At 30.9% G+C, this 144,179-nt stretch overlaps 1 pseudogene; it reads right to left on the minus strand.

Moving 5' to 3' along the window:
* Positions 1 to 30,987: 30,987 nt before the first annotated feature.
* Positions 30,988 to 70,007, minus strand: LOC112682706 (annotated as a pseudogene).
* Positions 70,008 to 144,179: the final 74,172 nt, after the last annotated feature.

Genomic DNA, 144,179 nt, shown 5'->3' on the forward strand with positions numbered 1-144,179 from the left:
AATATCATTACAATTTTTTTTTTATGTGCGGCTTTTATTATTTCATCATAATTCCGTAATAATATACGTTCATACTTTGAAAGTCTATAATTTTAATTAATAATATTTTGGTAACACACTCTAAAGTAATACGAGACATACTAGTATGTCGTGACACACCGGTTTAGAACCACGGCAGTAGGTTATATTACATTTAACTGTTAATAATTTAATTTATCAATATTATTAATTTAACTCTTTTGATTTATATAAATCAGGTGTTGTTTTTTTATTTTTTTGTACTTTTTCCATAATATCATACTTAATATTTTGTTTTATATACTAATATCCAGTTACATGAAAGTAAATGGAACTAATAACTAGTTATCAATTCTATAAAATGAATAGATTTTAATAGATACTAAGTTATCAATTCAATAACTTGTAAGTTAGATTTCTGTTCTGTAAATTTGCAGAAACGTATTTAATAAATTAAATATATTAAAATATCACTTGAAATTATTGTTATTTATTTATTTAATTTTCAATAATTATTAATTTTATTTAATTTCATATTATTGTTTCAAAACGTTTTAAATTTAAGTAATTTATTTCAATGATTTTATCATTCTTGTCTTATAATTCCATTGAAGACATTATTCTTCAAATTGTAATTAATCTTCCAAGACTAAGGCGGTTTAAGGATAGGTCAAATCCGTTCCAGGACTATGATAATTGACAAACGACACGGAAAATAACTATTTAACTATTAAATTACTAAAGCATTCTTATCTCCTCGAAAAAATAATTATTTTAGATAAAAATAATATTTGTGTACTACTGAATACCAAATAATTGGTTATAACCTGAATATTTAATTGAATTCATATTACTTTCATGAAACACAATCTGTTCTATAACTTCTATTATTTTACAATCAATTTATCGGTACAACAGTTTACGAAACTGTTTCCATGCAACCGAGCATTAAACAAGTTATAAAAGATTTTCGACGGATTGTTCGTCTATCTCATATTAAAGGCCCGGTATTTACACAGATTTGTTGACATTCAATTTTTCGATTGCGAATCAATTATGTTATCAGCATTCAAAGTTGATAGAAACAGAGAGTTCCTTGACCCTTCCTCCCCTAGATATTATTTTATTAGATACTATTAGACTTAAAAATGTGATAATATTCACACATTTCAAACAATAAACAATAAGTCCACAGAAAAACGATTTAAGAATATTCTGTAAATTGTGTATAATCTGCTTACGTGCAGGAAACTATATAAATCAAATATCTTAATTTCCAAATCATATGTTTATGACAGAGGTTCCCAACCTTTTTTGACTCACGGAACCCTTTATTATTTTCTAAAAATTTGCAGATACCCTATAGCCTATGTTCTATACTCTATAGTTTATAAAATTAGTAAAATTTACATATTTTACTGAATACGCTATACTAATATATCGTATATTTAAATTTATAATTTGTAACTTTGGCTTTATTTAGCATTAATAATCAATAAAGATAAGATAATGTCACAAGTATTTCAACGTAAATAACTTTAAAACAGTTCACATCAAATCGATAGCAATCGAACCAGTATGAAAATTAAAATAGATTGAACACCTCAGTATTACTATGTAAAAATTATATGTGTTAATAATTAATTCATTAAATTATATTGTATATACCTAATTAATTATACACATTAGGTTTTGTACTATAGACATATAGTATACCATTGGTAGTTTGTTTTATTACTCACAGTGTTATAATTTTCATGAAAGCGTTTAAAAATAAATGTATATTTCAAATATTTTTGCGGCACCCTAAATTTAATCTCGCAGTACCCTTGGGTACCGCGGCACCCTGGTTGGAAACCTCTAGTTTATGACCTTGGTTCCAGTTTTTGAATACTGGTATGTAAACCATTTTGAACGCTATGATATTTTACCATTTGCGTACCGGCCAATATGTACATATGGGAATTTAATATCCTCATATCAACAGCTATGCATAGGTAATTAACGGATGACCACACGGACACAACGGGGACATAGATAGGGCTACGGTTCTCAAACTTGTACGGAAACGGCACTCTCGGTATGATCCTATAGAACTTCAATACTCAGCATAAAATTTCTATCGCTTATCCGTTTTCAGGGTACCTTCGCACGTTATTTAATCCAACGCTGTTAGTCTTGATATATATCCATAGCCCCACAAATAATTCGTGAAATATTTTTCTTCGTACTTTCCGACCTTTATATAGATATAGCGTTTATGCGCGTATTTAAAATATAGGAAAACATTTTTTTTCTTCTTTACTCCAAATGAAAAAAAAATAAAGAACAATTTTTAATATATTTTTACATATTTAGTGGAACTATTGGAATATAGTTCAGCGGAATCCAAACCGCTAATGTAAGGTAATCTAAACTTCTGTATAGAAACCTAAAATCAATTGTATTTTATTGTTTTTAATCAAACTCAATTCATCGGCATAGAAGTTTTTGATTACGGGATGAGCTTGCAACATTTGTAACTTCTATTCTTACTAGGTACTGCTACATGTTCAATTTATCTATCGCAATAAAACTATTATTATTATTGTTATAACTATTGTGAATTTGGAAAAGTGTCTACAGTTGTCTCATATAATCAGCACTTTTGTAACATTTCCCGCCGTGTTCTCATTTAAAAGTGCAAAAAACTCGAACTCGACAAATCGTTGACGTGATTATATTGTACACGACTGTTTTTTCGGCTTGTTTAAACACATTCGACGGTCACTAATAATTTAAAACGTTAGGTACGTAACACACGATAGTCAATACCCACCCACCTACCCACCCACTGACTTGAGTCCAGGGACTCAAAAATCTGCCATCACGCCGCCACTGCCTCATAACGATTAATTATGATTCTTCTACGTTCTTCTTTGTTCCATCGGTTTTACAATTTTACTCAACAACACAGCCATCTCACAGGTGTTCGGCATGCAAATTATGCGACAACAGGCATACTGGAATACTTGCTCTAAAAGTCTCAATAGATTCGATTAATTATAATAAAAATTATCCGTTTCTATGAATGAAATGCGATCAAAATTTTGATGAAATTCCATTGCGGCCAAAAACAGAAATAACTATTCGTATAACTATGTCAACAACTGTTCTGGACTTAATCAATGTTTTACATCCATGATGTTTTGTAACTAATAATCAGAATTAGTTTGAAATACTTAACAATAGTTAATGATTTTTTGATAAAAATTTAAATACCAACAGAAACACAAATAATAACTGTTTTGATGTTCATAATGTATTTATGATAAATAGCAAAATCTAAACCAAATACATCGTTAAATAGAAAATAATACAAGAATAATTTTTATTACATAATCGCTATTTTTGAAATCATATTTAAAACTACTAAGTGAATTTTCTTTTGATTTTTCAAAGTTTTAGTTATTTTCTCTTTTTCTTTGTGGTAATATTTTCGATATTTATACTAGATTTTGGAGCATAAATGAATTATTTTACATGTTATAATAAAAGGGAGGTTAATTGATTTATATTTTAAGTATTGGGTTTTCAAATATTGTTTTGTTTTAAAACATAAAAATAAAATTCTTCCTACTTAATATTTAAAACATTAAAAATGTTTTTTTTTTCTTATCCACTCGTCTATAATAAAGTTAATAAGTAATGGAGATAAAAGTGAGATGACAATGTTTCATGAGTATTTAAACAAAAGTTATTGCTTCTTCTTTTGTGCGACGATTAAATTTTTATCTCAGCGGCTGTAATATTTTTTTTTTAAGTGTCATTATGAATCCTTGCCGAACGATCCTAATATAGATACAATAATTTCAATAAAAAAAACCCAATACAAACAATATTTACTTTGCTTTCTCGCTTAATATTGAATGTAAAATGGTTATTTTATGACTTTCTGTTTAACACAAAGCGTCTGCTCGATGAATGCAGCTTTAAAATAGGATTACAATATTTGTCAATAAAATAAACTGAACAAAGACGACAGATTTTAAAAAAAAAAATTCAGACGAAGCATGGAAAAAAGTTATTCTACGATATCAAAATTGACCACAGGTTTTACCGGGAATATTAGAAATGTTTAGTAATTACAACCAAAGCAACTGTACATAAAAAAAGTTACACAAATAACTGTCGATAGATTTATTAATTTAATAATTTATATAATTTTAATCTATCTTAGTTGTTGGTGTATTTAGTTTTATAATGTATAATACATATTCACTTTAAAAATTCAAAACTGATACACTGTTAATACATACACTTTGTTCGCACTGCGCTTATTGTAGAATTGGTTTTGTAGTATTGATTAGAAACATGTACAACACGAGTTCGACTCAAGATAATACGAAAGATATCAAACACAAAAAGTATGACAGTAAAAATAAGTAATTGTAAGGATTAAAGTATGCGATGCAATTTAAATTTAAAACAACATCACGTTGTGTGTATTGTATGTAATATTGTTATTGAATATCATACGATATCTGTCAACAAATTAAAACTGGAAACAAAATTGCCATTTTTTTTCTATTTCTATAATATTTTATAAGGCAATGAAACCCCATGATGATCGGTCCGTGCGTTTTTGTAAATCATTAATTATTATTAATCATTATTATGAACACGCGACCACGGAAATTGTTATGTATAGGCTTTTGATTTTCTTTTCCTCTAAGATTATAGTGGTGCCCGGGTCGATTCCGCTGTAAAGCTTTAACTTCAATTATTGTGGCTTATAACATGACGGACGTTGATATTTTAATACCACCACTAGTCTTATCGTAATTAATAAAATATAATACAAAACCGTAGCGAGGGAGGGCATACGTAAAATGCGCCCAAATGATCTTTTTTTTATCAACTGCGATCGAAGTTTTATGTAAATTAAAAAAGGTATAGTGTAAACTGCGCCAGATTTATTAACTTATTAAATTTTGACTTATTAAAGTATCTATGTATGTTGCTTTCATTTAGCACAGTCTTGGAAAATGAGTATCCAATAAAATGGTTTAAGTAATGACTATAAAAATAAAAATAGTGATATTAGAAGATGGTTAGTTCAATTATACGGTTTACCATTTCTAAGTCCGGGAAGTGTATCTGAGTATTTTGTCAACTATTTAATGAAATCAAAGCCTGACGACGAAGGAGTGACACGATTTGTGGATTATTTGGTAGACGTAATTATAAGTGAAGGAGCTCAGTATTTACTTGAAGTATGGGCTCAAGCATTAACAGAGCCAACTTTAACCACAAATGCATGCGAGTATTTTCATTCTCACTTTAATTCCAGCTTTTATACAATTCATCCAAATATTTTAATGTTCATAGAAAAGTTAAATGAAATTCAAATAGAAGTATACAATAAACTAAATAGTATAAATGATCCGTTTAAATTCCAAGACTCTAAAACAAAAAAAAATGCGAAAACTTAGAAAAATTAATTAATATATATATATATATATATATATATATATAATAGAGGTCAAATTCTAATTGAGGAATATGTATCAACCATATGTAATTATTTGTAATATGTAATATTTGTATTTATTTTGCTTTTTAAAATTATATATTTTTAAATTCCTAATATGTTAAAACAATATGACGTTATTATTTGTAATATTTGTATTTATTTTGTTTTTGAAAATTATATATTTTTTTAATTATTCACATTATATGTCTGTAGCGAATTAAGTATTTTACCTGTAATTTTATACGGGCGCAGTTTACAATCACCGGCGAGGGAACCATCGCAACGCACGCCCCACCCCCGGCGGCGGACGTCCGCCCGGCCGAGCCTGATCGTAGCGTTCCGTTTTGATGTCCAAAGTTTCTCTGAGGAATTAAGTCATAACTCTCGCCGGTAATGAAATGATATGTCGTTATAATGTTTTGCATTGACTTTCGAAAGGTTAATTTCTACGTAACAAACTTGCCGCTAACGGTAACGCAAACATTTAAATTTAGCACGGCGCGTAGTACGCATCCGAAGGCAGAGCACAAGTTTAGCGGTGGTTTATGCTCGAGTTAATTGATATATAACTTCGAAGTCGCTTAAAATCACTTTGCCGCGATCGGAACTTTGACGGCCCGAAGCATAAGCTTGTCTTGTACCGGCCGTGCCGAATCGTTGTCGCAGTTCCTTTGTCGCGCGATAACCGCAGTACAAAGACAACGACGTACACCTACGATAATATATTAATAAGAACGACGTTTATAATAACGACGTTGCGATCGTTATAGTTGTTCGGTGCTGTGCGGCATGGGGAAAATAGTGCTCGACCGGTTTTAATAAAAATGCAAATCTAATTCCTGTGCGCATAGGAGGCGGTGAATAATAAAATGTCAGTTTATCGGACCCCTTAATCGGTTTCTCGCGCAGTACCGCAGCCCCGTAGACGCGCATAAATAAAAAGTTCGCAATTGTCATTTCCTGCGAAATATTTAATTATAATCGTGATTACTGTAAGATTGATTACGGCGTGTGACAAGTGAGGGATTTCGAGGTGTAACGCGTACACCGTGTACGTTAGACCCGGCACGTTTTCGTGTGCATTGTTCGAATAGCGATTATTTAATAAACATACGAGAGAACAATCAATCATATTTCATTATTTTCGTTTCGCGGTGCGGAAATTGTTTACAACGTTCAGAAAAACGCATACGGTTACTTCGGTGCACTCCCACCGACTGCTGCGTGCAATTTAATGGTAATTGTTTCACGCGGTCAGAACGCATATCCGATCGCTTCGCGCGCATAACAATAACTGTTTTCCCAATGGGATTTACCGAAAAACGCGTATTTTCGAAGTTATATTGCGATGTGACGCGGACAACGATATATTCGTGTTCGAAGTGAGTTTTCGACGCGAAATGCGCATTTTTTTTTTCTTGCATATAGTACATAATACTATTGTTAACTCGCGAGAACGTATATTGCTGACGAAATCTAAATGTGAGGAGGAACTGAAAGGAAATGCAAAATACGGGGACACGCAAACTACACAGTTATACTGGAAAACGTGTGAAAAAATCCGTATACGTCGTTTTATATCGGAACTCAGCGGGACGTATACGCGTCGCACTCGTCGACGATAACGCAATATTTTCGGGGTGAGCGCACCACACGTTCGAGACAACCCCGTCGCCACCCCGAGCGAAAAAATAAAAAATAAAGTAAGAATACGACTCCGTCTCCGTTTTACGGGGCACGTTGGCTCGAGGAAAACAATAAAAATAACTCGTTCGGCACTACCGAAGCTCGCGAAGGACGTACGGAAGCCGTCGCAGCCGGAAAAATGCCTCACTCGACGTCGGCGGATATCGTACACATGTATACGGGCGCGAGATCGTGTGGGGAGTGTCAGTGTCAAGATTAATGTTGTACCGGGCGGCGGTGGCGGATAAACGGTCAACGGCGAAGGGCTGATGGTAAAGTCTCAGGCGGCATGACTAGGCGATGACAAATCGAGGGTCGTGCACACACGTCAATGCGACCGTATCGTCATAATAATAATCGTAATAATAATAATGTCGTCGTTCTTTCGTCCTTCACCCGTTGTTCGCAGGACGCATCCCTCGTATTACCCACAACGGTACACCGTCCCCGTGTGCCGACGCGAAGATTTCAATTTAGATTGTAACGTTCGCGCACTTGATGTTTCCGTGACATATTTATTTTGCACAAGCATATCGTGTGCGATGCGCCCGTGGTGTACCTGTGCTGTGTGTCCTTAAGGAATGGAAAAACATCGCGCGCACGCACTTCTCCCTACTCGCACTCGGCTGCTGCGAACAATAATTCTCGTTGCCGCGCGCTCATGGTCCGTACGCGAATGTTTTGTCTTTTAATCGGTCATCGCGTTTTAAATAACGCGTTTTCGCTGCTCCTTCATCGCCGCATCTTGGCTACGCGTGATTTGACATTTATCTATTTATTCCATAATATGCTACATTGTAATATTATTTTAAACTATGCCCGGGAAATCTACACGATTCCCAGGGTTTTTATATTATGCCAAATAATATATAAATTAAATAATGATATGTTAGTAAGGTATATATTTCAGAAATATATATATTATTTGAATTGATTTTTGAATTAATTTATTACAACATACAGTGATTTATTATACTTCTGAACAGTAAAAAATATTTTTTTTTACATACAAACATTTTTTAGTCCGACATTTTGACTTCTATATGCATTCGATAAAACCTTGTTCGGTTCTCATAAACCCGAGTTGCTACTGTTTTCCGAAGAAAATCTATTTTCCATTGCCAATTTTCACTTATAGGTACACTATAATTTAGTTATGTATAATTTTATGTCAATTGATAATTATTGATAACTATACACAATTGCTTCATTGTGTTTGGCATTCTATAGATCACCAGATGATTACTCACATCTTATAGTTTTCTTTCTAATATTTGACATTTTATAGGATACCACTGTTATGGGCTACCATGTATAGCTTAACCATGTATAAATTGAAAATGTGTGTAACACAATATTACATGTATTGCGTAAGACAGCATATCATTTTATTTAACTAATTGGTCATAAACCGAGTAATATTTAAAAGATGTAATAAACTTTTAATCCGTATTCCTAGTATAATGAATTAGGTCAAACTAACAAAGCCTATCGCTGGATACTGCCAAAACAACAAGTCCTATGACGTCAATGGAGCAATATAAAAGGATGATGAAAACGAACAGAAATCAGATGAGTTCTAGTCACGGAACTAAAAGCAACTTCACGTCACTCAGTATCAGAATTTTGTTAAATACTTTGAATTATAAAATAAACGTATTAAATGTATTTAAAAGTTAAAGTCTCATGTCTAATTAATTAAAATTAAATACATCTTCGACTGCACAATTTTAAATCGAGCCAGTGGCACGTAACACTACACACACACACACACATATATGTATATGATCTGCAGGCGAGAATAGTTAAATATACGAACACCATTTTGTTAATATCAAAAGAGTCTCAACGACATCTCGAATGCGTCTTGTTCTATCGAGTGAAAAAAAAAAATAACATTTGAATGTTAACGCGCATAGAGTATAATGCGTATACACGAGTATAAAGTTTCATAACATGGAAATACTTATTCACGAATTATACATCTACAATGTCTAAACGGTCGTGAACGTCAGATGGTTTTTTCTCGCGAATTTCGAAAACTTTTTTCCTCCGCAAAAGAATTTCGTGCACCAAGCGAATTGATATGCTTAGTGTCGAACAAGTGATGTATCAAAACTGTAAGTATTGATAAACGTATTATGAGTTAAATATCTTCGGTATATTTGATTAACTTTCAGCATACAAAATTTAATTTATTTATTTATTTTAATAAACATATGATGCGTAAAAATAAACCAGAACACATTATATAACATCATAATATAATATATGGAGTTGTGAATTATTAATATTTATAAACTTCAGACGAAAATAGTAAAAACAATACGCCTTACGACTAGGAAAAATTAACCGCTATAGATGTATATGTTAATAATATTTATGTGTACATTAAAATCATCACATTTTACCTTATGGATGCAATAAGATTAGTATTGTGTTTCTATTTATATTTGAAGTAAATAAAAAATATTTTGTACATTTTTCGAATCTGAATAATGCGGATTGTGGAAAAAAAAAATTTAATATTATATAATATATAAAATATAGTATATTAATTTATTAGTTCATAAACTGCATAATGAATTTACCAAATAAGTATAATTATATTATAAAGTGAATCTTATTTTTAAATATTTAATTACCCTATGTCAGGAACATATTGCAATATTTAATGTACTCGTATACTCGACTAGGGTACAAATAAGTTTATTTACAATACCAATTTTATATTTTTAAATACACTAATATAAGCTTATAGTTTAAATTAAATATGCTAATATAGATAAAAATAAATCTAAACGTAAATGTAAAACAATTTGCATTTGCATATAAATTTGCTTCTTATTAATTATTAATAATATATCGCTACTACTAAGAAGATATCGTAAGACTTGACTGATACATATTTCCAAGTCATCTCAGTACACATTTATTATACAATATGGTAACTATGGATATAGTAACAGTTATTGAAAAAAAATATTTACAAATTTTCAACGGAATATATTTTCATCAAAAACATATTTTATGATATATCATCGTTGTTGGAGTGATAAAATAATAAATTTATCATCACATTTTTGATTGGTTATAACAATTACATATATTTGGTGGCATCATTTTTTTTTCAATATTTTAATTAATCTTAATCTTATTAATAACCACTATATTAACAATTAAAATTTAATGGAAATCCAAATATAGAGAAAACACAAAATAAAATTCTAGAGAAATAATGTACATATACAAAGTAACCCAATGGTTTTTATAAATGACATTTACATTACATAAATACGGTGAATTGGAAAACCATATAGTAATTTATTTGGGAAAATGTATTATGTAAAAGAGGGATTTCGAGCTGTCTCTCAACTGTCTTTCTGATTTGTATAGAATATACATAATACAAACTAAAAAACAAGTATGTGATTGGCATCATCTCCTTTATTCGAGACCCTTTTAAACCTCACAAAAATATGTACATGTATGTACAACATATATTATACAAACATTTATCCGTTTGAAAATCTATTGACGTATTGATATGGATCGATGTACTATTGTAAAAGTATTCTAAAATTCATTACAATGTCCGTAAACTACGGATCAAACGTCAAATATCGTACATTCGTTTAATTTAAAATTTAAGATTTTCGAAATTTATAACAATTTCTCACGATAATAGTACAAAGTTTTTTCAAATACTATACGTTTTACTATTTCGGTTAATATCCGTTTGTTGAGTTCAAAGGTTTTGTAATTTATTTATTTATTTATTTATTTAATTTATTTTGTATCTTCAAAGCATCGTTTTGCAAAAATCAACTATACACAATAACCTAACCATCAAATATTTAGCAAATATTTTTAGAACCATCTGGATTATATAAACTTTTATTGACGGCATCGATTTCATTAATATATTGACAAAACAATTATTGAAGACGATGAGAAAAAAAAAATTAAATCCACCGACTTCAGATGTTGAATATAATACCAGTTTCGTGTAAGCAGAATACATTAATCACAATAAATGATTAACGAATAGTTATTATAGTTAGTTGTTCACCAACAGTGGTAGTTAATCAGTAGTTAAAATCATGCGTCACAGGCATCTGATTTTAGACTCACTGGTTGTACAACAGTTAAATCTTCGGTTGTAGACTCGTATCGAAATGATCCCACAACAACCGAACATAATGATTGCGCGATACGATACCCATTGCGATCAAGTTGTTTCTTGATCAATTGACAATTCCTCCATACTGTTTCCAGCGTGAAGAAAATAAAATTTAAAAAAACCTAGTACATGCTTTTGAGTACAATGTGCACATATGTTCGGCGAACGTTATTACCTAAGTCTTTTTCCGGTGACGCGTTTGCGTGCACGCGCGCCCGATAACGCATTTTCAGATCACGAAAGTCCGTTAAAATCTGAACCTAGTTCTCATTACGTTAGTAGTTTAGTCAAGTAGCTAATGATTTACTAACTACTAAACGTATTAGTAACTGAAACATGTTCAAAAAGTTTATTTTTTGTACACTAGTAGCCATTTTGGCAATGTGAATGAGCGTAGTAAAATATACATTAGTTTAATAAGTATTATAGTATATATCATAATATATACATATATTAGTTTAATGTACGTCGTATAAAATATAATTATAATTATAAATTGTCTAAATAAAGACAAAAAATTAAATAAAGCAAAAGGATTTATTGCATTGACTAATTTAAAATAGGTACAAGAGTCGAAGCGAATATGGGTTAGAAAATGAATCGAAAGAAGAGATACATTGGCAACTAGAAGAACTAGAACAACTTAACTAACTTAACTAAAATAATGCGTTAATACCGTCAAGTTAGTTATTAGTCAAAAAAATGGAGGTGCTACTTGACCAGAAAAATAGAAATAAATGGATCACACTAAATTACTTTATTAACTTACTCGACTAAATCAGTTTGTTCATGGACGTCTATTTGCTTAATCACTCACTGTTTTACTAAACTTCTAACAGATTGTGAACTAGGTTTTAGCAACAGCGAAAACCGAAGTTCATACGTTTTAATACGATTGCCCGCGCACCGTTGCCAAATGAATACCGCAAGATCGAGAACAATATTTTAATTGTTCAATACAGATACTATATCCATCTCTTATCAACAATATGTCCATTTACGTACACATATTAAACAATTCATTGTCAACATTCATGTCCAGAGAATTTTTATCATATTTTATAATGTACTAGTTTATCTTTATTGACTGCCGGAGCCTTATACAACGATTGAATTCATAATACAATTTAAATATTTAATACAAATAACACACATGCCTGTATATTTATGTAAGAAGATAGTGTCAATAATAGTATAAGAATAATGAAAGTGCACGGTAGTAGTTACAACTAATTTCTTTAGCTTTTATTTTCGCACAAGTTCACAACCATTTATATCTTGACGTCCAATCACCGTCTTCACCATCTACTACAAATGCTATCATAATGAATCGTTTTCATCTAAACTTCAACCATCGTAGTATATCCATGTCTATGGTATAATTGAATTTGTTGTTAAGTTTACTAAAAAAAAAAAACTGAATATTAGACTCGCTTACGTACACTTTGTCGACGAATTTCAATGTTTGGCAAAATAATTTGCTTAGGTTTGAACAGGCTTTAATGCTAGCTCATAGTTGACAATTTCATCTAATGTTAATTTTCTTTTTGCGCATTTACTCGTAGACAATATAGACTCCAATGCCATTGTAGACGACGGTCGGCGGCTTATTGCCGCAGAGTTTTATATTGCTATGGGGTTTGATATATGCAAACGGCCGGACGACAAAAACTGTCACCGTCTGTTTACTGCGGGATCAAACCTCAGAGAAATAAAACCAAACGACTTCGCAATAATTGAACAAGAAAAAGAAAAGTCGGTTCTCTTTCCAAAGCTTTTTATTCGATTTCGATAATATTGCATGATATTATACGGTGAAATAATACTATTGTTTTCGACGGTTAACATGTCTAAAATTGTTCGTATTGCATAAAAATGTAAAATAAATGCTAAATTTTGCGTTGTGATTTACCTGATGAACACTCAACAAATATACAAAACATGAACACTTTCATTCAGGATCGTTTTTTCGAATTCAATGCATTTTAATTAATTCGTAAATGTATACCGTCGCTTTCGAGTTCATGTACAAATATTAATACGTGATTATAACTCAGCAGACCAGGACAAAAATTGGATCCAATGTCTGGCCGGATATTTAATCTTACTACTTGCACGTAAAACATTTAACAATTCATAAATCACAAAATTGAAGACTATAATATGAGTGTTGTTTAATTCACGTAATTGTAATTACATATGAAACGAATACAATTTTTCACAAATACAGATCAAACTTAAAAAAAAAAAAAAAACTAAATCGAATTGTTGTTGTTTGACAATGTAACATTAAGTAATGGAATATTATACATCACGAAAAATATTACTCAATGGCGAGTGCTCAAACGTGCACGCGTAAGTATTAAGGACGTTTTTTTCTTTACTTTTTTCTTTATGAATGAATGCGTATTCTTTCCCCAAGAAATGGACGACGCCAAGAACGTAATACCGTCTAGGTATATTTCCCAAGGGAAAACATTCATATCTCTTTAGCACTGGAAATAGCACCGGACACAATGGACTGGCCTATCGTTGGTTTTCATGTGAATTCATTCTCCCGAAGGAATAAAAACAAATCGAAATTTTTAAATTTCGATCTAATAAACGTAAGCCAATTCTATATTGCGCAGACGACGGGAATTATTCGATAAAGTCGCACTAATTGGGTCATTAAGTGTGAGACCGGGGGGTTGTGAAACAAATTCAATTAAAAAATATTATTCAAAAATAATGATCCGGTGGCATCTATATAATTTCATTCGAAACGAGCGCGCGCGCGCGTCACCCTATGCAAATCGATAGACGAGTTTATTTTTTTATTTTTGATTTTTAGCGCTGTCATTGGTTATAAAATAATACACCGATCGAACGTGCGGTATCCTCGCGGTGTTGTGGTACGATGCAGACAGTTTTACGATCGAAATCCAATTGTTCGGTCTTCATCGTCGACACGTCCGGTCGGAACAGTTTCTCCGGGTGGGCGTGAGGGTCTCCACAATCGTTGCTCGTGGCTTGATTTAGCGAAAATATTATCAGCGTACGCGACGCGGGTGATGATGAAGCCAAATCTACGTTGTGCGCAGTGCCATTACTAGACTACTCGAGGCCTGTGTCCAAATCAACTTTTTGAGGCATTTTATCATTATATATTTTTCAATAACAACTAAAAAAAATTTTATTTTTAGAGGGGATAGGGATTTGTTAAATTTAAAAGTTTGAATAGAACACGATACTAAATATCTAAATAAATATTATAGTTTGTTATTGAAATAAATAATCTATTGTAAATTACCGTATGAAAGGAGGGTTAAAAAACGTATGATAGTTATCATCTACCAGTTTTATTTAAACATATTATTTACGGTATATTATTGGGCAAAAACTACTAGTTTACTAGCACATACATGTTATACAAAAGAAAATTAATAAATCATTTAATACAGTTTTGTGATTTATCACAGAATTATAATTAATTTGTAGCTCAATATTATTATGTACATTCTGAAGGGAGCCCTCGATAACTTATAAAATTGTATGATAGTTATTATAAAAATAAATATATTTAATTATATATATATATATATATTTTTTATTATATGATTTAACCAATGTTTCTATTCAACAACACTTCCAATTAATTAATCTGCGAATAATAACTGGTGCTCCTTGGTTTTTAGTAACCATACCCTCCACAAAGACCTAATAATGGAAACACTTTCTGAACTTATTTCCTGTTATTTCGAAAAATTCCACAATCACACTCAAAACTATCTTTAATATCTATTCTCCGTATTTATTTTAACTCTATTAATCCCTTACAGTGTTTTAAAATAAACTGGGGTAGAAATCTTCTTTAATTCAGATTAGAATATACCTCATTCTTATTATACTTATCTATTTTTTTTACGTGGTGTCAATGGACACTTTCTTGTTTCATGTTACTCACGCCTTGTATATGCTTTCCATATGTTTTTCATACTAAATATTTATTGATTGTATTAAAGTAAATTGTATTGTAATATTTTCAAATAAATTTAAAAAAAAATATATTTAAACATGATAACATAATGAAATAATCTATAGGAATGCGGGTAAAGAGGTATTGGTAAATATAGCAAATAACATTGATTTCATTAAAATGAAATAAGCATTGATAATTTCATACGAATTATTGGAACTTTTGAGGCCCGGAACCTGTGTGCAATGCACACTCTGCATATTCGATATTTTTGGCAATGGCTGTACGTGGAAATACATATAGTTTTCGAGCTTTATATAGTGCGCACTACGCATGAAATAGATTATACAAAGTGTAGCACTGGGTTTTTCAAAGTTATTGCAAACGTAAAAATGAGAAAAAAAAATTCCGCTCCCAGTCATTCAGTCCCGGTGCCGAGTGATTTTTCTTCGCGTTCCATTGATCGTAATATTCATATGAGTAATCTTCAATTTTCGTGTAATTAATGCCATATTATGTTCCGATTTTATAGTGTCTATAAGAAAAAAATAAAAAAATGTTCCGATACTAAATACTTAGGAGGTAGTATACACCTAAATTACAATTTGAAAACATGTGTAAACACATTTCGAGTGAAAAATCTCAAATTAATTTATTTTTTATCTAAATATATATGTTCACTGAACAAAAAAAAAAAAAAAAATGAATATTATTTAAATTTTTTTATTTCCTTTTTTTATTTTTATTGGACCAGTTTCTTAGAAAATCGAAAATCGTAGAATAGTTCGTTGAACAATAAGTACCTCACTCACTTCAATCGAAAAAAAGAATAATACGAAATTTAATATATAAATAAAATATTTGAAAATGGGAAACTTTTTTCTCGATTATTTGTAAAGCTGCGTTAATCTGCGTACGTTATATTTATAAATGTCAACTTCAGACAACTAACATGTTCCACTTAAATACATTTAATTTTCTTCTCGAGTAATTTAAATTTGTTCTAATTTAATTTTTGATTTTTTTTTTTTTTTTTTGATTCAAAACATTTAACTATTATACAATGAAATATTTCTACGTCACCTTAGAGAAAAATAGCATTTTTATTGGCATCAAAACCTATAGAAAACGTAATTAAAATCTATTTGAGTATCGGAAAACAAAATACTCGTTATAATCAAGTAGTAAATTGACAGTGTAAGTAGTAAAATTAAATTGATCGTAACAACTTCAACAGCCTTAATTTTAGTTAATTTTAGTTAACTGTTTAATTTTAGTATCTATAGCTACCTTTAGTTTTAATAACAAATGTTACCTCAATTTTTATTTTAATATTTAGAATTTTCTCAGTTATTACTACTTGTTAACTTCAACTATATTGCTTGTTCCTCTCAATTAACTCCAGTGGAAGTTTTATATTATATTTTATGAAACTCTGTGATAATCTTTATCCTAATTTTCGTTTAAAAATAACCAAGTGTCATATTTTTTTAAAATAAAAATGAAACTTAAAAATATATATACATTTTTTCCCTGAATTTCCTGAACCTCGAAATGTATTGATTCTGCGATAATGTTTGTTTTTGTTTTTATTTTCCAATAGTAATATTTCAACTTCAATGGTTTCATACAGTAACTCATTATTTTGTAAATTGAACAAAGACGGTACATTAAACATGTTGTTTTCCGATTTTTGTGGCTAGTATATTTGTATATTGTTGCCAAAGAGAGGAACAGATTTCAAATATGGTACGAAAATGTTGAACTTGTTTTAAGCTAGTGTATTTGTTGTTCGTACATAATATATAATATATATTTCGACTAAATTTAACTTTTTTTGGTTTATAATTTAATATTGGAGTATAGATGTTTTTCCGTCGTATACTAATTATACATTAAACATATAAAAAATAACGTTTATTTTAATAACAGCTCAATAAATTATTGTCAAACGTTGTGTCATGAATTTATTAATTTAGAATTAATATTACACAAAATAAAAATAATATTTCACGACGATTATTTTTTATTATTAAAAAACAAATTAAATAAAGTTTTAACAGTTATATCAGAGGGAAAATTAGTAAATTATGGAAACTACAATGAAGTTAAATCGGAAGAAAAAAGATATGTCTTATACTCATTAATTCACGAGGGACCAATTCAATGAGCGCCGGAAAACAGTATTTTTTTTTGGATAAGCGCAGAAAATACAATGTGAAAGAAATTTGACATTATTATTTTAGGCGTATTATATTTTGTATTGCGTTTTCTAAAGACATATAAAGCTGATAATTTATTAAAACTTAACTTAAATTTTGTATTGTTGTGTGATAAGACCACTCTCGATACGTGCTTGGTAATACCAACTGTTATTTTCGATGTTTGTTTCAACAACTATTTGTCGACTACAACAAGCATAGAAATATTATTTCTCGAACACTTTCGTCTACATTTGAATGGTATAATTTATAACTGTTGATACCTATGTCTATGTACATTAAAAAGTTTCTATAAATAGATAAACAATGTGCAATTCAACTGTGTAGTTTGATTCATTTCGTTGAGGGTAAAATTGATTTTTTTATATTTTTTGAGTAACTTATAATATAATTCATATCAATTTTTAAATAAGAGCGTGATAAAATTTAATCTAAGAAACTTTAGTTATTTTTAAATGTTGTAGTGTTATTAAAAATATTAAACATATGCGAATTTGAATTTTCAAAATATATAGATTCTTAATAAGTTTGTTAAGATATTTGATAATCACTTAAGATTTTAAAGCAAAATTAGAATCATACATTAAATAAATATTATAACCTTGCCACTAAAAATTGAAATTGTATACATTATTTTAGTAAATATATTCTATGGTATAAGTAAAGTTTTCGTGAATGATTACTAGTTTATTTCTAAAATAGTAATGACAAAGTAGTCAATAAGTTACCTTGGGTTATTTCATACCACTTAAAAACTGTTTCCAATGAAGATAACTCATTTCAGTGAAGGCGTATTTAATATTTCCGACGAAAATAATATTCGTACAAGTCTTCGAATACAAAACGGAGTTGTTTTATCTGAATTACATTTTTAAAAACACCGGCAAAACGATTGTAAACGAAGTACCTGTTGAGATTAGTGCACTGTGCAGGTATACTTACTTACCATAAACGAATCAAAAATATTGTTGCGATAAAGATTTAACGGCTCGCGTTAGTAGTAATAATTACTGCTAACAGTCAATTATTGACTACCGTAAGTTAAAATTTTCTGCTCTCGTGTCGATTTTTTTATGCTACAGACCTTTGTCGTGCCTGCGCAAATGATAGCACAACCGATTATTATTCAACGGGCCGGGGCGTGGAAACTAAGAAATCCGTCGTCGTACGATACACGTCGGCCAGTGACGACGACAATGGAAAGAAAATCGACGACGGCGAAAAAGACGACCGACGTGTGGTTCAAAAACTGATTCAGTTCGTTTGATTATCGCACGTACGGAGCGTGATAACACATACGACAGCTCCATTGATTACAAGCACCGTAATAGTAAAACGTTATTGAACTATTCGCTCGTTTGTTCTGCCACCGGAAATTTCCGTCGTTTACTCGCCTTGTTACGAAAACGCGTCCGAATAGGGTTGGCGTTAGGGGGAGGTAAAACGGGGCATTTGTCCAGGGCCTTGCGCTTAAAATTTTCATTGAAAAATATTTTGTACGGAAATCTCATAAAATAAAACGTGAAATGCGTGGATTACCTGGCGAGTGCGATTTCTAGAGAAATCCGTTGTAATAAAAAACCTATTAACAAAACAACAATACATGATACATAGGAAATTTATTTTATTGAATTTCTTAAATTTAATCAGTTATTACCCGATATCGCGTGCAGTTGTCTGATTACATGTTATCGCCTTTAATTGCGTCCTACAGGCTATAGATGACTATTGTTATGGATAAAATAAGTTTTACCCAGGGTCTCGTAAAAGGTAACGCCGGCCCTGCGTCCGAATTATCATTTCCGGTCATAAAAAAATTGACGGGTAGTAGACTACGGAACATCTATTATTTTCACGTCTAATCATGACTGCGACGATGGTTCCAAACCAAGCGCATGGATTACGCCGCGAAGACGTATTAAATGTTTCTGTTAATGCCTTGTGATGTGCATACTCTTTATCGTGCTAATCGAAACGCAGTGTTGATAATATTGAACCGTTAGCGTTTAATTCGCGGTTGAGCCGAACTCGTTTGCAACACGAATATTCTCTTGGGCAATAAGTCACGAAACCGATTATTTCATGCACGTACAGGGGACGACAATTTTTCCCTTGGATCGCATGACTACCTAAACTAACATGGAACAGTGTAAACGTGACTGTGAAAATTATCGCGAAATTTGTGACACTGAGGAATAAAATTTCTTTCGTGTGACGTCCATGTGATTTTCGCAACATGTAATTTAAGCAGTTAAACGTGCACGTACGCGTATATTACGTACGGCGTAGGTACCTACTTCATAATTCATGGATTTAGAATGCAACAGATTTTACTTCGCACGCAATATCAAAGTTAACATTTGGATTTATTACAGTTGCGGATTTGATTTCATTTACGTTACACCCTTGTCCGGTGCTCAGGACTTAAACTTCCCATTAACTAATTGCCACGGGTCGGAGGAAACTGAAAATCACTACTAGCATGCCACAGCTACCCACCACGGGAATATAAATACCCTTACGTTTAGAAATCCGATAAGAAATGATTCATTATCCGACGGCCGCGTTCTTACACATTAGTACCCGATGATGGTATTTCAAGGCTTGCACACGTGTACAACGTTGTGTATGTACAATTCATACAGTTGCACTCAGTGCTGGAAAATCCGAGAACTCGAAGTTATGTTCAAAATAAACGTAGGATGTTCTAATGAAACCTTTGGAAATAATTAACTCGATAAGCATTATTTAACGAATAATTTGTAAGTTAAGTTATAAGTATATTGTAAAAAAAAAACAACCCGTTTTTCTAACTATGATTTATTTATATCTATCAAATGCATAATTAGGATTCTTCTCAATAAAATTATTAAAGTATAAGTATTATTTCAAACAATATATTTTTACTATTATCTGGTATTTATTTGACCGTTTGGATTAACATTTATCTACGTTTAAAATAATGAACAGATAAATAAAATATATGGAAACTTATAAAATGCATGAACATTATGGATAATAACATTATAGGTACATCATAGATTTATATAAGTGATGAGGACTCAAACTATCAAATTTTCCAAAAAAAAAAATAAATAGATACCTAATTGATTTCCAATTGTCTTAATTCTTGTAGTTTCTATAAAAGGTTCTTAATAACTATTGTACTTTAATATCCCTAGTTTGGTCTAAAATAAATGTTGTACGTTCATGTTAGAAAATTTTATTTTATAAGTTTTAAGTGGCATTAATCATTTTTTCGAATAAATTTTTTTTTTTTTTTTAAGGGGGAGAGGCTTCTTAGCTTTCAATAAAAAGTTGTGATTTTTCTTAGACTACCCGTATTAACCAATATGTAACCCAAATAATAACGGTTATTAACACCTAAACGTATATTTAGATTTATTATTCTGGTGTTTGAACACCTGAATACTTCCAGTACCCGAAACCCGAATATATGATTCGGGTGCAAAACCCTGATTTTAGTAGTATACGTACAAATAATCGAAAGTGTACGAACACCATCTTACGAACATATGTTTCAAGACATAGTCAATAACTAGAGGTTGGCGAAACAGACGGTTATAAAATAAAAGGTCACATTCGAGTTAAACCGATTTTTTTTTTTTTGTAAAAAAAAGTGACAAATAAAATTTGCTAAGGGTACCATGGAGGATAGTTACAGTACTGGAAATTTTATTCTTAACCTTTGGACCGTTAAAGGTACATAATAAAGATTTTGTTTTCAATTACAAAAATTGTATTATTAATATATTAATGTAATTTTTTCTTCTGCTCTTGGAGTTATTTCAAATATTCCCATGAACACCCGTGTGCACACGAGTACGTATACAAGAAAACTCTTTGCTTACATACAAACTCAATAAGCGTTTTCGACGCTTTTGTTTGTTGACGAACTCTCGAAAACATTATGCACACGTACCGTCTTGTCACAACCGAGTCGAGGAAAATAAATACAATCCCGCAGATCGTGTCCGTCCTGCGTCGTGCATACGGTTCTCGGTGTAACTACTGTGTACGCGTCGAGTGTGCTACGTGTATATTACACGAAAACTTTTGAAATAATAATGATTCGAAACAAGTTTAATGGTGCGTGTTTCGCAAGTGTTTTCTACCCCGTCGCCCGCTTATTTATTTATTTCAGTTTTATGATTGCCAGTGCAAATTCGATTTTTATCACGCATATATTATATACAGTTGCTGCGGTATAGCATATAATCACAATAATAATAATAATAATATCGAATTAATACGAATTGATACGAACAATACGGATTCGATTGTTGTCGTGATTTTGATGAACTTTTGATGAAAAAACTAACGGCCGCGGAGGACGCGCGAAACTATACAGCATTTTTATTACCCTCGGGATATTATAATATTATATAACTATATAAATATTGTAATAACGTGCTTGTTTCCATTGCTTTTAATATACGTATATTAGGTGTATCTGCTGCTGCAGGAGATCGGTGAACGATCGTTACGCGAAACTTCCTACGCGGTTGACATTCAAACGTAAAAATAATAATAACGCGTTTCGTTGCCATCTCGTGTTGTTTTTTTTTTTCTTTCTTTATTTAAATAAAATATCTACCACCTTGATACTACATGATTGTGGTAGTAGTAAAGAGTTATATAACGTATTGTGAACAATTTAATTATAAGTAGAAAAAGCTGACAATAAATCAACAATATCAGTAATATATAAAATAAAAAACTAGAATATAAGAATTTATATATACAATTATAATACTCATAACTAATAATAGATTACAACAGTTAAATATAGTTCCTAATTATTTTATTAAGTATTGAAAACAACCAAATATAAATTTTTTCTTTGTAAAAGTTGAAGTGATCTAGACTCATTTTTGGTTCATTCTTCCCCCCCCCCCCAAACTAATAAACTATATTGGAAGATTGCCTGAAATAGTGATAAATAAATTATACGCATAGTTTGTATTTATAGAAACGACCGTAGTTTGTAAAAGCTGAACGATAATAAATACGTATGCATAACAATATTATTTACATATAAGTTTCATTTCATGTTTTTATCAACTATCTATAATTTAACTTAAGTATTGAACACTAGAAACTCTATACATTTTTTGATATACGAAAACATTACAAGAATCAAAATTATCATAAATATCAAATTCTAAGTTATCAAAACTTTTATCATCCATATTAATTGTAAAATCTATAAAATTTGTTTTTTTTTTAAGTGATTATTAGTTTTCTGTGATTTAAGTAGTTTATAAATTTTTTAAAATCTTGTATAGCTTTTGTACGAAATTCTAACGAACCTAAATTAATTTGCTTAAGCGAACATTCTTGTCTTATAAAATAATTCTCTGTTGTACGATGACAGTTTATTGTTTATGAAAATGCTTCCATTTTCCCACTTTCCATTTACCATATTTGCATTCAGTTTCCTTTTTTTTTTTTGCAGACTCCATTATATTTTGTTTGTTCTCTAAAAAGTGAAGTATTCCAATCATTTTTCTCGTTCTATTACTTGATTTAGAATGCGTAAAAAAAGCATTAATGACTACTATCTTAACTCCTAGTTTAGATGTAATAAGTTCAACAACTTCTCTACAACTTTCATTAATTTCTTCAGGCACTCCGATTAACTCTACCTACAATGTTTATAATTGACTTTTACTCTAAGACACACCGTAAGATATTAATTTTTCGATTTGATTATAAAACCTCATTTAATTGTTTGCCAAAAACGTCGAACTGGTTATTCATAAATTTGACGGAATCGGTTAAGGTTGATAACTTTTCATTTGAGTCAACAAACGAAACATCATCCTGCGTGAAACTTGTATTACAAACCGCTTCCGTCATTGTTTTATATTTTATGCAGGATCACTTTTCATTCTTTAACTGGTTCATTTTTGAAAAATTTCTTCCTTCATGCTGGTACATGAAAAATGCAAATTGTCCTTACATTTCATACACTGTAAATCATCTCCTCCACAAATATCCACGCAAAATGTGCAAACCACGCATAGCGTGTTAAAACAGTGGAAATTTAGTTTAAACGAAATAAACGTTAATTAATTAATAGATTAGAGACCGAACGGTGTAATAATTATCGGATATGACCTTAGACGTTGAACGCACAATGATAACTGTGTGATTATATTATCTTTTCCGAAACGCGCTATAGTACGCACACTTGTGTGCAAACTAATCCGACGAAGTAACAAAACATTAATTCGTTGATACGTTTAAAACGTAAAATCATTTTCAACTTTAACACTCGAAGCGGATACGTGCCGTACCAAGACAATATTTACATATATTACGGTTTACACTAATTACCTACAAGCGCGCGCGTTTTGCGCAATTTCGTCGTCGGCTCTGCGTAATTCATACAGCCGGGATATTTTATTATTAATTTTAACTTTTTTAAATTTTTTTTTTTTTTATTTGTTTCCGTTCGCCGTGAAAACTTTCGTGTACCAGGATTCGGTGTAATCACATCGCGTTGCATGTGTACAGCGAACACGAATATGTGAGGGCGGACGGAGAACGGCGACTGCGAGAGATAAACTCTTCCCCGCACAAAATAATATATGGAACCGAATGGCGGCCATGGACGTGTGTTATTTCGTTAAATCCCATTTTTAGTTGGAAAGTAGTTTATATATAAATATAAGACTTTCCAGAAGGCGCGATCCTATTTCCGAAGGATTAGAGGTGCTCGAGATGTCCCATGCGCAACAAGTATACATATATATACTATTTACTTCACAATTCTCAATGTCTGATCCCGCCGCAGCAGTTGTCATAACGATTCAGTACACACGCACTCCCGTATCACAGCGTAGTAACTGGTTTCTAATTGACCAGATGATTAATCTACATTTCACTGGCTAATGCCCGCGGTTGGTTTAACTATACAAATATATATACATATATAATATATGTAGACGTGTATAAACAAAACACATTTATAAGGAAGAAAAGAAAGTATAGAGCGCAAAATTAGTCGGATTATTAATGCGACACCGAGAAGACGCAACGACAAATTGACACGCGACTGCATAAATCCTCATAAATAAAACCAACAGGGGAGAAAGAGGAACTATATACGTTTTTAAATCCTTCGTAAATTACGGGAATAACGTCGGATATCGTATTATTCTTGTAATTTTACTTAAACACCATGTGGTTTTTACGTTGCATCATGTTACCAGCTGCAGTGCGCAGTTCGAACCATTATCGGGATCGATTTTAACTAAACTAATCTTTGACCGATCATCGAATGCATTTTATTCTTGTCCGCTAATAAATTTTTTTGAATCTTTATTTCCATAAAAGCATGTTATTCAATATGGAATAAAAATATAGTTTACCGATATACATTTATATGTTCCTTATATGTTTTTTCTAATTACCAATATGCACAAAAACACATACGTATAAAAATCCATTCGTCATACGATTATTAGTGTCAATTATTTTTGTTTTTTTTTTTTTTTTTGCTTATTGATTAAGAATTAGTGGGACTCAATGTTTTTTTTTTTTTTTTTATTTGAACAGTAGTCCTTTCAACTAAAAAGGTTAGGAACCACCGCTGATAAAAATTATTGATAAGTTTTTTCTAGTCTATTAAAATATATTGATATCTACAAACAGTAGTGTGTCGATGAACAAAATGTTGTTAAATCGAAAATGAAAGGCTTATTATAAACAACTTATGAAAAATTAAATGGAAAAATAAAAATAAATTCACATACAAATATTATAGTGATACAAAACAAGCAAATACAGTAGTACTTATATATATATATAATGTATACAATACTATAATATGTACACACGGACAAATATCATTATCCTGGAAACTATCAAACATCCACGGAACATATTATTATAAATAATGTATTTATAACGCACAAAATACAACATTTTTCCATACTTTTATTAAGGGTTGCATGAATTATTTGCTTGTTTGACTTTTAGAATGAAATCATTATTATAATGCGTTTAACGTGTTATGCCAAAACAACGCGGTCGTATCTTATTAAGTATTCAACCGCTACGGAACTTAATTGATTTCTTCGGCTATATACCGTAGTCGAATACTAAACGGGTTACGATTATTTACTCGTCACCGCAGCTGTTATATTTCGGCCATCCGACTTCAGGTTGTACAACTCTTTTTTTATTATTCACCGTATACGTTTTATTAAATTTAGTTTAGATAATGCATTGGTCTTGGTATCATGTTCGAATCTTTTCCGTTAGGTTTTACCCTCGTGGACTCTCGTCGGCACTTTACTGGAAACACAAACGTGATTATATTTTCAAAGTTACTGTCCCTCTGTGGTCATAAACCGAAAGATAACGATTAATGAAATCATACATATTTTATCACGTTGTTGGTCATATCGTATGTCGAAGAAAACGAATTACTCTCAGACCAATATGTTGCATGAAAAATAAATTCTGTTTAATAAATGTACGTACAGCACATCATTGTTTTACGGAACTTTAAAGGCTATTGACCGTGACCTACGAGTACGCCACGAGATTCTGCATCTGTTACTGCAACCGGAGTATAAAATAGAAACAGAATTTTTTCAATCAAAACAAAACGATTTCGAAATCGAAAACGTAAATGTGTGTAAAACAATAGACGACATCGAAACAACCCCTTTAGTTACGATTGTATTGAAACGCAGAGTATACGAGTATCACGTGGTAAATTTGATTGTAGTCTGCATCGGATTTTCCGAAATAATAACATATACCGCAGCGCAACGATAGATTATTAAGTTTCTAGCTTAAAACAGAACCGTGCGGTGCTTACAATAATAACGTTTCAAAAGGGAGGCCAGTGAAAGCTGAAATGGCGCAGTTTTAATAATATAATAAAATTATTAAATTATTATTAGCCACTGCCAAATCGATAAATATAGTTTTCGAAGCATTCCCGTGCTATAAATTATCATACCATCAGTTGTCCAGATTAACAACCAGTGGTGACGAAAAACTAAAAAAAAAAAAAAAAAAAATGTAAATAAAAATCAGAAGGCATTCCATATTTATCATGGTATAGCTTAGTAATTTTCGAATACCGCGGGCGACGAACTAACAGAAATTCCAACCGGACCTATTTCGACACTAAACCCGTCACCGTGGGTTCCGACGAACGAAGGAATTATTCCGGCCAGGGCCCTTTTAGCTGTGTGCGTCGTTCCGGCATCTACCGTTTTCGTCGTACAATACATTATTATTATTTCGCCTCTGAGGTGCGAACTGTTTAATTTCTCGGGTTCCAATTCCGCGTTCGACCTTTTCGGAGCTTTCGTCCCGCTTTTCGTCGTCACGCCTTTCACCGCCCTCTGAATCCATCATCCCCCGACGTTATCTCCGCAAGACACGTTCCGTAGCAATTTATCACGTGCTACGTCATCGACCGAGACGGAAAGCTCTGCCCGCGGATCCGACGGTTTTTTCGGTGCGCGGCAGTCGGACGACTGCTCACCCCTCACGGTGCCCGTGAATAAATTACAATATTATATCAACATTCATGTCGGACCACTTGGCTACCAGCGTGGCTATTGACCGATCGCGGTCATTTGCCGGTTTTTGCGTCTTGGCTCGCGGTTTTTCGTCGTGACACAATAACGCGCTGCCACCAGTTTATGCGGGGGTTAACGATTTTATGAGACACCTACCACACATATCTGAGATATCACCGCAGACTTTCACACATATTGCGTTCCTTTGCGGCTCTCGACTTCCATAGGCGAACTCGTGTTGTTTGCCTCTGTGATCCGAACATTTGTTATCGAAAACGAAAACGACTACCTGTTTTGTCTAAAAACCAAATACGCCTTACGCATCTCGAGTTGTCGTCGTTGACACGGGTATGTCTTATCGCTAGGTGGCCGTGCTAAAATGTTGTCCGATACGTTATGCCCAGATGTCACATTCTTCGAGTGAAAATCCCAAACGAGTGAAATGCACCGTTTCCGCAACAACAATTCGGTTAGTGAACGCATAGTAAAAAACGAAATCATAGTAAGTTGTGTAAGCGATTCAGTAAAAAACATAATCGATTGCTACTGTGATTTGATCATGGACTTGCAATGATAACCGAATCGTCGTCAGGGTGCACTTTGCATATTTGTGTTGTATGTAAGACATATCCACGTGGACGATGTATCAGTGAAAAGCGATAAAAAAAATTTTATTGTTTACTACCTTCTCTTAAATCTTCTTCTCGGACGTTTTTTTAGTATTTCGGGGCCTCAGTTCTTGTCCGGGCAAACCTCTTCGCCGGTTGAAACGTCGTCATTCGGCTAATGCGAATTTATCGCAAAAATTCTGGTCGTCTCGCCGTCAATGTGCAATCGATTTTCAAACACGTACTGTCTCCCGGACAATCGCTCTTCAACACTCATTGCGCTTTTCGACGACCACGATTCTGCAAGCAACTGTTGTATATATATATTATAGAATGTGCACAGGGCTTACACTGGAATACCTGTACGCGTATGTATTTACTGCCTGCTGAGTCCAAAGGTTTTCAAATAATTGCTGTGCACCAATCGCGTTTGACTGGAAAATATCGCGCGTCGCAAATAGTATTCGTTTGCGATCATAATGTATGTAATTAGAACTACGACTGCAGCTAACCGTTGCACTATAACGTACGATACGTTGGACGAAAAACAGAAAACATTATTTGCAACAAATATAATAACAATATTTAAAAATACCGTAAGTGGGTTTAACCTACTCCGCTGAGCCATTAAAAAATACACCTATACACACACACACATGACACATACGCGTGTAAACACACATACCTTATAAGTTGGTTCGTTTAATTAAAATTGTCAATTCGTGCATGTAATCTGAACGTTCAAAACAATCGACGTCACCTTATTGATAACCTAAGACATCATTATACTTGTCACAGTGTGATAGGTAGGTACACCATTTTCGGTACGCATATACGGCTGATCGTGTTTTGTTAAACCAGCGCAACGATTATGTCGATTTTCATGTTTACAATATTAAATATTGTGGCGGATTACACACGACAATATGTAGGTCTAAATGTAGTACAGTGTGGCAGCTGTTCGTCGTGTATTATTGTCAATTTTTTTCTCCTATACACATTATGCGTTCCGTTTCGTCCTTTGTACTATCCGTGACAAATTACTATTTTTGCGCCCTAGATTTTTCACAATAAAGTTTACGTTTGACGATATAATATTTAAATCATCTGCAGAAAAGTATAAATTATCTATAAAAACAGAATTATTATTGTATGGTTTCAATAACCGAACTAACGAAAAGTTAAAAGCAAACGGCAAAATATATGGAATACCGGTTTTTGACAAAATCAAATGTTTGCTTTCATTGTAACTCAAAAAATAATAATCGTAGAGACTTGAAATTTTAACTGAAAGCATAAACAGCTCTTCACTACAGGGGCGTATACCGATCAGATCCCTCCCCACAGGTCTTTTTAAAATTGTATAAAATAGTGTTATTAATGTAAGGAAATTATAAGGAAACAAAAAAATATTGCAAGGATTTATTGTAAATTATTATTTTGACACATTCAATATATATATATATTATTATTTATTATTGAAATTGGCAGATACTTAGGCTTAGGAATTTTTCTTCCATAATAATTTTTTTGCCCCCCCCCCCCCATATAAAAGTTATGTATACACCACTGCTTCACTACACATGATATAATTTTCAAAATATTATAATTATAAACTATAAGCATTTTATAGATGATTGAAAATGATTGTTTGAATATTAAATGTTAACAAAACGATAAAATTAAGAAAATTGAAGTTAAAAATGTATGTGATATAACAATTTTACAGTGGTGTAGTGAAGTGTTTCACTGAAACAAAAATTAAAAAAATAGATTTAACTTAAAAAGTAATATAAATGTTTGATAAGCCTGCAATTACTATAATGTATTAATAAAAACAGTGTTTATTTATACTTTATATTACAGTACAATTTAATAATTTTAATTTTTGTCTCCTCTAATAGAGTTTTGCTACTGCATTTTTGTACTTAAGGCTTGAAAATTGGATACAAGATTTCTACAAGATTAAATATTTGCAGTGAAAAATATAATTTTATTGGAAAATCGTGAAAAAGTTTTATAAACGTTACAACAAAATGTAATGTTGACGAATACCCATTAAACGATATTAGTTATTTAAATAACTTAATTAGTTTTTATCCTACAAATATTAATCGTACTCACTCGAAACTTTTACTGAGTACTAATATTTGCATTTTAAAGTCATTTTATAGTTTCAAAATATTTTAATGGAATTTTTGTTGTTTATAGGCACTTGACATTTTCGAATTTCCTAAATTATAGAGGCCATTTTATTTTTGCAAAATTTAAAATATTGAAAGTTTAACCTATCTTATTCGGGAATTTGGTTCCACTACTACATCAAATGTTTTTTGAAAAATTAACTTATCTATACATCGGTTTCAAGTTTAAAAGACCAATACAACAATATTACGCAATCATTCCTGTGGGGTTCAACGCCCAGATAGCAAAATCATAATATTATAACGTTATTATAACATTTCACTTGAAATGAGTAATATTATTTAAGCAATATTAATTCATTATAAATTAAGTACAAAAGTATGATAATAATATTATAATTATATTTTTTGGCCACAATACCATCATTATTATAATATTTGTAGAAGGATATTATAAAAACAATATAAGAACTATATCATTATAATATTCCAAAATAATGATTTTTCAATTGTTTTTCCATTCTCATTAATACATTATAATAATTCAACAAGTTTTTATAATATTAATGTTACGTTTTTTAAACCCAACATTTAGCTAAAAATTTAAATATAATATTTTTTTACATTTTCTGCTTACAAAATGATAGCAGTATTTTGACTCAAGCTTTATATGAATTTTGTAAAAAGCTTTTCCTATAGCTTTTCCATAAGCCAATATACCTTAGGCTATGGAGATAATAGTTGCCAATGAGTTTCTATTAATACTTATTCCCTGCTGTACATTTAAGTTTAACATATTATAGCTATTATAACATACCATTTCAAGACTGTATGGATATTTATATTAAAATGCAGCCAGTAAACAATAAATATTTCTTAAATATCTCTTTCATTTATAATAAGGAAAACATAAATGTATAGCTTTTAAAAGAATAGTTATAGGATAATCCTACATAGTAGCATAAAATAAAAATAACAAACTTAGTAATAATATAATACAAATATGTACTAAATTGAGATTAATAAATAAGTATTTTACATCTTTAAAATGTTTGTTTAAATAGAATAATATGGCAATTTTAAATTTGTTGTTAATCTATATTTTTAGAAGATTTTCTAAATGCAGCACCAGCAATATATTTTTTAATTGGATCTTCAATAGCTGCATTAGTTGAACTTTGGAAGTTTTTCATTTTTCTAATGGTTTCTGTAATAAAATATGCAGATTATTAACTTGTCATGGAATATTAACTATATAGTTGAACTGGAAAAAAATAACAAAACATATTATAAGAAAACACTCACCAAAAACTATTGCACATGATCTTAGTGAACAGAAAATTTTCTTTCTTTTTTGTCCAACATAACTATATTCTTTTAAAACATTATCATTGAAAAGTGCTTTTAGTAAGCTTCGTACCGTAGAATTAAGTTCTTTTTTTGAAGACGTTTGAGCTCATTTACCTATACAAATGTGTTTGATAATTTTCATTTATAAATTTCTCATAATTTTTATACAATTAAAACTGTTAATAAAAAAATAATTCATGAAAATTAAAAATATTATACATATTTTCACTTACAACACATGATTTATAAGACTTTTCCAAAAGTTTCTCTTCAAAAATAAATAATTGTTCTTCATCCATAATGGGGATCATCAAATAAAAATCTTCTCCTTCTGTTGATATATTTTGGTGAATGGAGCCTTTGGTTTCATTTACTTGTTGTATTGTATCTATTAGAGTATGTTCCATTTCCATCTGCTTCTGTTGAATGGACTGTACATCATATCTTATCTTTAATACTACATTTAGTATCCTCTTCAAAATATCTGTAATGGGGGAAAATACTATGTTTAAACAAATTAATAGACCATTATTAATTCTTATAAATATTAATTAATTTAATAAAATCTTTAAAAATATAATTATTGTATTGTTTAGATGTATATGGTTTAGGCATTATGTTTTGAGTTCTAAATCATCATTAAAGTTGTGTTTAATTGGTGTAGATGGTTTATGACAAAGATTGGATAACTTTTTGGTATCAACATAATTTAAGGAAAACAATGAGTTATATTGTAATATATAATACATACTCAGTCATAAGTCATGACCATTATATAGTTTTACAGGTAACATATTTACCTCGTAACACTATTTCTTCTTGCACAACAGGGATTAATGATTGGTAGTTGTCTTGTGGAGTGACCTTAAATGGAGAAGATGTTATATAGATTATGAATGATATTTCATGAGTACTTTCTGGAGTAGTCGATGAAGATGTATTCTCTGTTAATAATATATACATTTAACGTGTTAAATAATAAAATATAATTTTTAACTAAATTAGAGTATCAAATATAAATAATAAAATACCTTGAATTGATGTACTTGGTTTAAAAAGAGTTCTTTTTACTTTTGAAGGAGGGCAATCTGACATCTAAACATCATTATCTTAAAACAACATAATTGAAGATCAATAAATAAAAGCTTTAAATATATGCTTCAATTACTATAATATACCCTTATTAGAAAAACTAGAACCAGGCATATTTAGTTTTGATTTTAACGATTGTGTCTTATAATTCTTTATTGTACTGCTTTTTTTATAACTATAATCTAACTCGTGGTCAAAATTTACAAATGAATTACAAAATGAAAACTTTAATAGTTATAACCAATTTATTAAAACAAAAAAGGTAAACATACTATAATTAGTACCTGTTTTCTGCAATTTGGGTGAAGTCATCAATGTTATTGAAGTATCAGAATCTACCTTCCTAGCTTCTAAATTATCTAAAAAGACAATTAACTAGTTATTAAAATAATTATAACAATACATATTATTTAAGTACTTAGATAAATTAAATCATGCGTATAAAAAGTAAATATTCAATAGGTATTTACCATTTTGTTTATTTTTATGTAACTTTTCAATATACTGAGGAGGTTCTAAATTTATAGCTGTAGTTTTTTTTTTCCATTTTGAATTTTCAATATTAGATAGGTCACTTGTATCCTCTGCTAATTTAACTTTTTCTCTAGCTTCATGTAATGTTCCTATTAAGTAAATAATTAGTAAAAAATTAAAACAAACTACCTATTAATAAAATATTTACCAATGCCTTTTTTCAAAATTCTTGATTTAAAATAATTAAAATCAAATTTATTTGGAATAGTCCTACGTTGTATAGGCTTTTTAGCATCTTTTTTTGGCCATGTAATTTTTTTTTTCTAATCAGTATTATTTTATTTTTAATTGATAAGAATGAAAGTTATTACATAGTTAGTCAATAAAATAATTTTACCTTAAATAATTACCTTTCAGTTTTTCTTTGTTTAGTTTTGGATGAATATTATCCCCATAATACACATTTATAAATCTCAGATGTTATAATTTCTACAATATATTAATAATTATTATTTTTAAAACTTAATTAATTACTATTATTGAACATCAGAGATATACAGTAATAAAATAGTTATTAGTTATTACAAATAGGTACCTAATAGTTAATTGAAAAACTGTAAAAATAAGAAATAGGTAAGTACAATAAACCCAAAAAATGCATCATTTTTAGTTTAGGTAGGTAATGAAAAACAATAATTGAACAGTGAATAACTAGAGATTATAAATTCCCTATAATTTATCATTTAATAATAACATATTCTAGAAATAGGTAAATATTACTCTTATTAATTTTAACTACAGCCAACAAATGTAAACTAATACAGTAATACAACCACTTAGTTTTATAATGATTGATATGGAGTCTGATAAACAGATTTTAAGGCCAAGAATTTAGATTTAAAAGTGGCCTCCTTACTGTGGAAGATGTGCAGTCATACTCAGCATGGTACAATAAACCGTATTGATATAATGATTATGGTAAAAAATTGTTATAACTTATTACTGATGGTTTTATATCGAGCAAGTTACACTAGTATGATACTATATTGGATATTTGGATTTTACTTAAGTACCTATAATTTACCAAGATTAAATCTTTTTCCGTCTCTTACTTTTATCCAAATATGAAAAGTTAAAATCTAAATCCAATAAAATTATAATATACAATTATATATGTTTTGGACCCCTCCCGAAAAGAGTTTCTAGATACGGCCATGTATACAAATACATATAATAATTAGTTGCACACTATTATCTTCGTGTGGTTGTACAAAAATTTAAAATATTTTAGTAACACGCTAGCATGCAAAACGAATATTTTATATTATAGCTTACCTTAGATCTCTATCAAGTTGAAACACAAAACTATAATACTAGTATAAGTATAATACTATAGTGTCAAAGACGACTAAGAATTTTAAAATATTACGTGCACATACTACACCAGTGGTGGCCAAACCACGGCCCGCGGGCCAAATCCGGCCCGCCATCATTTAATATCTGGCCCGCGAAAGTCTTCTATATTACAGCACTTATTTGTATAACTGTAATATTTTGCATTTACGTAAAAAAAAATTTAGAATGCATTTTTTTATGGCCCGCGATAAAAAAAAAAGTTGTTTTTTATGGCCCGAGGAAAAAAAGTTTGGCCACCACTGTACTACACTGTACACTTCAATAAGTATAATAATATAGCGACGGCGATGTCAAATTGGCTAACACAATCAAGTATTCAAGTGTAACTTGACAAATTGACACAGGCACAATACAAACAGCGGCATCAGAATTACAAATACATCCACAAAATGTTTATAAGATTTAAAAGCCCGTTACTGAAATATATTTATTTATAGAATAATAGGTAAAAACCATTGGTAGGGTACGTATTGTGAGTTGGAAAGACGATAGACGTGCGACGATCCGGTACGATAAGAGCCCGTTACTGGAAATATATTTATTTATAGAATAACAACAATAGGGTACGTACTACGTATTGCAACTTGGAGAGACGAGTGACTTGCGACGAGCCCGCACGTACACCAAGTGACAACATAAATTATAAATGCTGATTAATGGTTACTAATTGTACACTTATTCATACACATTTGACAAATTTTTTTAGAATTAATGTACCTATAAATAGCTAGGTTCACTCTTATTCATCTTTATGCATAGTAATATTTATTATTATGCCTAATCTGTATTTTAAAAGCGACGTATTACATACACTTTATATATATCCTTACTCAATAACTGTGCTAGAGTTTGCGAGGCCCTGGGCAAAATAAATGTTGAGTCTTATAATTTCTATTAATAAAATATTTTAAGTTCAGTTAAATCAGAACAGCGGGGCCTTAATTATAATATAAGGCGCGGGGCCCTGGGCAACTGTCCCTATTAACCTACCCTCACGCCGTCCCAGCCCTTACTTAATTATAATTAAATAGTATTAATATAATACCGTATGTTGAAAACATTCAAATATTATTATTAACTAATTTTACCAAAAATATTATAATAACTTTATTATTATTATTATTACCATACATAAAATATATTATAATATTATTAATAATTAAATACGGAAAAAATATTATAACAATTATATTATAATAATTTTATTATAATATACTTAAAATAATATTTGTATTACTGTATAAAAAAAATATTATTATTGAATTACTGAAACGATATTATATTAATAAGATAATTATGTTATTTTAATAACATTTTTTATATAATATTATTTAAATACTGTAATAATAATAATATTATATTATTATCATCACACAATTGCTATCTGGGCGGTCTCTGGGGTTTCGACTTTTTTTCTTTTAATGAGTTTTCGCGGACACATGAGTCGAAATTATTCAAATTGTTGGTAGTTTTCGAAATTTGTTTTGTCAATCGTTCTATAAAATTTCGATTTACTCGACATTGGTGATAAATATAATCCAAGAAAACGTTTATTTTGTATGGAAATACAATGATCATGTGACATACGGGACGCACTGTATACGCACAGCTAAACACGTCTAGCAGTATTGACCGATTAATGATATCGTTTCCAATTCCACATAGCAAATCCGTTTATTATCCACTACTAGAGATTTAATCACTTGGCCGTTTTCTACGATACAATTATTATTTTAAACACTATTTCTGTTCATGTACGTATTACTCGCGTACATATCGTGGTTTTTTGATATTATTCGTAACGAGACAATATTGTAGTGCGGTCCGTTGTGTGGGACGAAAACTAATTTCATTCCTTCCCCCCTCAACCGTATTATTGTAACCGTACCACCGGTATCGACAGCAGCGGAGTTGATTAACCCGAGTCCTGTCCACGCCCAGGGGAAAAAAAAGGTCACACGACTAAGTGCACGAATTTCGGCGCAGAAATAGGTGTTTCGTGTGTATGCATACGATACGTGAAATATGTATTAAATTGTAGCTCGAGAATCTTCGATACATAATACACGTGGATTCCGGTATTGCCGAATGATCGATCGATCTATTGCGTCGTCGCGACGATGATTTTGGAACGATTTCGGTAGCCAATAATTTTGTCAACGAAATTTGGACGACGTTTACAAACGTATTACCATATTTGTTGTTGGTGGCACCGTCCGAACAGCGCGGACCGGTCGCGGACCTCTGTCCGTACGGTCAATTACGGTATACATTCATTTGCGTTTCATAACACAACGTGATCATTGTGTTTAATAGCGTATTCAATCCTTAGGACCAGGGGCGGATTCAGAAAGGGGCGAATGGGGCAATTCCCCCCCCCCCCGTTCACCGTAGCAGACATTAGTTTTTGACGTAATTAATTCAAGGATAAATAGGGAAATCTTAAACTACTTTTTTTTTTTTATACCAAACTTATGCTGGTACTATGTTATCACTTATATTTATTATTTGGTGATATGTTGATGTTATAGTTATATACTTTTATCATGATGTTAAATATTCGTAACCAAATATTGTGTTTCCGAAACGTGATAACTGATGACGACCAACGTAAAAATCGTTCTGTACCTCTATAATCAACAAATTTGTAATTTATAAACTCTATTGTTTTGAGACTTATTGGAATAACTAAAATAAATTATTATTATTATTACAACAGTAGAACCTCGATTATCTGGGGCAATGGTGGGGAAGGGTCACACGGAAAAATGAAAAACACGATTAATCGAGACTTTTTATTATACGCATTATGAAAAAATTTATAATTTCATATCCATATTAAGTGTGTACGATATTATTTTCTCAATGACTGTTTTTGAAACGGCTATAGCAAAAGCTAAAAATACACTAAATAATATGAAACAAATTCAACAGACTTAAAAATTTCCCATATGTATTAGTTATAACGTGATTAGATAAATATGATTGTTGAAGAACTTCTATTAGACTCTATTAATTTTAAATAACTCATATCTACCAGTGACATATTTTTATCGCTGAAAAGTTCGTTTACGTTTTTCGATAATCTGTACATAATATAAAAATGCGTTCGTCCAACCTAATTAAAATTTTCAGACGAACAATTTCGAGTGACGATAATTTTGGAAGACTGAGCACGATTAATCGAGATCGCGAATAATCGAAATACGATAAATTTTGGTTCAACTGTATATAATTTTTTTTTAAAACTTTTTTTATTTAAATAAATAACCTATATCAAAATTAATATTTTTAATTTTATCTATATAAATATCTATATCATGTGTGTTTGTTAAAAATCCCCCCCCCCCCCCCCGTTATCACGGTATGGATCCGCCTCTGCATACCACGTTCGTATTAATTTAATAAAATATTTTACCGGTGCAACCACGGACCAATAATGTCTCGCACGACGTTATCGGCACCGATACACGTACACAAAGTGCGCCCAGGCCGCAATGTTAAAGTACGTTAAAAAAACTACTTGGGATTGCGTCGAAAATCAAAATTCAGAAATCGGATGCAAATTAAAGCGATCTCAACAGCTGATAACTGTAGATCTCGGATAAAATTTTTAATCAAAAGGAATTTATTTCGTCCGTACATTATCCATACGGTAAACAATACACAGGTACGGATCCAAAGAATCCACGAACTCGCAGATTTTCATGATTAATGTTTTTAATATTCCGGATCTCACACATGAACATATATGTATACAAAACGAAAAATCATTAAATGTTGTTGTATGGAGACATCTATTTTTTTGATTGTTAAAATACTATTGTAAGGTTACTAATGCAATCGCCAACAGACCAAACTGAAGGCTTTTTTTTATATTCGTCCACGATAAATATATCATGAGACAGTGTGCGCCATACACGTGTGCATTAATTGGGATGAATTATTTTTGAAAATATTTTAATTGAATTTTCGATTACGAGTAATTGTAATTAGGCATCTATTTGAAAACCAGTGTGGTATTATTATTTGTTGCATAATCTGCAAACTATACCTAAAATAGTGTTACGAATAATTTTAAAAAAAATAGTTAATGGAATATGATTATTGCAGCTCTTGGTGACGGTTTTCAATCGTACTACAATTATTTGATAAGAATAATAAACAAGTATCAAACTTTGACATAAGCAATCATGAAAGCGATAAAAGCATTACAAATTAATCTGACTGACCCGTAAAGAATGAAATCCTATCCTTTCTATTCACATAACTACTCGAATAAATACTCAACAATTCAACGAAAACGAGTATTTTAAAAGACAGCTGTACCCTTAGTGTACCGTATTCGAAATATTGCTCAAGTACGTATGAATATAAAATACTAAACAAATGTTGACGATTCTGACCACCAAAAATTTAAATCGTACCATTTTTTTTTTCTAGTTATTTAATGGAATATAAGAGCATATTATACCGTTTTGTTGCCATATAATATCGCATTTGCGTTGTACTTAACCCATATATCTTCCGATCACGTTCTGTTCGAGAATACTATAATAATGAGAATCGTACCGGTACCTACTTATGTTTAGCTTTTATTTTATAAAAGTTGCAATTTAAGCGCTCAACGGTCCCGTTAATCGTATTAAAAAGAACGATGGTAACGTTTGGAAAACTAATAGTATTTGAAATATATTTCAGGACGTTTCCTGTTCGGAATAACCTAGCGAACGAAATGACCAACAGTCGGTGGCGATAGTTGTTTTTTATAAAAAAACACAATTTGGTAGTCTCATCACGTCGACTCCAAATTAGTATAACAGAAAATAATTTGCTACACAAACTTTTGAGTATAAATTTATAAGATTTTTATTGTTATTTTATTTTTTATGCAATGTTTAACGGATCATATACGGTCGTTAGCACGTTTAATTAATTAAAATAACACTAGCTGGCAAAAACGTAATCTAATTTTTACTTATAATTTAACAGCAAATAAGTTTTTAATCATTGGGGCTCATGTAATTGTTGTACATGGTTATTTATAATTTGTTTTACAATATTTTTTAACTGTTCTGTGCAACGGGGGATATATACCTATAGTGTATGATATAGTGAATGAAATGCAACTTTAAAACAATACACAAGAAAATTGCATTAACGTCATTTAAAACATAAAAAAAAATTACCCAGGATTTTTGTATTTGGCATCAACAAAAATTACAAGAAACTATACGTATACAGGTGAACATGACATGCATTCAAAACATTAATGGATCTTTTGATATCTTTGTACGTTAAGTATAATTTTATAGCCATCGAACATTTCCAACCATGTATAATGGCTGTTATTAAAAATGTATTTCGTCGTTTACAAGTTCCACGCGAGTAGCAACGGGAAGGCAAGTGGTTCTGTAATGATTTTGTTTGCTCCTCGCAAAAGGTTTTTGAAGGCACAAGAAATGTGACATAAATTCACAAACTGTAACAACTGAATAAAAAAAAAAAAAAAAAAAAAAAAAAAAAGAGAACGTGTAAAATATATTTGGTTCCTAAATATTACGGTATATGTTCTCGGTAGTAAAGAATTTACAAAAAAATGAATCCACATTTTTGAAAATCGTCCACAGAAATGTCCCACTCACCGATCGATTTTAAAGATTTAATAATATCTCGAAATTATTTATTGTGGTAGGATCAAATATTTTTTGTAAATTTTATACACTGCAAAATACAAGAAAAATGTTCAATGCTGTACAATATTTAATGAAATAATATTGATCCTGAACATTGTTATTTATATAACTTCAAATGTTTAACATTTACGTTGTACTGAAACGCAACATTTTTATGCACCATTACAATTGTAACGAGTTCGAATTGTATTTGAATTATGTATTATTACTTGGTTTTAATATCAAGCCTGAATTTTATGTCGAAAAACGCTATGATTGAGATATATTTATTTTCAATCATACAATCGTAGTACAATTTATAAGATGTACTAAGTAAAATGCACACGTTCATTTTAAAGTGTTGAAAACTCGGAAAGGCTCCTTGAACCTTTTTATCAAAAACATTGGTGTTAGTAAAACCATAAGAATTTATTTATTTTTACTTCATTAATACACATTTATACACCGATTAATAGTAGGTCACAGCTATTTCAAATTGTTTCCAGACATAGTTTCGCATTTGCCGATTTTGTATGTGTTGTCCATGAAGAATAACTTTTTTTTTTCGACGGTACATTTTGCACTTGTCTGTTGATTTGTCGGTAAATGTTGTTCATCGCATACGTCATATTTATTGGAAAACATGTTTTTATTAATTTTTGTTTCCAGTGATATGGTTCAACAGCGTTACACGCGTAAGAACGTTTGGATTATATGGATTATATCAAAATTAATATCGAATCATTTATATTGTTATCGCGGTTCGATTTCACCGAACATTTTGCGCTTATGTCAGAGTGGTTGAAATGTGCTGTAACATTGTTTTTGCGAAAAGATCGAATCGAGTTGTTATATGCTTCCGTTGAATATCAGTAATTCGAAATTTCGGAAAACACATTGATTTAAAATCATATTTCCGAGTATTAATAAAATCATATTTTATTTTCGATCAAACTGAATTGTGCGTCACGTACATTGATGTTGCTGCAGGTCCATGAGAATCGAATTATAGGTACACTGCCCCACGTTCAGATCCAACCGTTGGCAGTATTGTATACTAAAATAGAATTATATCATAGTAAATTTTACTTTGGAAAAAGAATCGTCGGTATATTTCTTACCCACGAGTCGGACGGTGATGGGAAATATACAAGATACCGCACAACGATGGTAAGTACCGCGGTGAACACGCGACGGATTCGAGGTCTTCCGAAAATCGGCTGGAAACTTTGAGACATTTCGAAGAGCGCACGCAGTCGGTTTTCGACTTGAGGCCTACGTTAGTTGAACGCTGCCTAAAAGTTTTTTCGAACTTTTTCACCGATTCCCGGAGAACGGATGGATATCGTCGAAAACAAACAGTAGTTCTCAATCTCTTTTTCTCTCTCTCGCTCTCCTTCGGCCGAGGCGGAATATTGTTTTAAAACAATGCTCTCGAAAACGGCATCACCCCGGCCCGCCGTCAATCACCCTTTTCTCCGCAACGGGACAAGGTCTTCGCGGTATTCCGTTAGCCCCGTGCACAGGTAGTGTATTTATGTTTATGAAATCAAAATATTTGCTCGTCGGATCGTCTTATTTTTTTTCTCCACCTTTATTTATTTAACGGTTGAATTATTCAACACAATTAGATAATGGTTTCGTATCAGTTTTGCGAGTCAAAACTTAAAAAACGGCGCAAAAGATTTTTTTTCAAATTAACCGTATTACACGACGCGCACATTGTTATTTGTTTTGATTATATAAAATGTTACCCGTGCGTAATTTATTTTGATAAATATGTCCATTCCGACACATAAATAACAAACTTTTATGTGTTCAGTATTATAATACAATAATATATATTTGTATCCACATAAATCTTCATAAAAATCTCGGAACTTTACTAAGCTATTAATAAAAGTTCTCGGATGTGTATAGAGTTTTTTCCTTTTCTTTTTTTTTTCTTTCTTTAAATGGTGTAATGATTACAAAATTCCTGCGAGTCAGAAATTACGTTTATTTTTTTCGTTTGTGATTCTAAAAAAACATTATTACACATACACCACGTATATACCGTTAAATGGGTTGTCGTTGTTTCACAATATACTAGTGCGACATTAAGCACTGTACGAGTCATTATGTTATCGTAAAATATTCTTTTAAGATATTGTGCTGCAGTTCAGAAGTCGCGGAACTACTAAACCATCATATTATGATATTTTATTTGTGAAACCGTCGTTTTCAGTGGCATTTTCTATACATCGTGCTTGTGTGTGTGTGTATGTGGTTTTGATTTTTACGAGTTTGATACTCGTTTTAAAATCGAACACAACAGACTACGACATTGATTATTATTTCGCAGGTTTATAGTTTGGTATTTATTTGTTTTACTCTCCAAATTTTCTATATAAATTCATTATTTTCTGCCGTTTATATTGATATATAGTTATAGTATATAATAGTATAATCCACGATGTGCTGGGACATAATAAAAGCGCGTGTCACATTCGTGTAATACGATGTTTATGAGATATTTGATATTAATAAAACAATTCTGATCCGAACAAGTCTAATCTAACAGTATTAAGGTGCGCATACTCCGCGAATAACGATCCCTGTTGTTTTCAATCGACCTTATTATTTACAGTTAAAAAATTTCACCGTCAGGTATTTACAAAGTCAATAAAAACGTGACTGAATATGAAAAAATAAAATCGCCACTCATAATAATTATAAGTTATTTAAATAAAATTTTGATTGATTGAAAATTGTATAAGGCAATTTTAAAATAACCATTGGTTTAACTGTTTAAACGAAATTAAAACTAACATTCGTTATTGTAAAACAAGGTTGAATTTACCAAAAGATTGTTCAACATTTTTCCATGAGCAAGAATATTCTAATGACGATATTGAATCATCTACTTAAATTCTTGTCTAACTTTTCATTTTTTTTTTATTCTAATAAACTAACAGATAATCCAAAAGATTCGAAATAGAACTTTCACTCCACACTCGTTGTGATACGATTTATAGAAGGCGTATAAAAAAAATTACAAATAATTATGTATATTTAGATTGTAACTCATCAAATAAACATAATAATAACATAATGTGCTGACGGACCGTCGAATATTCTATTCGTATTCAACACGCAGTTACAGCGCTGTATTCTAAATTTTAACGAGGCCTTAATGAACCGGACCTCGACTTATTTATACGGACGCATGTCTTATTAATATACCGTCGACGTCGGTGTTGAAAAATGAATTATCTCTTCATAGCGTTATTGCATAAACTTCGACCCATAGGAATTACAGATAGCCACTGTAAATTATTTGAGGACTGTCCGTTCCGTCTATTTCAGAAGAGACAATTATATTTTATTTCTAATACAGTCGTATAGTATTATTTATAGGAAAAAACGTGTTCTTTTTTTTCACACGAAAATATAATTACGATATGGTGCATCTGTTGCGAACTATAAAAAAAAAAAATAAATAAAAAATAAATATCATTAATTGTCCAATGCGTTTTCAAACAGTATCCTGTTTTAATGGCTTTTTGGAATACCGTATAAAACGAATCGCATCGTTTTTACTGTAGGCGCATAAGTTTTCGTTTATTATATTTCATTTTCGACTGCCCATAGTACCTACCTAATAAATGTTGTTAATAATAATAATAATAATAATAATAATAATAAAAATATACTAAATCACTATTAGCGTTTTTCCGGTGAACGAGTAAAATCGAGTAATTCATGTTATTCATCCGACTCTCATCGATAGGTGTTCGTTACGTGAATACATATTATTCTAGCGTTCGCCGGAGGAAAATAAAATTCGTTTAAAGAGTACCGCCTCCTTCAATATACATATATTTGACCCTCTGGACGATCCATATGAAATAATACCTTTTATACGTAACCTATTATGAAAATGAAATTCAAAAAATAAATTAAATCCACCGGCACGAAACACGGTTTTTACATTATTTTGCACTTGTATGGGTGAACCGAAAACGGAATAAAAAATGTGGTTTTAATAGTTTTCCGCACGCGTCCCACCACCACGTGGTACGAATTTTAATTCGCGTCATCAACGTTCGGCAAGCACGCGCCATGAGCCCAATCAAAACATCTTTTCAGCAGATTGTGAACGTTGGTCGAACGATTTTCTCCGGTTTTCCGGTTACCGATCGTCATTCGGCGGGAGGGAAAACGAACAATCGTGATTTCGATTCCCGCGTGCAAAGATCGGACGTGTAGAGCTCGCCTGGAAGACCACCGGATCACCGGCGGACGGGGGGTGTTTTTTTTCAACCACCGCATTATTATTTTACTAAACTTTTTTTATTATATTTTCTGTTATCTGTTCGTTGATATTTACATGATTAATTTTGTTGCTCCACTTCGTCGTACAAAAAATATTTATTACGCGCGCGGCTAAAGCCAACCGTCGGACGCGCACCGCGTTGGATTCCGTTTCGACCGGACCACGACCGACACCGGGTCGGTGAGATGAACGCCGGACCGGTTTCGGCGCGTTATCTCCGACGGACGCGGCGGCGGTCATCGGCGCCATTGTTCGGCGCACAATACGTGTCCTGGCGACGTCGTCGAGCGACAATGCGCAGGGACCTGCGACGGACAGCGCGCCAAGGACGAAGGGTGCGCGTTCGAGATGACCGCAGGTGGACGTGAGACACCCGGTCCGTTCACGGGAACGCTGACCGCGCGGCCGATTTTTCCAAACAGGTTTGGTCCAGCGTTTTTCTCCGTGCGCATTATCCTTTTCCGTGTTCGGTGTCGGACGAACGAAACGGAATGACACGAAAGACAAACGAATGCACCTGCCGCAGTCACACGCGTAGACTTTTCGACGATTTACATAATTCATACGTTTCACGCCCTTACCCGTGGGAAAAAAGAAAAAGAGAAAAAGATTAGTGATCTCCTCTGCCGTTCGCGCAGCCTTCCATTATTTTACGTGGGTACCAAACCATGAGAGAAACACGATAATTCTACTGCTGCCGACCAATTGTAATATTATGCGTTTCAAAGGCAATACTTGTGCACTACTTTTTCTTTTTTACGAGATTTACGAAGAAAAACCCACGTACACAATGAGTACCGTTTGTGTAGCATTCAGTGTTGCGTTTATTTGTTATCGTTGTTGTTACGGTAGTCGCTGACGAGCACTTTTCAGTTGCTCAACAGTTTGAACATAAACGTGATCACATTTGTAACTATCCTGTCACACTAAAATACATCGGATGTAATGGCGCAATCGAACAGTATGTGACAGAACACAAACTAATTAGTTAGCCAAACTGATCAGTTGCATTGTCATATATCACTGTGGAAGTCACTTATGCGATTAAGCTGTTGCGAAACTGAAAATTGCGCGTCCAATGACTATCTTCGTACAGGGGCGTATTTAAAATTTGGGGCGGGGGACTGTGAAATTTTCTCTAAATAAAATGTCTCAATTCAACCGATTGAAAACCATTTAATAATTTTAATTTTTATTGTATAATCATAACTCTTTTCTAAAAAACTAATGAATCACTGGTTCCTACATAATAATAGAAAATTAAAATAATAATATTGGAACAATTTATATTAAATTAAATTACCTCTTTTTTTTTTAAAATTCCGAGGGAGGGTTGAAGGAGCCCGATACGCTCTTGGCCTCATGTATGTCATTATATTTCAAATATTGACGGTCGAATACGTTCGCGCATTATTATTGTACATATAGATACACCTACTTCAGTCAAAAGTTTACAATCGCACGTTTATACGTACGCATTGTACGGATCATAAATTACATTTAAATCTTTCTGTTCGCTTTCAGAGAACACCGATTTATTCGACCGGCATACCACAAACTCGAAATTCTGATGCGAAACCATTTCAAGCACTTGTAGGTTCATCGTTTTCACCACAAATCACACCCGTATATATATAAATAAACTACTTATGTAAGCCTTTATTGCTCTCGAGTTTTTAATGAGTGTACTGGACGTAATACCATTTCATGGGTCTGGCGGGTGAATTTCCACTCGAAATCGTACAGGAATACTAATCGATCGCAGTTTGTTTGCGTAACCATACTTATAACTAATACATATGAGGAGATGCAAAACATTTTGTGAACTTTAAATTTTCCAAGGTACTTTTAATGCAAAGAAAACCAACAAAAGTAAACCGATCAAAGTTACAGTTATAACAGTACATTTTTTTTTTTTTAAATAAATATTTTCAGAAATACCATGCAACAATACCGTCTCGTATCACTAAATGTTTTCTGTTTTCACACAATCATGCTATAGTTGAATTTGATTATTTATACAATTTAGCAATTTAGGGTATTTCAACATTGAAAGTGTATTAAAATAATTTTTTGTTCTTATATTAACTTCACTGATCAGGATGTAAGACAGAAATAAAATAAAACGTTCAACTATATTTTAAAAAATTATGAAGATAAATTGAAAGCAATCAAGATTCGTTAAACCTTATACGGCTATAATAATAAGGAAACATTACACATAACTATCAACTTAATATAAAAGTCAACAGAGTGGGACGCTGCCGGAGTTCTCGGTTGTGGTTTTCAATTATTTATTTATTTTTTATTTTAAAATCTAAAATATTTCAGTAAATTAATTCTTTTACAAATATATAACGTTTAGTACAATATAGCGTATGACATTTATGCAATTGATGATATGGTACCAATGATTAAAAAGCAATTAAATATTTCAGATATATAATGTACATTATAGCGAGGGATTTGAATATAGATAACGATAATTGTAATAAGGTTTGTGGATTAGAGATTTGATATTGAAATTACTGACTATTATGGGAAATTTGTTGTGTGTTTGTTCAAAATGATGGTAAGTAGAAGGATTAAGGATTTAATAAGGTTTTGAATTCATTCAAAATTCTTGTCATTGCATCGAAAGTATTGGTTTTTAGTTTTGCGGCTGTTATTCTAGTGTAAGATACATGGTATGTAAGGTTTTCTGATTGGATTGGATACGATACGACGTGTTGTTGAATGTAATGATTTTTTTTTTTTATATTATTTATGGGTTCTAACAATTTTTAGTATACTATTTTACCTTTGTATGATGATTTATGGGCATCGGAGCATAGTGCACGTCTATCCATTAAGCTATGATCTTTGGTGCACTCCTCAGTTAATCAACCTGCGCCGCATTGAACGAACCTAGGCTGTTGACTGCAGTAGTAACGCGTGTGGCCATACGATTGACATGTGGACATGAAGCATAGAAGCTCAATATTTCGTTTCGTGTATATTTTTTCGATAACCATAGCAGATTGAAGCGGTGTATTATTCTTGAATGATTCTCGGTTATTTTCATTAAGAGAAAAATACGTGAAAAATTGGTAAGGAACAACGACTTTTTTTTTTATGGGAACCACGCGCATGATCATATCTCCTAGTTCGTCAGCAACGTAGCGATTTGATGAGCTAAACTAATTGGTTTTTTTCTTTTTCGTGTTGTTTTAAAGGGGTGAAAGGCGAGGACTGTTTTGATTTAGTTGTATTTGGTGATCAAGATTGTACCATAATAGGCGGGCCCAAAGCGTCATGTAACGTAGGTATGTTACGTAATAATGCAAAGTTTGTTTGCGATTTACTTCGACATTGTTGATAACGGAGCATGATTAACACAAGTGTGCCTGCGGTAGTAGTTGGCACCGTACTATTTCAGTTTTTGTTCTTCGATCGTCTTTATACACATTATTATCAACTAAATAATAATCGTAAATCAATAATTTCTTAGAATGTTTCGATCAAAACTAATTATGGATTAAAAAATATAATGTGCGAAAAGGTGTATTAGTAAATCATGTGAAGTTTCAAAAATCTTTAAATTCCATATAAAATTTTAAACAGTACTTATTAGTTATACCAGTTAATTCAACCGGAAAAAAGTTTAAATTGTTTTTATTGACATTCCATATGATTAATATACGAGTATGATTGATCATAGTATGATTTACAGATTTATTTTTTTGTCATATCAAATGATAAAATAAAAATAAAAGAATGTCTCTTAATTATTTATGTTTCAAATTGAAAAAGAATCTCGTTTTGAAATATTTATAGAACTATAAAATACACAGTAAACATAAATGTGTGAATTATATTTACTTTGATTTTGTGGAATAAAAATAGAAAAAAAGTGTTAATAAATAAATTCGAATAGAATAGATAGTCCGTCCAAATTTACATTTTATTTATTTTGTTCGTACATTTTATTAGTATAAATTAATCACAAGTAATGGGATACGAAGTAATATTCAAATTAAAACTCCAATGTATTACTTTTATATACAGTCTAGTGAAATGTTCGTGAAATCATCGCGTTATGCAGTGTGTAAAAACGTAGGAACATAAAAACGTAAAATATAATGTTTACATTTATATGCAAGTTAGGCTAGGTCGGACAATTAAAAAAAAAAAAAAAGGTTAAAATAATTGTTTAAACTTTTAAGTCACTGCACAAAATATGTAGTTTGTATAGCATTTACAGAAAAATAAGCTATTAAATGTTTGAAACATTATTAATATGAATATGAAATTAATGACTGAAAAGCGAATCGTGTGCATTTAGAATGGCTTTAAATGTCAATTAGAAAAGGGTAAGATTACATCGTACATTATAGTATAATATTTGCCAAAATGACCGCATAGGTACCTATACGTATAGGTATATAACTACTATAGTAATGTTGTGGGCAATGTTTTTACGTCAGAAAAGAATAATGCGCAAAAGTAAAAGAAAAATTAAATGACTTTTTTTTTTTAAAGAATCCAGTTATGAAACTATATATTTACGCAAAGAAAAAAAAATTGTATATATGAATTGATATGGAGTTCATTCCGATTTCTCTAACATAGATTTGATATCAGTTTAGATTATTCGATTATTTAAATATAAGAAATAAATATTATTTGTTATTGTGTTATATTCAGACATAATAAAATACGATTTTTGACTATCGAATAACTTAGTACTGCGTATAGGTATATAATTAACTAAATTTTATAATAGAGAAGTAAAATAGTGAATTTAATTAATCAAAAAAAAAAAAAAATTCTATTATTTTATCATACATTTAATATTGAATATTATTATTGTATGGGTTTATTGCTTCGTTAGAACATAATAACTTCAAAACTATTTTTTCAAACTAATCGATGAACAATAACTTAGTTAATATACATATATTCAAAGATTAGATGAACATGCATAGTTATTTATTTCAGTGCATACTACTTGCATTTGAAATTGATATTAAATTTCTCGATAATATTCCGAATAATTGAGAAAAACGGTGAAAAAATGCAAAGAATTTTAAATTCCAATAGAAATTCGATCCTTATGCACTAATAATCGCATATAATTTTGTTACACGCTCATTTTTTTGGGGTCTACGTACATGATGAAGATCAGACTAATAGTCATCATACTTTGAAATTCTGATAGAAAATGTTATCTAATTAATTTCTTAAAAGAGGTATTTTTTTTGAATTCCCAAAAAGTTTTCTTTATAATTTAAAAAAACTGACGAAAAATTATAAAAATTATAAAAATATTGATAAATTTACAGCACACTGGTTTTCGGCAAAATTTGAGATTTTCTTTTCTTTGTAACTTAAAAAATAACAATAGAAGTGATAAAACATTTTCACTGAAATCTCTTATCGTCGTTTGTAATTTTGAATTTGGTTTATTTTTAAGGTACCTATATATAGAAAATCTAAACTTCCATTTTTTCTTATTTTTATCTCAAAAATGTCAATAAAATAATTTTGGTTTGACAAAAATTCTTGAAATACAATACAAAGATTTTCATACATATATATTAACTGATGAAAAAAAAAATTGAGCTATATAACAAACAGAAAAAATGTACAGCTGTTCGTTCTGTGTTATTGTCAGTTTTATTCTTATATATAAAATATGTACTTCGTTTTGTCTATTGTACTGCCCACAACAATGACTATTTTTGAAATTCGGTTTGTTCGACAGTTACCCGTACAGTAGTTTACATTTGACGATATAATTTTCAAATCATCCACAGAAAAAAATAAATTATCTACAAAGAAAGAACTATTATTCTAAGATTAAGTTCTTAAGTTAAGTTAAAAGTAACAATGTCTTATACTCAAAACATCTAATGTCACTGAAATATACTGTCCTGTTAAGGAAAAATGTCGTAAGTTTCCTACATGTTATTTTGAGTAAAATTCATTTTAATGTTTTGTAATTATTGGTTGTTCTATTTTCTTAAATATAATATTTTACAAAGTAAAAATTTTTACGAAGTCAGATATTTCATCGAATTTCAATAAAACGTTTAATTTATTGATAGAAAATTAAAATAATTAATTTTCACGAATTTAAGGTATCTTTAAGTTTCCTTTAAATGCTGCAAAATTTAAAACATTAGAAGTTCTACTAACTTTTTTTAGGAATTTGGTTCTACTACTATATCAAACTTCTTTAGAAATATAAATTGATTCACCAGACATTTTCCATACAGAACTGTTTTTTCGAGAATAACGAAACATTGGTTTCATGTTTAAAATACTGATACAGCAATATGATATCATCCATTCTTGTATTTCACCCGACAGTGGTATCCCTCCCAGCCTAGGAGTATCGTACTTTTGTATTTATTTTTTAAGATAAAAAGTACAATCCGTCTGTACGACTGAAATAAATAATTATATTGTTAAGAGTTTGATTTCAATTTTCAAAAGTATAAAATCATAAATTTTACAACGCTTGCGTACATAACGTAGTACAACTAAAATTAATAATTTGAATCAGTGGCGGGGTGAAGGGATTTTTATGACGCCCAGGCGTCAAGATGAAAATGTTATAGATGTGTGGTTGTACTTAGTAAAAGGTTGAAAAGATTTTGGATGAATAGTAGCATAGCAAATTTCTAAGTTTAAACTTATCACCAATACGAAACAGGGATGTAGTGGAATACACGATGGTCGATAAAAATATAACACGACGGTAAAATCAACATTCTGTATTCTTAGTAAATTATAAAAGAGGAAAAACCTCTTAGAGTTTGCTAATCCTAAGTTTGAGTTGGTGAAATATAAATAAGTAGGTAGTACTTCAATTTTTAATAGTTTTTGGTTTTCTCTTTCAATTTATATTTTTTAAAAAATTATAAAAAAGAATAGTGTGCTATAGAAAGAAGTGGGGGAGTAGTTACTTAAATAAAGTTGTGCCACATTATTTATAAATGTTCATCGTGCCACTGATTTGAATGGTATACAATCGTCATAACACCATTATAAGAGTTTTAATTATAAGAAGGTGTAGTAGTAACCATTGATATTATGTTTTCAATAATAAAGTTTAGCGTATTAGTAGAATATCACTAGATACCTTCGCGTTTTATTTATCATCGATAGATTTTCGGAGATCTATACATCAAAAGTTCAAAACTACAGACAATTTAATAAAAAAAAAAATAAATAAATAAAAAAACAACAAATAGATCCTTGCAGCAGTGATATATAGTTCAGCCTTCCATCGTATTGTACGGTACTTCATTAATTATTTTAACAAGTCATCAGCTGTCAATGTGTCTTTGGTTGAAGTTCATAGTTAAAATAGCTGATATTGCAACGACGAGGAAAATAACTAACATTTTTTTTTACGACGTCAAACTTTTAACGACACTGTTAAAATCATTTAAAGACATAGTAGTTCTCAATAGATGCGTAATATCTATCCGAGAACAGGCGTGGATCCAGCCTACATTAACGGGAGGAGTGGATTAATGTTTAAATATATTACTATTTATCAATTGGTAAATATGAGTAGATATATATTATAACATGCAATAATCGCATATTAATTATAATGAATACTTTTTTTCTTAAACTGAATTGAATGTCTTTATTGCATTATTTACAATTTAAAATTACCCTTCTATTATCAAATACCTTTTTAAAATTTTAAAATAAAATATTATATACAAATTTAAATGTTTAAATATGTAGTCATTGTAAATCAAATAACAAAGTCCAATCTTCTGTTTGCTGATTGAGTAAATATTCAATAACTTCATCATGGTTTACCTGGACATCTCATGCGTGTAATAACTCCAGTCCATTAAGTCGTTTCTCCGATATTCATGACCTCATACATGTTTAGATTCACCCAAATGATGAAAAATTCCGTTCAGCTGATGCATCTGTAGCTGGTAATGTGATAAGTATTTTTATCAATACATAAATTCCAGAAAAACAGTCCAGGTCTTCTAAATGCGACGAAGGTTATTGTTCGTCTTGCAATCAATTATTATGCCAAACTTCAAATTCACCCTTTAACATAAATTTTAAAATTACTCTAGATGTATTTATTTCACAAGCTACTAAGTTACCGAATTGATTAATTACGTTTTTTATTTTATTTTTTAATTTATTTTAGTCATCAAAAATGGATTTTATTTTAATCGTGTTGGGCAGCACCCCGTCCAGATCATAAACTGACATCAAATCTTCATCGAATCTAGATTCTAAATCATTTAGTAAATTATGGAGAAAGGAAATAAAGAGCGTTACTCTAAAATATTCTTCAGCAGATTCAGTTTGAGGATTTTCCCTGTTTTTCATTACTTTGGATAATATTAGCTCGTTAATTCTTCCTGAAATTACCAAGTTAATTACTTAAATATTTTTAACGGGTGGGGGGGGGAGGCTGTTGCCCCTTCCATCCACCATTGGATCCTCGCCGGCCTGAGAACTGTAATACCGATATTATTATACTTTTATACCGGAAAAAGACGTAGGTTCACGACGAAGTCACGTTGACTATACAACCTGCATAAATAAGTCTCACTCGTTCTAAAATGTATGCGAAGGAATAATCGTATTTTACATATTATTTTATTTACACCGTACGTGCTCGGACAACATACTGTCGTTGTTCTAACGCCCGGCTACAATAGCCATTTGAACTCGAAACCGGTGTACTAAATATAATAGATATTGTCAAACGATAACCCGTGACACAGCGACTACGTAATATATTATCCTGTCAGCACGTGCGATGTACGTAAAAAAAAAGTTTCCCTAAAAAACTCCCACGTGATCGTTAAGTTAAAATGTTGACCCCGTTTTAGGGCAGTATTCGACGAACAACGATTTAGTCGATAAAATCGATGTAAAACAATACCTTTTTTTTTTCAGTAAAATATTATGCACGTCGTCGAAAACAGAAGAAAATGCGCGTCTATTGTTTTTCCATAAAATCGACAGTTCCTAGACACCTCGAATTTTGTTTCTCTTCCGGTCGAAAGAGTCTACGACGTTTATAGTATTCGACCATAAGAACGATGACGTTGAAGGCCGCGATACCGTAAAACTTAATTTTGGGACCGAAGTACTGAAATGTAACGTCTTTGGGCGACGGAAAGTTTTTCCAGGAGCCGAGGTCGGGGAAAGCGGTTTCGGCGCAATAAGTCGGGTAAAACGATAAGTACATATCACGCTGCCTGCATTAATCGAACACAATTCATTAATCGAAAATAAATGTTTACACAAAAAAACCGGATCGTTCGGTCTGTCCAGCCTTGTGTTGAACGGTATCGGGGTTTTCGATTTTAACAATTTCGAAATCGTACGTTGCAATCTTACACGAACTGTTTTCGATTTACACACGGGTCTCGGAAATGCAAAAACAATCGTCACCACAACGGAAATGTCTACGGAAACCGGGTGAATTTCATCAGCTAACGGTTAGTCCCTGTCAGGTGCACACCACCAATTTACCGTCCGATAACCATCCGCGCGCGTTTGTTTTAATTGAAACGCGAAAATCGTTAACAGGTCAACGGACGTACCGGACAATGGCTGTTGCTCGGCTGTACGCGATGCGACGCAGCGGTCATTTCACACGTTCAACGTGTTGTTGTTATCGGTCCCTGGGAAAGTTCGAAAGTTTGATTTGTTCGCGTTTTAAATTTGTAAATACGGTAAGTACGCAGTGCCGTAACACTGTAGTGAACACTATAACACTAACGAAAATGCCGTTTCGACGTGGTACGTCTAATTATTATTCCGGGTGCTGACATTAATTTCTTAATATTTTAATCTATCTGACAACGAGCAAAAAATAAATAGATCTAAAGCTTATTAGGCCAACAATCGAATATTTGTTGTAACTGGTTTTCCAGTTATCAGGCATTATAAATAGGTGTTTGAAAATATCGAAAATCCTATAGGTTTGAATATATTGAATATTATATATTAATAAATATATTCTTACATCAGTTAGTGTTTTAATTAAACCAAGGATTGAACATATGAGATGGTATAATAACACTTGCCGTTTTCTCGTAAAAATCATGTGATCGTTCAAATACGTCCAAACTACATTTTTATTCGTAAACTGTAAAAAATAATTCTTAGGTCATTTAAAAACCGTTTATTTCTATTGTACAGAAATTTAAAGTTTCAGTATAGAGACACAAAAATTTCTCGTTTTTTCAAGATATATTATAATGATTTTATATTTATATTATATTTTATTTTATATATACTTTAAATATAAATCAATTGGTTATATTTTATCAGAACTAAAATAGTTTCGATTTAAAAGAGTGAATATAAATAATAAATAACTATTGGTAAAAAGCACATCAAATGTTGTTTCTTTTCTGTAACAGTGAGTTATCTCTATTATTATATTTATCTTATATATAATATATAAAAGCATACATTTTGGAAATTCGTAGAACCTAGAGTGTTTACCGATAATAACATATATTACAGGCTCTATTTTTATTGGGTTTTATTTTATTTTTATGCTCCATGGGTTGGTGTTAAGATTTAAGCTCCTAAAATCGAACGAGAAAGACTTCCTAGCACAGTGTATGAAATAAGAGCCAACTTTAAAGGGATTTGATGATCATGATAGAAAACTTTATGCAGGATTTTGGCAACTTCTTCTATCCTAGAGAATGGTCTGAAATGTAGATTTTAGTACTTGATATTTATGTATAAAATGATTTTCCCGTAAATATATTTGTAATAGTATAGAGGAGTAGTATTTAATGATTATTATTATTGTTATAATTGTTGATTGTTGATTTTTATTCAATAAATTAAATAATGTTATTTCTTCCGAAATAAAAAACAAATATTTAAAAATACACAGAATGAATTAAAAACATATATACCTACATAGGATTTATTACTAATCTTATAATTAAAAAATCGTTCACGTATGTGCTGTTTTTTATTACCCGAACGAAAAATGAATCTAATGAACTTTATAATAATGTTTGATAAAAAAATATCGTAATTGTACTACTACAGTATATACCAAAACCGTTTTATTTGTGTTCGTATATCGATTATAGTATAAACGTTAACATAACACCTAAGAATGAAATCGTTAGATATTTCAGATTTCATTTGTTCTGATAAATAATATGGATTAAAAAAGTAAATTAATAATAAATATAAAATAAAACTACAAAACTCTTTCCAGATATAATCAATAGTTGTTAAACTTCGATTGGATAGTAGCAGTGCAATGCCGCTGTTTATTTGTCCACGTAAATGGATAACACGCGCGGACAACATTACGGTAATAACAACTATATCATTTCGAAATGTCTGCATATTCATATCGTTATAAATCAAGCCGTAAGCAGAATGCTCTATTGGTGTACTGTATAGTTTTGCTAATAAATTTTTCTTCTTATTTTCGTTCATTCTGATGAACTTTGTTTGGTGGAAAAGGTAAAACATGTAATATTTATAATTTATAATTAAGTAAGTTATATTTGCCCGTATATAGGATGTGTTAAACTCTTAATTTATCTATATTATGAATTAATCGTCCCCCTGTAATGTTTAATGACACCATGAAACGGTATATTATGCTGATTTATTTTATAACTCATTTCACGAGTTTTCGTCATAACTACGACTGTAAATAAACTCATAAAGTTAAATTATCATTTAACAGCCATCATTAAAATTGTTTCAGTGCTTAAATAAATAACTGCCAATCGTTTTTACTTCATGTATATTTTTAAAAACATCACGCCCCCTCATAAATTGAAATATTTGACGAGCTCCCCCCCTTTTTGTTGCTGTATTCTTTAAAAATAAACTATAAATAATGACTATTATTTATATTTGTATTGATGATTAGAATTGCTATGTTGAATGCTTGAGCTTCCGTACCGATGCGTTCACGCTTCATTGGGGGAAGTTTCCCTTCCACAAGTCGGGAAACACTGACATCGGTATATAATATTGTAATTTACATATGTCTTTGCTGTCTATATTTACAAATCGTGATTTAATCAACTTTAACTATACGATCGCACACATTTACTGTATCTGTAATTATGAAATTAGTTTCCGTTGATTAAATCACTATTATCATAATCATAATATGTTCTGCGCAATGCGCACACGAAACTAACCGTCCCAAATATTCTGCACTCACAACGATGCGCGAGACAAACGAACGAAAATAACGTTTGTTGGTTTTCGGTCATTCCAATGTGCGCTTATAATTGTATCGCTGCCGTTTCTGGCGCAACACGAATTCACTCGGTGCGCACGGACGCGTCTTCTAACGATCTGGCCGCTGGGACTAATGGTAACACAACGCGACGGGACGGAATGGCAATTTACGATCGCCACCGAAATCGCTGATAAGATGGAGGGTTACGCGTTTCGCGATGTTCTTTTCTTTCATTTCGCCTAATTCTTACCCGGGTAGCGAAGCGGGTGAGATAGTGGGGCAGGGAGTGCTAGAGCCCCGGGGCCCGTAACTCCGAGAGGGCCCGTCGTCTCAGCCTTTCGTACAAAATTGTTTTACAATCCCGTTCACCATAGCGTGAGACGCAAAATTTCAATATTTGTTTAATGCCCTACATATCTTGGCCGAACGAGTGCAAGTAAACGGGACCCGGAACCGATCAGACCCCGGGAACCTCAAGAGTTCTTGCCGGCCCTTCGGAGTTTTTAAAATCGTCTCGACTCGTGCCGGCGACTGAACACCGAGAGGTGACCTAGAAAACGGTCTACGGCTGCCGTTCGGCCAACGGCGAACGAATTACGAAAACAACCCCTAGGTCCTCGTTCCCGGAGATTTCACGCGCTCAGATTTTTGATCGCCGTTCTCGTTTAACACCACCGGCCACGAACGTATAATTGTATAATAAACGTATAACAAGCGCACCGGTAACAGCTGCGCGGTCGCTATCCGCTGGTCGTACGTGCCAACAATACAAGCGTTTGTGCACGTGAATTATTTATTCGGGTTTTAAGCTTCGGGTGTTCGAGCTCGTTAATTTTCGTGGGTTTTTTTCGGATATACGTAGGCGATGCGTGCGAGCGACAAAAAAAAAATGTTATGATAATATGACAATAATTTATATCGGGTTAATAACGACGAGGCCGCACTGCTGTACGTACTACATTCCACGACCGTATTATCCGATTTTAATACGAATAAGCCGGTGCGAAACCGTGCGTGGCGGACGACGAGATCGTTCAACTCGTTACTTTCTCGTTGGTCGGTGCAGTTGATGCTACAAGATGCTAACTACGGGTGAACCGATGATGACAAACCCTTACGCAATCGAAAAACGCTTCCGATATGTTCAACCGGTACAATATATATATATATATAAAACTAACTGATCTACAACGATTATATACGTATTTTAGTATGTTTTCAAATTTCAAATGTTACGGTTTCATACGTATGAAACGGTTTATGAGCTATGCAAACAACAACACGTCGGTCATCAGTCTCGACTTCCTTATTTAATATTCCCTATTCGTCTATATGATCAATATTTATCTACCCAAGTAATTTATTTTCGTTTCATTTATGCAAATATAACTTGCTATAATAGGTATTACAGGTCGAAAGTAAATGTAAAATAAAGTTCCCTTTAATCGCCCGCAAATTTTTGGTGACATATTTTATGTACTGTAATTTAATAAATTATAATGTTGAACTGAATTTATTTTTTATGAACTGTTTAAGTTTTAAACAAAAAATTATTTATTCTACAAAAACAAATAGTTACGCACTTAACACTTATAAGAAAAAATTTGACACAACTTTTTAGTTTTTATTAGCTGTCGGAGTATAATATAAATGAATCTTTTATGAACTGCTCAGTATAATTGTTCGTATAATAGGAACACATTGTATCATTACAACTTTATTAACTTTAAAATTAATCATAAATGTATATGATGTTATGAAACGCCTAGATTTTACAGTAATAGATTACATTCATATGTATTTATAGTTATACTGCATTTGTTGTAAGGAAATCGAAAATAAATTTCCGAACATCATAAAAATATTAAAACCGGCAAAAAAAAACAAAAGGTTAAGTAATTTTATTTAAGTGTTAATGGTTTAAGGCAATACTTAGATGTGACCATTTTACATTTAATTTATACATTACATTTCTTTTAAGGTTATTTCTTGGGCTATGTGTAGTGATCCTAAATTAAAACGATTGACCTCCAAAAATCAATTTTTCTATACACAAATTGTTTTAGAGTACTTCCAATCAAAGGAAAATATATTTCGCTGCATTATATCCGCTTGTAAACTGTATCACAGTTCAGTTTGTTCTAATAAACACTAGTTAAAAACTAGATGATGATGAAAAAAAACTCAATAAGTTTTAATTTTATTATTGATTAACCTCAGTTCATCAGTTTATAAGCAAAGCGTGTTATATTAATATTTTTTTTTCGTTTACACATTTTTCTATTTGAATTCAATTTTTAATTTGACATATTTTTTTGAGCAGAAAACTTGCGCGTCATTTAGTGTAATTTTTTTTTTTTATCGAACAACGCGTAATACAAAGCACAAAAATCGAGGTTCTTGAATTAGTAATAATTTGCAGTGAAATGAGACCATGCGCACTACGGGAATGCAATTTTATTCGTTCGATTTCACTCGCGATCCGCCTTATCTTTTAAATCCACACCTGATCATCGTGAGGACGTTGTGCGCAATGGTGTTCGATTAACGTTTCGATTCCGCATGTACGATTTGTAAACCAGAAAAACTGATTTGAACGCGAGTACAACTGTTCGAGGTTCAATTGCATTTACATTTCGACCGATCAATCCAAACGGGTCACGACTATTTTTAGCGGCCGCCGCCCACACCGTGTCACTGGACACGGGAAACGGTTAAAAAAATACGCTCGTGCATACATTATCATGGTGCCGTGCGAGGGGATCGAAAACCACGTCATTACGACGTGATGCTATTCATTGCAGTCCCGTTTCGAGCTCACGTTGTTTTCACGTTGTTATCAACTATTTTGGTTCAGACGTCGCCGGCACTTGCAACACGGTTATATCCATTGGGTACGTATGATTCACAAGTGGCACAGGACAGGATTGTTATACGTTCGAAATGTTGTGCTATCATGAAACTTTAAAGATTAAATAGATTGAAATAATAACGATTGAAGCAGTATCTGTTGATAGAATAAAGGAAAACAAAGTGCTTTGATGTACTATAAAAATTAGAAGAAATAGAATGGTCTACTGTGACACAATAGCTTAACGAAAAACGTAATAAGAAACCGACGATGAAGGTCATAAGAAGTCGTTAAGAGGAAGAGTGAGGGCAGAGTACATGAAGCAAATTATGTTAGATATGGGGTAGAATTCCTATAAGAAGTTAAAGTTAATTAAGTTACGATAGGGACGCATGGAGGTCTGCAGCAATCCAATCGAACAATTGAAGATGTAAAGAAATAAGTAATAATATATTAAATATAAATTTTTTTTAAAAAATTAATAATAATAAAATAAAACAATTGATTCCTATAGGTAGTAGTCTGCGGATATCATAAGATAAATAAAAATTTAAAAATGTTTTAATATTTGGTAAAATTTCTGTCGGTCTTCAGTCCATTAGAATATTTTTACCGTACGCCTAAAGTGACTTGGTTTCGTGATTCTCAGTAAAAATATCAAGTATAAAGTTGTGAACTTGAATTGCGTTGTTTCAATTATATTGATATAGCAAATAAAAAAATACTTGGTTTATTCCGATGAGAGTTCATAACTTCAGTTAATATTATCTTGCACGTATGAAGATAGTGCGAGTTTAAATTTTTGGACGATCCACTGCCCGAATGGATTTAGCAGAACCACCCGTTAAATAAGGATCAGTTTTTTTTTACAGTTAGGAGTGGTGAAATGTTTTTGTAAAACAATTTAAATTTTGAAACGTATTTGAGAAAAAAAAAAGTGTTTCATTATTTGATCGATGTCGACGGTGAAAAAAAATTCTACTCCTCAGTCACCTCAGGGGCCCATAACGATTTTATATTAAAACTAAGAGAGCCACAGTGCCGATATAAATCGAGAATCACTTGTACGGGTCACCCGGAATCGTTACCGAGTGCTAGTGTTATTGTACATCACATCTCACATATAGTAATAACAACGTATTCAACGAGGAACCGTAGAAACGTACGGTGTTATATTGCAATAGCAACAATGATCTCGGGCCGAAACAGTATGACGATATTATTCATTGTTATCCGCCGACCGCATCTCCAGTTATTTTGGACGTGCACATTACGCGAGACCTGCATTATTGCGCACACGGAATCGCGATCCTCGGCGATTCGCGTTCAATTTCCTCGCAGGAACCGGCGCCGACCTGCACTAAACTTATTACCCGCACTTGCGTCACGTACATCAAAATATCTCGCGATATCGCCCACAATATTTACTCGATCGAAAACCTGCGCAAACATCAGATCCGTGTTGCCCCGTTATCGCCGTCATACACGAACGGTCCGCAGGGATTTCGTATTGGCGACACTTCCGTCTGGAAATTGATCGGCATCTGGCTAAGGTTCTCGACGGAGCTACTGTTGTCTTGTACCGCATTCGATGCGGTGACCGGATGGAAATGTTCATGGAGCACACTAAAGGGACACGCGGTTGTTGTTTACGTTATTTTTGTTTTTCTTAAACAATAAATGTAAATTAAAATCCTAGGGCCGTCCAGGTAGTCGACATTTTCGCGACCGCCACCACTATTATCGACGCCAGTGCCGTCCTAAAAACTAATTGTTTCGTCAACGCTTCCTATAGTTTTTATGATATTGACATAAAAATTATGGATGGTTCGGTGAAAACCATCGAATCACTTGTACCAAACACAAACATGGGATAAACGCTAGTTTACTATTCGGTACACTATATAGGGAGTTGTAAGAGAATACATATTGAATCGTAACAGTGCAATTCAGGAATACTAATTAAACATCACCGATAACTGCTCGAAGTAGTTTAAACAATTTAGTAGTTACTTGTTATTTACTTGTTAATAATTATTTGTTGTTATTTTTATTTTCATTGATTACCTTGATTATTTGATAACTAGATTAATGGCAGGTACAAAATGTATTGTCAACATGATAAAAGAATTGCATCACGATACACATTTTTGTTTAATCATCTGTATCTTAACTTTTGAAAAAAAATAATAAGCTCGAATGATTAAAATCATTACAGTTTTATTTTCGAAAGTGTGACGGTATAACATTTGCAATATCATCACTGACTCTCACTCTCACTATGACTTTTGATACAAGTATATCTATCGAAAGATTATTGATACATCAACTTGTGGCCTCAGGACAACGTAAAAGTCTACATGAGTAAAATAGTCCGTAGTTATTCGTCTTCAAATATGAACTAGTCTTGCCACCTCGGAGATGAAAGATTGATTTATGATGATAATACGTTGATTTAGTCAAGGCGTCAAGTCGTTTTCTGTGACAGACTACGCGAAAGTGGGTTACGTGTTTTTTTCTAGAACGAGAACCCACCAGTACGATGACAATAAACGAAAAAATGCATAGAACTAATTAGACAATGAATATTAATTAGATAAAAAAGTAACTGTAACACTACAATGAGTTTGCAGATATTATAGTAATCTGTCAAATACGTATTTAATTATTATATATATAAAAAAAAAAAACACTTTTTATGAACAATTTCAGTTGTCAATATATTTTATTAGTTTCTGATTCTCATATGAAACACAAGAAACGATGAAAACGTGACTACCGGTAAATATTTAAATATGCTAGATGTTTAATATTTTTGTTTATTATATTTTCACTTACATAACAATAAAATTAGTTCATCCAGACACTTTAGTAAGTTCATACTGTTTAAAAAAAAAAATCTGTTCTTCAGTCAGCGCAAATTTGACAAAATTGCGCAGCCACTGAAATATTTTTTCTTTTTGATAATGTATATTTATTATTAATAGTACATTTAAATAAAACAGTTTTTAAAGTGATTTTTAGGAAGGAAATTTAAACTTACTAACCTCTGAAATTTGCATGAGAGGAAATAAGCAGTGGTAGTTTTATTGAGAAACTGAATTACTTTAAGCTCGTCTCCAGATAACATTATAATATAATAGGATTGTCAAAAAAGGACACAGGCTATAAAAATAAAAATCATATTATACTAATCAGCTTTGATGTCTACAATAATAATAATAATAAAGCCTTAACAACGGGGACAGAGGTTTATATTTCAAATGCTTCAACAACAAGAGAGCACATATTAGCATTTTTTTATTTTTTTTTAATTATCTTCTGTATGCTACGCTAGTAGCGAAGATAAAGAGTTTTAGATTATTCATATATGTTAATATAACATTTTGAGATTACCTATATTACTATATAAATTATAATATTTTAAAGAATAGGCACAATCGTATACATAATAATATTTTTAAAAGATATGCACAAATCAATGATAGTGTTAAAAAATAAACACAAATTACAATAAAATTTGAAATTTATAGCATTATTACTATAAAATAATCACGGGTTATATGTACTTTTATTTAATAATTAAAATTCAATAATAATAATAATACTCGTGCACTTTGCGTAACATTATTCCACGTTAACGATCGGATTTATAACACTCGGTTACCGAATACACGGATACTGGATTACTATTAGTCTCATGAGAATGTATCATGATCCGAGACTTCGGGAATAGTACATATTTCGAAGGGTGCCAAAAGTGAAGTTGTTATCAATTACATAAATACTTAATGTCCACGAATCAGAATTCAAATATATTCAATTTGTCGCTCATCAGTTGCTTTCGATTTATTATCGCAATTTATCGCTTCCGTGTCTAACGTATATTTCGTAAAAATTATTCAAAAATAATGAACGTCAACAGCGTAATTCGGACTTTTTTATCGGATTTCATATTAGTCAAGACTGTATTAAAACATGCGTTCCTCAATTATCGAACAACGTGAACCATAAGAGCCTGATAATAATAATAATAATAATAATTAATAACAATAATAATAAATAATAAAAAATGAAACGCCTTATGAGTCGCGAATTTATTCACTTTGCACACACCTGACGATGAACTTTTAATTCGAATCCGGTCGTACTTCACATGTACAATAATATTCCAGTCTAAGCTTCTGTTTATTTCTATATATAAATGATTCGTTTATTTATTTATATAATAATAACAATATATTTAAAATTTGTTTTATTTTTCCATCCATTACTACGGCATTTTATTTAAATGAACAGTGGTTCGTGGTTCATGTCAATACGGTTTAAATTACCATTTATTATTACCGTATTATAAAATCGGCTTCCCCGTCCTTTACCACTTGTATATTATACATTTTGAAGTACCTTATATGCTTTACTCGCCTGGATCTTTGCTTTCGAATTTCAGTACCATACAAGTTCACTAAGTGAACTTGTTCGAAGATGAATGCTATCAGCCAATAACCTCTTTCGGTTTTAATTAGTCATATTTTTACTGTCATTTTTACTTACTAATTGAAGTAAAATTAATATGTACTACATTCACTGCGTATTATTTATCGTTTTGTACGTTCTTGCATTTATTCTCCATTACGTACACTTTAACATTAGACAGTTAGGTTCTAATTAGATTTACTGTGAATACTTCAAAGACACTTATGTGTTTGAGAAATAAAATTATATTGCACACCGAAACAGTGCCGAAGAACGCGCATCTTATATAGTTGTTAAAGTTTTAATTACAAAGTGTTTCGCAAACGTATATTATAATTCAGTTTTCAATGCGAGCTATTTTAGATACTCGATAAGTGATTTTACATATTTAAATTCCTGGAAAACATTTCATATACGTTATACGAATTTTTTTGATAAGTCACACATTCTCAAATTGTTCGCTGTTGAAGTTTGCATAATATTCATTCGCTTTATAGAAATATTATTTATGGATTATACTATCATTTAATAAGATTACTATTATTATTATTTTTTTCAATAAGAAGTTAAAAACATTAAGCCAGTTAAAATATGACAATAGAGTGTTGAGTTCAAACTTCTGTTTTAACTTTTAACCACCGTGGCAATTAATTTCTGTTCTCGGTACACACACTTATATATTTTAAAACTCGTATCACACTGCATATAAGATCATCAAAGTTAAAAGCTTGTTGAAAATTCGAAACTATAAACATTACAGCCTTTGAGAAACAGTATTTTATAATTGAGAAAATTAATAAAATCTCCAAGAAATACGTTTCAATTGAAATTTCGAAAGCTTTTAGACGTTGTAATTTATTAAAAGAAAAGTACGCGTATGAATGTATTTTGCTTAGTTGTTAAGTTCCACATCGCATCTGAATAGCAAATAACATAAACGCCAAGAAAAGTAATACTCGGTATTCGAAATACTAAGCTATATCGGAACCAGTCTCGGTTTATAGAGACAAATATACTTAATTACACGTGTACCTAAAAGAGCTTTCTATCCATATCAGCTCTTTATTGAAACGAACGCTGTTAACATTTATTATAAACATAAATACATTACTTAATTGTTAAGCACCATAAGTAGTTTTTTTTTTATATTTGTCGTAGTTAAGAATGTGTAAACCCTATCGATCGTCACTAATAATTCAATTTATGCGTCAAAATATCTTCCTGGAAAAATATGATTACTACACTTACCGTATAACACATAATAATTTATCGATCAGTTTTGACGCGAATCCGGTATAGTTACATCGAGACGAAACCTCCGATTTTAAACACTGTGCAAAACGTAAATTGTGATCAGTCTCGCGTAACATTTTCAATGTGAGTATCAAATTGAATAAGAACACTCAATTTATTTTTCTTTCTAGAGTTTTTTATTTTTTAAACATCAAAACTGTTTAGATGAATGAAAAACAACCTGGTACAGTATCGTTTGAGTCCAATTTTCAACTTTGTTGCATAAGTATGCAAAGATATACTACACGAAAAACTGTTAATAGGGAAAAAAATGGTTGATCAATACTTTGGTCGGTTTACTCGAAATCCGAAACAATTGTTCAACATGTTTAACTGTGAAGTTTTTAATTACAAAACTTAAGGCAGACACATACTTGATCAATGACGTACTCGCGTTTGTGTGTGTTATAATTTTAATTACCCGAGTGATGTACAAGCACTTATTATAATTATACTTATACGACCGAACACACCCGCATGCAATCTCCCGTAACAAGATTTTCCCAACAAATACTTCAAATATCAGACCCGATTACCGAGACCTGGATGCTAATGAATTTACAAGTAATTACTCGTTTTGTTCGACGCACGTATATTTATTTATCAGATTCGTCTTATTTGATACAGTCACTAATTTCAATGTTCGTTAAGAGTGAGGTCCGACTCAAGGCCTGCAGTGGATCTTAATGCGGCACTCACGTCAATTGCATGTGCATTCATTGCTTTAGGAATAATAGCGATTTCTAGTTTCGCATTAGTGTTATATTCGTTATAAATACGTTTTATTATTTTAATTATAAATGAAATGCATTATTTTACTAAAATAAAAGCGCACGAATTCACTACTGTTATTTAAAATGAATTATTGTATTTTTATATAAATATAATTTAAAATTTTATTCACTACTGTGATTAAATGTCAAATTTACAATTATAAAACGTATGCGGACCACGTCGATATTTGCCCATCGCTTAATGTGGTCCAGTATTTTCAAAAGTTTGAACACCACTGCAACAGTGGCTCACTGCTGTGTGTATAATATGATATATGGTACGCAGTTCCGTCTTTACCCTACGTGGACACGCGAGGTACGTACCCAGAGCTCCCATCTGATTTCTTATTCCATTACTCAAACAGGTTTTTCTTAAAAATTAATAACCCATATCGTCCGGTGATATTATATATAACCGATATATCGGTTTATCCTGCCCGTATTATTAGGATATTAATAAAACGATTTTACTTCCAGTACTTATGTAGTGGGTAATGTATACTGACTTACCTATCATATTTTAAATGAATTGAATGGGAGTTCGACTTTAAACGTTTTCTGTACATACACTATAAAAACTGACAGTCAGTGAGATTCCAGTTATTTTAGTCTATTTAATTATATTTAAAATATAAAATATAATAATATATAATATTTTATTAGTATACTAATTTAATAGTTTAATAATATTAATAATACTTTACACAACACAATATTTAATTAATGTCTGTTATAGAGTTATAGTCTCATTTAGTTTTATCAAAAAGGATATATTTGAGTGGTTCAGAGAAAAGGAAAAAACTTGCCATTATAATATTTATTAACTTATGAAGTTATCATACAAAATAAGTTTTTGATGTTTTTATTTAAATTTTTTTTTTGGCATACTAAAATGGCCATAAGTTCCGGGTGCCCATGGGCTCTATTGCAATCGTCATCTATTGTAAGGAATTCACACAAGTTCGATGAAAAACGATTATAAATATAGATATAATTTATATACAGATATTGATATACATAGGAACAGATATCACAATTAAAATATTTCAATTAAAAAAATTTAGAGTTTGATTATATTGCACTTATTTTATACCATTCAAACTCCTAAGATGATTTCATAAACTATTTTGAAAACTCAATTATAATTTTTGTTTACACATCTCTATAATTGATAGTTTTTGATTGTTTTAATGTTAGAAATAATTTTAATTTAGCATAACACAATTATTGTTATTTCTATTAATAGAATATTCAACAATCGTGAAAATCGATTCCAAACAAATGTCACGTCGCAGCAGCATGAAATTTCGGTCAACTTTTATGTAAGTTTTTACTATCGTCGCTCATATAAAAATTTGATTTTTTTTCCCGTTCTCCGTTAAACCTACATGTAGAATGCTGTAGTTGTTATTAATATTTTTCTGAAAATCGGTATTCACATTTTTATTGAATTTTTAAATTCGAGGTCAAACCGTGTTCGGAGAGAGAGAGAGAGAGAGATAGAAAGCGAGCAGTGTTATTTTAATATTAATCATTATTAACCTTATTACCTTTAAAATGTTTAATTCTCACCAAAATTGACCGTATTACTCTTACCTTGAAAGGTAAAGCTTAGGTCTCACCGCATTATATATACGTATCAATGTTTTATGGATTCCAATGTAACAACGTAATTCGGTTAATTAAAGACCTTTGCACGCATGCAATGTATACACACGATAACGTTAAGGACTGCACGAAACATGATGGAAATGAATTTTACTCGATACGAGTTATACGTACGATTTATTATTTGTAAGTATAATAAATATATACAATACTACGCCAACATTATTCTTTTTAAAAACGTACAGTTGTACAGTTAATAGGAAATTATTTTATGTACAGCTAGGAGTTTCGCAAAAACAGTAGGAATATTTTCCGTAATCAAATAATAATAAATAGGTAAACAATAAACTAATCATTTTCCTCGAAATATTAAACAAATATTTACCATTCCGTCCTGAAAATGTATTTAATGCTAGGTTCTTATAAATTACGACTTGTATTAATTAAAAGAAAACTTATAGCGAATTGAAAAATAAACTATACATAATTAATAAACGATATACGTACAAAACGTGCATTTAAAATGCATTATAGTTTTTTAATTACGAGTATATTATATATATATATAATACTGAACATTTGGATTAAATAATTATGTATGTCTCGAAAAATTAGTGATATTGCAGTGGTGCAATATTACGAATTGTGCGTATAATAAAAATTAATATTAGCATTTCGTAAAAATGTTTATACTACGTTTAATTCACTTTCGACATCAGTAGTTATAAACCAATAAAAATTAATTCAAGATTATCATATTTAATAGGCTCAGGTGCTATCATATTAAAATTTTCACGTTTGCGGGAGATATCTATATATTGTGTTTGTCTTGTGCTCATTATTAGATTTAGTACAATGTTAGTTGGCTTATTAGACCGAATGGTTCACATTTTTCAACTCGTCATGCTTAAAAAATAATATTACGAACAGGCAAAAAAATGTATAACAGAGCAAAAATATAAAAAACAAAATGATTTTGGACACACTAGATAAACCAACCATGAGTGAGGTCAGAGAGTTGCAAGGGACTGCACTTTCACCCCCCTGCATTTAAAAAAAAAAGAATAAAATGTAAAGATGTAGTATAGAGGCTATTATTATCATTATTGGATTACTTTGTAGTCATCGACAAAAATGAAAATAATTTAGTATTGTTATACAACTTGAAAACGTATTCAACTAAATTAAATTCAGCAATATTTAGAAAACAGCGTATATACTATGTATGATGCACTTCCTTGACGAAACTCCCGGAGACACCTATAAAAACACCCAATAAATATGCTAAGTATATCTACGTTTTATTTTTTTCATCACTTTGTAATGATCATTCATTTATCGCGAATGCATGAGAAATTAATTCCAGTAACATGTGCGCTGTAAAAGCTTACAACTTCACATGACAAAGCGTAGATTGCCACAAATTTTACGGATAACTTCATTGCAAATAATGACGATTTGGAAGTTTATCGATTTTGATGCTCTAAATGTGTTCGTCGAAAAAGTTTCTTTGTCCGTTTACGACAAACGTGTCGAAAACTATGGCCGAATTGAATTGAGTGTGAACTAGAGTAGACAGAATGGATTAGATGAAAAAGGAGACGATGTTTCGATATTGAATTGGCAGTTTGATTCCTTGTATGTTTCCATAATTGTTGCTGGTACTTGGAGCTTACTAATTTGGGTTGGAAATTTGAATAACTTGTGTGTTGCTTGGTCGGGGTAACTGAGTTTTTTAGTTACGAATTTTAATAAATCTTTATCTCTACTGATTTGAAGGGAGGTTCACCTGAGATGCTAGGATGCTATATATATATATAGCTTGTACGAAAAGCACCAATAGCTAGTATGATTGATAGATTGTGAATTGGGTTGAGGATTTGTTTAATTTTTGGTTTGGCTGAATTATAGATAATGGAGCCGTAATCTATTCTTGATAGTATCAGTGCTTTGTAGATTAATATTAGGCTGTTTTTTTCGGCTCCCCATGTGTGGTGGGAAAAGGTTTTAATGATTTTGATTTTGGCGTTACAAATTATTTGAGATAAGGTGTCCAGAAAAATTTAGAGCCGAATATCATTCCTAGTAGACGGATGTTGTCTATATAGGCTATTTGAATATTATTAATATAGATATGGTGAAGTATTTTATTTTTATTTTTATTGAAAATTATACATGAGTTATATTATGAGTTTTATGAGGTGAGAATTCGAAACCAGAAAATGAAGTCCATTGTATAAGTGAGTTGATAGCGTTTTGTAAGAGAGCTACAGTGGACTTAATGTCGATGCCACTACAGTAAATATTAAATCGTCGACGAATAATATGTACTTAATAGGCTTTTGTATGTTGTTAAAAATATCATTAATGGCAACTAGAAATAATGTAACACTGATTACCGATCCTTGTGGGAGTCCGTTTTCTATTGTTGTATGGTCAGATAGAGTGTTTTCAACTTTGACTTGAATTGTTCGGTCGGTAAGAAAGTTATGTAAAAATTTTAGCATGTCGCCATCTATGGACCAGTTGGACATAATATCAATAACTCTGTTTTTTCAGAACATGTCGTATGCTTTTTCTAAGTCTAGGGCGACAAGGATGGTGTGTTGATTTATTTTAATCGATTCACTTATGTTGGTATGGAGAGTGGCTAGGACATCTTGAGTAGAATGTTTGCGACGGAAGCCGTACTGTTGGGGGATAAATTAATGTGTCGTTTCTAGATACCAAACTAGGCGTCTATTAGTAATTTTTTCAAGCAATTTGCAGAGTGTACAGGTGAGGGATATTGGACGGTAGCTGGTGATAACAAATTTATTTTTCTCAGGTTTTAAGATTCGTATAGCTATTGCTTGGCGCCATTTAATAGGAAAAATACCATGAGTCCAAATGAGATTGTAGATGGCCAGTAATTTATTAAGTGCGTATTTAGAGAGGTTTTTGATAAAGACGTATGGTATATCGTCAGGTCCGGAGTTTTTGATATTACAGTTCGATAATTCAGAGTATAATTCATTAATTGTTAAGGGGAGATTGTATTGGTGGTTATTATTGTGTTTGAGTGAATTTATATCGAAAGTTTGATCTTTGAAATTTTTGTGAATGATAAAGTTATTATCAAAGTTTGAATTACTGCTGTTGGTCTTGAAATTATTTGCGAATGATTGGGCAATGTCGAGAATTGAGGATAATTCAACATGATTATTCTCGTATTCGTATTTTAGGTATTTGTTTATATTTTGTTCCTTTGAATGTTTTTATTTTATTCTAGATAATTGTTGGATGGGTTTGGCTATTAATTGATGATAATATATTATATATTATATAATATATATATTATATTATAATACGTGCTAGTGTTACCCTCTAATTAAATTAAAATTTCCTTTTTATTATTGCAAATATTATATTATTTATAATCATTTTCCGATCTTTTATTATGTGGTCCCTCCTATGTAGTAAAAGTCGTAAGGACCTACATTTATGTACGTCTGTAACACTTTGATGCCATTTAAGAACCATAACGACAACTTCAAAGACCAAATATAGACCAAATCAACACTACAAGAGAATGTCCAAGGAAAGAAATAAGTTACCGTTTGAATATAAACCAACCGATCACCTTAATACAACATAAATTAAAAAACAAATTAAATTAATCTATTACTCAAAAGAAATATTAAGAAAAAAATGAAATGTCATCGACTAAATACCTAATATCAATGTAAGCAACTCTAACAATAAACTAACAGTTAATACCATCACAAATAATAATCACAACATGATACTCGTATGTAGTAAAATTTACAAATTTTAACTGGAACTATTATAATAACAAATAATTTATACTTAATAACCTTATAAATTTAAATACTACTTGATGATTTATAGTTAATAATGTTTAATACATTAATTAACATGATGTAAACTGAATTTTAAAACTTATATTGATCAGTAACCTACTAACTGCAATTAAAACAACCAATACAAATGATTTAATATAGCGATAAAATAATAAATCTCACCAGGTAGTTAACAATATTGTTTTCCATATAATATTAATTTAATGTTTTTCATTATTCTGTAAGTAGTTACGACTTAACGGGTTTCAAGAATGAAGTAATGAATATTCAGCGTATGAGTTACATATGTATACTAAAACCAAATACCTATTTTTTTTGGAATTTCCATGGAAAAATAAGAAATTAAGTTAAAAATACCAAAAATATTTTCCCGAAATGAAAATACAAACAAAATATCATACCATGAAATAATTATTACTTATTAATAATACACGAATTATGATTATGAATATAAAATATATATGTATAAAAGAAAGTCAAGTTATTACAGAATTTATAATTCAAGAACGGCTGGTCCGATTTTGATAATCTCTGATTTGTTGGATTCGTATCCGTACAAGAATAAAAATAACTCTATTCTTGGCAAGAATACAGACAATTATCTAAATAAAATTATCTAGATAAGTATTTAGATAACTTAGCGTTATTTATCTAAATGAGATAAAAGATGACAAAAAATGTATCTAGATAAAGTTATTTAGATAAATCCCAACACTGATCATTAGTAGATAGACACACTATCAATTTAATTAATTATTTTTACTTAGAAAAATTTTAAATAAACCTAACTAGATTGAGTATTTTATTTGAAATATTTTTCTAAATCTTCAACATCTTTACGATTGAACGACGGCACGCAACATAGGTTACGACGCACATTTATTTATAAAAGAATTCAAAGGTGATAATCAAAGAATAAACTTGATTCCAAATAATGAGTAAAAATATATATCTTTTTCAAATATTTTGAGCTATCAATCATCTGCTTGTATGAAAAATAAATTTCTGAATAAATTCTGTAAAAAAAATATTATCTGTGAAAATCAAATCCAGATAAGAATTTTAGATTCTTTCAAATTCCTATCTTGTAGTCTAGATGAATTAGCCAATAATCTAGACAAAAACCAGTTTAAAAAGCTCGGAAAACATTTTTTAAGAGAACATCTAGATTTAATAACTAAGAAATGGTCTTATCCTTATGAATATATAGATTTCATCGAAAAATATGATGAAACATTTCTACCTCCCAAAGAGCTTTTTAAAAAAAGAACATATAACAGACGATGATTATAAAAATGCTCAAGATGTTTGGAATGCGTTTAATATACTAAATTTCAAAGAATTTACCATGTTGTATAACAAGATAGATGTTCTTCTTATCCGATATCATTGAAAACTTTCGCCATCTCTCTTTGAAAACCTATAAGCTTGATCCTTTATGGAGTTACACAACTCCGGAATTTGCGTGGAGTTGCATGCTCAGAAAAACAAGAGTAAAATTAGAATTATTAACAGATTATGATATGCACTTATTCATTGAGAAAGGATTAAGAGGAGGAATAACTCAATGCAGTGTTAAATATTCTAAAGCGAACAATAAATACATGGGGGAAAAATTTAATAAAAATAAAGAATCCGTTTATTTGGAATATTTAGATATATTAATCTTTACGGGTGGGCAAGATCTCAATACTTACCTCGTGGAGGATTTAAATGGCTTGATCCAAGTATAATCACAGAAAGAGAATGTGCCATCTCAACATTAATCGCTGACTATTCTAATTTATATACATATACTTAAAACTACATTAAAACTAATACATACTAAATATACTGGGTGTATTGTTTAATTTCAACAAATAATATCACTCATTAAGTTACATTATTGGAAATACAAAACTAAGTTTCACCGTTTTCCGCTAAAATTACATTTGTAATAATTGTGTAAAGTGCTGCTTTTCACCGTGCAGTGGCAGAATTTAATATTACCGTATACATCCGCGCACCGTATCACCGCGGCTCATAGGCCTTATCGCGATCAGCCGTCAATTGCCTAGAATTAGCTCAACTGCGGGTCTTGGTAGTAATTGTTGTTTATTTATATGATTATATTAGAAAAATAATATTACAATACTCGTATTATTTTTGGGAACAAAAAACGAATGTAATTTGGAATTTTATGTTAAGGTCTGACGTCTATTGATTATAAATCTTTTACTCGTCTGGTATACTCTTTACTACCGTACTGTCCTTATGTATTTTTTTTAAATTTTGTATATTATTGATTTCAATAAGTAGCTATTGAAAAATAGATAATAAAATGAAGCCAACAAAAACTAGAGGAATGTTATAAAAAAAAAAAAAAATATCATGAAGAGTCGTTTAAACCGAAATAAAAAAGATAACATTTCATATAGCCTATATGATATAGAAAAGTAAAATGCATAATTTATACAGTAATTACTAATGATTATTATGTTGTATATTATTATATTAAAATATATTATTATAATATTATACAAAATTGTTTTAATAGTTCCCCCAAACCTGTGGAGAATTTTTTTAGTCCACCAACTTTGGGTGCTGGTTTTACTTTTACAGAAGGATCTTCACAAATAATAATACAACAGCTAAGTAAATACATAATTTTAAATTATATATATATATTAAATAATAATCTGGGACGTATTTACCCTGGGGCTAACCAGGGCTGTAGCCTTGGGCGGCAAATTTATGAAGAGCAGCAAAATGATGTATAATTATTTTGAGACAAAGAAAATGATTTATTTGAATTTATTTTATTTATCCTAGAATAAATCACTTTTATATTTTGTAAAAGAAGTTATAGCTGAATAACAACAGTATAGCATAAGCCATGTAGTATATAATATATACTATCAGTACAGTTTTTAGCCATATAGGCGGAAATATATTTGATTTGTGCCCATCAATTTTTAGCTAAACATTGTTATTTTTCTCCTCGAGCTCGGTTAATCAATGTCGATAATCAACTGAAATGTTCATAATTAGAAAATTATACGTGTCTCGTTTATAATAAAATTATTACTATTAGTATTGTGTACAAAATTGGCCTGAGACCATTAATGTTTGTTGTGTACCTACTGCGTACACTGTACATTTATAGTTACGAGTCGCTGAACTGATTCATTAAAAAGCTTATGTGTTTTATGGTCTGTACTTTTTTTTATATTTAATTAATTTAAACGTGAGTGTTAAAATGAGTGACGGCAAAAAACGTTAGTTATTTTATTTATAAAAAACCTTCTAAATTAAACGAAGAAAAAAAAAGGAAGATATAATACGATAAAAGTCCTAAAGAAGAAGTACATTTTAATAGTTGCGAATCATTAAGTGAACACCTACTTAGTTATTTTGGATAAACTCGATACTGAATTACAAAAAAGAAAAACGTCTTATGAAGATGTAAAGCAAAAATTTTCATTTTTATTGAAACTTACAACTCTTTCACCTTCTGAATTAGATTTGTGTGTAAATGAACTATGTAAAATATATAACAATGATTTGGATGAAAGTTTTGCAAATGAATGTCAACATTTCCGTAACTACCTTTTAAGTAAACAACAGCTTCCACGTACAGTATTGGAAATTAGTATGTTGTTAAAGGAAAATAATATAAGTGATAATTTCCTTTACATAGACATTGTGTCAAGAATTTTTTTATGCCTACCATCCTAAAAGTGTTCTGCTGAATGGTCCTTCTCAACATTAAAATAAATAAATAATTTGCGATCACGATTAACAGAAGATCATTTAAACAGTTTTACTATTCTCAATAGCAACGAGTGTGTGCATATTCGACTAACACAGGCGACATTATGTGACCACGGTTACGCCATTACCAGCCACGGTTCTTTACACAACTGGTTCATCAGTCGTACCGTGCGCCGTTATTCTCTCGCGTTTTCGTCCGGTGTCGCTTGTGAAGAAAAAACAATTTGTTGCTTTGCATTCTTTTCTGATATTCTTTTTTTGTTATTCATTATTATTAATAAACTATTATTTCTTAAGTTGCGATTATATTTCCTATTCATTTGAGGCCTTAATAGCACCAAACAGTATAACCACTACACGAATAACGACCCGTTATAACTACGATAGACAACTTGGTGTGGAGCACTGTGGGTCTAAAAAGTCCGAAACACACCACGACTTGAATGGCGTAGTCACTACGTCATATCTTAAACTACTTTGTAACCTTACCTTGAATTGTTTTCCTTGAGCATAATAAAAAAATATTTACCCGTAGTTACTTCATTTTCTATTGGAATAAATGTTGGCTTTGTGTGTTTTTGTGCTGTTAAAATTTGATGTTGTACCCATTTCGCTATAAATAACGTTTTACATATACAATGGTTAAAATGAAGTAAAATTATTTTAGTATATTATTTGAGCAACTTTTCAATGTATCATATCATCATATAACTTTATTATTACTATTCATCGATTATATACTATTATCAGTGGCGTATTTTCAACATTTTTTTAGGGGAGGTAGTCCAATAATTTTTAATTCTAAAATGGAAAAGGTATATGGATATTAAAAAGTATTTTTTAATATATAGAAATTATATAAATAGTAAATTGTTATCAATAGATATTAAAAATTGCATTGATGATTTATTAATAATTATATTTATTTTAAAATAATTTATATAATTTTAAAGTATAAAATATAATAGTCTTTTTTTTTACTAAGTTCTTCCAAAATTTCATGAGATGTGAGAGAAAATTTACTATAAATAGACAACATTTCCAATATCTTAAGCCTTTTATAAAAAAATAAAAAAATCGTTTTTATTAATTTCAATTCCAATATTCCAATAATGGATAACACTCCACTAACCCCGGTTATGTGAGATGTTTTATACACAAATACTGTAAAAGTTTATTTACTCTATTGACAATTTTAGTAAGTTAAATCGTATTATAAGCTTTAATTATGAACATTTGATTAGGACATTTGTATATTAAATACCACCGGGATTTTTGAAGAATTGTTTTACATTGAATATACCAAGTGGTTCCTTAAAATATTCCGAAAATTTCCTTCATTTTGTTTTGGTTCCAAATCTACTTCAAATATCAGAATCTCGGTGGCTTCTAATTGAAATGTTCTGTTGAATACATACAACTATAGCTTCTAATACTGGAATAATATTTTTCTATTTTCCATCACTTGTATTTCATGACTAGTATATAATTTGTTATCAATGAATAATGATGAATTTCTTATATATTTAGGAATTAATCAGTGTCTAATAAACAATATAAATGATATTGTAAACAGAAATGACCTTTATAAGTTTCAATATTATGTTTCCAACATCGAAATGTATTTTTAAGGCCATCAAATAGTTGGGAACTGTCACTTGGTTCGTTATTAGCAAATGTAACGCAAAATTTTCAGCACGCCCCATCAAACTTCGACGAATAGGCTAGCCAATTAAATTTGGACAACTATGAGTTTTGAAAATTTTAATTCTATTTAAACTTTACAGTATAATAATTGTTATTTACTAGAAGTTGAAAATTAATTTCGGGTATCTTAATTTGTTGAAGAATTTCTTCAATTTCGTGATGCTTGGTTCGTAATACAAGCATATATAATGTATATTTTAATTTAACCTATTATCAGTATATTTATTTGGCTCATCAAATTTGGGCGATAAAGGTCGTTTTCATGATGTATGAAGTATAAGATTAAGTAAGTAAGTATGCATAAGTCAGAGATGTAAGGTTCAAAAATTTCAAAAGTTTCAAAAGTTGTTGAAATAAAAAGTGTCTATGGTGATACAAGTCTTGGCCACAGAATCAAAGACAATGTAAATAATATCACTATAATTTATCGGTATATAATGACTATGGGTTAAAGATAGTATAATTATCATTTATTAATTATAATTTACAAATTTTTATTAATGACTATTCGATTTAAATCTTCAATGCTCTATAGTAATTAATTGAACTATTAAACTTTTATTAAAAATTTCTATTGAAAATAGTCGATTAACATCACAGAATTTAAAAATGTATGATAGTTCGGTTAGTTCAATTAATTTGAAACAGAGTTATATCTTTAAATATTTTAATATTAAAAATAAACATGTTTTTTTTTTTTTTAATTTGCTATTGTCGAGGATATTGTAGTGTTCATCTGGACGTGTCTAATTTCGCAGCTGTCTGGTATTTCTGCTGGATCTTGTAAAAGTTGTACTTCACATATAGGTCTTGTACTATGCGGATGTAATGGATTTGTTTAAGGACAAAATAGGAAATTATGAGCTGTCTTACATGCAGAATAATGAAATTGGTCATACAATTATTTTGTCTTATTGATAAAAAGTTATAGTTGGGTTTTATATAAAAACAATCATTTAGTTTACATATAGGTCTAGGTATAAGATGATACAAAATTAATTCATTCTGGTAAACTAAAGGTAATATAATTATAAATACAATTTTGTTATTTGAAAAATAAATTGTCAAGTCTGAAAGTCTTACTAATTCGTAAGCGTTGATTATATCGGGTTCTATCGGTAATTCCGTACCCGTTGGTAATGAAATTTTAATATCTTTAAGTTGTTCAAATAATTCCGGTGGTAAGATTAGGCTTGGGTGTAACTATCCCATTTTTGCCATTTGTATTATTTCTATTAAAATATTAGATACGAAAATAAATTTCGTGAGTACTTAATTCGTAAAAGTAAAATGATTTATAACTAATGATTTTAAATTTGGATTTTGTTTTTCTAAATCTCCTACGGTATATTCTAATTTTTTTAATACAAGTTAATCATGTTTTTGTTTAATTTTAATTGCATTAATTTGTTGTTCTATTAGTTTTAATTGGCCTGCGTTTGAACCCGTAAAATGGTTAATAATTGAATAGAATTTTCTCATACATTCGGTATTGCATAATCCGAATATTAAACGCGCGGTTTTAGTTAGACTACTTATTATGTTTTTCTTGACCTTAGTTTTAAATCCTATGGATGAGAGAACGAGAGGTTTTTTCATTTTAATGTCATTAAATAGTTTTAACGTGTAAGGTAGGGAATCGCCACAGTTCTGTACATTTTAGCTAATATTTGTACAAAGTTCCTGGATCTCGATTATAAATTGGTCTACTTTTTCCCATTGTTTATCGTAATCCTCCATATTAATAAACGCAGTTAAGTCCCACTAGTTGTAATTATCTTTATATGTCCTTGGTTCTCGTAATAAATACCCGATAGTTGTGTTAGTTTGTCGTCAGTAAATCATTGAGTGTTCACTCCGACAAGGTAATACATAAAAGTAACAAACAGTCTGAAACAGGTTTTTAATCAAGTTGTAAATAGTCTACTAGTTTTTAAATGGATAAACGCCTTAAAATTTGGTCAAAAATGCACCACGTGAATAGTACGTCTTTTTATGGGTCGTTTGTCTAAATAAAATAAAATAAAATAAAGTTAGTATGCCGTAAGAAATTGAAAAAAATAGTGATGTAATCACTATAACTCGGTTTCAAAATATTTTTTCACGTTATTTATGTGGATTCTGTAATGCTTACGACCTTTGTTTAATTGCAATGTTCTCGTTTTCATGAACATGTGTAATTTCGTATGGTCCCGTCCAATTGCGGCTTAAGATGTTACATTTATTTTGTTCCTTAATTAATACTTTGTCCCTTACGTGTAATGTGATAGGGTTACTTGTCCTATCATAATAACTTTTGTTTTTTTCTTTTTTCGTTATTAAGTTACTTCTAGCGGCTTCTTGGGTTTCTTGCATAATAAGTTTTAGATCTAGGGCATAATTTTCGTAGTTATATTGAGGTTCTGAGTCTCTAAAGAAATTGGTGGAAATATTTGGCTGTTTCCCGAAAATCAATTCGTACGGGGTAAAACCCGTAGATGAATGTATCGTTGTGTTATACGTACACATCGCATAACACAGAAGAGTGTCCCAGTTATTATCTTTGTCTACAAAACTACGTAGATATGTTTTTAACGTTTTGTGTGATCGTTCGAAATATCCATTTGTTTGTGGGTGCCATGGAGTAGTTTTATTTTGCCCTATGTTTAAAATCTTACATGTTTGTTTAAATAAATCTGAAAGGAATTTTGTTCCGCAATCAGTTAATATGGAGGTCGGGATTCCGTATATATTTTACCGTAAATGCCCGATCACTAGGTAAACTTAGGTTTTACTAGATAATGCTAGGTTTATCTGTTTGTACTCAGTAAATGCTGAAATTCTAAATTTTATTCGGGCTTTTACTAAACACGTTGTGTACATCCTAGGATATATAAATTGACTTAGTAAAAGCTGATCAATACACGACACATAACATTCAAGCTGCGTAAAAATTATAATTATATATTATTAAAACAATCTACCGACAGATATTTAAATTCTTTATACAAAATAAAAATCATTTAAAAACAGAATCATTATTTATTCTTCATAAAAATTAAGTAAAATTCAGTAAAATTGATAGGTAGTTAAAAATAATTATTTAAAATTTTTATTTATTTGCACATGTTGTACTATTATGACATCTGCTATTACATAATACATTTGACTAGCGGCATTTACATTTTTTAGTTGTACATTTTTTCTGGCAATCACACCTCAAAAATCTTTGCCCACCTGATAGTGAAAGTTTAGCAACAGCTTGGCATATGCTTGTTGTTGTATTTGGAACATCGGATATTGAAATAAATTTTTCTTCGCATAAAGTAAATTGATTTCTAGTGAATAATTGATTCAATGTCCCAGCTTTAGATTCTATTCGATAAAATTCTTCGTCAATAATTTCAACAACTATAGCCAATAATGTGCGAGGATCAATTTTACATCGGTTGAAATCTGGAATTTTCACTCGCACTGTTTGACCAATTAATGCAGCAGGAAAATTTTTATTAGATATTGTTTTCATTTTTTTTGCTTGTTTTTCCAGAGATTGTAGTGACTCTTCTTGTTGTCGTTTAATTTTAGTAGAACGTTCAAGTAATATTTTTTCATTAACTTTTTCATTTTTATCTTTCTTCGATAAAATTGTTTTTTCATCGTTGTTTTTTTTTGTTACTATATCTACCCCTTTATTTTTGTAGATCTCAATATCGATTTTTTTCCTTGGTTATGATCAATGACTATGTCCTCATTGATTTTTTCAGTAGTATTTGTCTCCTCATTCTCATTAGAAATTGTAATTTTAGAGTCTTCGAGGACATGTATAAGGTCATCTTCATTAGTGAGTTCTGTTATCACATTTTTCGGTATGCTCGAAGTAGCAAGTTAAAAGTTAAAAATATAAATTAACGTGAACATATTTGGGTGTGCTAATTTAAAAAATGAGAGTGCTAAACACACCCAAGCACCCCTCCCCTCCCAATTGCGCCTATGATTGCAACAGTAATTTTTTTATCAGTCCGTTGATTGCATGCTTCTGTTATTTTGTTTTTTAAATGTTGAAGATTTATAAGAGGATTGGCATTCACTATTGTTTTTAAGTGACCCCATGAAAGGAAATCTACTGGCGGTATTAGTGTGATTTTTTTTCACTGTACGACTTACGGTTGAATTATACTCGTAAGTAGGATATGAAAGGGATGGTAAAACAAGCCAAATTAAATTATTTACACATGTATTTAATATTTATTAATTTTTATATGAAATAGAATTACAAGTAACTTTGTATTTTATACGATTGTATTATACAGCGACAAATTCATGGCGCTTAGCCCTTACGATTGTTGCTTATCAACTTTCATAATAATAATAATAATAATAATAATAATAATAATAATAATATGATTTATGAGAATCAAACCATTTTTTTTATTAATATAAAGTGATTATATGAGTAAAGTTCTTTATACATCCTTGTTATACATACTTACGTTGCACAATTGTTACAAGTCTAATGAACAATTTATAAGCACCATTTATCACAAAATTAAAAATAAAATTAGAGCTAAGCGCCAAAAAAAGGTAAGTTTAGTTAAATTTGTTATGATAAATAGTGTACTTAATATTTTAATATAATTCGTGTCAGACCAGCAAGATAACATATAATAGAATGGAAATATATAATAACCTTATTCCTAAAGCTTAAATAAATACCGAATCGCCAACGTTAAAATTAAGAAAATATAAAAATTTTGACTTTGCTGTCCTGAAAAGTAGTAAAATTTTCGCTTAACTTCTTTTGCCTTTTTACCAGTCGATATTACGCGTGATGTACAACAATATTGGATTCGATCGTTGTTTCCATTATGGCGAATACGTTCAATTGAGGTACACCGATATTGCGCTAGTTCGAACCGCATAACTACAGAGATCGAAATGATTCGGAAATGAAAGGCGGTGTCGTGAAATGTTCGTAAGCGTACATTAAACACGTAAGTTACAATCTTCTCCCGGACGGCTAAACGTGCATTACACGTGTAATATACTTTATCTTCGGCTCCGAGTAAAAAAAGGCTTAAGTCAATTTAATCAACTTTTAAAGCTCTATTTATAACTTCAATAACACGAGTAATATTCACATCGTGGTTTTAAATCATACGGATCGAAAATGAAACTGAAAAAATTAAGCTTTAAATATACGAAGAAATTTAATTTTTTTTTTTTTTATAATTTGCCTAAGCCCTTTACACAGTATATGGAATCAAATTTATACTTAAAGATTTTTTTAAGATCGAACCTGTTGCATATTAATATTACCGCAGTACACTAGTATTACTATCAAGAAATCATAAACAAAATCATAGCTTAAAATTACAGTTTTTCGGAGTATATCAATAAAAACGAGAGAAGAAATTAAATATAAAAATAAATAAATCAAACGTATTGCAATTTTAATCGTATCCACCCTCCTTCACTTTAATCGTTGAGTTCATGCATTATATAGGGTCAAACTCTTGCAATCGAATAAAAACAAAACTTTTAAACGATTGAGTATCACCTAGTGAAAATCGCGATGAAATATTTAGTGCTGCGAATAAACCGGTGAACTCGGTGCTGCCACGTCTGATAACGATTGACCGGCGGCTGGTGGTCGTTAATTTAAAATGTAACGTCTTCGTCTAGTATTAATCCTCGTTCGCAAAAGTTGTCCGATAAAAACTCCACCACCGGTGTGGGTGTATAAAACGTTCATACTACGTAGGTCAATTGGCGATACCATAAAATCGTTGATGAAATGTTTAACGCCCCCTGAGACATAAAACGTCGAGGAAACGATCGAGTTTTTAGTTAAAAATATAGTGAATATATATATATATATAGCTTAAATTATACGGAAAAAAACGGGATTTAAAAATTGTCATTGATCACAATTTTATTATTTTTTCACACTTTCTTCAGTTTTGATCTTAGTCTACGATGATTAGAACTATTTCTCCAGCTCGATTTTATTTTGCCTATTCATAAACAATCATGTATGTAATGAAAAAAAAATAATATACATAGACAAATAGTTTATATGCAGAAATTAATAAATTAACTATTTTTAGGTATATCTATTCTTTAATAATTTACTAATTTCATTATTTTATTATTTTAAAAAAAATTTACTTCTACTGGACCGGTGAAAATTGCAGGACCCGTGAATATCACGAGTTTTCGATTTGGCCTGTGTAAAATTCACGGCCAATTGATAGCGCCTGGCGAAAAAACAGGTTGGGTAGGTTAGATCGTCTAAATTTTCGGCTCACCGATAAATATTATTTTTATTTCGCAAAGAACTTCATTCCTTTAACATTTACTACGTCACAATATACCTACGAGTAGTTCAATACCAGATGACTGTAGCCAGGGCCGGCCCAAGCAAAAATAGAGTACTAGGCAAAATCAAACTTTGCCGCCTCTAAAAAAAAAATTGAACTCTTATTTTAACTTAACCCCTCTCCCTACTTTTTATGTTACAAAATATCTGTATAAAAAAAATTTAATTTTTTTATTTTACGTACAAAATTACATGTAGAAAGACTTAAAAATGATTTCTATCATTATTACTCAAAACCAATCACTATCGCAACTATCGGAAATCGCTGAAATGATTGTGGTTATTTATATTTTTGGAATAATTGAAAACGTCCAGCGTAGGCCGTAATATAAAGTTATATAATAAATGTAAACAATATTATTTTACTATAAAAGTAAGTGTTTTCCACGAATGAATTAATTTCAATATTTTTCTTATAAAACACCGATGGAATTAAAAAAAAAATGTAGGAGTCAATTTTTAAAATGCTACCCTCGATAAAGTGCAGCTTTAGGCAGGTGCCTAGCTCACCTATACGAGTACTTTGAGCCGGCCCTGGCTGTAGTTAAAAAACTCTTAGAGTAAAAGGAAAAATTACGTGGCACAAAAAATATCTGAATACAACTAGCCCAATAAGATTTTGCGAAATAATTTGATAATTCAAACGCTCATTAAAACATTGTTTTTTGACAACATTTTTAAATCGTTTGATGATGGTCGATATGTAATGTTTACAATAGATGAATTCTTGTCCGAATAACATACGTTTATAGATAGAAAAAAAAAAATAATAATAATAATATAAGATAAAAACTTTTTTTTCACAACCTTATATGGAGTAGAATAAGAAATAGATAAAAATATTCATCTCTGACCAAACTAATAGATCTTCAGAAACCTAATCTAAAATATGCTTTATTTTGTGTTCTAAAAAAAAAAAAAAAAAATTACCATGACGGTAAATAATTGCATCGTACTCGTATTGAAACTTCATGCAGCGCAATGTTCGTTGATTAATTTTCTTAACAATCAAATAAATTTCTTGGTGAATTATTGGAATTTTACTTTCGAATTTCGTTGAAGTTTAAGTTCGGCTGTATTGAATTTTTAGTTTTGCACTGTCATCTTCACACCAGCAAAGTAAATATTTGTTGACTTCTAAGTATAATATATTTATTAGAAATAATTTAAACCTACGAGTACATATTGCATGTCTACCTTTATATGAAGCATTTATTTTGAAAAATTAATATAAGCACTTGTTGAAATTGTTCACTCACAACAAAAATTAAAAGGAGGTCATTACCATATAATATGATTTTTCAATCAATGTGAAACTTAAGCTTTAGAAAATGCACATAAGGTGTAAGCAGATGTACTCTATAAAAAAAAATGTATGTAGATTTAAAATTTTGCTATAGCTGACTTTATCATCAAGTTTACAAAATAGCTGTTTTTAAAATCAACAATTTGGCTAATTATTTTATGCATAGCTTGTTTGAAATTGTCCTTACATCATGTGTGGTTTTTAAATAAACATTTAAAGTTGAAAGTTGAAACTAATATCAGAACATACTAACTAAATGATAAAATGAATAAAATCAAATCAATATTAATATGTCACACCTTGAAAAATGTGATGGGACTAATTTATAATAATTAAAAGTTCTTACCGATAACTAATCTTGACGTGAAAAAATTTGTGTTTGATCATCTCTGGTTTTAAAATTCAAATCACACGATGAATAATTTTGAAACTAATCACAATTCATTTTTCCTATATTCCTACGTAATTAGAGTCAATTATAGCGTCATTTGAGGCTCAATATTTTTACACACAATGAAATATGAGCACATTGTGGCCATCAAATAAATACAAAAAAAAAAAAAAAAAAAAACACGTTTTGAAAATGTATTCTCTTAGCTAGTGATCTCATACTGTGTTTTAATATTTTCTGAATTTTTATAACGAGCCATCAAAATATTTCGTAATAATCTGATTGTTGTTTAACTATTACGAGCAATCAACGCTACCAACGGGGTGTACACAACATTCCGTCCACTCTAAATGGTGTAATCTAGATGGTACTGTTTTCATTGAGCAATTTTATATTGTTCAGAGTTATATATTTTATGCGCAATAATCTATCATTATTTTCAAATTCAAAACAAGCCATAACATGTTGATGATGAACGATACAAGAGTCCAAAATGCAATCCCCATCACCGAATTCTATTAATGAATTATTTATTCTCTTTTTGTGAGCAGAAAGCGAGCAGCTTACTAATATATATATATATTTTTAGATACAGGAGATTATCCGTTTAAATGTGTAAATTGTTTATGTTGAGGTTGTTTATTAGAACCGTTTTGGTGAAAGACGTGTTAGTATATAGTGCACATATATTATATTATGTGTATAAATAAGTTCTTATCATCTCATTTTTTAATATATTATGGAATGTATGTAATATATTATATATTCGTTGAGATATTATGTCTAAAAAGTCGAAAATACCAGTCGCTTTTAGACTTCACTGTATGTAATTCGCGATAGTAATAAACGAAATGTCAGTAGAAATTCGTATCACGTGTGTACATTGCATAATCAGTTTATAATAGTTTTGTGGTATTTAAAGTTTCAAGGGAAACTAGAATTGTACTAGTTTCCATCTACTAGTTTTTTCTGGAACTATTCGGTCGGCAATAACACGTTATTGCACGAAACAATACAAAAACAAATATAACAAATACAAACAAATTAAGAAGGTATGCAGATCGTATCCGTTAAAATTAAACTTATCATTACTACGATAAATATAATAGTCATACGAGTAAATAGCACTGAATACGAAACAACCATTTAATCGACGGTAACCGAATTACGATGTGTAATTATTGTAATGAAATCGAACATGAATCTGGCGTCTATAATATCACTGCAAATCTTTTCTAACCCGTTCACCGCTGTGGCGTTCAATTTCGAGTTGACTATTACTCGATGGTAGGGGGATATAACCTACCTCTAATGTGAACAGTATAATTAAAAAACAAATATCATAAAGGATGAATTAATTATTATGATTTGATTAATTCTTAGGAACCAGAGCACGATTATGTGTGTCTGCTTATTGTAATGAAAAAACCAAAGTTTGGACCAATAATATAAAATTTAAACTCGCACTACTACGATCCCTTATAACCCAAGTGTACGAATTGGTCATGTCTCGTAAACTTATTGTGCATGAACTGCGATTGGGTTCGATGCACATTTCTATAAAAACGTTTGGCACAACAGAAATTCGAAATTTCTAAGTTCAGAATGTTGAGATAATACCCAATTATTATGTTTATTGATTAAGTACGCATATTACTTACACCTGAGTGCAATCATATTGGAAAATTCTCTCAATAGCCAAAGTTCTGAGTTGTGTTATCATTTTATAAATTAAAGATGAAATTTTTACTTCATTATTTCAAACTTGCCTTAAGTACTAACAACACATTTGAATAATAGAAGTAAGATATAAATGCGATGCAATCATAGACAACGATAACGTTATATGTAAATCAATTTTAATACTTTAATAACTTTTTTTTAATCCCATACCATCCATCACTTATCAACGGTAAAAAGAACACCGAAATAAAATAAATATGCAACAACAAAGTAAAAAAAAAAAAATAATGTGTACATTCCTTCATTTTATAACATATATATATAAATTATAATTATTTTACGAACAATGAATTATCGTTGTAACGCATAATTCGATATTATGTTGAACAATTAATTGGATCCTCTTGGAATGGTATAAAACAGAAACAAATTTTACTCAACATTTTGTAATATTATTAAATATAAATCACTTTAAATTAAGACCCTTAAACGAAAAAGAATATTATCAAATTACTCAAGATAATTAAAAATAAATGTGTACTAATATCATTATGCTAGAAGATAATACACATTTAAACGTATATGTATACATTCAAACATAGCCATACAATACCATATGTAGAATACCTACCATATTGTTGTGTCGTAGTGCAATAATATTTAATGCATATCAAGGGCTTCAATGTTTCTAATGCATGCATGTAATGCCATGTGGTTATAATAGTTTAATATTAATATATAGGTATATATGTATATTTATCACGACAAAGAATTATTTCTTTAATCTAGTAATGGAGTTGCGTGGTCGATGTTGGCCAACAAAGGGACAATATCAATTTGTCCGTTCACTGGTCATGTCATTAAATAATGTCTTACCTGAATCCTATAACTGAACCCCATGTCATCAATAATGAAATAACGGATAAATATACGCACACACACACACATAGTCATGCATATGAACGCAAGAGTGTTTTGATCTGAAAGAAAGAAGAGACTTATTTACAGATAAAAATAAAAGCTTGAAAAAAAAAAATACTGAACGTTAAATAACTTTTGTCTGAATACCCCATTATTTTGCATAAAAGAAATCTATCCTAATTGTCTTTTTTAATCAGAATTTTTTTTTTTACTTTTTTCCATTTTTCATCCTTGACGGCACGCTCGTAATATTGTTTTGCAACCGTAGGCCATGCGTTATATGTTGGAACGAGAACAAAAGTTTACGTTAAATATTATACGAAAATTGCTTACCAAAATCAAAACCAATTTTAACTGAGATGAGCCATCAACTGAAGGCATCGATCGGTGGATTTTTTTAAAAAAATTTCTTATAAAATTTTACAATTATAATAATACTATAGTACATAATAAATTATATGAATTACTTATATATTAACAGGAATATTATCAATTAAGATAGCTAAACCGAACTATCAGTTGGGTTTATTAAATTTATAAATTATAGAAGTTTTGACATTTTTTACAATTTTTCCAGCATGTTTTTAATGAAAATTAAAACAAAACAGACAGTGCTAATGTTCTCCTTCATAATTAATTAGATAGTTAAATTAATTTCAAGGAGCAAAAATACATTGCTATCATTTATTTTAATTTTATTGGAGGTGTTCCTCAACAGCCAAAGACTGTCGACTAACATTTGTAATTTCTTAACTAATAACTATTACTTGTAACTGTTATATAAACTTTTGTGAAAGCCTTATAATGTTTAATTTTCTCATACCAAACAATTCGGGACGTTTTAAAATGCATCTTGTTTTCGATCTACGTTGTTGATGATACCAAGGAGTAGTATTGACGTTATTTAAAATATTTACTATTAATTTTTAATTAAAAAGAGAAAAGTGATCGATTTCGTTTGGAAGAAGGCAATATTTTATAAAACTTTTCGTTGAACTTTTAAACGCATATTAAAAACAAAAAGAAATTGTTGAAAATATTTTAAGAGCTTTTGGGTTGTTAAATGTGCAGAAAACCGTTATTTAGGAAAATTAATAGAGAGTAAAAAGTCAACCAACATCCACGTTCAGATGGGGAGTCTTCATTGTATTTTCGTTGTCGAAAAACATACTCGGAAAATAACTGACTTAACATTAGACACAATTTTATTCATGAATATCTACGATGTGTTGAAAAATGAAATAAGATAAAATATCGGGTCGAATCGAGATTAGATGCAAGATTGATCAGACGCGATTTGTTGTAGAGAACGGTTAATAAATTTGTTTCGAACAGATGTACGTAAGGTGATTCAGAGTCTTAAAATTAATTCGAGTTCTTCTCGAAACTCATCGATCTCACGCTACGTTGAAGTAGGTAGCTGCCGGCAGTAGAGCAACATTTTAAAGTATGTATACATATACACATACATATTTCATTTCGAACAAAAGATTGCCGATTGTTTTTTTTTTTTTTTTTATACGTTCGTATTATTGCAGTAGTAAGAATGTTCTGGATAGATCAGTCATCATACGAAAACAATATTATTTTCCAGTTCGATTGGACGTACGTTCTGAATTTACGCCTAGCGTCCACGTTTGATTATTCCGATTGCGATATTGTTTTCCTGCAGCGGGGCCGGAAAAACGAATAGAAAGTGCACATTGTGTATCACGTATTAATCATTTGAAACCGGGCCCGTACATCGCGTGATCAAAACAATATTATTGTGTATTACGCATGGAGAGAGGTCGTAGGATTGAAAATCATGTGTTCGAATGGCGTATGTTAGTTTTTGAAATTTCGCTATAAGAAAAGAATATAATGTTAAAAAACTGATGTTTACGAGAAAAAAAATTATTTTGAAGAATTAAATAAAACACACACATACACCGAAATCAATAGAAATAATTTTACTTTTTTATTTTGTTATCACATCTGTTAAATAACATAACAGCAATACAATTAATCGTTATTATCGTAAACATAAGACTAAACTTGGAAGCTACCACTGTTCATAAACGTAACGAGAGTATTAATGGTAATTGTTGAACGGAAATTAAGGAGGATAATGGATATCTGAATGTACGTGACCCAAGACTGTAAAAAGTGAGAAGAGGAAACTTATACTAGAAAGCAAAGAAATAGAAATAATAAAAATACAAAAAACGTACCATTAAATGATTACGGGATGCGTCGTCGGGTTCTTATAAATGAACATACTGACAAAAATACGTTTACAGCATTTCGAGCGTAAATGATATCAGCACATAATATCAATAAAGATATAATTAATATTATGCAATTTCTCAACCGCTGTGTCGCGACACACTGATGTGTCGTGGGATATTAAATGACAAAATATGGAATTGATATTTAATATAATGAAGCACGTTGAGTTATAATATCGTTCGAGTTTTATGAATTTAAGAATTCTGATTTAATTATTTCTTATTAAAATATAATACTAATACAGAAGTACGTGTTTAAATTGAATAAGATATTTGTTTTTACCTTCACTTTATATTCGTACGGTGTATCTCAAAGTATGAAATATTTTAATGATGTGTCGCTGCAATAAACAAACGTTGAAAAGTACTGATGTAGAAATGGTTCATATTTTTTTATCTAAAAATTATTTGATAGGTTTGTACATGCACGTGACGTATGGGACATACGGTATAGCAATAAAACGAAATGTTTATCTTTATTATTTTGCATTTTGTCGCAATCGGTGTAATTTATTTTATGAATATTATATTTTGTTTTCGCACGTGTGAAATGTTGAACAAATATCCTTTCGCGCGAACGATTTTCGAACACTTAGGGTTCGAACGAACGGCATTTATGAACGCACGACAGTAGTTACCTGTGCGCAGTTTTCTTTTGCCAACAAATGCTAAATCGATTAACAAAATAATACCATTAAATAACTGTACAATACAAGTCCTCTGAACAACGTACATAATTTGTTCGTGTTCCCCGATTGGAGTTGATAAATTGGGAGACTAAAAAACCCATGGGTGTATTAATAAATTGTTGAAGTGTTAAGAACCATTTGCCGCCTCTTCGTTCTCACCGTTTCGTATTAGTGCTCACTAAACGTTTTGCCACCTCTGGACCATGTCGCGCTGACAGAATAGTATTCATTTCATTATTTCTCGAACGGTAAATCGATCGTCGTCGAACTTATTGTTATCACGGTGATTTGTGTGCATCCCATTTACCCTCGAGAGTTTTAAAAAAAACCGATAATACCCCAAGTGTCTCAACTGCATCCTTTCTTCTTTCTCTCTTTCTTGTCAGTCACGTGTTATTGGTATACGTTTGAAACCAAAGACATTGTACACGCAAAACGATTCTAGACGAAATGTTCGTTTTGTGTTCAATTCCTGTAATAACTGTACGAGTCATAATCGTCAGTAACTGTAAATATATTTAAACGATATCTTGACCATGACTCACAGGATATCGTATTCAATACACAATTCATCACTTATAATACCATTATTTTGATATCATAACATTGAGCAACAGTGACAATGACGAGAGGATTAATAAAATAAAACAAAAAATCTTATTTAATCGATGAATCAATGGACCGAACGGAAATCAACATTATTTATTGATTCGGTTTTGATGACTTTCAATATCTTACGACGATCTACGGAGAAAATCCAAAGCTTGTGTAGTCGATCCTAGTTCGATTTCTAATCACGGGAGAGGAGGATCGACCACGTACGAGTACACGATTGGATTCGTCGTCGTTTTCAACGTTTTCAAAACGACAGTGGTCGAGTGAAACAATATTCGTTCGGGAGTTTTAGTTATCGAAAACGATTGTAAAGCGCGTAACACGAAAAATCGGACGACGGGCTGTAACGTAAAAATGTTATCTTACAAAAAAGTAAATTCTCGAGACATTACGATGTGTGTTTGCGAGAAACGTGGTCCCTTGAAAAATAATATGACCGCGCGGTAAGAGGCTTATTGTATCGCGTGCGTGATGAGGATAGTACTACTCAATTATTAAAAAAAAAAAAAAAACCATCGGGTACGCGGACGAATGAGAAATTCGTTCGAGAAAATAAAAACCTACCACGACATGTCGATCGGAACGGTAGGATACTGTTTCCGTTGCGTTGCCCACGCGCGGACAACGGTCAAGACGGATAACCCGTCGATCCGCGGAGTAGGTTAGGTACGATTGTAACAAGTCAGCCGAACATAAATATTATTATCGGTGCACCGTAACGAACGAACAACAAAGGAGATAGTGTGCGAACGTTTACCGTTCAAAGACGTTTCACATTTGTAATCTCATTTTACCCGGACGGACGGTTAGCGGTCGAAGATGGAGAAAAAAAGGAATAAAAGCGTTTCGTACAGTCGGACATTATTAGCGAATCGAGGTCGTGGATTTAACAAAACGTAACGGGCTCTACCTTTAAACGATCCCCGGTACTACCCACGAGGAAACAAATTATACGTTACACGCGCACGCACATCGTACTACGTGAAATACATCAGATGTATTAACAACAGATTCTGTTGTTTGCGTTGTATACACAGTGGATTAGAAATACGACGACCGCTCTCTAAAGTTCAACTTTTGTTCGTTATCCAGTTTGTGTAGCGAATGTTTGAAACTTTTCGTGGTCTTTAACCGAACAAAATAATTTTTCCCCGGAAAACCACCGCTCAAATGTTTTTTTTTTTTTTTTGACAATGGCACCCACGACTACGCTTAACATATCCTTGGGTCAACGCACAGAACGTACGTCAAATCATTGCATTATGCTATCCGAGCACGTTTACCTTGTACCAACAGGTTACCGTGTACTAGTGCTCTGGGCGGCCCGTAATTTTAGGGACCGGATCGGACTGAACATTTAAATTAATCTGTTAAGAGTGGACCGAGACCGAATTCTTTCATTTAAACATGGTTAATGATATCGTTTATGCCTTTATCGATCAGATTTTGAATCACAAATCACAAATTATTAATCGTTCTCGACTGTCTTGATAGATTCGATAAAAGAATGCTGGCACATATTATACTACAGATAGTGGAACTTGATATTCTTAATATTTTTATTTTTACCGTAAAGCTATTCCATCATTTCTTTCTGTACTGTATATTTCCACGAGGAAACCTGTTTAAAAGTTAAACTTTAATAATTTTGTATATGTGTAAATGAGTAACAAATAAAAAAAAAACATTATTTAAAAAATTACTTTTACTTATTATTCTTGTTTTTTTCGTATTTAACACAGATATAAACGGGATTTTTCATAAAAAAACTGAGGCAATTTTTCCCTCTTGCTACACTAACAAATATTAATTAGTAACTAATAGACTTTTTACCGTCTATATATTCTAAGTTTGATATCTTTATGTAAATTATTTAATATTTTATTCACGGTTTCAAATGTATTAAACAGTTTTAAAATAACTCGTAGAAAAATGTACACGAGACACAGCACTTTAAAATTGTGTATCGTTGTTTTCTGACGCATATGTATTATATGTATTAAGTACTAATTTGATATGGAGTTCTTAGTTAATAGGTACAACTCATAATTATGGTTGTTAGAATAAAAATTTATAATTAATTTTATAAATAATAAAATCTGCACTTAAATAAAAAAAAAATAATTATTATTATAGATATGAATTTACAAAATAAAATCATGAATTATATTATAAAAGTTGAGCTTACTCCGTGATTTTAAACAAATAAGACGATTATAATACTGAACTTCTTACGAGGGACTCGTATTCTATAATAGATAACATTGCACAGTATGACGTCTAGTGTATATCTACTCATCACTCAAAAAGTTCTTTATTTTAGATACGCTGTCCAATAGACAATTATATTGCTGCGATATCGTTTTAACATAGGAAACCATGGTTTGTTTTGTGAAGGATACTTATTATTAATATTTTATATATTAATTATTGAAATTTTCAGTAAAGCAGTAATTAACTATAAATGATTTTTACATTTATTTTATTTTTTTATTATTGTAGTTAGGGTTGTAAATTTGAAATATTTAACATGAAATATTTCAATGAAATATTGAAAAATATATTTTTTTACGTTTGAGATAGTGACCGTCAAATGCCATTTAATCAGTTGATATTGTTTGATATCGTTTCGGTACAATCTTGGGCTTTCCCATTTAACGTGATATAGTCTATTAACTACCTATAAATAGGTAACGACCACAGATATGTTTAATATTAATAAATATATGTAGTAACGACAAAACCGGCATATTATTATTGATAGCAGATATTTTTATGATAATATTTGTTTAATAAGTAATAATTCTAATCGCCTGTGATTTATTTACACGTTACTAGTCAAGTTTTCTGAAGTGTCTTCAGCTATCTAAATTTTAATTTCCATACTTCCTTGAGTAGACTAATGAGAACATTATACTTCCCTAATTTATGATTTGTTTAACTATGCAAAGGAGCTTATTTTTTAATTTTATTATATTGTTATCTTTAAATAATATATTTATATTTATATTACATAATATTATTTATACTTTCTATAGTATAGTATTTAAAAATGTATATTTACCTAATGGCTAATTATTATGATTTTATATTTTATACTGATAAGTTATTTGTTTAACTACGCAAAAGAGCTAATTTTTATTGTTTATTAAATTAGATTTATTTAATTACATAATGTTTATTATCTTTTATACATATATATATATATATATATATTTTATTTATTATTTGTATATCAATACAATTCAATATTTTACTCCAATATTGAATTGTAATTTTCATCTTTCTTTAAAAACATTTCCAGATGCTGGTATAATATTGTGTGTTTCACAATATTCACAATAAATTTTATAAATATGTGCTTAACTATTAAACTCACTAGGTACCGATATATTTTTCTAATGAGAAATTTCTAAAATAATGTGATAGCTAATGAGTAATGGGACTACTGGCAACTTATTTATAAATTAATCTATATTTTGTAAAATTTCTTCAAGTGTTTCAATGACTGTTGGTCTCTTACCTCTTAAATCAATATTTATAATAACTATAAACTAATATAGTGTTAATTATTAATTTATATAAATTAGTTTTTATTTCTATTTAATACAATTAATAATACAAAAAGTATTCCATAAAAAATAAAACATAAAGCATTATATTTTTACTGAAATGAAACAACATTTTTATTTTTCACTAAAATTATATATTTCATGACATTTTACAACCCTAATTGTAGTGCCTAAAGAGTATGTACCGTAGAGCATAAATGTCTTAAATTTTTATTTAAAAGTAACGATAAATTAAAATGTCTGAATTACATTTTTAGATGATTAAAATCATATCCTAGAGATATTAATTACTAGATAATATATTAATTCGAAGAAATTAAATGCTACATTCGATCATACCAAACATTAGTACCTAGGTATAATGTAAAATCAAAGTATAAAACGAGTATATTTAGAATTATTTTTAAGTAATAATCGATTTAATCTCCTCAGAAATTATTAATATTTTAAATAAAATGCGTGGGAATGATATTATAAGCTTAATATGACGTCATCAATTATGAAGTTATTAAAAATTATGCCATTTTTAAAATTCGTTAAGGATCTTTAACAGTATCTACATCTACCCCATCGTTTCTGTATATACGTGTTTATATTTATAGTTACATCTCATAATTGTTATACTAAGAAGAAGTCAGAAAAGGGGTGGATGTAATAAATAATTCTCGATCTAATATCTGTACCTGGATTTCGGTATTGTAATTTCAATATTATTATTAGTGTTTCGTTATTCTAATAACCATATTAGATTTACATCACACGTTTTCACGTTACATCCAGGGGCGTATTTAATTAAGGGCTATGGGTCCCGTTGCCCAGAGCGGCACATTTTTAAAGATTTAGAGGGGCGGACGATTTTTATTTCGTACTTCACACACTGATACAACTTACGCAAATGATTTAACAACATATTTATTAAATGAGTGTGTACAATTTTAAGGCCATATAAAAAATATTGAAGTTAAGCTTACAACAATACAGATGTTACAGTTTATAAGAGAACATAATATTACTAGTGTTTATCCTTATGCTGGAGTAGCTTTACGTATTTTTTTGTGTACACTATCTACAAATTATAGCACAAAGCGTTCTTTTTCCACACTAAAAAGAATAAAAAACTATTTTCGCTCTACAATGGCACAAGATCGGTGCTTGGCTTTAGCGGTATTATCAATTGAAGCTGAAATAACCACTTTATTAGATTTTGAAAAAATTATTAATGATTTTGCTAGTTCTGAATCAAGGAAGAAAAATATTTAAATTTTGTATTTATATTGTATATCTAGCAATTAATAGAGGTTTTAATAAATAATATTAATTAATAACAATAAAATTTGTTTTTTGACTGCGGGGGGGGGGGGGGGAATATGTGTTGCCCTTACCCTGAAATTCCTAAATACGCCACTGGTTACATCATCTGTTATCTTATCAGTATTCTGTCTAAACTTTTATAATTTTGAAGAGCTTTCGTGGTTTATAAACCTCTCAGCCTTCAAGTAAGTTTAAGTGCTGAAGTAAGATAATATTATCGTCTTAAAAGAAAACTGTCTAGTGATTACACTCTAGTCTAATTTTATCAGATTTAAGATTCATCAGACTAATCAGGGTTCGATTCTAAGTGCACCATAATTTTCAACGGTGTTTTATGGAAGCCATAGAAGTGTAGTTTTTAACTCATTCGGAAAACCATACACATGGCTATCGACTATTATTTATAGAACCGTAGTGCGGAGTATCGGACGGAACTGTAAATACGTTTTCTACGCACACCGCTACATCGGGACGCAAGAATAATATAATATTTTATATGACATTAAAGATAGATAAACACGTCGAGCGGCACTTATTTGGACGTTCCGGTGGAGTTGTGCAAACCTTTATCAAAACCGTACACGGTTTGTTAATGTATATTTGCTTTTGTATTTCGTCAGTCCTTTCTGTACAGAAAAAGCTTTCTGCGCTCGACGACGACGTCATCAAATAAGTCTGTTCCGCACCCGCAAAACACGTATTTGCAATAATATCGACCGTTTTCCTAAGACTAAAGTGGTTTTCGAACGGCCAACGTCGCGCGATGGCTGAATACTCGGTATTGTTCTATCATTCGAATAGCGCGCGAAGTCCACGTGAAGTAAACAAGTGTACTTACCAGTATCGCGTGTTTCCTTATTTCTATTAATCCAACGTGTGCCCGACTTCGGGAGGTTTTGTTTGTTGAGCGGTGACGTTGATGTCGTTGTGGTCGTACGTATTTTTTTTTTGTTAGGCGAGGCCGGTAAATCGTCCACCACGTTAACAATCATGCAAATGAACCGTTTCGCTGATTGCTGTCTGCGACGGATTAGGTCTCCGGGCTAGACGAATATGATTTGCCGGAGAAGGTGATTTTCTTTCAATTTTTGACTTTTTGTCACAACACTTTCCAAGGTGGTGTGCATGGTGGCTGGTGGTGTCGTCTTCGTACAGCCTCTCGTCGGCTCGGCCCTGGTGCGAGTCTATTTCGGACAATCACGTCCAGTGATCGTCTGATGTTCATCGGACCCGACGTGGACTTAGCCGGGACTACCCCGTGCCGGGCGGAAGGTACCGGTCGCGTTTCCGATTGACAGACCACAGTCGTTTGCGGTGCTACTGTTCCGGGGAGAATTTCTCCTGTTATACAGAATAACTCAAAAGTCTTTTCTCACTGTTTTTTTCTTTTTTTATTTTCAAGTAATATATAAAACCATCAAACATCGTTTATTCGTAAAAAACGATTGATGTGTGAAGGTGGAAGCCGAGTCAGCGAGCAAAGACATTTGAGCCGTGTTCGTTCAACAGTCGATACTGCATACAGTGGGTTAAAATTTCATTCTAAGTGGACAATAGTTGTTTTTCAATAATTGGTAAATCTTGATAAATGTTATAAAATTATCTTTATCATACAGTGTATGACATACACCCATACGATTTATTATTGAGAAATGTATCAACATTATAAATGTCACACTATTTACTAGTATTTATTGCGAATAACATTTAATATAATTTAAGTTATATTTAAGATAACTTAGTTCTGAAAATGGTTACACAACCAGAAAGTATGCATTTTTTATTTAAAATACTTAAATTAATCAACAGTTTTAAATTTTAACATAAAAAATAACATTATATAACATGATTAAGGGTTAAATGATTTATGAAATAAAATATTTTATCAGAAGTTAAAAAAAAAATACAATCTAGTACAATATTTTTTTATTATTTTTATATAAAGAAATTTACATACTTTTCAGCTATATTATTTTCTTTTGCGTTAATTTGCATTCAACATTATTCATTTGAAATTGATCAACTTTTTTTCGGTACTAATTGCACAACTAAAAGTGAGTTATTTGATTTTCTGAGATCTGAAAATATGAATTCTCCATTATTCAACGCTAAAATTAAATTACGCAAATATTTAACGTCATAACTTCGTTTACTGTCACCGAATAGGTACATAGAACAACAAATTAATCAGTTTGTAAATGCATTTACTATAGCTAAAAATAGAAAATGGATTAATTGGATTCATCGGAGTATAGTTCGATTAAATACAAAATGTGATTGGCTTAACAAAGGAATGATGATAAAAGAACAAAATCTAGGAAATAAGATTATGGGCCGATCTTAGAAAAATTTGATAAATGTTATAATAAACAAAAACAAGAAAAGTTCAACAAAAATTACATATGCTACACAAGTTAATCTGAGAATTTCTGGCGTAGATATACAGCGTATGTAATTTTTGTTGGACTAAATGTATTTACTATACTTTTCTTATTTTTGTTTTATCATAACTTAAATCGAATTTTTTCTTAGGTCGGCCCATAATTGTATTCCTTGGATTTCGTCATTTCATTATTATTTCTTCGTTAAGCCAATCATCATATTTAGTATATAATCGAACCACGATGAAAATTAATCCATTTTCTATTTAAAACTATAGTAAATGCATTTATAAACTGATTAATTCGTTGTTCTATGTTCCTATTCCGTTACAGTAAATAGAGTTTTGACGTTAAATAATTGCGTAATTCCATTTAAAATATTGCACTACTTTTTTACCTTTATATTTTTTTTTAACTCCTGATAAACTATTTTATTTTATAAATCATTTAACCCTTAATCATGTTACGTATATAATGTTATTCTTTGTGTAAACATTTAAAATTGTTGATTAATTAAGCTATTTTAAATAAAAAATACATACTTTCTGGTTGTGTAGCCATTTTCAGAATCTTAAATAAAACTTAAATTATATGAATTGTGTTAATCGCAATAAATACTGGTTAATAGTGTGAATGCACAACGGAGTGTGGAATGCGGTACACGTTTCTGTTTTCACACCGAAGCCATCGGGACTCGTGGACAGCGGATAGTTGTCGATTTCTGTTCGATTTTTCTATCCGGGTTTCCCGGTCGTATATGTCTCGGTCGGCGGTGGTGGTACCGAAGAGCGCACTATATATATTATCAAATCGGGTAGTGAATGGAACTGACACGAGCAATAATTAAAAGTCAATCCGGAAGGGAGAACAAAAAAAAAAAAAAAACGAATAAAATTCAACGGAGGACCAAACTTGGTAGAATTTCACCACTTCCGCCACCCATAACTCACGGTTCAGAACGGTGTGCCCGCACACGTCATATTATTGCTCGTATCCAGCACACGTACGCTACGCCTCATTTAAATCTTCACATTTTTTTTTTCGATTAATATTTACTGTGAACTTCATATATAGATTTTTAGCCAAGTTCACCAAACTTGTGAGAAGTTAGTTTTTGCGCTACAAAATAAACCGAGGTAGTACTGGAGCACGTTTTTCCAGCGCTCCCCGATGCAATCGATGGTGCACAGTAGCACAGTATTTCTTTCATATAATTTAGTACAAAATCAGCACGTCTATTCGCGAAATTGCAAATTTTTTCTCCTTCCTCCTCCTCCCGTGTTAAAAATGTAATTTTCTTATTCAAACGTCCCTCCAATCATAGAAGCGATGGTGATAGAATAACTTTTACGGTATCATAATTTAGTACGGAATTTGTATGAGTTCGTACGAATTAATGAAAAACTAAATTCGAACAAATTTTGCGAACAGAACTGTAATTGTATTAATAAAAAAAATAAAAATTGATTATTTTTTTTCTAAAGAGAAATTTACAATTTGTACGATGGAGAACAATTAGTTAATATGATGAACAATTTAAACAATTAATCGACACGAGGGACATGGTTAGGGGTAAAAGCTCGTTAGCAACACTCTTAAAAAATGCGTCTTGAAAAATGAAATTTAGATAGGGTTGAAATTATTTTGTTATTTTTTTACAATTTGATTTCGTACGGTATTCAGAACATTATTTGATGTTTTTATGTGCGCATATCGTGTTTAAACGTTGAAAATAGACGATTCCCTAAGCCCATTCTATTATGACGTCATGAAATGATCCCACGTCGATCCGTCCGCTGCCCCGCGCTCCGTCGTGCACGCTACCGGATCGACGACGTCCTCCGGGACCGTTATTCGACTGCTGTTAAACCGTAAACGACCAACCGCCGACGGTCCAATCGTTTCGATTTCGTTGTCCGCAGCCGAAAACACACCGTGATCCATTGAAACGAAGGTTACCGTTACAACTATTTCGTATCGATATCGTTCATGGGTATATTTTAGGGGGTGGTGAAGGTGCGATCGCCCCCTCCCCCCTGAATCCGTATTTAAGTAATTGATTATATGTGAGATATACATTTCAAATTTTTTTGAATGTGGATAATTTTATAACGAAATCAAATTAAGCATACAAACCTGTGAATACTGAATTGGGCTTTTTGTCGGATGTTAGTGAAAAATCAAATAAAACACAAGCGTAACTTTCAAACACAGACAGGTGTTAAAATAAAATTACAAAAAATCGATTCTAAATGGATCCGGCATCAGATTAAAAAAAAAAAAAACATAAATATTAAAGACTCACCTGATTTAAATATTACTTGTAAATTATGAGCCTGAATTAATGAAATAATTTGAGTCGCCCCCTCCCCTAGAAGTAAGTCTAAATACACCCCTGATATCGTTTCGATTGATTCGCCACGAGAAGTGCGGCGGGCTGAAATCGCTAAATCCACTTTTCGCGCGCCCCGCACATAATAACATAATTACGTTATACCCATAAACTCCGATATCCGCACGATAAACAAAGTTTTTTTTAAGAACGCACCAATGTTCGCACGGCCCGGATTCGACATGCAGATAGGTATTACACACATACGTGGTATATGTTTATCTATTTCGGATCGTTGTGTTCTGGGGGTAAGCTACCGAAAGCTCACCCGCACGCACGCACCGCAACGCACTGGCATCATATAATTAATGCACCGATATAACTAATCGTCACGTATTCGAGACGATTCGGCTGCCGATACACTATTATAATAATATCCACTCCACGCTCGGGTAAAAAAAAAAAAAAAAGTCTTTCGTATATCTGATACCATTGTGTTTGCAGAACCGTGTGAATAAACATGTTTGTACAACCGATATGCGATTCCGGTGACGGTTTCGATCGATTTCCCTATACAAACGAAAGATTCTAATACAGTGGATTCCGCTTGATGTGGACACGTTGGGATAAAATCCATTTTCCCACATCAAACTGTTGGCCGTACAAACCGAACGTGGTTCAAGAACACCAACGCTTTTAATATCGAAAAGTTTTTATTTCGCACACGTAAACCGTAAAATCGGAAAAAAAATTTCAATTCGATTAAATTAATATAAAAAAATAATAATGAATAATATAACTTCGAGACGCGTAATTTTTCAGCGATCTTACGTTGTCAGGTGTCTGGAGAATGAGACTTCATTCTGTCCGCAGTCGAGATTTTTTCCTAAAGGAAAAAATCTTTTCTGGTCATAATCGAAAACTTTCACTAACGCGTTGAAATCCATTGTAGAACTGAAATGATTGTTGTCGAGTTAGGGAAAGAAATCTACAAGTTTATCGCTTTATTTTTATTACTTTTGATTTACAACAGTATCCCATTAAGGTTTGAAATTAATGACTTTTATTACTTTTGATAAACACAATCTCATAGATACGGTGGGATGCAATTGTATTAGTTGTTAATACATACTCTAACGCTATGATAAATCAATATTTTCCACATAAACCGAACCGAATGTCCATATTTTGCGATTTATATTTATCATGTTGGTAAACATCGGATTTGAGATCAGACCATTTTGTTCATATTACGTGGATGCCCATTATACCCCGGTGTCCACTTCAGATGGAATCTATTGATCCATCAAGGCTAATATCATATTCGTTATGGTACTCGACATGGTGGTCGTAAAAAATGTACACATAATCAAGAATATAATAATTGTAATGCACCTATCGACGGTAACGTATGTTTAACCCTTTTTAATGTTCGAACCATGCATTCTTCAAATTTTGAAAGTTCAGGAAACGTATACGTATTGAAATACTTTAATTTCATGAATATATTGTACATTGTTTACGTTATTTTTCAAATGGAAGCATAGAATTTTTTCGGAAATAATCATTAAATTTAATGTTCAGGAGTTACTGGTGTAAATGTAGACATTTGAAAATAATAACATTTTTCTTTTACCGTTACAGCTTCAACATTACGCTGCTAATATAGATAGATATGATATCAATAAGTATCGGCCTCCAAGGATCAAATCTTCGATATTCCATTTCTCTTTACAAACTTTGACTAACACTGACAATATTATGTTTTTGTTCAAATACAGGACATAGTACTTAGTCAGCCATGGTTAAATTTGAATAATTCCGTAGGTGTTGTTCAAATATCGAAAAAACTACATCAACATTTCCAGAAAAATTAACTGAATAATTATTCGAATAAAAAAAACTAGTGTTCCATTTGCAAAATAAAATTTGATCATCCCCCTTACTCTTTAAGTGTCTATAACTAATCCATGTGTCGGGAAATACAGAATTTTTCCTAGTACATATTAATTTTTCAAAAAATAAGAATTTGAAAAATGCATAATTTAAGTAAAAATAGTCGTAAGCATTCTTCTGTGAAAGTACACTTTGTATGGTATATATTACTCGTACATGGGCAAATTTAAAAATAAATAAAACTTGAAATTTAATTTATTTATTTTTACTTTGTTATACGATTCAAGGATGACCATTTTCAGAAAACAAAAATCAGGACATTTGCTACTTCCCCATCATATAAAAATAAAATCGTATTTCAAAACAATTATAATAATTACAAATACATTTGTTTTTAAAAATTAGAAGACTGCTTTTTACTAAAAATTAAATAATTTACTTTTTATTATTGAAGTGTTTAACAGTAGGTTACTGTTGTACATCATTCCTGATTTATTTGTTTTTAATCCATAAATGAAAAAAATAAATTAGCTATTTTTACTATTCGTAAATTTGATAATCCTTTTACTACACTTTTCATTTTTTTTCATACATTTCTGAAGAAATTATTGAACATAACAATTTTTGGTGCTTCAAAATAAATTCATAAAATTGTTAACAAGATTAATTTATAAAGTATCGTTTTGCAATAATTATCGATCTTATAGTTTCGATATGTTTATGGTATAAAAGTGTTTTATACATGTTACAAAAATTAAAATTTTTTTTCTTTTACAAATATAATGTAATAATATAGAAATAATGAGGTTAAAACGGGTCTATTTTCTAAAAATGGGATAAAATGCCTCCTGTTTGTATTCGTCGGGATAACAGGATATGATTATCAAAAAAGGGACAATTCCGTTTTAAACAAGACGTACGGTCAATATACTAGTCTTAATACCAAAGATATCATTTTATATTGCGTAATAAATTTTAATTACAAATTTAATAGGAATTTATTACTCAATATACATAATTACGCCGTGACTAGCTTGTAATCGATTTTCGACAGCAACGTTTTGCTTTTAACTTTATACTGATGAATACGACAAACACAGCAAAAAGATTTCACTCGTACCAGATGTTAACAACGTTTTTATAAATATAATTTAGCAGAAATTATAATTAATTATTATTCCACGTACAAATTTATTTCTGTTGACGTTTTAATGTCTACATATAAATGTTCATAATTCATAATATAGTAGTGTGGTTATTAATAATAAAATCATATTAACATATTAAGCTTTTGACAATGTACCTAGTATGGTAATTATAAATGTTGGAAAGTTTTGTCCAAACTTATAACTTTTTAAACAGTGATATATGTATACATATCTTTATAAATTGCATGCATTACGTGAAATACCGGAGCAACAATTACTTTTTATTAAGTAATCAATAAAAATTAACAACTTTACCTTATAACCGTGATAATTAGCAATATATATATATATATACTCGTATATCTAAATATAATATTCCAACCTTCACACAGAATTCGAAGATTCATCATTGTTTTCAAACTTATGTTTATAGTAACATATTATTTATTTTTTTATTAAGCTTATTAAATGGATGGTACTTTTTGAAACTGTCATTTTTTTCACGTATATCATCTTGTCATCAAAATTATTTATTAAACAATATGCCTGAAACATTTTCACTTTGCTTTAAAAAAAAAAAAAAAAAAAAAAAAAACCGAAAGCATGGAGTAATAGTTTTTCAATACATTTTTATAGCTATAATTACAACAATTTTCTTAAAAAATAATTTAGTATTTTTATAATTTATTAATCATGCATGAATAATATAATACATAATTTGCAACTTCGATTTTAAAATTGTATATTTCAACATTACATTACAGTACATTTTATTTCGTTTTAAGACCCTTACAAGTATTAATTATTATTATTTTTTTAACAAATTCATCAAACTTATTTTTTGAGTAAATTTTGCTTAAAATTATTTTTTGGATGCAATAATCATCTATCATGGCTTTCAGATTTGTAAACATCCGTCTCAATGGTCGTGCACCAAACTCCTATATCTCATAGCAAATGTTGTCCTTCAGTTTTTTTCTTTCTTCTTTTTTTTTTTTGTTACGAGAAGTTTATCTGAGTTTTTTACGTTTTTGTGTGTATGTGTTCTATATCTCGTATAATTTATGTTTGAAAACAAAAATATTTCAATGAGAGTAAAAAACAATTTTTCCTTTTGTATAATTAGTAGAAAAGCCTCAGATAAAAAAAAAAATAAATAAAATAAAGTACAGAACTTCTTTATAATAAAAATTTATTACGGCAGTAATACATGTACGTGTTATTTAAGTACGCCGTCCAGCGATCATTACGACTAGATAATTATAATATTATTTTATAGTTACAGTCGAAAAGTATGCGGGAGGTGTTCTAACCATTCTAACCAATTCGAGTCGGTTAACGCGGCCGTTCGGCGGATCTACAAAAACGATCCGACCCCAAGCATCCAAATCAGTTGTCGGACGACTACGAAAGCTAATGTATTATCCGAGAAAGTTATCGCGCAGTTATAGACCGTTATGCCCAGAAACAGCTAACGCGTAGCTACCGTTCGCCCAGTCCGTTCAGAGTCCGAAACAAGTTTCGGTGCGGACCGGTAAAGAACCGAAATGAAGTATACACGTATCCAGGGCTTACTTTAAGGTTTTTTTAAAAGTGCGTAAAACTTAAAACTCAACCCCCTCCCCATACTTTCAAAATTATTACTCCCTGTGTATGATAATATGCCCCGCTCTGGTTGTACAATAATATTGTGATAATATAATAATAATAATAACACGGTCTTAATAAACTTAGTCTGATGATTGACAGACCTACCTGTACTCGGCCATGAAATCAATAACTATAGTTTATTATTGTGAGAAATTTTATTTATAGATAGTATTTACAACTGCCCATTTTTTGAATTAGAGCTGCAAATATTTCATTTAGAGTTACGCAAAATGCGTTAAAATAAGCCCTACATGCATCAGCGAAGCACTAGACGCATAATTTCCATGCACTTGTACGCACGGGCGTGTCCACAGTGGCTGTCCATGTGTGCCTATGCTGCCGATGCAATGTTCAAAAGTCACCGATCAACCGAAAAACGGAGCATTTCCGTAAGAAACGGCCCTTCTCAGGACCACTACGTAAAGATAAAAAAGAAACGAAATGGTAATATAAAATAACACCCGTGATATTACAAACTACATGTGGCAGGTACTTTTTTACACTGCTAGAAAGACAAATAACTTGGAAGACCAAGGACCCAATGGGTGGACGTTATAGCTTAAGATATCAAAAGTATAGAAAAAGAGTCGTATATTGAGATAAAGAGAAATTGAGAGGTTTTGTGATGGCAGCGATGGCACTTAATAGGCCGATAAGCTGAAAAAGAAGAAGAAGAAGAAGGAAGACTAATAATGAAAGTGGTACCTTCCGATAACAAAATACGTTAAAAAATATGCTATTTTATATTGCCAAAATAAACAAACGGCCAATTCTAATAAACCTACGAGACAGGAATAGGGTTGAATAAGAGGGTGCGTCACATAACCGTTACCTTCTATCAACATTCTTTAACCAATTCTTCGGCCAAAAACATTTATTCGGTCAGAATAATAGAAGAACGAAGAATTGTTTGACGACTTCGGTGACGACTATTCACGACGATGGCAGATATCTGCGGCAATCTATATATCCGGCAAGGATATAGAAGAAAACTGCCCTTTTTAGGGCCACCATTTTCCCACCGACCTGCGATTGTTTAACCGACAAAGATCCGGGTCCATCGATATACGGACAAAAGCCTATTTATCTCGAATATTGCCAACGACCACCCCTTTACATAATTTTATATATGTATTTTATAAATAAACGTACCTTATCGTTTAATTAACAATCCTCGGAGTCCTATTCTGCCGCTTATTTATGCCTGTTGAGCGGAACCAAGACGAGGCCTCCCCATATAATATAAATATATGTACATTTTTCAAATATAATTGACGTAATACACCGAAAACCTTGTCTATTTTTCGACAACGGCGGAGTTGGCATGACACACACCGTTCCAACCGAGTCCTAAGGCAGGACGATTTGTGACCCGTAAATGCACTAGAAGACTGCAATAAATGCACGTAATAATAATAATTACGTGCTTAATACTGACAAAGTTCAAATATATTCTTAAAAAAAAAAAATTGACATTTTCCATCAAAACTAAATGATATGCAAATTTTAATTTTGGAAAAAATATCGGATCGTTTTGCCAATCAATTTAACTAGGCTGTTGCTGCGGGCAAAGTCTAGTCATGCCTATGCATAAATTAAATTATTGTTGAAATTTTGTCGCGCACGTCCGGAAAACCAATTATGCGACTCTGTATTACGGAACATCGACATTAGGATAAAAGCTAACAAATATTGATGGAGGTAAGGGGTCAGTCGGTTATAAACACACAAATTTTTTTCCGAAACGAAATTCTACAACACTAATATTACTTGATTGGTTGATGATTGCCGATTACATAAATAAGTAATTCATAAGTCGGCATTGCACTTGCACTCAGAATCGTTTTTTAAGAGCAATGGTACACTTAAAAGACCAATCAATACAACAATATTATTCACCTGTCTCTGTATCTCACTAGTCATATAATTATTATGTAGTATAACAAAATTAAATCTAAAATTGATCGGCATTGACATCGTTCCGGTGATTTATGATCTCTGACTAATTTTTGGTTAAACCCATGTTTTTAACGTTTATTTTCCAAGCGCATTTGAATCAATTTCGAATCGTATAGACCAGTGTTTTTTTTTTCAACCTATGGATCACGACCCAAAAATTGGGTCGCAATATATTTTTTATGGGTCGCGAATATGGTTCAGTTGCATTAGGCAGTGCTATGATTATTTATAATATGTACTACCTATATTATTACGCATATTTAAACTTTTTTTTTAGTGTTTGGGGAGGGTTGGATCACGTGATCAACAAGTAATAAATTTGTGGGTCGCCGTTACAAAAAGGTAAGGAAACACTGGTATAGACGGTATCGTATACAAGGTATTTCTGAAATAGTTGAAGAAACTACTATACGTGTACTCTCTGGAGTGATTATCTTTAGAACATTATTTCGAATTTAAAAATTAATACTCGTAAGAGATTTCTTGCAAATTTCTCGTGCGAATCGATATGTAACATCAATTTTGGGCTTGGCGCGCGTTTTTCACTCTCGAGTCGCCAGGATCAAAAGATATATCGATTTGTACGAGAACTCTGCGAGATAAATAAAGGTGACATTTATTCGCTGTTACTTTACATATCTGATTAATTAACACGGTTTTCGTTGAATTTCAGATACATTTTGTTTGATTATGATTATTTTACAATAAAAACCGTGTTAATTAATCAGATACATATATATATATATAATCGATGTCACATGAGAAATCTGCAAGAAATGTATTACGAGTATTCATTTTTAGATTCGAAATAATGTTCTAAAGATGATTAGATAAAACCCGAGTAAAAAAAAATTTCAAATGAACCTACATACGGCCATTACGGAGAGCAGGTACGCGCGTACACACTAGTTTCCTCGACAATTTCAGAAACACCCTGCAAGTGTTGTGTGCACACGCAGCGATCTATCCGCTGATCACGTTCCAATAAAATAAATTCTGACATTCGGCACGGTTGAAAAACATGAAAAACGTAACAACCACCGCATTACCGAAAGTTCGTGAACCGACGTGGTTTCGGGTACCCGGACGTTTTGCCGCGTAGACACATATTGTTGTCTCGTCTCGGTTGCTCAGCAATAACAATAATAACGACGCAGCACACCATTGTCACCGGAGAGTTTAGCGCACGGTCGCGTGTCGTACATCCGTCGGCGGTCGGTGTACGTCGGGTACAGCGTTATTTTCCCGGGGACTGGGGTACCGTGTGCGAAACGTCATCTCGTTATGCCGACAACAATGATAACGGAAAAAGGGTTGGCGGGAAAATCGGTCGTTTTCACGTGGCTAACGAGCGGCAAACTAGCCGTTACGAAAAAGTAGTCGTGACCGCGTAAAAAGCTACGAAGCTGTCGTTGAGGGACACGATGGACACGCGTGCGAGGACGTCGCGGGGCCGCCGAGCGTAGTTGAAACGGTCTCGGGGTCGAGCGAAAACGACGTCCGAAGTCCGTCACAGCGGTCAGCCGTGTTGTCGGTTACGTGTGGACGGACCGAGTTAATGATTGCGATTTTCGCCCGTTTGCATATTTACGGGTCCCAGGGGTGACGATTGCCGATTACTTCGCCAACACGTTTCGCCACGCGGAATGTCGTTCACGCACGTTCGTCGACAAACTCGGAAAGACAATTCGGCCGAGGCAAAGTAGGACTGTATTATATAATTATCGTTATGGAATATTTACAGAATATTTATTTTTTCCGTATGCATATCCTGAGGATCGATTGTTAAAAAGTTTAAAATAAAAACCAATATAGAACATAACATCGAAGAACGACTTTTCGTATAACGCAAACACTTAGTATTTCAAAGTAGTCACACTAACAAGCCACACGTTGTCATTATAATAATATATATAAGCTGCCGCAAACATATTTCCGAATAGCGTATAAAAAATCAATTTTAAGCCGAAACCGCAAGCCACGGTATCGAAAAAAGACGTCCTTAGATTTTTTTTTTTTTTTTTAAGAAGGACAACTGCCGAATCACGATATAAGAGTTTTATCATAATAAATAAATAGATAGTAAATTTGCTTGTCACTCGTACGCAAATGGCTAAAATTCGAGGGATGAAATATAAATTGATAAATATAAGCGGTCCGACAACTACGTCTGGTGTCGATTACATTTTTCAAAGTGGTCAGTTAACTACTTTCTTTTTAATGTGTAATAACCCGACACATCATTACAAATGTTTCAATCAGCAAATGGATTCAAATACGACCACGTTATTGTATGTTTTGAATACGTTCAGATAAAACTATGTGTAAATATTACAGACCACTGAACTAATAAATATCAGTACCATTCGTTAAGAAGCTACGGGTTTAAGAGCGAATATTTCAGCTAAAAATCGATAACAACTATTGTAGTTATTATTCTACTCGTATACAACAATTATTCTGTACAGCAAACAATTTACTGTCGTCATCGATCTGTACCCTTTTTGGATAGTTTTTAATGAAAACTTTACGCGGAATTGCGCACATTCATGATTACACACACGTTTGAATGTAAATATGAAAATTATGTTAGCCACCGGTTTTTATTTGGGCGAGAAATTAACTAATCACTTAGGCGAATTTAAAAGTTATTGAATAATAAGAATATTAACATACCTATTCAACAACATTTTATTCGGATTTTGAAATTGCCACTCATAAATCAGTACTTTAATATTTTCCAACATAATTTACTGCGTCTTTTATCTAGCACAAAATTGGCTTATGAAAATTCAAAAAAATACTGTTTTATACAAGTAATACTTGAATAATAACTCAAAAATTGGTAATTAGTTAAAATGTTTCTTTGGTTTACCGCTATCACCGTCAGATCAAATTTAAAATGGATTTACAGGGTTAATGTCTATTTATCCACCCAATATTTTTGATTTTTCAGAATATGTTCTAAATAATTTCATTGTGGAAGTCGCCAAATTTCCGCCTTTGTTTTGTGCAAAATAACCAGTTCACGAACCTTGTATTACTTATGGGGCTAAATCATTCTACATAAATCAAAACTCACAATTTTATCATCCACAACCTAATATTTATCAAGTAATTGATATTACAAAAGAATTTCAAACAGAAACCTTCCTAAAAAATTAATTCTATCAACAAACAAGAATCAAAATATTACGTAATTATATTAAAGAAAATCAAGAATATATATTAAAATCATGGGAAGAATATCAGATCAGAAAATGAACATTAATCGATCATGTTGAACAAATGGGTATGAAATGCCATACTTATAAAAAAATGCAGTGAATAAATATAATAAAAAAAACTTATAGTTAAGACAATACAACAATATACTACATTTTTAACTATGCCAATTAAAATTGACCGAGAGTACTAAGTTTCTAAAAATGGAATTGAAAACGTATTAGCCCATATAAATTTCATATATATATATATACAGTAAAACTTGGATACTAAGGAGCCCTTTAGGACCTTGACATTTTTCCGCGTTAACGGGGTTTCCGTGTTAACGGGGTAAGTTAATTATATGTAATTTGAAACGAAACTAAAAAAATGTTCCGTATACCGGGGTTTCCGTTTTACCGAAGTTCCGTCTTATCGAGGTTTTACTGTATTTATATAAATTCGCCTAAATGATGTATTAGACATATTACGGGGCCGTATAATTTTTGTTTTAATGATATGTATTCAAAATTAATTTCCCCAAATGAAAACCTTGAATGAAAATCGACTAGGACGTAGTTGAATGTTATGATTTGATTCTATTTGACATTATTTATCATCAATATCTATTATTATATCATAATGTTGAATTACCTTTTACTTGTTGCTATTCTAGATATTGTTTGTGTAAATTTAACATTTTAATTGTTGAACCGTAACGGTTGCTGTTAAAACTTTTAAAACTAAAAAAAAAAAAAAAAGTTATTTTCCGTCCGACTGATTGCAACACGCCACTCCGGGCTTTTCAATCAGTAATTATTAATTATGTAGTTGCGTTTTAGGGGCCGCGATAAGTCTCAACAGGATTGAAAATAGATTTGATTTACAAAGATTAATCTATACCGAAGCGCAGTCGAAGGCACGTCCCGTATAAGTCGGGATCCGAGCCGAGCTATCGAGGAATTCGAATTATCAAAGCGGACGGTGTATCGCAATGGCAGTCGGCCGGTAAAAGTAAACGTGCGCGAAAGACAGGCCGGTACTCGGGGTACTACGGATCGATCGCAGTAAGTTTAATATACGATATGTATATATTTATATATATATATATAGGTACCGTACGAAGTGCTCACGCACTGTTATTATCTCGGCGACGTCTGTTACCGATTTACGTATAGTAATAAATCCGATTGAGCGGACGCGCCTCGAGACGGATTATTTCGGCTCGGCGATCACACGCCGTTGCCGATACGCGGTCGCCGTTGAAACCCATCACCACGTCCCCTCGGTCGAACCGTGTCCGAACGAAGTTTCTCGCGATTCCCGATGCCCCGCGACCGACGTCCAAAACGTGGCGAAAGATCGGCCGTCGGAGCTTTTTCGCCAACAACAGTCGTCGCGACCTCATCGAATCCGCTCGGCTTTCCGGCCCGTTCGACATGCAGATATTGGGCTGCAGGTACTGCACACGTGGTTCGTGGTCTCGAAATCGTTCCGTGCCCGTCCTGAAACGTAAATAAAAAAAACCGCCGGTACCCGTACTACCTATATCCGTTTGAATCGTGAACAATAGGTTAGTATTTTTAGTCTCGAACGCTAGAAATCGTGTTTATCGCGACGAGAAACGTTCCGATGTGGACGGAATCAAACGTTTCATGTGCCCACGGTCAAACGGTATTCCGTCTACGTGCCTGTCGGTCGCCGTACAGCCGACGAGGTACAGCACGAACTCGACGCGACGTTTCCTAGGCGGCGGCGGCGGTGACGGGTACCGTCAGTAGGTGTGTAAGTTTCGTCGTATCGATTTTTCCGTGACTACCGTCGCAGCGTGCCGTGTCGAAACGTCGGGACGAAAGGATTAAGGGTTTCGAGATACCGTTCAAGATGGACTAGTTTATTACATGCATTTCGTGACAGTAAGTTATTCGCGCTTACCGTGGTACGGAAACAGCGCGAAAAGTAACGCGTTTGAACGCTCGATCATCGACACGAGTAATCCGCGTCGGTACCACCTGTCGCGGAGTCCGGAGCTGCTGCGAAAACGAATACTTTTTGACGAACGAACGTGTTCTCGTGTTTTCAATGAGATTTTAGTAAAAGAACAATTGAAACGTCTATGAAACGGACGCACGGATTATTTTCAATTTTCAACTGGGTGACACGTGCGAAGGGTATGCGTGTACGCACAAGCTCTTTGGGCGCGCTGCGATTTCACGTTACGCCGCTGATCCGCTGAGGAGAGCCGGAATTGTTTGTATTTTTCAGTTTGTACACGTTCCGAAGATTTTTGAGATCAAAGCATCGGCCCATATAACCATCAGTGTTTGACTAAAGTTTACTATCGTTTCCCTTCGGTTTGAGTTCAACACTAAACTATGACGTGTGGAATTCGCATACCGTTTTGCTTGGAACATGTATTGCAAATTAACTATATTAAGAGTGTAACTAACATATATATTAACATACATGTTAATTACCGTGCGGCGGATATAGAGTTATTCCGATCGAATATTAAAATAATTTTTTCCCTTTTCCGTACGTACGTCAAGTAAAAATTCTGACGACCGCACAATGATGTTTAAACCGTGATCGGTTATTACACCCGGCGTACATGAGTTATTGAAAAAGACATGCGATATGTTCGATATGTTTTCTTTTCCGTTGTTCAAGCAGACACGCGTGTTCATAACCTACTCAACGTATATACTAAGAGTTATACCACCGACCGTACTCTAAAGAATGAAACATTTTTCCGTGTGCTTGTTTGTTTTTCAAGAATGTGTTACACAACGCACAGTGTGCACAATTCGTGATTTCATTACGGAAGTCTGCGATTCATCCGCTAACAACGTCACGTGATGAAATCGAAAACACAGGAATCCCGCGAATGGAAGACATTGAAAATGTCTAGGAAAATGTCCATCGAAAATTAACAATAACAATATAAACCATATCGTACTTTTTGTTTAATTATTATTATTTATATTTCGTAAAATAAAAAACCAGTACTACACGCGTGCGTGTACGGTCGACTCGTCGCGTATAATAATATGGTCTAACGGACCGTTTTTTTTTTCATATTTAATTAGTGTTACCACTCCCAGCAATTATGACAGTATATAACATGTAATATATCGGTTGATTTATTGTTTCCTCCGTAGTGGACCGCGAGCGCAACATTTCCCATGTGAACATCGTTAAGGAGTGTTTCGGTGAAAGGTATTTTACTAGGTCCCTGCAGCTCACCTGGGACCATGTACACCAAGTACCCTTTAGGCAACGATCCCGCCTCTTTAAGCTCGGGTCTACGAGTTACTCGCGTCCGAAATTCTTCTACCCCGGCGATAACATCAAATATTACCGCGAGTGCGTTATTAAAAAAACACATTTATCAATTATCAAGACTTGTGCGAAGCCGTGTAGCGTGGCCCAGGGATAGCTGCACATGACACGTATACGATTACGATTTGTTTTTTGTAACGATTGATTGCGAAGAAAAATCTTGTAAAAAAAAAAAAACGTACTCCGCTCACGTCCTATGATTATAGGGTTGTTACTTCGTCAAAATATCATCTTTAAAATATCTGATCATTCGCAGAGGAGAAAAGCTAAATTTAAAAATGTTGTCGACTAAATATCGGACCTGAAGGACGTTGGGTACACTTTAGTTTTAGCTTTCCAATGGAATATCGATAATATGACAAAAAAACATATAAGTTATGAAATATTTAAAAAAAAAATATGTAATCCTAAGCAGCATTCGGATCGTTGAAAATAACTAGAGGGGTACGTACTAGAACTTTTAGTGGCTGACAAAATAATTTCAGTCATATAATATTATAATACAATGTTTGATCTACGATGAAATACACATGTCAACCCGATATCGTAGTGTAACTTTTAATAAGTTTGGAATTTCAGAACACAACGAGTCACGGTAATAATGGAACGGGTATAGTCTTTAATAAAAAATGATATCGGTATGGTAATTTTTAAATTTATCTTAACACCCAAGCAATATTATTAAAAAATATTTTAGTGTTTAGTGAAGAAATGAGTATGGTAATAATATGATGATGAAACCGTTGAATTGTACTAAAAGTGATGCATAAAAAATATATTGAAATCGATTTAAGATAAAATCATAATAGTACTGGGAGTTGAAGGAGAGTTCATTTTTACTTTTTTTTTTATTTAGTTAACAAATCATAGTTCGATTGAAATGTTATTGACATTATTATTATAATTATTATTGTTATTTCACTGATTCAGATTTGTATTGAAACTAGGTTTTAAAATGCAGTTAAAATATACTGAAATTAAACGAATAGGTTAAAATCAATGTTTTTAAGAAAATTCAAATAGGTAAGCATTATTTTTTAATATAATGGTTACATTACTATTCAAAGAATTTATTTGATTAAAAAGTCAGCCGTGAGATTTTGTGTTCGATAATAATAATATTCTATCCCAAAGGCATCAGTTTTTTTCATAATCTTATTAACGTTACTAAATTGGATTTTTTATTTTTTATTTTATTTTTTTTTTTTTTTTGCCAAATGTTGAATATTGTACTATATACATTTTAAATAGTAAAAAATAAAATTATAAAAATAACAAACATTTGATTTTTTAATGGTTTATTGTAACGAGACAATATCATAGCTTCCCGAGTCGGGCATTTAATCTTCATCCTTTGAACCCGACGAGCGCATTCCGGACGTTGAAACCACTTAAAACATTCCATGAGATCCGAGTATTTGGCTCGGTTAGGTATTGCTTGGAATTAAATGATTATTTGACGTCGTATTTTCAGTAGATATTTTACGTCAAAAAATGTGAACGCGGTGTGTTCTTTACGGCTCACGGAGTATAAAAATACAATATTATATTAATCCCAAATGAATTTCAAAATTAAATACAACAACAATCATTGTGGGATTTCAAATGGAATACATTTCGTTGTGATATAAGTGCATTCTACTCAACACAAAATATTCTTAAAAACGGAGTTATACGATGACTGGTATATACGAGTTAATAAGATTTTGAAAAAATGTGATACTTTTTCTTTGTAGAATAGAAGTATCACTAATTTTTTTCTAGCATTGTTTACAGAAATGTGAAAAAATCGAAAAACGTTTTAATTATAAAATGTTTGTAATACCCAACAACCAATACTGCCATTTTCGGTGAAACCCGAAAACGCAAATCGACTTTTTTTTTCAATTACCCAAAAGCGCAAAATAAATTTGCACTTTTGTTCCTTTGTAGTGATATAAAAGCGCAACAATAAACTGTATTACTTGATACAATATTTTATCCATTATGCTATACATTATGTCGAGTTTAGTTTTTTAAATTTAGTATTATTCTACGTGCATACTTTAAAATTATTTAAATAAAAATTATAAAACAAAATAAAAAAAAAAAACAACCGTAACTGAAAATTATGGGACACAAATTTGAATATCAAAATGTTAATAAATTAGTTAATACTGGTGACTTTCTCACAACTATAATTGTTAACTAAAACAAAAAACAAATAATATTCATTATAATTTTTTAATAATGTTAAAAATAATTAAACTTAATAATTGAACGATGAAATATACAGTGTTCGTTTTATATTAATATTTGACGCATCTATTTACATCTAGTTCATAAAAAATAATCATTAAATTTTCTAAACTATTTTAATCCATAGTGGAACACAGTCTTGATTTCATGATTTTTAATTTAGAATAACTTTGTTCAACAGTACAATTAGATGTAGGCAATGTTAAACATATTTTAATTATTGTATATGAATGCTCAAATTCTGATTTAATATTCATAGTATTAATTATTCCAAAATTATTCTGCCGTTCTGCTTCATCTTCTGTGTCATTTTCATTTGAACCGCTTTTATATACTTTATAGTAATCATGTTATTTAGTAGGCAATTTTATCGATAAATTGAGATTTGATAGAATCTTTGATAGAAATCTTAAATAGTATGAAATCATTGATATCAATCATGTTAATCATTTAGTTAACACAATAGTTGAACGAAAATTGTAGTTAGAAGAGTGGGTTTTAATTTTGTAATGAAGTTTTCATACAAAAAGGTAGCCAGACTTCGGCCTAATACGAAGCGGTCCCTTCTTAAATTTTTAAAAGATATCAGGCCAAGGTCTAACCTCAATATAGGGATTAGCGCCACTGAGATGAACAATAACTTACCCACTGTGATTGTTGGTGTGTTAGGTACTGCGGATACAACCTAACTGTTCCACGTCCGAATTCTAATATTTGGAATAAACTTCCTTTTTTTCTTTCATGCAATGAAATATTATCATAACAGTAATATATTTATAATAGTTACAGGATGAAAGGCGTTGTATACACGAATATTAAAACGCATTGTTCCTTCAATAAAAATACGAATCGTTTATACATTAGTTGTGTATAATTTTATACAATAAAGATAATTTGTGAAATATTTAAAAAGTCGTTTTTACGCATCCCTGGTTCCAAGCAAAGTGGAATCCATTCATCTTGCATTTAATAAAATTGAAGGTTTTAGCAAGTTCTGTTTATAATTTCTGAAATGAATAAAAAAAGGACCAAATGAGTTTTGTAAAATATCCTTCTTTCGTACTTATTTTTGTAAAATAAGTAAGATTTTGTTAAAAAAAAATATGATTGAAAAAATTGTCAAGTTCCAATAAGAAATCTGAACGACAAACTTTATCGAAAGCTTGTGATGTTCAGAATGGTAATGTCTATTTTTTTTAATATAATTTCAGAAGGTTATTTATAGTATTTGAAGAAAATAAATGTTATTTATATCAAATAATTCTGAATAAAACGTATTTCGATTTTTTTATGAGATTTGAAAAAAAATACAACGATTCAATACTTTTTTTTAAGTATTTAAGTATAACTGAAATGTTGACTATTATATTTCTCGTTAAAAGATATTTATTTTATATTAAAAATTTGACTTTTCTTAATAGACAATGAATTTCAAAAGAATGATTTTTATTTTAAACATAAAAGTTGTAAAATATAATAGAAATAGATAAAAATATTTAAGTGAGCTTTTAAAATGATTAAAATCTCGACGTATTCTAATTTATTTTAAATTTTATGTTCACTCAAAACGCAAAATAGTTTTTAAAATAATTCAAAATATAATCTTCAATAAACATGAGTTGAAAAAAAAAGAAGCATCGTTTTTCCTAAAAAATCATTGTGATGTGGTTGTTATTAAAGTCAAATTAAAATAAAATTTTTGAAAAGTGGAGAACTAAAAACAACTAATGGAGATTTTGATGGTTCAATATTTTGAAAATAAAATGTATTTCTTTTTCAAACGTATTAAAATTTATGTAATTTAATTTGTTCGTCGCACGACCGTCTTATTTTGCGTGAAACGTACACGTTTCATTTAAAGGCATTATCGCTAAATCCTGCTTTAAAACTGAAATTGATATTTTACGTATAGCTAAAACTGCCATCGTCTATGTACGATAGTTTTCGTAAATTATATTCATTGATCGATCAGGAAATTCTACAGAAAAGAAAAAAACCAAATAGCTCATTATTTTGTTCTAAATAAGACGTGCAAAATTAAATTATACTACTACTGTTTCGTGAAACGAATGACGCCGTTCGCTTATTATACTATATACTCATATACTAAACTTAACATTTTTATGCTTGTGTACGAACAATAAAGAATAACGTTGTCCCGTGCTAAAAGTACCAGAGATATACCACATTTATATAACATATTATACTTATAGAAGTATTATATCTAATATAGCCAAAAAGAAAAAAAATTATTATCTCTTATGAAGCTTTAGTCAGCGTAAGATTTGAAACTAATAACTACCCTTTGGAATAGACAAAAAAGGATAAACCAGCTGCTGTAAAGAGTTCAGGTTTATAGGGATTCAAATATTAATAATGATGTGTCCAATATGTATTTAAACTATATGTTCAATGATAACATAAAGATTTGGCCAACGTCGTAATCTGCAAAATATTTGGGGGAGGGGGTTTAGAGTGGAATTATATTTTTTGTTTATCAAATTTTAAAATATCAAATATAATAGGCATTTATAATCATTAAGCTTAATTTTAAGAAAAATGTTGGGCTTCTATTACTCGAACTCCCTTCTCCGGGTTACGGTCTCGTCACAGACATCTAAATGAACTAGAAGCAAATAAAATTAATACAATACATAATGTTAAAATACTTAAATAGTATTTTCCTTAATTTGGTCGTGTTCCTTTTAAAAATGTTGTCTCATCAATGTTTTTGAAGTTCAATATGTATTTATTAACAATAATCATAAACAAGATAAATTCTGTACCCTTACACGAGTTTCCACTCAGTCGGACTCGGTAATCTTTTTTGATATCAAATGCGGTGAAGAAATAAAAATAAAAATACACTTCAATAATATATAGTCGGTACTATATATTAGAACAGAGACATTATTTTTCATCCTCCATACAACGTGCGATCAAGAATAAAAGCCCGTGACAAATAATATACGCGAATATATTTCAGTGAATTGAAAAAAAAAAATGTGAAAACAAAACTGATTCGTTCTATTTACGATCTACTCATGTACAATATTTCTACAACACCGACGTTTCTACACGTCATAGTACATATTCTATGCACGATGGAAACTGTATATTTTGTCGATTATTACAAATAACTTACTTTCGATCAGCGGAAAACTGCAGCGTAAAATACGTATGATAAAACAATGCAATTACAACAATTGAAAACTTCTTTTTCCAGCTAACCGTTACTGTCTTGTGTCTACTAACATAATTTGTTAAGGACACTTCTGAAATTTAAAGTTGTTTACGTAAGAGTTTATACGAGTGACCTTTTGATTAGAAAACCCACTCAGAACACAGCAAACCTGACATTAACAATACAATATGGCCATCTAAAATGTTTAGTGTTGTTTTTGTAAGGTATGAGTGATACGGCAGCCATTTATTTATTTATTAATTTGAAACAAGCGCGACCTAATAACGAACGTAATACGAGTAATAGCGTTCGCGTGGATAAATTATCAAACTCATATACTTACATTTATCAACTATTGAACTTCGGATGGTTTTAAAGTTTCTTAATGACGTTACAGAGAAATTTGAAGTCTAGAGAGAAAAGTGAACCAAACATGTATGATTGTAACTCATTAACGATTTTTATTCATCTGTTCTAAAAGTATTACGTAATATGTAAAATGGACTGTTTCAACTTGTTCTTTTTACAAAGGAATTAATTGTGAAGTGAGACAGAAAACCAGAGCAACGTATCTAATGTTTTATAAGTTTTCAACAAACAGGTATTACAAATCTTGATGTTTGCACGTACATCGGGATACCACGGTGGACCACCCTGTATAGTTGTTACGGCTTAGTATATTTTTCCCTTGTTATTGACAAAAACAAAATAATAATAATAATAATAATAATAATTACATAATTAAAAACGTCATTATTGTACGTACGCGGAGAAACCGTTCGCTCATCGCTACGATCCACAGTTTTTAATTGAATTCGGCTTACAGTTTAAATTTTTTCGCATCTCATTAGGATCTGTTCTCGAAATGGCGTTGAACAACTTCGGCGTCTGTTCCCAACACGCGCTGGCCAATAAGCGTAGCAGCAGCGTTTATCACGTTTTTACAATAATAAAGTGTTTTACACGTGAGGTCACGTCTCCGCAACGCATAACCGAAAGCCGATTGTACGCACCTCTTATGTTTATTCGAACACGATAATATAATAACAATACTGTGTCATAATTAAGGCTGGAATTAATACCCTAAAAAACCCAGAAAAATTTCCTTAAAAAAAAAAAAAAAATGCTTTTATGGCCTAAAAACTCCAAATTATGCACTTAAAAAATGTACTGAAATTTTTATTTTTAATAATTTTACCATACATAAAATTATATAAACTATAATAAAAAGTTAAAAGACGGAAAAACTCATAAAATGCAATATACAAATGACATACAATATACAAATTACATGTGTATTTAGCATAGTATTAGTATAAATTTAAAAAAAAAAAGTTGTACATAAAGCTAGATATCTTAGACTTGTATTTTGTTTAATTTGAGAAAACACATCGTTTTACACTCGTAAGTTTTGACACATTCCATCAATTTTCCGATAATATAATACGAATTACGAATACCTACTTACAATGTATTAAATTTATATAAAAACCATGCTGGTGTAAAAATCTTAAAACAAAATTTCTAATTCATATTTTGTTTCCAAAAACTCAAAAAATGCTTCAAAATCTCTAAAATGCCCTAAAAAATTAAAAAAATGACCTAAAAAACTAAAAAATTCCAAAAAAATGCAAAATAAATTTTCTTATTCTCATTCAAATGTACATCAAACAGATTTGTGACAAGATGAGCATCGCATTAGTTAAAGTTAGCTTTAGAAAACAATGCAAAGTGCATCGGAATCCCAGCCTTTGTCATAATATCGGTAAGCGCGCACGTCCAGCCGCCGGTGTACAAATGATACGCATAGAATTACAACTTGATTAGCGCCACAAAACCGAGTCGGGTTTTTTTTTTACCGCCGTCTGCCCTTTTTCAATCCGGCCGCGGTTGTGTAGGTGCGCACGAAACATACGATGATACGTTGATACACCGGCCGCACAGTGGTAAGTATTTAATAAAATATGGCCAAAATTAGAGAAAAAATATTCTGTAACTGGATAAAAATGAACATTATATTACTTACACGATATCTTATAATTAGGGCCCGGATTTAAATGCAATTAAAACCATACAAATATGTTCTAGAAAATAGCTAAAAAGGTCCTTAAAAAATGCATTTCACCACAAAAATGACCTTAAAAATTAAAAATTGACATAATTTTTTTTTTTATTTTGGGCATTATTTAACATACTATTTATACATTAAAATCACAATCACGTGTAATACGTGCAACATCTGCGAGGTAATATGAACTAGCTGATTATTTGTTATTTGATCGAATACTGGTGACGTTCCATAGTCAATAATAAATTAAGATAAGATAAAAACTGAATTGAAAAATAGATTGACAGTTTATGAAATAAATGAAACAATTGACAATTGATGAACGATTGACAATGTGTATGGAAAAACCCGATAAATCTACTTAAATATCAAGAAAATAATTTGTCTTTTGATTTTGTTTTGAATAGGCTACATTTGTTGTTGTATATTGAACAAATATGCATTAAAAACCAACAAAATGACCCAATAATACTAAAAATGCTCTAAAAATGAAAAAAACGTCGAAATATGCAAAAAAAATGCAAAATAAAATTTGAAGTTTTAAAACCCTCGTTACATGAAACGAATTATATTCTTAGAGAACATTGTGTATGATCAACCAAAAAAATATGAACTTTGCATTGAAATTCGGGCCCTACTTATAATATTTAGTCACATACTAGTTGCTGCCATACAATCATATTATTACGGCGGTTATATTTATAATGAAGTCGCGACTGTGCGGTGTAATCGACTGATTTCGCGTATACGCAGGTGAACGTTATTAACGTGTCCATTATTTTATTAATTCGTTAAACTTAGCAAACATAGAAATATGGATTCGGTAGCTGTAAGTATGTACTCTTGCCAATATCGGAAGAAATTATACAGCATGAAACTGACACGAATAATGACATCACTAGTGACTCATATGACCATTCTTTACATTCGAATCAATATAATTATATATATTTGCAAATGTATTTTGATGTTAATGAAATAGTTATACAGTTTACTCCCGATTATCCGTGGAATAGGGTGGCAGGACATCCACGGATAAACGAATTCCGCCGATAATCCGCAAAATTAAATTTTATAATAAAAACTAAATTGGAAATTGAAATTGAAAATTATTATTACATATGTATTATTAAAAAAGATACACATGTATGTGCAATGAATGTATGTACATGTATAATGAAAAATTAATAAAAATAACCAACAAAAAAAAAAAAACCAATGCGAATTTCTAGTCGATAGTAGACAGAAGACTAAATAGGTATACGCCTTATAAGTGATCAAATGCAATATGTATGTTGTACGTTATCGCATAATCGACTATCGCAGCCCGTTACCGTTACCCGTTACCGTTACTGTACGTTATCGGCTATGACAAATTCACAACCCAATTAAACCTGTAATGATTTATAATGGAAGATACAATACGTATATATTTTTTTGTATACATATAGGTATGTAGACGATTCCGTGGAAAACAGCGGATAATCGAGAGTAAACTGTAGTTGAATATAATATTATTACATTTTGGCCACTAAATATAAAAAAATAAATACCCCACTGTGCTCCGTTAGCGAACCGGGTGACATTTTTTTTCAACGTTTAACACACTCGTTATCCCGCGCGATCAATTGCGATGTTTTGTAATATTTTTTCTCTGCAACTATATATATATCATCAACATAAAGTCGCTTATATGATGTGATATGACCGTACACCGTTTACGTACATTCATTTCACTTTTATATCGAAATCGGTTTTGGATTTTTTTTTTTTTTTATAATTGTTCGATTTGATTTTAATTTAATTGATTTGTTTTACGATGCACGGAACCGCAACAACACAGCTTATTGGCTTATGACGTTTCAAATCGTATTTGCATAGTGTTCAGTATAATGTTTTACATGGAGTAGGTAGGAGGCACCAGTATTTATAAGGTAACATTATGAAATATACGGAGGTGATTAAATTAGATTGTATGATTTAGTAAGTTTTAGGAAACCAAATATTTTTTTTATGTTGTCCGCAGCATCGGATTCTAGTGCTTCGCAGAGACAGTCCGCTAGTTGTTTGATTATGACTATATTGTATTATATTATTGTACGATAGACCTATTATGCATATTACATTTTAACAGTTTAATTATGATTAAACAGGAAACAATGATGATATCGTATGTTCCCTTTATATACAACTGGGATCCGATGTATGTATAAATGTACTACTATATATAGTCATTTTTGAGAAAAAAAAAGATTCACTCAAAATAATAACATCAAAATTAACAAAGCTATTTTTATAGAAAGAAAATCATTATTATAATTACAAAAATATAGAACATTTAGGTAAGGTGAGACCCCATCATTGGGTGAGATACAAGGATGGGTGAATAATAGTGTTAATGTATTGGTAATTTAAATTTGAAACCAATGTACTATTGCTCTCAAAAAATCAAGTCTAAGTGAAAGAGTACGACCAGCTTATGTTTCTAAAAATGGTTGATATAGTAGTAAAACCAAATTCCTTAATAATGTAGGTAATAAACAGTGTTGAGCAAAGATAATTAAATACTTATCTAGATAAAGATGAAGATAATTTATTTTAATTTTATCTAGATAAAGAAAATATTTCAGTAAAATAAATATATAAAGATAAAAGATAGTTGCAATTTATCTAGATAAATAGAAGATAATTTTTTTTTCTGTTTCTTAGTGATTTAAAATTACACAAAAATCAATTCCTTTTAACCTTATTATAATGTTGAATACCCAGAATACCTATACAAAGTTACTCGTAAAGTAAAAAATTACAAGATCATGAATTAACGCTTAATAAGAGGTAATTTCTTCTATTATTATTACATATTATGGCTAATGTAGAAGATGGAAAAAGTTTCCTTTTTATTAATACATTAGAATATTATATAAATAGTACCAATTTAGTACCTAATGATTTAAAACTAATGAATTATGACTAAGCTACTGGAATACAAGTTATAATAGTAGGTACAATTAATAGTATAATAAATAATTATATATATTTAATCTATATGCTATTTAACTGTCATTGTGTAAATTAACAAGTAATTTTTTTTAAAACATAATAGAATCAATAACTAAATAAATTACTAAACATATTTGAATTTTAAATACAATAAGTAAACAGTGTCAAACAGTGTCATAAAACAAGCCAACAAAACTAGGTAATTTTGTTGAGAATACCTTTCTCACTATTTTTGTAATTAAATGTTTTTAACAATAAAATATTTTCTCTTTCATGTGTATACAAAATATGCCTATAAAACAAACCTTCCTCGGTATATGTCGGTAAATTAAAAAATAAAAAAATGTTTGTATGAATTAATCATTTAAAGACATATATATTTTTTAACATCGATAGCATAGAAGCATTTCAAACGTTTGGTCATCAAGACGGTTACGTCTAGGTGTTAAAATTTGAATACCTGTACTAAATAGTCTTTCGACTGGTACAGAGGATATATTTTATAAATACTTGTTTTACATATTTAAAAGAATTTAATACATTTAAATCTGTTTTTTTAAATTTAAAAATGATAAGGCTTGGGCCCTAATCAAAATACATTTCCTCATTTTTCCAGATTCAGATGATTTATTCATGGGAATTGTACTTAGTAAATCATTGAAAAATTCTTTATCACTACCATTACTTTCAGGATCAGAATTAGAAGAATCTGAATCTGCATTTAAATAAGTTGAAATACTTAATGAAATACATTCATTTATAAATAATTGTTTGTATATTTCTCCAAATCTTGCTGATACCTAATTATTTTTAAATTTAGGATGACTCATTGAAACTAATATGAATGACTAACTTTTATGATTGGTTAAGTCAAATATGTATTCAAATCGTCTTTCAAGACCTTTGATTATTATCAGGCTTAAAGGTTTACAGCGAACTAAATTTAATTAATTAATAATTAAAATTAGTTAATTTTAAATCGTCTTAAGGATAAAATTATCGGCGCAACATAGCCTAAAAAACTTTTCTTCTCTCCTTGTAATTTATCTGTAGTAGTCACTAATGGTTCCATAACACGACAATATTCTTCTATAAAATCTCACTCAGAGTTTTTTTAGCTTTTTTAATTGCAGAGCTTCAAAAACTTAAGTCAACTTTGCTTTATAATTAATAAATTTTTTTGCTGAATAAAAAATTGAATTCCATCTAGTAAGAATAGGTATTGGAAACTTACAACCACAAATTTCAGCAACTTTATCCGACGCAACAATACTCCTACTTAACAAATTCTAAAACATGGACAATTTGGAAAATGTTAATTTAGAAATTTTATTATATGTTTTGTTTATTATTTTTGAAATATTAACTGTAGCAATTAAATATATAGTGTGAGCACAACAAGTCATTTGGTTAGGTAGGGAAATGTTTGATTCATTTGTATTTCTAGTTAAATTATTAGATTTTTAAAATATAGAATTAAACTAAACGATTTCAACATCTGAATTCAAACATTCAACTTCACTGCTGCAAGAGTCCTTACCATTAGCATAATTAGAATCTGAACACTCTGAATCATCAGATATAATTCCTACATTATAAAAATCACATTTTTGATTAGAACTGCTTGTAGTTGTAAATAAGCGAAATGCCTTTGCAAAATTACTTGCATTGTCCATTACAATATGAGATATTTTCGTGTTACATATTTTGTATGTTTGATGTGTTTCATTAATAACCTCAGTAATATTTAAAATATTATGACCTCCTTTAATTCTCCTACAACCCAGTACATAGGAATGTCGCTCAAATGTTTCCTCATCAGTAAAATGACACGTTGATCCTGAATAGCTCTTGTTATTTGAACTCTGAATATCCACAGCTGTACATATATAAGTATGATTTTTAATCAATAATGTTAACATAGAAACATAATTTGAATACCTAAATTGTAATTCTTTAGACATAGTTTTTCTGATAGGAAGCAATGCAGTGTCGGATGATGTTAAATCAACAATATCAAGATTTAGTTTTTGAAATGCAGGTTTTTGTGTAATAATAAGTGGCCTCATTTTTTTAACTATATAGTTGAAAACTAATTCGCTTATCTAAATTTGACAAAATCTATTCATTCATTACATATAATTTATTGAATAGAATATAATTTTTAAAAATTGAACACTTACTTATTGATTATAAATAAGATAATTTATTCAAGTACCTACTTAGACTCTTGAAAATTATAAAGCAAGTCAGTTTAAAAATGTTTAGTTTTATTGTTCATTACCTACTATAAATATTAAAAATATTCTTTGTAACTACCAATGAAAACTTAATACTTATATCTTACATTTTTTAAAAATCAAAGTACTTGGTAAAAATAATTTAAAATGTTACCAAGTTTAAAAAATCTATGTAACTAGATAGATAAATAAACTATAACACGGTCCTTGGATTATACTATAATAGAATCATAGATAATATTTATATATATATATATATATATATAATCAACCTAATCGTCCTAAAGTAACATAGTGAAAATATTTTTACCTAGTTATTAAAATTATATTATTACTAAACTATTATTGATTATATTAATAAATAATAATTATTAAATTGTTAAATTATAAAGTATTCAGTTTTTTATTAATATTAAATTGAGTAAATGTACAAAACAAATAGACAGATATGCAATTACTTTCTGTTTAGAAATATTTGTTAGAGAATGACAACTTTTCTTGTTTATTAGTAGCAGATGAAGAATTATTATTTTTGTTTGCATTTACGTTTTCTTGTAAACTTGGATGTTTTAACTGAAAATAATATAATGTAAAATTAAAAAGAATTAAATAATTATCCTTCAGGCTAGGCAGAAAGAAATTGATATGAGTTCATGAATCTAATAACTTATTTTTCAATTATAAGTACATATATAAAATTGAGGAAAATAAGATCAACAAAAATCAAACTAGCTTAGTAAAATACCTATAAAAATGTCGAGGATTTAAATTTTAAAACCACCTATTAAGGAAGTTTTAAATAGTTAATTTATTTAATTAAAACCTATTATTTTAATTCGCTTATTGATCAAGTGTTTCTTCTATATGGTTCTGTGATAAGCCAATTACTAATTATTTCATAATTCATTTTGAATATTAGGTGAATATTTAAAAATACTAAAAAATAATGTATTTAAATTAAGTAAGTAGTGATCAGCGGAGTTAATAGATTTATCTTACATTTTTATCTATCTGTATAATCTAAAATTGTTAGGTATAACTTGATTGTACATAATTATAAATGTATTGAGGTACCTATATGTAAGAAATTAACCTACCTTAATGTGACTCAGAAAATTCCCAATTGATCCTTTTTATCCATGAATAATCTTTGGGCAATATTGACATTGAGCACAAATTGTTTTACCATCGTCTTCGATCAGTTTGAAAAAATTTCCATTGAAATATGTGACACTTGTTTTGTACTGACAATGTAAGATGGCACATTATATGAACATTTTTAAGTTTATCTAGATAAGATAAAATATTATTAATTATTTATCTAGATAAATTTATCTTATTATGCTCAACACTGGTTATAAAGGTAGTAAAGAAATAAATATTTACCAAAATTATCAATTTTCTTGTAAAGAACTTACCTATATGTATTTTCAGTTAGGTGGCTAAAAATTATCTAGCGCAATTTATTTATACCTTTTTAGTAAACCTTTTTTATGTCGACACAATAGATGTATATTAAGCCGGGTTTACACGTAACGATGTGATTGACAATTTATCGTCGTTTTAATTGTTCCAATTAATCGAAAGAATGAATACTGTTTACACGCTACGATTTCTTGTCCAATATTCTTTATTGAGCGCGGTTCATCGCAGCTCAGTTCGCCATTAGCTTTCACCATGGAGGAAGTACTGTTGTGGTCACTATATCTTTAGATTAGATCTCAAGTTTGTTTAGCGAAAAAAGCAAAAAAGTCGCGAAGACCAAGAAGAAAGTGGAGCCGCAAATGGTTGGTGAAGAAAAAGGAATTTTCTCATATAAACTTATTGGGAGAATTATGAAATGAACCCAATGACTGGTGGAATTATTTAAGAATGGATGAAGAGACTTATGTTGAGTTGTTAAGGTTAGCTTCTCCATTTATCGTGAAAAAAGACACTGTTATGAGAAAAGCCATATCTCCACACGAGAGACTCTCTGCTATCTCACGATTTCTTGTTACCGGAAGAAGCTTTAAGAACATGGAATTTTCAACTGCCATTTTTAAACCAGCTCTCAGAATAATTCTCGAAACCTGTGAGACTAAATATAATTAACTTTGATATAGCTCAATAAACTCTCTCAAGAAGTCTCGAGATGTTTGCTTGTCATAAGATGTTTGTTCTGCCATGATCATTTGAGTAAAATAAAAACAATTGTTAACGAAAAAACGAATTATCCTCCATAAACGGCCAATGCAAACTAAATCAAATTGTAGCGATAAATGGTTGTTACATATTTACACGTTCAAATTATCGTTACGATTTGCAAAAATTGATGCCAGTCGGCATCAATCATTCGATCCAATTCCAATTCCAATAAATCGCTACAATGTCTTATTTATACGCAACGATAAATTGGAATAATTCGATCGTTACGATAAATTGCATTTATCGTTGCGTGTAAACCCGGCTTTATACAGATAGTGTCCGAAAATTGGAATAATTGATAAACACTGAATATTTTTGCGACGGTTTGTATTTTCTAGTGAAAATATTGATTGGGTAATGTAACACAGCAGATAGTAATATGGTATATAATATATTACCAACCATAGAAGAGGAAAATTATTAAAATACAATTTTTTTTTTTATTCTAAAAAAAACTGGATAGAATTAGGCTGGATAGAACGAAAAACATACAAAGAAATACTCGGAGTTGTTGGAAAAAAACATACGCTCGTAGATGCTATTAAAGGTAGGCGTTGGAAGATGGCTGAACATAAAAAGACACCCATAAGAGCCGAATAATATAATTTAAGAGCGTATGATAGAAAGAAAGAAAATCGCAAGATAACTTCAAAACTCTTATGTAGGACAAATTAAATGTAACACAAAAGTCAAAACCTCTTAGGAGCTTAAAGAAAAGACGAATTATCGGTCAGAATTGTGGTTGTAAGCCGACCTTCGGGTTCAAAAAAAAAAAAAAAGAAAAAAAAAAGAAATTAAATAATATGTCATTTGATTTATTTTGTTTTAAAATTCTAGACGTAGGAATACATCAGGGTATAAATTCAAAATATAATTCCTATAATCGGATTGATAGAATATGTATTACAGATACGATACGTGAAGGAAATGGTATTTTTAATCAAATCGATAGCATAAAAAAAAACCTGTCAGTTTTGTTTTACATGCATTAATTTTTATCGAAAGTAAATGAGTGTGTATGTAACTCGACGGCATAATAAGAAACTTTGACGATTGGTTCGATAAATATTAACATATTATAAAAGTTTATTTGACATGTAAGAGCATGTAATTGAAGGTAAAGGAACAAAGTCACAGGAAAAACATTATTTATAAAAAAAAAAAAAATTGAATAGAATATTAAAAAAATATTTCAAGCTCTTTTTTCCCGAGCAACCGTCTACTATTCATGACTTTAAGCTTTTTAAGACCATAAAAATCTTGGCTCTAGCACTTATATATATGTATAATATATTGCTTAATACAAAAATGGATTCTCGAGCAGACACGGGCGAAAACCGTTTAATTTCATTTATTGTACTACAATGTCGGTTCTATCGGCCGAAGAATAACAATTTAAAAACATCACAATCACCGTGTTGCAAACAAACTGGTCGGATACAATACACGTGTTCTTATTTTTATTTCTGCACTGCGTTGAATGTAAGTGAACGCCGCAGCACTGTCCGTCACAGTGAGTGCTCGAATAAGTCACCGCGACTTTTTCGATCTTAATTTTTTTCGCTTGTTCGAACACTGACGAATCCGGTCCAGTATACGAATTTAATTATTTATCTATTACAATAGCGATATTTTCTTTTCCCGCAACGTTCGTCAACGTAAAAGTTATTATTTTGCGTTCGTCGGACTGTACCCTTAACGGACTCGATCGGTGGATAACGGAGTGTAACGCCATGTTTTAATGCTTCGCAGTACGCGAGGGTCTTGGGCTCGCCAGAACGAATCGCGAGCGTAATACAACACTATTAGTTTTGCGCTGACGTTATCTTGACTTTTTGTCTAAAACCTTTTCCCGTTTTTTTTTTTTTAAACACTTATATAATGGCAGTAGTTAATGGTGTTCTTATATACGTATCGATTTTTATTATTTTTATTACGTACACACGCTACGTATTCTACACGTTTTCGTTAACAATATCATACAAACAATCAATCAGTAACCGACTAACCGACATTTATATTGCACCATGGATTTTTCAGTTGGATCGAAACACTTCCATTATTTAGTCATTCTAAAGTAAGAAAGAAAAAAAAAAGAAATGAAAATAGCCTAGCGCTTGTGCACACGGTTATTGTACGCACCGAGTAACCGAGAACCAATCTTTCCTGCTTCTCTCCCCCGTCCCCCCTCATCCACTTTAAATCTCTCGAATTGGTGCTGGCACACGAATCCTATACACATTTTGTAATAAATTGCTTATCGTGAATGCGATTTAAAACTTGCGTAAAACTGATTTCCGTCGCGCGGAAAAAGTTTGCTAAACCGTTATGCGCCCAAGGTAATATTGAATTTAAACAGTTCAAGTACAAAAACAACCGTGGTCGGGCAGTGAAACGTTTTTTCGTCCCTACACCTTTGCTTTAAACGAGCAGTAAAACACTACCTCCCCCCACTTGTACTCTGTCCGTTGGTAGACGTCAATGCACCGGAACGTAGTTCGAAAAAAATCTGAAACAGAACAAAAGTACTATAATAATAAGTACTTATTTATTCTTTATCGTCATAAAACCTTATAATTCGGTTTCGATATAGTATTATGGCGTTCCTATGAAGATAGTTTAGATTGACTTTTATGAAGTACGTGAGAAACCCTTGCGCAAGAGTACTTGCACTGTAACACTGATCGTTGCACTAGTTATACAATATTATTATATCACATGCCGTGTCTAAGTTTAAGTTTTCGAACTAACGAAACTTTGCTGATCTACGAAACAACTTGTTCTTGTTTCTCATACAACGATTTATTAAAAATAAACAAAAAGCCAAAATTTGCAAGGAACTCAAACAATATTAATTTTTCGTCGCACGGCTGAATATATAGTACATGTATATTGAGCGCTGGTACAGAGGTGCTTATAGCTAGGCGTGTTTTTCACATACATTCAGCGTGAAAAACGGTGAAATTCACATCCGATCAGATTTACTTTCGAAAACGAAAAGTGAAATGTTCAACAGTGAACGCGGTCGTACATAAAATATTTTTGATTTCAATTGGTTTTGTTACGAATCGGAATATCGTAACAGTTTGGATAAATCGTTAGGTGCGGTAAGATGGTACCCATATAGGAATTGCTCGTGATTTACATAATATGATATCGCATCGCGTACCAACGACAAAAGCAATAATTATATTTTAATGTACACCGTTATTTGCAAAAAAAAGACAGTGTTGATGGAGGTAAAGAAAAAACATTAAAACGACCTATATATATATATGAAACTATAAATACGTTTTGAAAGGAAAGTGCTTGTGAAACTTGTTCGAAAAGGTATGGTGTTCACAATCGGATTGTCAAGAATGAAAACGTAAAGGGGGTGGGAGATACTGAAGTTTTCGAGGGTTAGGTTATTAGCGCCTGCATTATAGTGGCTGCAGTTCACACCGAACTGCACCCATGTATATATGTGTGTGTGTGTGTGTGTGTGTGTGTGTGTGTATTGGATTCGATTGTTGAGTAGTACATGTCGTCGACGTCGTAGTCGCATATATTTATGTGTGTGTGTTTATTGACCATTCTCGTTCGCAGCGTTCAAAAACTGTCCGAAAAACTTATAGGGTTCAAAGTTGTTGGGCAAGTCTGCCACGGAGGAAGTCGCGTGTCGTGCAATAGTACGCACCACGTCCGTCCGTCCGTTGAACCGCTAACCCACTGGTGGTGTTCCGTTAACGAGGGACTTCGACGAGGATTCCGCGTGACGAAATTATAATTCCGCGAGGCGGCGAACAAATAACTCCACAACAATCGACTGCGGTGGTGCGGTATCCCGTCGGACGACCGTCGTGGAATTAAATATACGGTATATGTGTGCGAGTGAGCGTTCGGAGATGTGCGCACATAAAACAATGGCGAAACAATAGAGGCAAACTTTAAATACGTTGTGTACGCGCACGGAAATCCTTCTTGAAACGGCGACGAGGTGGATAAAACAGAACCGTAATGTTATGTACGGTCGACGCACACCTTACGGTATCCGTGTGTAGTAAAAAAAAAATCGTTTCCAAAATGTTTATAAACACGGGGAAGGGTGCTACTGATTTCATAAAAAATATGATTTTTCAAAGTTTTATGGAATTAACAGACGAGTTATTGAAGCGGCTTTAGAATTAATTCCACGTCGATCATCGTTTTTCTTATGTTTACTGGACAACCATGAATCTATGGTGTGTCATATTTTACTGCGTTTGGCTACAAACAAATCAAATATTGTTCAGTGTTCAAATCCCTTCGATGCGTTTGTTGTGTTTTAAACACTAATCGAATAAATTTTTTCTAACCCAGCGGAACATCAAGTTAAACTTTTTTTTTCTCGACAATAAAGTATCAGCGAAAAAAACTGTAAGCGTATACATAATACTAATAATGTTACCACACTTACTGGATGTTTCGAATAGAACGTAATGGTTGATTTGAAAAGCGTGTATTGAACGCGTGGTGTAAAAGTATAAAATATATGTACAATATAAGAAATCGCCCATGAAATATCCGCTTTTAGAAAGAAAAAAAAAATCACTGGAAAATTCGTTCGGTTTCAATAGGTAATTTAAACGTTTCGTTTCGTATGAAATTAGTTTCATATAAATTTCATATTAAACCTTAAACGCTCTCCGTGCACGCACGTCCCCGGCTCACCACGCACCGTTGAGGAATGTTAAATATTTGAATTACAGTGTACACTGGATTATCCGCGGAATAGGGTGGCAGGACGTCCACGAATAAACGAATTCCGCGGATAATCCGCTGATAAAAATATTAATACCAAAATGACGCAAAACACTTTGAACACTATTGCGAAGTTTTAGTCGAATGTGTGTTTGTACAGTAGACAGAAGATTAAATAGGTGTACACGTTATTAGTATACAAATGCAATGTAATGTACAATCCGCGTTTCGCGTAATCGACTATCGCAACCCGATTAAACCGATAATGATTTATAACGTAAAGATATATTTATTTATTTTTTTTTGTATCCGCGGAAGATAGCGGATAATCGAGAGTACACTGTACTAATATGATATCGCACTGCGGCCAATAGCAGTCACGGTCTCGTTGCATTGACTGTATTATGCGCTACGTCGTCCTGTGAAATATTTTATCATAGAATACGATCGTGTCGTCCGGGTCTTTGGCTGGTTCGCGGAGATTTTCTTTTTTTCCACGTCTAACGAATACAGCGGAATACGATAGTGGTGCGCATTGTGCCCGACGAAAATAAATTAAAGTCACGGTGCAAGTATTACCAATACCGTAGAAATTCGCGTCGATAAATCGTTAACGCAGCGTTTCGCTAGCACTTTTTTTCCGCAACGTACGATACACCATTTACGGATCTCGCGAAATCTCTAACCATAAATATCGCATCGTATAAATATTATAACTGAACGTGTATTGTTATCAAAAGTTATGCAAACGAAAGAGCACGTGTCGCATTTGGTGTATGTGACTTTGGGCTTATGCGGAAAAGTATAAATTCAACGAGAAAAACGTTTCCCGTTCTAAATTATCATCGTTACGTCGGATCCCCGAGCACGCGAAATGTTTCCGAAATAAATCATTATTATATTAATAATTACCTAACCTATCGCTTCGTATAAGCACAAATCTACACGCCAAATGTTGTTCAATCGTGATCATGGCTGACATCTGTGGTGTTATCAATGATATCAATGGTCTTTCGTTTTGATAGAAACTTTGATAGCAACAAAACAATTTATTTTTTTTCACTACGTAATACACCCAATTGTAACTGTAGTTTCCATTGCGAACGTAATGCTGGAGTTATTTTCTATGGCAGTACTGTCAAACGATCGATGAGATAAAGTTCGAATTATTATATACATATTTTATAAGATACAATTACGAACGAAAAATAATAAGTATTTTCGTGTAGCTGTAGGTATTATTTTTTTTCAGCAACAAAGCGCGCGCGCGGCACCGTTGAACGATACATTTCCTATAAATACGTAATTTTCATAGATCAGTAAAAATATTATTTAATCACGTATTTACGGTACTTACAATGAAACGAAATAAAACGAGTAAGACAGGATAACATAAAACGAGTCAAACCTATATATATATATATATATATATATATATATATATATATATATATATTATCTAATATACGTATAAGATGGAGTACGTGGAACCAACGTGAGCGTGGAAAGGAAGGATTAGTAAGGGAATTCGAGTTCGTACACATACGTAGATAAGTGCATTTTGGCAGTTCAAGTCGTTTTTGGTATTTAGGAGCGTACATTTTCTTTCATCGCGAGTGATTATAACGTAAAGGACTTATGTGAAAAGAGATTCGCCGAATGATGATTAAGTGGGCGGTTGTCGGTATTTTCTGCGATTGCTCGATAATATAATTCTTGTTCTTGAGGTAAGAAACGGGAAACAGGGTACATAACAAATAATAAGCGTTCGGAGTTCAATTAATTTTACTTGACTCTGCACTACTATACTGTCTGATACACTATTATTCACTATGAAAAACTAAGACGGGATATTTGTTGATGTTTTAAGGAATACCAACTTCGGAAACAAGTTCAAACAATGAATCGATTTGTTTAAGTCTCTGATTAATAATACTTTTTTAAAAATTACTAAAACTAGTCAAGAGAATAAATTCCTAGAACAAGACGTCTCAATAATTCTATGATATATAAAATATTTAATTTAGATTATATTGAAATTATAGTTATACTATATAGGAATACTATAGATATACCCACTGTGCCAAATGCAGTCTCGAGGACATCCTGACGATGTGTGTTGAGAATAAGCGATATTACTAAACAAAACATATTGATGTTATTAAACTGTTAATAGGATTGCATTGAGTGACTTTTGATAAAACCATTCATGGGCACTTAAATAATAACATTTATATTTTATCAAGACTACATCATTGAGATGTCTGATCATAACATCTAAAAAAAGTTTAATACTTACATTTTTGTAACGAAATCATATCAAATCTATGAGATATTAAATGATAAAATTGGTTATTTGAAACATCTATTCCATGTCAAATTTAAACAACCTAATAACATTTAATTTTGCTTGTTAAAATATTCATCTTTGAAATGTTCATTCATAAAATAGAAATTATGTAATTGATTATAATAATTTACATCAAAAGAATATATAATATTTTATATTAACAACAAATTTGGATGGGATAACTTAATTTAATTTAATAACTATATTTTTCCAATATTCTTATACATGAATTTACAATTTATGGACGTTTCGAAGTGGTTGAACATAATATGGTAATTTATTATGAGATAATATTGAATAATTTGATGAGAGAAGAAAGGTTCACAAAGTAGTCAAGTACCTATCCTGACTACCTCGTGTGCAAGCTTATATGTACTCATAATTGTATTTTACTACGATTGATAAGAAATTCTTTACTGGCTCTAATGTGCATACGTAATTAACAGTTAATGACAATTAAATAAAAATTATAAATATACTATGAACATTGAATACTAAACGGTCTGAACAAGTCCAAATAATTCGATTGAGAAAAACAGGCAAAGCAGTGCATAATTTAACAAAAAATAATAACAGCCAACTGCATAAATTGTGAATTAGTGTCTCGAATAGTAATGTGATTGAATAAAATTATACAATATTTCAATTTTCTGTTTAAGCAGAAAGAGTTTACTGTCTGCCAGTCGCTTATTATGAGTAAATGTTTGAGATAACAGCCTAATTCTGACTACTTTCCAACTCGTCTAGAGTAGGAATGGCAAACCTTTTGAACACTGCATGCCCAAAATTACCTTTTTTTTTTTTTATATAGAGCGTGCCATGAAAAAAATATTAAAAATATTATATTTTGTTATATTATAATTTTATTGTATAATTAATCTATTAACATAAAAAGGTTAATAATAATAAGGTACATAATAATAATTATAATAATATTGCTTTGTTAATTATTTATATTATATTATAGGTTCTATAATATATCATATATATTAAATAATATATAATAGTAAAAATTTTCGCGTGCCATGGATTTGCCATCCCTGATCTAGAGGGTATACGGAAATATCTCAGACAACTATGAATATTGTTATAAAATAGTTTAAAAATATGACGAAAATTAATTATTTTATTATTACAAAATTTTTGAAACATAATTTTGATCAACATTTAATTATAACCATATATAAATATCCTAGAGATGTTATTTTTAACTTGACTTTTTGCCACTGAAATTATACATTAGATTATAGAGGATTTTTATTAAGAACTCAAATAATATGTTTCTTGAACATCATCTTTTTGTTGTAGAATTGATGATTTCCATAGATTTTAATATAAGAGCATTCGTAAGATACTTTTATTGATCCATAGTACATTGTGATACGTTATAAAATTGTTTTAGAAGTTACATTAACCTTTTTCTTATCATCTTATTATCAAATATACGTCATCCTATAATGTTACCTTAGGCATATGTTTAGAATGTTTTAATTGATTCATGGTATAGTGGCTACTATTTAAAAATTTTCAACGGTTTTTAACAATGAAATTTCGTCCGAATGCGAGATTTTACAAAAAATTTTTTGGTCATGAAAATCAAAATTAACTTAATTGGGATGAATGAAAATATAATACGTTAATTTCAAGTTAATCTGTAAGGAAATGAGTTAGTTAATAAGTTAAATTAACTTAACTTTTAACATATTAACTCGTTAATGCCCAAGCTTGGAAATTAGTATATTATAAATATAATCCGTTTGATGTGTAATTAATAATGACCTAATTACTAATAATAATTATTTCGTATTATCAATAGTAAACTAATCATTTTAAACAATTTATTGAAATAGTTCACAGACAAGGGCGCCTATAGGAAAATTCTCAAGGGGAGGACCACATTTTAATTTATCAATCTATTCATAAAAAGGAATGACCCACGATATAGGAAGAGGTTTACAATTTTACACTATTACATTATATATATATCGAACTGGAAGACTATAAAATAATAATTATTTAACCAATTTAGCATAAAAGTAATTTATTGAAATTTTTATTTAATTAATAATATAAATTGGATACTTAAAACATTAGTTATATTTATAATAATATTAATTTACAAATATTATATAAATATTATTGTGGTTTGCATACACACATATATATCAGTGCCGTAAAAACCGGGTGTGCAGAGTGGCTCCAAGGCTTACATGAATTTGTGGAGCCTCCTAGTCTCAGTCTGAAATAAACTACACTTTACAAACACACAATTATTTAATAATAAAAAGAAATTTTTTTAAAATCCAGGTAAGGTTGTTATAATATTTTAGAATAATATAATATTTATTTAACAATGAGTCCATTAAGTAATTGAGTAGGAATACAACATACCTACCTAAACTACTTAAATAAATTTACTACATAAATATAGTGAAATATAATATACAACAGTTATAGGCAGTGATGTATTGCTAAAATAAATCATGGGTATACGCCTTATTTCATGTAGTAACTATCATATGGTAGGAACCAAAAAAATATTTTTTCGCTTCGCTCGAACAATATTCACTTTATTTGTATTCACTTAAAACCTGATAGAATATTATACTTTTGTATTTATTCTATAATACTTCTACATGCTAAACAAATGGACTAATTATTTTATTAAGTAGTTATTGATTTTTAATTTAACCACTCCTAATATCTCTATCTATTTTTAAAGTTAGAAAGCACGTGTTTATGGTATACATTTATAAAATAACATACAAAAAAATTTTAGGCTTCGCTTATATTTTAAATCACGTTTATAACAGTCACATAGACAAAAAAATTTAATCAAAAAGAAATAGATCATGGTTACTTTTTTTTTACGTCAGTATTCTCCAAAGACTTGTTTTGTTTTCACAATTCGGATCTACATCTGGGTGACATAATTTACTTCTATTGTCTTCTGCTGATCTATGATTTATCAACCACGAATTCACATAGTCTTTGGGATCTCACTTTTCTAATAAAACTTGTTAAATGAAAACAAATTTGAATTTTTCATAAAAAAAAAAAAAAAAAAAAAAAATAGAAAAATAATAATATATCCGATACCGAATCACGTCATAAATATAACCAAAAGTTTTACTATTTATATTTGTCAAATTACAAGCTATACGCTAGATACGGCTGTATACCCGCGTATCATCAATTTCTCATAACCTATACACCATGGATAAAAATAACATATTGGGTATATGTCGTATACCCCCGTATACCCTCCAATACACCACTGGTTATGGGTATTTAGTTTGATATATATAAATATATCATACACTAACTCAGTGATCTTCAACCTTTTTCGACTTGCGACCAACTTTTCTTACCAAACATTTTTCGGGACCCATGTAAATTTCGTTAACCCTGAAAACCAAATAAAAAAGTTATAATTATTTAATGTATGCCATTTTAGAAGTGCTTTTATAACTGAATAAATCAAAATTTATTTATACCTAAAAAATTTATATTTTTTAGGTATTTAGGAAATATTTAATTTTTAATATAAGTAATGATACAAAAAAAAAAATACATGTAATGATACCGAAAAATGAATATGTTTTGATACACAAAAGAAATGGGTGCGATATTTGTCCTGGACTGTTTTTACACGAAATACCTCCACCTCAGCTCAACTTAACACAATACAGTTTATAGATATATGAAATGTTAATAAGATTTATAAATTAAGTCGGGCTATTACTTCATTTGATTGTTCATTATTTTTTCTTTTATTTGAAAATTGAGGCTTCAACAGCAAATATTATTAGCTATTAGATGTTAAATATTTGATGTGTTAGATGTTAGATTTAAAATTACAATATTACATATGAAATATTATAAAGGTGAAGTTACATGTAAATTAAGATTTACTAATATATTTGTGATACTTAATAATGTGACAATTTTCAGAATTTGTTTCTCGCTATGTACTTTTACTATATTGGATGGCATGTTCAGGTCGGTGCGTATTGAGGTAAATTGAGTACACTCCCCCACTAAGTGTTCGACAGTTAATGATTAATGGTATGTGTTGCATATTGGTTTGAGGAACTTTTCTAATTGAGTATGAGTGTTTGAGAAAAAAATGTTCATTCTAATCTTCTACAAATTTAAAATAGTATAAAATAGTACGGTTTCGGAGTTATTCGAAAACATTTTTATGCAATATGATATGACATACATTATATAATATATATATATATATAAATATGAATTTTTTAAATTTTAAACAGAAAACTTATTGTGACCCAATCTTAAAGCTTACGCGACCCATAATTGGGTGGCGACCCACCGATTGAAGACCACTGCTCTAGCTGATGTAAAACGTGCTTTAAAACCTAAAAAAATTGATACTTAAATTGTACAAAAATAAATCCTAGGAAGGGGCCCAATATAAGTACCGCACACGGGCCTCCTATTTTTTAGTCACGGCACTGATATACATACCGTATTTCTAGAAACACACAATATTTTAATAATTGATAATTATCCATAGAATAGAAACGAAAAAGCGTATTGTTATTTATAGCTGATAACCTGATTTTCCAAACTAAATAAATAGATTTTTCATAAAAAAATTCGGATAGATGTGATATCCAGAGACTTAAAAGAGATAGGCCAAAATGTAACTTTTGAGCTGTCGTACAACAGGGATAGATAACGAGACATCTTGAAGACAGCAATGGTTTTCAACGGACCGGTAAGCTGAGAAGAAGAAGAAGAAGAAGATAAAAAAATTATAGATTTTCATATATTAAATTAAATTTTTAAATTCTATTTAAATATATTCTGATCATAGTAAACACTTTTCCAAGATTTTTGACATTTTCCAGGGGGGAGGCATGTCCCTCCCTTCCCCCAATATGGGCACCCTTGTTCACAGACCAAGTTATTTAAAAAACAGACAGACTATGTGAGTACATATAAATTTATTATCGGGGTTCGGGACTTATAGCATTTGTATACTTTTATTATTTATTGTAAAATATAGCAGTGTACGAAATAAATTCATTTTTCGATGCTATAATTTAAAATTTAAAATTTGAATGTGCTGATTTTTGTATATTTCATAGATTTTACAGGAAATTGCTTGTTTGTAAATTTTTTTGTGTTTTATTCTGCATATTATGACAAATTATTCAAATTTAAAAATTGTATAAATTCCAACCGATCGACAAAATAAAATATTAATGCAATCGTATGTACCTACCAATTCGCAGTATACAACTCTCACAGCTCATTAAAATATTCATACTGGAAGAATAAAATGTATTCATAAAAAATTCGATACATGTCATATCAGCCATATTGCCCGATGTAATTTAAAACATTTAAATGAATTTAAGAGTTTCCGATAAATATAGTTAGGTGGGAAATAGTAATTTCCTACACGAGAGTAGCAAGTAAACAATTACATACGTTAGTACTTTCTCATAAACGAATATAGAAATGAAATGGGTAAGTTTTTACACGGTAAAAAAAGGTGCATACGTTATTACCTACTCGATAGAAAAAATTTTATATTTTGTTTAAGTTCCTACGCAGCGATAAAAATTATTTATGTCAGTAAGTCTATACTTATGCATATGTATTTATATTTATTATTAAACTATACTTCATATATTGAATGAAATATTCACTATTATTATAATAATAGTTTTTTTTTTTTTTGAAAAAATAACATAATACATTTTATAATACAATAAAGAGGTAATGGTAATACAAAATAATAAAATCACACAATGCAATGTAGTATAACTTCTTTGAAAAAAAAAAAATGATTTTAAATTTTATGAAATTTATTTCTGAAACTTAAAAATTAATCATAATTAATTTAGTTTATTGTGTAATGTAAACATTTTTCACCCATAAAATCTTTTTTTCAGCATTTTTTTACTGAAAGTTTTTGTGTTACTATTTGCGGTTCTTACTTTGAAATATGTATTTAATTGGAAAAACTTGAGAATTTCAATAAATTAATACGTCGATATTGGTAATAAAAATTAGAACTAAAATTGAATGAAAACTTGCACTTGCGTTTGTTGTATGTATCCTATCGAAATATTGCTCCGCCCAAGTTTTCGCAGGAAAATTACTATCAATTTATATATATCATAATATATCAAAATGAGTAATCTATTAAACAATTTTTTCAGTACAAACAGTATTTTTTGAAAGAATTTCTTTCACCGTGTGAATAAGAATTTCATAGGACGGAAACTGACAATTTTTTTATCTTTTAGGAACATATGCACTTTTATTTACAGTGTAGGAACCAACGCGTGCACTTTTTTTTACCGTGTACGTAGGTTCCTACATATATAATTTTTTGACAATATAGGAACATTTGTATTTTTTTTACCAACTAGATCTCGCGCAGAAACATACTTTCGCTGGTTCAAATGACTAGTGGTCGATAATAGTAAAGTTATTTAATAATTTCCAATAAAATAAAAAAAAAAAAAAAACTGGATAGGTACCGATTTCAAGATACTATTGTATTGAGTAATTTTTAAATGAGTATAATTATTTGTTATTTTTTAAATGTTTAACGCTGGTAATACTGATTAATAATTATTAACAGTAAATATATTAAATGCATATGTTTAGATTTGTTATGTATATTTTAACGCTAATTATTGTTTTTTTAAGTTTTTTAAGTACCGAACCCTGATTATGATACTATCAACCGTAGCGCAAGTGAAATACTTTGGTTTGAGAAATATAATGCGTACAAATTTATTATTAATATTTTATTTTATTTATTATTTTTTTTTTTTGCTCTTTCCCAATTTTATATTTAGTCCTCGCGATTGTATCAGTATGTTTTTGTGTTCATGTTTTGTAAAATAATTTTTACTTTTCTTTTTGCCATCACCTTTATGTATTATTACTTTTATATAATACGGAAGTCTTTTTTTTATGCATACACAAGATTGAACTGATGCCAATGAGTAGTATAACAATGGATAGCCCTTGCTTGCCTTTTGCAGCGAATATCCTTTAATATCCTTTCAACCTACATATATTCCTAGAATTTTTTAGAAATTTCAATCCAACGCAAAATATTCGTTGCATAAATATATCAAAGTTTTGAAAATGTTTTAATTTTTCTTTGAGTCGTTTTATTTTTCATTATGTATGATGTTAACAAAACAGTACTCGGGTAGATAGTATTCGGTTATTAAATGCGGAAGAGGATGGTTAAATATGCGGTGGACAACGCTTGACCGGTCATCGAATTCCGTGTCCGTCAATCGTTCTACTTACCAATCATAATATTACTTTGTGATAAGTTAGGGGTAAATAATTTGTAATCGATAAACTATTCAGAGCGGAAGAGCTCGGTTTAGATGGTGGTACGTATTCATTTTCAAAAGCTGAAACCTGAATGAAAAAAAACGATGTGGCCTATGTAACATATTAAACGTTATTCCACTTAAATTTAGGTGGTACTTATAGGCTCCAGCAACACATACTTACGTGTAACATAACCGCGTAAAAACAATTAATGGAGGAGGTGCTTATTCTAAATTTGTTTATGCTGAGCACCCGAAGCGGCTATGGAATTTTCACCCTCTGTAGCTAAGACGCGAGGATGAAACCGAACCAAGTTAGAGTGCTTCGTATAACTTCGACCGATTTAACGAATTTAACACAGTGCTGTAACATTTTTCTGTTTGATTGTTTCGACTTGAAATCCATTTGATTTCAACTTACAGTTACGCGTTTCTCATTATTTGTTAATATTATTTAACGGTTATACACTTGTCTTCATTGCTTATGAAAATCGTCAAGAGTGTACGGCAAACACAATGTTGTAATAATAAAACGACTCAATATACACAGTATTATATTGATTATTCTCTGTGAACACTATTAGTTATAAACTAAGAAATTTACCGTTAACACGGTTATCACGATTCGACGTAACTTTGCTCTTCGTTTCCGTGCGATTACACACTTAATTTGTGCTCGTGGTCTTCAAATTTACCCTGCCTCTCGTCTAGTCTTGAGCATAACGTTTTGAATATAATCTAAACGGATAAAGTCGTTCGGGAGAAAAATTACCATCAATTGAAAAGGTAAAAAAAAACTCTGCAATAAAATAACTTCGCGCCCAGACCAACTTAATAGCTTAAATTATTTTGGCTACGATTTTTTAATACCAACACGTTGATTCTATAAAATGTATACATCTTGTGTTATGATTTTTAACCGTCGCCAAATTTAAAATACATTAATACTTCGTTATAATAGTTATAGCATGAATTGTAAATTGTCAACGATGCAGTGATGAATATGACAAACAAGGTTTTGTT

The sequence above is a fragment of the Sipha flava genome, unplaced genomic scaffold (assembly GCF_003268045.1).
Source record: "Sipha flava isolate LNK unplaced genomic scaffold, YSA_version1 103_pilon_pilon, whole genome shotgun sequence".
NCBI lineage: Eukaryota > Metazoa > Arthropoda > Insecta > Hemiptera > Aphididae > Sipha > Sipha flava.